Source organism: Dermacentor silvarum, chromosome 4 (assembly GCF_013339745.2).
Source record: "Dermacentor silvarum isolate Dsil-2018 chromosome 4, BIME_Dsil_1.4, whole genome shotgun sequence".
In the NCBI taxonomy this organism is placed as follows: Eukaryota; Metazoa; Arthropoda; class Arachnida; order Ixodida; family Ixodidae; genus Dermacentor; species Dermacentor silvarum.
In genome coordinates this window covers 144,492,992-144,624,537 of record NC_051157.2, presented here as the reverse complement: position 1 = coordinate 144,624,537, position 131,546 = coordinate 144,492,992, and the positions used below count along the sequence as shown (strand labels likewise).

At 49.2% G+C, this 131,546-nt stretch overlaps 2 protein-coding genes across 2 annotated transcripts; one reads left to right on the top strand and one right to left on the bottom strand.

Annotated features, from left to right (window-relative positions):
- Window positions 1-19,178: 19,178 nt before the first annotated feature.
- On the bottom strand, window positions 19,179-84,724 carry LOC119448966 (membrane metallo-endopeptidase-like 1). The gene is made up of 5 exons (XM_037712169.2): window positions 84,598-84,724; window positions 77,643-78,696; window positions 73,623-74,057; window positions 24,323-24,505; window positions 19,179-19,367 (listed from the first exon to the last, which is right to left on the bottom strand). The coding sequence occupies exons 2-5, from the start codon at window positions 78,675-78,677 to the stop codon at window positions 19,179-19,181; spliced, it is 1,842 nt and encodes a 613-aa protein (XP_037568097.2). The 5' UTR covers window positions 78,678-78,696; window positions 84,598-84,724.
- LOC125944802 (translation initiation factor IF-2-like) lies at window positions 71,395-72,798 on the top strand. The gene is made up of 2 exons (XM_049666162.1): window positions 71,395-71,665; window positions 72,415-72,798. Exons 1-2 carry the CDS (start codon window positions 71,563-71,565, stop codon window positions 72,750-72,752), a joined length of 441 nt encoding a protein of 146 aa, XP_049522119.1. The 5' UTR covers window positions 71,395-71,562; the 3' UTR covers window positions 72,753-72,798.
- Window positions 84,725-131,546: the final 46,822 nt, after the last annotated feature.

The window sequence follows — 131,546 nt, the reverse complement described above, 5'->3', positions numbered from 1 at the left end:
TTACAGAATACCGCCCCAGTACACCAGGATACAATGGTGGCCTGCTGTATCCAGCCGGGTGGCTTTTCAGGTTTATTCGAAGATTAGAAAACCTTTTCACAGCCATATTCAGTACACAGGAGCTGCATCATGAGAGTATTAAGGATGTTATTACTCTTATTAACAGAAACCGAGAAGACCGGATAGGGTGCGCAAGCCATGCAGAATCTTTGACGGTGAAGGTTGTAGCTTCTTATGTTACCACACACGGCTCCACTTCTTTGTGAAGTCCTTAAACCGTTCCAAAGAGTCGGGTGACTTCAAGATATCTGAAGTTGAGCCACTGTACATAAGTATGTGAAATGATATTGTGTACTCTCTACCGTGCAACTCATCTGTTGCAGTATGTTTCTTAAAAATGCCTCCCCCCGACCTTCTGATACAGTGACTGAAATAAACTGTCTGCAGGAGACTTATGATTCTGAAATGCGCATGTTCATCGCTTGCTTAAATCATAATGATAGAAGAATGCAGCAGTATACATGCATTCAGTACAAATTTTAAGCTAAACATTTCGACAGAATTACCTGTCTGGTTGGGAAAATTGATGAGAACTTAGTGACACCAACCAAGTAGGGGTATTTATTAGCCCGACGTAATATAAACCGCGTGAAGGGCATCCTACCCTCTGTGTATGTCCATGGTCTCGGAGACACGGCGAAAAGAAGACCCTCCGCTCTAGATCACCAACACCAAAACATATCGCTCCCCCCCCCCGCCCCCTTTCAACGGCTTTCCCGCGGGTAAAGTGTCCCCCAGCATCGGTCATCCCAGTCAACCAGCGACGCCGCAGCCTCCCCACCCTTTCGCCATTTTCGTGTGTCTATAATAGGTGCCCTGTCGAGTGTCTCCCCACCTTCCTTTCTCTCCCCTTTCTTACGATGTACTTTTTAAAAGCTGCACACCGTCACGTCCGAAGAATACCCCCTGAAGAAGGAGCCGAATTGGCTCCGAAACGTCGGGTTAATAAATACCCTTATTTGGTTGGAGTCACTGTTTAAGTCCTATTCAAGACAAATGTATTTTCTATGTTTCGAACCGGACTTGTGACTGGTGCAACTGGGTACAAAAAAAGTTTGATGCTAAAAGTGCACCCTGCCGCTGCAGCACGAAGTGCGTGCATCGCGATAACATACATTGTAGGTCCGTACCGTGCCCCGCCATCCCTTGCAACAGATGTTAGCGTTGCTTGCATAAACTCATACTGTCATATTTAGCATGAGGAAAAATGAACACAGCATTCTGAACCTCTGTGCCGCCGCACTCGCCTGCTGCGTTCTGCCGCAGACTCCCTCGGCCGGTGCTCGGGAAGTGAGCGCGCGCGCCATCTGGCGAGCTTCTACACAATATGCCTCGCGCAGAGGCCGCCGCTCCTTCCACTACCCAATATTTTCTAGTGCACTGTAGCTCCAGCCCTTTTCGCTGTTCACGTGTGAAACTTTTTAGAATTGCAGGAAAGCGACAATTTTGGTGTTTGTGAGTGCGAACATCTGAAAATGTCGGCGAAACTAGGCACAGGACACAAGGCGTGTTGTGCTGCTCTTTGGTGCCGCAACTCGGGAAGGAACAGCGCAGCCAAATTTTTCCGCTTCCCAGCGGACGAAAGGTAAGCACACTTTTTTTCGGTACGAAGAATCATGTGCTGTGCTTATCAAAACGGTCACCGAGCGAACCGAAACATTTCTGCCCTTGCTTTACAGTCATTCTTTTTCCTGGCACTGCGCATTTTTCAGTAACGTTGTAAGCATGTAAAGCTACTTGTGGACAGTTTCTGGTGAGCCGGTTGATGCCAGCTGACGCTCAAACGGAAATTTCGCTTCGGTATTGGTTTTTTTAGCGGTGGACCTGCATTTTTTTTCTTCGCGAAGAAATCTTGCAAAGTATATATATGTTCGCCGAACGCGCTTATTCGACGAACTGGCTCGGCTTCAGAGCATTCCGATGAGCAGTTCCTTGGGGTGACATTACCACATTTGAATGTTTAAGAAAGAAGCCCCAAAAATAATTACGTACGAGCGACTGCTTACATTCCGTGTCACGAGAAGTTCATGTTACCTGCGCTAAGGGCGAGCTTCGCTTCACTTTTGAACTCGTGACATATTTTCTCGCTTTTTAGCACTCTATATATTAGTGTCGCTTTTATGTGTTGTTTATTGATATTCATGGTGGTACCTGTTTCATTTTCTAGGTGTGACGTATGGCGGAATTACGCCCAAAGAGCAGATCTTGAGGGACTCGCACGGGAGCAAATGTACAACGGCTACCGCCTCTGCTCGGGCCACTTCGCTGAAAATGCCTACGCCGACCCTGCCAAAACACGACTCCTGTGGACGGCTGTTCCCACTGCTGCAGTGGAAGTGGGGTCCCCGATCGACGAGGGTAAGAAAAACAATTTATTAGCGGTTGCGACCACTAGTGTGCATGATGCGCCGATACAACGTGCCGTCCTGGAGGAGAAAAGGTCGAAGGTAGGGGTCAGACGGCGCAGACGCGAGCTTGTCCATGACGTCACGTATGTAGGGGTCACGGCGCTGCTCGGTGGCGAGGTCAGTGAATGCAGAGAGTGAGGGAACAGGAGTGTCGGTCGCAAAAATATCCGGAGGATCGACAGGATGACGTGACAGACAGTCGGCATCTTGGTGTAAACGACCCGACTTGTAGGCCACGGTGTACGGGTACTCCTGAAGTCGCAATGCCCAGCGACCGAGGCGTCCTGTAGGGTCCTTTAGGGAAGAGAGCCAGCACAGCGCGTGGTGGTCTGTAGTGACTGTAAATGGCCGACCGTATAAGAATGGACGAAATTTCGCGACGGCCCAGACAAGTGCAAGGCACTCTCGCTCGGTGATAGAATAGTTGCATAGTTGCGTTTAGCAGCAGAAAGCAAACGACTTGCGTATGCAATCACACGGTCATTCCCTCGCTGACGCTGAGACAAAATGGCGCCGATTCCATGACCACTAGTGCCAGTGCGGACTTCCGTAGGCGCAGACGGGTCAAAGTGCGCCAAAATAAGAGGAGATGTCAACAGGGAAATGAGCTTCGAGAAGGCGGTCGCTTGCTCAGGGCCCCAGGAAAATGAAGCATCAGCCTTCAGAAGCACAGTAAGAGGTCGGGCGACTTCCGCAAAGTTGTGAACAGAGCGGCGGAAGTAAGAACACAGGCTCCGTACATCCTTGGCGCTGGTCGGTACGGGAAAATTCTACACAGCCCGCACTTTATCTGGGTCTGGGCGCACACCAGATGAGTCAACAAGATGGCCAAGGATAGTGATGCGGCGGTGACCGAGGTGACGCTTAGACGAATCAAGCTGGAGGCTAGCATTTCGAAATACAGAAAGAACTAATGAAAGGCGCTCCAGGTGTGTGGCAAACGTAGGAGCGAAAACGATGACGTCATCTACGTAACAAAGAGAGATGGACCACTTGAGTCCATGCAAAGTGCGTCCATCATACGTTCGCACGTGGCTGGGGCATTACACAAGCCGAAAGGCATGACTTTGAACTGGTATAGGCCATCCGGTGTTACAAACGCTGTCTTCTCGCGGTCCATGTCGTCTACAGCAATCTGCCAGTAGCCGGACCGAAGGTCGATGGAAGAAAAATATTTCGCACCGTGTATATTCTCGATATATATTCGTCGAATTCATATATTCACGATATATGTGTAAGGGAAAAATTACAAATATTCTAAATGCACCAATTGAAAAAGTGAGAACTCCCTTCCGAAATAAGCGCACGTGTTTGCAGTAACACACACACTTATTAGTAAAGACTGCATGCATAAAACTCTCATTCGCTGAAATAATATTCATAGCAGTCAAGACCATCTTATATATATATATATATTGTGAGCGATAACTGTGTAGTTCATCATCGTCTTCATGTGTATATACCCAGAAGAAGAAGAAGGCGCCGACCAGTGCGGATGTGGACAGATCGGCTCCGGCTCATTTAAATGTTTTCGGTCAGATTTTTGTGGTTCCCAAGCTGTGCATCATTCGACGCAGTAACTTCAGGGGATCACGTCGACACCGGACCTTTTTCGGTGAGTGGTCGTTTTGCCAAATTATTGGAACTTTTCGTGTGGACCACGCCGGCGAGGCGCGGGTAGGCTTAGGCCTACCTCGACGAAGAGGGGCAACATGCCCGAAGTAGAGATGGTGGAGGGAGAGGATATCTCTCGCGAAGAAGCGAATAGCCCTGGTTGGACGACAGCGCTGGGCAGGAACAAGAAAGCTCGTGTAGAAACGCCAGTTTCGGCGGGCAACGCATCGCACGTGGGCTCGAAGGGAGGCCGCCGCACGGCAGCCCCGCAAGGCGCGATGAAGCGCCTCGCAGCCGCATCGAGGCTCCCCCGGCTACCGAGGGACCCCATACGAATTATCGTCAGGCCGAGGGATGGACTTGACATCAGAAAAACATGCCAAATTAGGCTCGCACAAGCTCTTGCCATGGCGGATGCTTTAGCCCCGGCAGAGACCGAGGGTGACATCGTTTGCCCTAACGTTGCCCAGAACATTCTCGTCGTTTCCACTCCGGCGAAGAAGAATGCAAACGCCTACGCAGGGATCCAACAGATTCGACTAAGCGAAGGATCATACAAGGTGGCGGCATATATGGCGGCCCCCGATAACACCTGTAAAGGAGTCATACGAGGCGTGGACACTGACATCAGCGAGGCCCAGCTCCAAACGATGATTGTCAACCACCGAAATCCAAAGGCCCTAGAAGCCAAGAGGATCAAGAACACCACGACGGTGGTTGTGCTTTTCGACGGCATGCAGGTGCCAAACTACGTCATGTGCGGCGTCAGCTTGCTACGCTGCACACTCTACAAGCGCCAAACCGACGTGTGTTACGCGTGTGGAAGCCTAGGCCACAGGGCCGATGTTTGCCCCAACCCAAACAAGAGGGTGTGCAGAGGCTGTGGACTCGCCTCCCCACCCGAAGATCACCAGTGCTCACCGAAATGTGCCCTTTGCGGAGGGCCACATCCCATTGCAGACAGAACGTGTAAAGAACGCTTTCAAGTCCCTTACGTCGTGCGACGGAGAAGACGGCGCCGAAAGCACGCCAAAAAGACTCAGCAACAGCTGGCCCAGGAAGGCCGGCCACGTGATTCCAGCGTGGCAAGTGCTCCCAGGCGGGGGCGCGCCGTCACGCCAGCTGGCCGCCGGCGCAGCTCTCGCTCTCGCTCCAGAGGGCGCTCTCACTCCCGGGTGCGGATCCAGAAAGAGCCTACCTGGGCGGATCGTGCCAAGCCGAAGCCAGCGGCGCCGCCACGAAAGGTAACGCAGGTAGCATTGCCTGAGCATAGGGAAGACCCCAGGGTAGCTACGTTGGTCCAAGAGAATGCTCGCCTGAAGGCCGAGCTTCAACAGATGAGGGCTGACTTTGAGTCGTTCCGCAAATCTTACTCCTCGCAGGGCAAGAGACAGCAGATGCCCCCGCCAGGGGAGGCACAGGCGCGCTCGGGTAAACGTAGGGCCTCGCCCCCGCAAGGGGAGTGGGACTCTATGGAGACCGAGTCCAACACCATGGCACTGGAAAGCATGCAGCAATCGATTAAACAACTTGCTGATAGCATGACTACCCTACTTAAAAGAGTGTCGTCTCTTGAAAGTACGCAGGCAGCGCTAGCTACGGCACGCTCGCCTCCGAAAGGCCCGAGCATTGCACAGTCACCTTCAGGCGCTGTAGCAGTGAACCCCATAAGGGAGTGGCTAATTGAGAACAGTAATCATGGCGGGCAACACTAATCAGCTGGTCCTGTGGCAGTGGAACTGCGCTATTTTCAAAAGGCGCAGGGCTCCGCTGCAGCAGTTCGTTGCTTCTCAGGCGGTCAAACCGCACGTAATTATATTACAGGAAACTCTAGGTGATGCGCTAACCTTCCCGGGCTATCGAGTAGTCTCGGTGCGCGAGAAGGGGAAGCGTGGTTTGGCAACCTTGGTCGCACGAAAATGCTCCTTTCAAGAACACGTATTACAACTGGGCAAAACCAGGGCGGAGGTGATTAAGGTCGAAATCATCCCCAACAGCTGGCTCAAAAACAACGTTTTCATCCTGAATGTCTACAGCTCGCCGTCGGACAACCGGCAGGCGTTCGCTTCTATCATGGCAAAAGCGGTGGCTCTAGCCAAGGGAGCCCCCATCGTGGTAGCGGGAGACTTTAATGCTCCGCACGACGCTTGGGGCTACCATAGGCAATCCCCCAAGGGTAACAATCTCCTAAAGGCGGTATCGGACTGTTCGCTGGAACTTATTACGGATCCGCAATACCCGACGAGAACTGGCACGTCGGTGGCCCGAGACACAACTCCGGACTTGGCGTTCGTCAAGAACGTCCCAGGAGCAGGGTGGCAAAATTTACAAGAGAACCTAGGTAGCGACCACTTCATATTGGCTATTACCCTAGCAGTCAATGCAGCTCCCCTCAAAGAATTTAAAGTGACGGACTGGGATGCCTTTCGGAAATTGCGAAAGGAGGACCAGGATGAATGTGACAGCTTAGACAGCCTCTTTGCAAGGCTCAAGGAGGATGCTAATGCTGCGACCAAGGTTGTCAAAACGTACCTGAGGGTTGATCGGATGGATGCGCGTCTCGCGCACCTCTTAGAGGCCAAGAATTCCATCCTAGCCCGATGGAGGAAGCAAAGATTAAATCGCAGGCTTCGAAAGAAAATTGCGCAGCTGAATCGCGAGATTGAAGCCTACTCTATTGAACTGTCGAAACAGCAGTGGAACGAAGTATGTTCTTCGGTTGACGGACAGATGAGAGTGGGAGGCAAGTGGAACCTCCTCAAACAATTACTTGATGCGTCGCAGTCCAAGGGAAATCAGAGATTGGCTATTGACAGAATCGTTCATAGCCAAAAGGCGAAGGGGGTGTCCGAAAAGGCCCTCCTGCAGGGGTTAGCGGACAGATATATTCCGCTGGGCCCTTCCGGGGATGCGGACTATCCTCGTTACCGGGGGGGGGGGGGACTGGTTGAGGAGCTGGACGCACCTTTTACGGAACCCGAAATTCTGGAGGTCCTCCATGAGCTCAACGGGCGCTCTGCACCGGGCCCGGATGGGATCTCAAATAAGCTCTTACGCAACTTGGACGGTAAATCCATCGAAAAGCTCACTGAGGAAGTCAATAAAATCTGGGAGACGGGGCTGGTCCCCGAATCCTGGAAGACGGCCTCGGTTGTGCTCATCCCAAAGCCAGGTAAACCTCTAGCGCCAGAGAACATGCGGCCCATCTCGCTTACGTCCTGTGTGGGCAAGGTGGCTGAACATGCGATTCACAATCGGGTATCCCGGTACATAGAGTGCAAAGAGCTATTTCCACACAATATGGTGGGATTTAGACCTGCACTATCCACACAGGATGTCATGCTCCTTATAAAGAGACAGATTATTGACAACTACACCAGGGATACTAGAGGCATACTAGCTCTAGACCTGGCCAAAGCTTTTGACAATATCTCGCACAAGTTTTTGCTTGAGGCGGTCTCGGATATGGGGCGGGGACAACGTTTCCACGCGTACGTTAGCTCCTTTCTGAGGGATCGCAGGGCTATCATCAAGATCGGTCAGGTCAAATCCGAGGAATTTACCTTGGGAGCGAGAGGCACCCCACAGGGGGCAGTCATATCTCCTCTACTCTTCAATATTGCCATGAAAGGCCTCTCGGAGCGACTCGCCATGGTGCGCGGGACTAACCATGCTCTCTACGCGGACGATATCACCGTGTGGTGCATGGGAGGGTCCGACGCCGGGGTAGAGCAGGCGCTTCAACAGGCACTAGACATCACGGAGAACTTTCTAGTCGGTTCGGGCCTGAGCCTGTCACCGGCTAAGTCCGAGTTATTACTGTACAGACCCACACGACAAGGGCTGAGGAACTTCACTCCTTTAGAGCAGATTCCCATAGCTCTATACACACGGGATGGGCTGATGATCCCCAGGGTAGACTCCATCAGGATCCTCGGACTCCTATTGGAGTCCAAGGGGGGCAACTCACAGACAATAGCCCGCATCACCTCCAAGACGGAGAACATGCTTAGGCTCATACTCAGGGTCTCGAACCGCAGGGGAGGGCTGAGCGAGAGCAATCTCCTACGGCTCTACCATGCGTCTCTCATGAGCCACATTAATTACGTCGCTTCGGCGCTGCACTGGTCCAAAAGGGAAGAGACAAAAATCGATACACTAATGCGCAAAAGTATAAAGCGAGTTCTAGGCTTGCCTATCACCACCAGCACCGAGAAGCTCATACAATTAGGCATGCATAACTCACTCGCGGAGGTGGTCGAGGCCCAGCAGATGGCTCAGGTCGTGCGTCTATCGTCCTCGCGGGCTGGTAGGCGTATCCTGGAATCCATAGGCTGCGGTCTTACGGAGACTAACCAGCGTAAAGTGACTCTACCGTCCTCAATCAGAGGTACGTTTACTGTAGCTCCACTTCCAAGAAATGTCCACCCGCAATACAATGTAGGGCGCCGCATAGCTCGGGCCCGTTCTTTATTAAAATCGGTTGCAGATAGTCGGGATCTCGCAGCCTTTGTCGATGCAGCCCAGTACGAGCGTTCCGATTGCTTCGCAGTGGTTTCTGTCGACCATACTGGCAAACTCCTATGTTCTGCCTCGGTTCGAAATGTTTCGGCAAAGGTGGCTGAGCAAATGGCCATCGCTATAGCAATGAAGGACCCGTCGCGTCCAAATATATTCACGGACTCGCGGTCCGCAGCTAGGGCTTTCGCTTCGGGCTCGATCTCGCGGGAAGCAGCGGCCATCCTCGGCAGCGAGGGGGCTACCGGGTTTCACACTATAAAATGGTTCCCGGCCCACATGGGGGCCAACGTACATCCCGATGTTCCCAACGCCAATGAATTTGCCCATGACCGTGCGCGAGGTTTCGCTCACCGCGGCGGTGCCGGCGGATTCGAAGGCGGGGACGCCGGGAGGTACAGGGACTCGCTCCTCACTTTCCACGAGATCTTGACTCATTATCATCTTTCGCGGAGGGCTTTCCCACTTCCTCACCCTAGACTCACTCGATCGCAATCGACGGCCTTTAGGATGCTCCAAACGGGGTCTTTTCCGTCGAGGGGCAGATTTAGTCACTTCTCGCCCAACATCGAACCGCAATGTCCGGACTGCGGAGAGGCGTACTGCTCATTAGCTCATATGCTCTGGCAATGTCCTGCGTTACGCGACACAGAGTTCAACAACGAAGAGGTCTGGGAGGAAGCCCTTAAAAGCGGCGACCTCTCGGTTCAACTTCGGGCTGTCCAGAGGGCCTGCGAGAGGGCGGAGGGCCATGGTCTTCCGGTCCCTGCGTGGGAGCGGCCCGCGACTGCTACCGACTCCCCCTGAAAGGGGGCGTTCAAACGCAGTTCCTCAGGACCTGAATAAAAGTTCTTGTCTGTCTGTCTGTCTGTATATACCCATCCTCATAATCATCATTTTGTAGGGTTGGTGTTCGTGGGCTTTCTCGCGCTGTGTGACAATACAAGAGCTCTGCCTTCGTCCCGGGCGTCGTCTCACAAGTGGTGGAGCGTGCGTTGATATCCCCGTCCTCTTGCTCTACCGGTCACCCCTGGAGCTCCGCTCTGGTTGATGGTTGTGCTCGCCAACACCAGTTATGGCACAAACCACCGCATCCACTGCTGCCACCACCTCAGCTCCGCCAGCTGGGCCTATTTCGTCCGTCACCGCACCGCAACGCGACCCTCGGGTTTTTTCTGGCCTTCCCGGCGAAGACGTGGAAGACTGGCTTGACCAGTACGACAAGGTGAGCGCTTGCAACCATTGGGACGAGTCACAAAAGCTCCGCAAAGTTGCCTTCTAATTGAGGCAGGTCGCCCAAACTTGGTTTTTCAACCATGAGCGCGACTTCCCTGATTGGCCAGCATTTACTGCGCAGCTGCGACAGATATTTGGCACATCTGCTGGGCGCTCCGAAGTAGCGAAACAGAAGCTCGCTACCCGCATCCAGGGAGCCGAGGAATCCTATACCTCTTACATTGAAGATGTCCTGGCTCTCTGCCGTCGCGCTCAGAGTGACATGCCCGAAGTGGAACGTATCCCTCATATCCTGAAGGGCATCAACTTAGTTGCTTTTCACGCCCTTGTTATTCAGAACCCCACTTCCGTTAGTGACATCATCACGACTTGCCAACGACTTGCCACAATCTGCTCCTTTCGTCTTCCACGCGCCTCCTGCGACGCTCACCTTACCGACAACGATGAATTGCGAGCGCTCATCCGCATCATTGTGCGAGAGGAGCTTCACGGCCATGCTCCGGCCAACACCGCCTCCCAATTTGCGCGAGATCATTAAATAAGAACTGGCGTCCATGCCAAGTGTCACACATGCCCGGTCTCTGCGCCTGTTTTGTGGACCTTTTTACGCTGAGATTGCTTCGCGGTTGCAACGGTGGCAGGAGCAGATTGATCTGCTCCTGCCACCGTTGTCTGCGACCACCTGGCCTCGATGGAGCGAAGGCCCCCGTGCAACCATACGACTCTACCTGGCGCCCTTCCCGCCCAGTATGTTTCTACTGTGGCATACGTTGTCATATCTCTCGTTTCTGCCGCCGGCACCAGCATGATGAACGACGTGGCTATTCCGCCTATGAGAGAGACTATGTGCTCAAATCGGACGCCTACGTTCCAGGACCCTATATATCCTCGTAACGTCGCTCGCCCTCACCTCCGTTGTCCCAAAACATGTCCCGGTCTTCTCGCTCACCCCGTCGTCATTCCCCGTCTCCGTTCCGCCGTACTTCATCGCCCCTGCATCCTTACTCCACTTATTTCGACAACCATCCGGAAAAGTAGAGGAGTTTTTGGAGGAGAAAGTGCTTGTTTGCGAACTGTCCCAATTCCTCCTGATCGCCCGACTAATTTACTCGCTGTTTGTATGGAAGGTGTTTCTTTCGACACTCTTATTGACACTGGTGCCGCTATCTCTGTTATTCATCGCGAACTATGCTTCCGTCTACGAAAAGTGCCAACTCCGTATGTTGGTCCGGTCTTATGTGGCGCCAATGACAGTCCGATCTACTCTACCGGACATTGTACTGCTCGTGTCCTCATCGACGGCATTCGCCATCATATACTGTTTAATGTGCTTTTGTCGTGCGCTCATCCGATCATCTTAGGCTGGGATTTCTTGTCAGCTGCATCTGCTGTTATTTCGTGCGGACAACCACTTATACATATTACGGACACCGAGCTCTCTGACGCTGCCGATTCCTCGCCGCCCCACCTTGTCACAGCGGCAGATTTTGTTCTTCCACCCGGCCAAGCCCGCATTCTCACCATTAGATCAAGGGAAAATATCGACGGCGACGCAGTGGTTTCCCCTTCTCAGCGCTGCATTTTTCGGGGAATCGCTATCGCTTCTTGTCTGGTGCGTTTCTCACGCGGCTGCGCCAGTCTGACCGCCTACAAGACGACATCAGAGCCACTTCTGCTGCCGGAGGGGTCCACTGTTGCCATGCTTATCGACGCAGCACCAGTATGTGTCGTCACTGCTTCGCCCGTTTCCTCCTTCGCCGAGTATACGCCCATGGACGGTTCACCCAGTGCTCTCAGGGCCACTGTGAGTTCAGATCTGAGCCCAACTCAGACTGATGCCTTACTGACCTTAAGGAAACACCAACCTTGCTTTCACGTGTGTTCGGATGGCTTGGGTAAAGCAACCGTGGCCGCTCATCACATCGAAACCGATGGATCCCGCGTCATTCGTCGCCGCCCTTACCGTGTATCGTCTGCTGAATGGAAAGTAATAGAAGACCAAGTCAACGACATGCTCGCACGGAACGTTATAAGGCCTTCAGCAAGCCCTTGGTCGTCTCCTGTTGTTCTAGTTAAAAAAGGACGGTGCGGTACGCTTTTGCGTCGATTATAGGACACTAAACAAAATTACCCGTTAGGATGTATATCCTATGCCCCGTATTGACGATGCTTTGGATACCTTACAAGGTGCGGAATACTTTTCGAGCCTCGACTTGCCTTCTGGATATTGGCAGATCCCGATGCATGAGCCCGACAAAGAGAAGACGGCGTTTGCAACACCTGGTGGCCTTTTCGAATTCAACCTAACGCCTTTTGGTCTGTGCAACGCGCCAGCCACATTTGAACGAATGATCGACACCGTACCACGCGGCCTCAAATGGAAAACCTGCCTATGTTACCTGGACGACATTGTCATTTTTTCGTCCAGCTTCTCACAGAACCTAGAACGTTTAGACGACGTTCTCACGTGTCTAGCCAAGGTGGATTTCCAGCTCAGTACTAAGAAGTGTCGATTTGCGAGCCGCAGCATCAAAGTATTAGGTCACGTGGTCAGCAAGCACGGCATTGAGCCAGATCCCGACAAGGTCGCTGCTGTACAGCATTTCCCAACACCGCAAACACACCTAAAGACCTTCACAGCTTTCTAGGATTAGCGTCGTACTTCCGCCGCTTTGTCCGTGGCTTCGCGACTATCGCAGCTCCTCTTCATAAACTCCTGACCACGACCACACCCTTTACCTGGACGGATGAATGTGAAGCCGCCTTTCAGACCCTCAAGCGATGCCTCACATCAGGACCAGTGCTTCTTCACTTTGATCCCACAGCCTCTACTATCCACCACACTGACGCAAGTGGGCATGGAATAGGCGCTGTCCTGCTGCAGCGGAACCACACGTCTGAAGAGCAAGTCGTGGCCTACGCGAGTGGTACTCTTTCTCTTGCTGAGCGAAACTATACTATCACCGAACAAGAATGCCTCGCCATCGTATGGTCCATACAAAAGTTTCACCCCTATTTATATGGCCGCCAATTCACAATTGTACAATTGTGACTGACCACCATGCTCTGTGTTGGTTGTCCTCCCTGAAGAATTTCTTCAGGGAGGACAACAATTTCTTTCGGCCGTTGGGTTCTGCGTTTGCAGGAGTACGAATACTCTGTCACATATAGGTCTGGCAGGCAACATCAAGATGCTGATGCTTTATCTCGTTGCCTGCTGTCGCCAAATCCCCATGTCTCACCTTCCCTCCGTTCGGCACCGCCCAGCCAACCGACCACAACCATGGCCCCGGTACGGTTCGTGACCTCGGTCGACATTCTGTCCTCAGAAGACCTCGCCTCCCTCCAACGTGCAGATACGTACTGCCGCACAATTATCGACCGGCTCACTGGCTTATCCCGTCCTCCCAACAGCCGCTTAAGACGACAACTGGTGCGGTTTAAACTTCGTGATGGCTCATTATTGCGGCAAGTTTACCACCCTACCGGTTACCGATTGGTCCCAGTCGTCCCTCGCTCACTTCGACTGCAAATTTGACAAGCTTTTCACGACGACGCAACGGCAGGCCACTGAGGATTCCATAAAACCTACGACCTCATTAAGACTCGCTGTTTCTGGCCTGGCCTGTCTACTAGTGTTGCCGAGTACGTCAGTTCGTGTGCGTCATGCCAACATCGAAAACGTTCGACCTCTCTTCCCGCCGGCCCTTTATAACCATTGCCGTGCCCGTCCGTTCCCTTTGAATTCGTGGGCATCGACTTATACGGACCCCTTCCGCGAAATTGCGCGCGCCCACACCGCGACCATTCAGGAGAAGAGGAAAGTCCGCTGTGATGCGACCCGTCGTGTCATTTTGTTCTGTCCAGGCGACGAAGTGCTCCTGTGGACACCTGTTCGAGTGCCAGGGCTCTGTGAAATATTTCTTCACAGGTATCGCGGCCCACATACCGTGCTTGAAAGAACATCTGCCGTGAACTATCGCGTAACTCATGTTACCTCGGTTACTTACCGCGGTTGCCGCAGCACTGAAATTGTTCACGTCTCTCGCCTGAAGCCGTATCTTCGGCGTTCCGACCATTTCTGACTCGCTGCCTTACCGGCGGCTTTCGTGAGGGGGGAGTTAGTTTGAGCGCTAACTGTGCAGTTCATCATCGTCTTCATGTGTATATACCCATCCTCATAATCATCATCATTTTGTCGGGTTGGTGTTCGTGGGCTGTCTCGCGCTGTCTGACAATACAAGAGCTCTGCCTTCGTCCCGGGCGTTGTCTCACAATATATATATATATATATATATATATATATATATATTTACGTAAGTGTTATTGATATACTGTACGACACCGATTAGTCGTTTCCGTTCGAATGTAACGCATAACAGCACCATTGAAGTCTCAACGGTGAGTGACCGATGCAAGTGAGGACTATTATTCCGAATGATCGTGCTGCCGGGGAGTCGTGGCTGTTGCGCAGAGGCGCAGTTCCTGAGAGAATTAACGCACGGTGTTAATAAGTCCTGCTTAACAAGTTCCTAGCTGTCATTCAATATAAACGCCCCCGTTTGGGGGCAGTCTGTAAATCTGCTAACTTGATTCAGCCAAGGAAACTTTTTTTTTGACAGCCTCACTCTCACCATGTGTGCAACCCATTAAAACCGGGTGCCCCATATGGTACCGCACTTATCTTCAACTAAAGCAACAGATGTGCGCATATCTCTACGTGTATGTGACGTATGCCGTTAATTTAATTGTTTCATTATGGCCGTTATGATAGTGCACCGGATAACTGAAAGCAGCCGTTTATAATATACAAGCTGTTGAGTTGAGCGGTGATACATTTGAGAACGGCATTACATTTATGTATGAAATATAGGATAAGCGTAACAAGTTTTTTCTCGGAAAACAGACTCGAGAATAATTTGCAACTATTTTGTTTACACCCATAGAAAAAAGCCGAAGAACGCAGCCACATGCTTTTTTCTCTTTTTTAAGTTAAATAAATTCTTGGGACCACGTGGCAAAACCACGATATGATTATGAGCTTTAGTTTTCACCACCTGGGCTTCTTTAACGCGCACCTAAATAGAAGTACACGAGTGTTTTTCCATTTCACTCCTATCGAATTCCGCGACCTGGATTGAACCCGCGAGTTCCATGGAGTTTAGCATCCCAACGCCATATCCACTATATAGCCACTAATGAGGCTACCGCGCCAGCTTTCTTTCTTTTTTTTCTAACTTTTGTTGAAGTCTTGACAAGAAAAAAAATTCCATGTACGATTTATTACGCCCAAAGATGAGCATATATAATGAATAACAAACTATATTCGGCGCTCGAGGTCCTACCGCAATAAATGACCCCTTACCAATTACTCCGCATTTCGCTACGCAAGGAAGGCGGAAACTTAAAAGGAATGTTTCGTGGCAGTTTACTCATTTTTTGTCTATAACAATGCTTCCCGTAAATCTGAGTACAAAGCGCCGGATGGGGCAGATATGCTGTATAATTGTTTGAAGCTTCAAGCAGGAAGGTTACATGTGTTTCTCCGTCTGCGTTTCGCAAGACCTACTGATGGAAAACTATATGCGCAACAATACGCACGAGAGATGCTACTTGAAGAACGAGAAAAATATTTGTTCTCCAAAGGGAACCATACAATAACATAGTAGAATAAAAGCCGACACTGCGACCGCAATGAACGCGCATCACCGAGCGGCATTAAAAAATAAAATAAAATAAAGAAGAGAAAGCAAGGAATTCTCAAAGGATCCCTGAAATGGTTCGTACAAATTTTGTAAACGCGTAGGGTACAGCTACAGTAAAACATTCGCGTAACAATTTAAGTGAAGCGTCTCATATTAAGAGAGGTACGGACGATTACAAGTTAGACTCCTTCCTAGCCATGCATTTCCACCTCAACTGGTTCGCCGAGTGGTCGGGGCTAAGCTCCGCCTTCGCTGGCTCTACGTCATGTTGTGACGTGTAGTCGTCTATTTCCGGTTGTCTTGGAGCCAGCGCGCGAAAGCTCTCCAACCTCTACGCTAGCCGCCCAGCTTTTGATCCACAGCGAGAGCGATCAAGCAGCGTGCGTTGCGAGCGTTCTGTCGCAGCGCGAAAGTGTTCAGTATTCCGGTAACCACAGGCGAGCTGGGTGTTTTGACGGATAGCCAGAGGCGTAAACTAAAGCTCATCCATGCCGCTGTGATGAAGGAGCTTCGTAGAAAATACGTGAGCAGCCTGATCGGCATGCGCGTTCCAGTTATCTGGTGGCGCAGAGCTTAACCAGCCAAATACAGTGCTAATATTCCTGTAACCAAGTGTAAAACATTTTAAACATGACAACGTGTTCAAGATTACGCTCCTGCCAAAAATTTGAGCCAGCAGCAAAGTAGAAAAAACTTGGTTACTGCTATATGAGCTGTGTGTGTTTGGTTGAGCTTTGTGCCGCCAGGTGGTTTACCTGAATACCGGACACGCTAAACTCTATTGTGGCAAACCTTCGACGTGAAGCGACGGCCGCAAAGGCGTAGATGCTGGCGCCGTTTGGATTGGTTTGAATACCGAAAGTCCGATGCACTGCAGCCACTCCGCTCGTCTGCTGCCTTGCAGCGGGGCACGATGTCGCAGCTTGACATGTCGCCGATCGCTACTTTTGCAGCCCACAATGCAACAAGGGCGAACCATGGTGCTCGAGAAAAGAAAGAACAAACCAACACTGATCGCGCAGCTCTCGTCAGTACGGAGGACGTTTTAACACAAGCAGACGACACTTGCTGTGGGCCGGAAGTGCTTTTAGTGTAGTGATACATGTCCTTGTGCATTCTCTTTCTGTTACATTCTTTGTATAGAAACAAAATAACTAACATCTAAACTATTACGAACAACATTTGTTCACCATAATGTTGGAAAAAATTATCGATGACGCGCCCTGGGCAGCCAATGGGAAGCTGGCCAAGTGACGTGTTTTGGGCAAATCGCGTCACTTGGTCACAAAACTCAGCCGATTGGCGTGCTGTGATCGGTAGCGATGTACGCTTTTAAAACCTTATATTAAATCACATGCTTTACGTGGAGCGCTTATATGCGTCAATTAATGATCAAATGGACCTACTCTAACTACTCAGTGAGTTTGTACAAAATCGTCAAAATCGTTTCAGGGTTCCTTTAAGGCACAAATACATGTCATATGCAATTATGAACACCATTTGAGCGGTCTGAACGCAAATATAAGCGCGCGAAGTAGTACGAATGACCCTGCCCAGCTGTATCGCCAGCAGTTTCCAACGGCGCGACCTTGATGCGGCCCAATCCACTTCGATCGCAGCGCCGCCACAGTCTTTTTCCACATCGGGCGCCTCACTACAAAGCCTGCGCCGCCCCAGCCGCTCGTTCCACTTGACCGTACACTCTAATGCAAACCATATGATTGCGTTCGAGCGTCGTCGTCTTCGTCGAAAAAAAAAAAGAAAATGGTGATACGTCATCAAGGCGAGGCCCAGCCCTTGCACTGATTTGTTGTGAAAACAGTCGCACCCCGGCACAGAGCGTGTTCCTAGTCCCTAGGGGCATGAAACCGAATACCTAGACTGATCTAGGGAGCGTGTGGCTTAGCGCCTCGGCGAAAAAAGTACCTAGAAACATGGTACGCGCGAGCGGCGCATGGCGGCGCCAGCGGGCGAGCACGGTGCTTGGGCGCAAATATAAACACGCGACCGGGAAATCGACTTCAAATTCGCAGCATATCGTTGTTTGGCGAATGTTCCAATGCTTTTCTGCCACGCTAACAACGATACATTTGAAGTGGTGTCATCGACACAGTTTGTTTCGTTTCTTGTGTGCCATTCTGCGGGTGTCTACGGCTCGTGAGTAGTGCCCACCATGCATCGGACGCTGCTGTCACGATGGCTTGATTTCTTGCTTTGTTGTGAACGTGTTGGTACTCAAGAACGTCCGCACTGCTTGTCGCCAGCGTTTTCGGACACTGCTCGCGAAAATGCATGCTAGCATACAGCTTTATTAAAAGCCTTAATGCCAACTATTGGTCACGCAATTTCCATGCAGCTTAAAAACAGGCCCGTACGTTAGCAGGTGTTATATTGTCTGGATATAAAGAACAAAAGGAATTTCGGTCCGTTACCAATTTCAAATTGTTTTTTACCGTAAACCTGTTGAAGCATTAAATTGCATGGTATGATTTCATCCAGTATGACAGCTACAAAGGTCCAGTTTGAACCAGTTTTTGTGCCGAGTAGGCCCCTGTATAGACTTTTTTGGTGCCAGTGGGACCAGTATGAGCCAGTTTAACTACCAAACGGGTCCCCTGTTTACACCCATTTCGGTGTCGGAGATTCTTGTTTAAACCTGTTGGCGGGCCAAACAGACCCCTGTTTGTTGCCAGTGTCCAGTATGAACCAGTTTGTTCGCCAAACGGGGCCCCTGTTTAGACATATTTCTGTGTCGTCTGTGGGTCCAATTTAAACCTATTTGCTAGCCAAACAGGTCCCCGTTGAGACCCGTTTGTGTGTAAACGGGTCCTGTTTGTTGCCAAACGGGTCACTGTTAAAACCAGTTGAAACCTGTATAACCCTGTTTGAATTTAAATGGGATTTTAGTAGGGTCCCACGTTGGGACCGGGAGTTTCAGTCCCCTTTCCGCATCGTGGGCTCGCTGGATGGCCCAGAGCTGTTCCGCCAGGTGCGTGCTGCGTAGTGCTTCTTGTAGCCTGGCGGAGTCTTGATTCTTGTTTGCGTGGGTCCGACCACAGGGCCAGAGCAAGTGATGTACGTCTAGTGCGCTAGGGCAATTTTCGCAATATGATGTTGTGTATAGTTCAGGCATGTAGTGATGTAGTCTGTTCTGCGTGGGGTACGTGTTGATTTGAAGCATTCTGAAGGTGATGGCTTGAGGCCTGGTGAGCTTATTGTGAGGTGTGCTGTATATTCTGCAGTCAAGATCAAACTGCTTTGCGATCTCTTATGTGGAGGGAGGGTCCCGATTCTCGCGGGGATGGTCACGACCAGAATAGGTGGCTAGTGCCAATGAAGAACACAGTGAATTCAGTAAGTGATGGGGGCCCATGGTATATGTAACGTGTGCAACTTGGAAACGTAACTGGGAACATTGCGTCACCGTGGAGACGCTTTATTTCGCTCCGTCAGAGTCACAATTTGCATGGAAGCGCACAGTGCAATATAGGAAAAACAATTGACTGCATTTCAAAAAATATAAAAGCTCTACTGGCTCAACTGGCTCACGGGAGCAACGGTGTGAAAGACCGTTGCTCCCGAATCTCCATAATGACGGCAGGTGAAATAAAAAATAAACGTGACGACTGGATTTCGGTCAATCGTAGAACGTGCATTTGTTGACCGGGTTCATTCTGGAGCCCAGCGGACAACTGAAAGCTTCGGCAAAGGGCGCAAAGTTCATGACCGCTTTGTTGCAGTCTCCCCCGTACGTGTTGTGGCTGGCTGATAGAGCGCACGAGGCAGCGCAGGTTGTGATGAAGAAAACCTGATGTTCGGTAAGATTCTGTAAAAGAACATGCACCAAAGTCGTGAGTGCCTCGTAACTCTGGTAATTGGGTTCTGGGTGCAACGTGTTAACCAAACCCTTGTGCATTATCAGGTGTTTAATGAGGTCACTTGGTAGATCAGGCTTTAATGAGATGCCACTTCAGCCTCCATTGCTAGAGATCGAAAAAAAAACACTTTGTGAATTCATCTCAAAATCAGTTGTCTAATTACATTGTAACACAATTTTAAACACAATATTATTTAGATGTCACCGTCGGGCAGATGTGACGCCTTTCATGTAGGGTAGATATAGAGCATGTCCCTCTATGGAAAATCTGTCTTCAAGTATCCTCCCCATACCTCCTTTTAAGGGCAGTTCGCTTGCGACTCACTTGCTGAAACATTCTTCATAATTTTTATTATTATGAATGAAATTGGAGTATGAAGTAAAACCGTGAGCAATGTGTAGAGGAGGGTATCACCATTTCCTGTGATTATTATTATTATTATTATTCACATTATTATTATTATTATTATTATTACTTCTATTATTATTAGTATTAGCCCATAGCAGACGAGAAGATGGCACAACAGAAGAGGCGCCTGAGCTGGCGTGATTATCTGTTAGTATGCTCACAGATGATTAAGCATTCGCTGATTCTTGTTGGAGCCGTGCCTAGAAAGTGTCCATCCGGAATAAAGCGATATCTTTGGTATGGTGGCTAGATTGGTAGGTGTGCCGACCGGCGTAGTTCACTGCTTCTCCGCATCATGACAGCTGGAGTGGCGCTGCGGTCAGAGGTTTGCCGTGAAGCGTGCGTCGTCTGCTACTGAGTGTGTTGTTTTTGCGCGCCTGTTATATTTAAGATAATGGTTTTTTTACAGTAAAACCTGAAAGAAAATGATTAAATTATGTTGAGAGAGTGCTTAACAGTGCGATGTTTCTTGTTGCAATGAGTAATTTTCAAAAGCGGTCATTTATATCGTCTGTTAACACGCTCACTTCACGGAGCGCTGTGCTCGCAGTCACGATAGTTCTCCTAGTTCTTGTAATTTCCTTAGACGTTTAAGGAGCTAAGTGAAGACTGTGGGTGATACTCGTGAATACCAAGCTCGTGAGACTCCTGGACAGAGTGAAAGTGTTCCTGCACAGAAGAAAACAAGCCGGAAGGGCACTAGTTGCTCTGTGCCAAACTGAAAGTTACGCTACAAACATGCAAGCCACGCGCGAAAGAATCATTGGTTTCGATGCACTGAGACCCAGAACTTTCCGAGAGACGTAAGTTTACCCTTCGCCGTGCTGAAAAAATGTTTCAACCGCATTAGTCATGTGCCAGTGCCACTTCAAGGAGCATGTCATCGAGCGTATGACAGGCAGGAAGATTGTGCAGATTCCGATGGCGCACATATGTTAGAATGACACTTCATTCGGTGCTACCCGACGCAGCGCCTTACATATTGGCACATGCCGTCACATATGAGCCATCTGCTGTGGCACGTACACGCTTGGGGCTGTTGGAAGAAGAAGAGAACGTTCTTCTTTTGGGGGGTCTGGTTCCAGTAAAGACGTGGACTTCTGGCTGGCTCTGTTGTTTCGCCCGCGACATTACTGGTGGAAGTGCTGGGTAAATGCATCTTCGCTCCCAAGTTTCCGCCGTCACTCTTAGCACCTCACAGACAGCCACTGGTCCCACACCAAGAAGCAGCAGCCGCCTGCAAGGACTACCACCCAAATTCGTTCCCTTCTCGTCAAGACTAGAAATAACAACGCCAACGACCACTACAAACCAGACGAGCCAAACCCACGATGCCCAGTATTCTCTCCCGCATGTTTTTCATGCGCCACAGACACCCAGACCGTTCCATGGAGACACTTTTGAAGATGTTGAAGACTGGCTGGACCACTTCGATCGGGTTGCCAGCATCAACGAGTGGGATGATGTTCGCAAGCTGCGGAGAGTTTACTTCGCGCTAGAAGACTCTGCCAAGACATGGTATGAGAACCATGAGGGTTCCTTTGCGACATGGCACCAGTTTAGCCGACAGCTGCGCGATGCGTACCGCAACGCCGAAAGAAAGGAGAGAGCTGAACAAGCCATCTCTTCTAGGAACCAGCAGCCCATCGAGAGAGTCTCGATGTTTGTCGAGGACATGCTTCGTCTTTTCAGACGCGCAGACCCTGCAATGCCTAAGGAAAAGAAGGTGCGACATTTAATGCGTGGAGTCAAGGAACAGCCTTTCGCCGGACTCGTACGCAATCGACCAACAACTGTGGCCGAGTTCGTGAGTGAGGCAACCACGATGGAGCGTACTCTCCAGCAGCGGTCGTCACTGTACGAACGCCACGATATCACGTCTACTGCGTGCTCTCTTGGGTTCGACAGCGAGAAGCAGGCCCTCGCTGACTTCATACCAAGCGTTGTGCGTGACGAACTGCGGCAACTCCAAGCAGTGGCACCAGTGGGACCCCAACAACCTATGACAGCACTTTCGGACGTCATCCGGAGTGAAATCAGACAGGCGGTGCAACCACTCGCACAACCAAGACCTGAGGTCCCTGTGCTAACATATACGGCGGCATTGAGGGCTCCTGCACCACCATCTACAGATCCCATCATGCGTACAGTGGACCAGGCTACACATCTGTTCCCGGACACCTCTTCGCATCCGCTATCCGGCTGAAGGTACCCGAGCGTACCTACGTATCGACCACCTGATCATTCAAGACAGAGTGCTAATAAGGCAAGTGTATGGCGCTCGTCGGATAACCGTCCGCTATGCTACCACTGTGGCGAAGTGGGTCACGTGTACCGCAACTGCCAGTACCGCCAGCTAGGCCTCCGCGACTTCCATCCCGGCGCGCGGTGCCCACGTAACGCTGAGCGTCCCCGCGAAATAGAAGCGTATCTGACGGGCCAGCGAATCCCATCGACTGTTCAGCGCCGCCAGTCGCGATCACGATCCCCTCGCCGGTCCGTGTCACCTAGCTTGCCCTCGTTGTCTTACGCTCCCCTAAGGAACCGCTCACCGAGTCCTCACAGGGGAAACTAGGAACCGCGACTTCTGGGGGTGAAGTCGCTTTCCAAGGAATAATCCAAGAACCTCCCTCGACGCGCGGACCCGACGACGATCGTTCCGGTTTTTCTGTATTTTCTGACAGTACTAAGATTATTTCTGCCGACATCGCCGTAGTTGTTGATAATCATGCTGTCACTGCCCTCGTCAACCGGTGCCGATTATTCAGTTGTGAGCGGCGCACTGGCATCTAAATTGAGGAAAGTCACCACGCCATGGCAAGGGCCCCAGTTACGCACCGCAGGTGGCCATCTGGTGATGCCAACTGGAATGTGCACGGCACGTGTTCGAATCTGTGCGTCGGCGTTCGCGGGGTCTTTCCTCGTATTACTTGTGTGCTCCCGCCCAATAATCCTTGGAATGGACTTTCTTTGTGAATACGGCGCAATCATTGACTTACGTGAGTTGCTGGTGTCGTTCGAGGACCCTTTTCCTGCTGAAGCTGACAACATCACCCAAGTACCGAAGACCGCGCTACGTGTGTCCGATGAATTTGTGACTCTACCCCCTCGCAGCAGCCTCTTTGTCGGTGTGGAATGTGAGCAGGACGTTCCGCACGCTGTAATTGCGGCGGCAAATTTGGCTTTCCTCCTTGCACAACAAATATGCGTTGCCAGAGGAGTTATTCAGCCTCGAAACAGACAGGCTCACCTGCTGGTCTCGGACTTCAGTGAGGAATACCGTCATCTTGCAAGACGCACCACGACTGCATACTTTGCGGAAATTGCCGACGTCAACGGTCCGACAGTATTAGCTGCTCTTTCGCCGTGTGACCATTCTGCCAAGGCGTTTGCGAGCACTCTCGATGTGAACCCGAGCCTACCATCAGAACAACGGGAAAGGCTTCTGGACGTACTCGATTCCTTTCGAGATTGTTTCGCTACAACGACGAAGGTTAACCAGAGGCAGGTTGCCCAGCATCGTATCATTACCGAATCTATCGAAAGTCCCGTTCGACAACATGCCTATAGGGTATCGCAAAAGGAAAAAGACGCTATAGATTTATTTCGACTATCTGGTGAGATTTAACGAGAATTAAGTCTAGCACAGCAGAGTCTTGGCATTCCATCCGTATCGGAATGCGGACGCAGCGACTGGGAATTAAATGGCAGGGAGATGCGGCGGGTCTTCAGGCAACAAATCGCCAAGCGAGGCGCAAATGCCACCTGTTTACAGTAAGAGATGTAGTCGGTAGAAATGCTCATTAGATAAATTAATTTTGTGGGACCTAGAAATGATCTTTTAAGGCGTGCGAAAAGAATGCAGGTAGCACCATGAGTAAAACTTTTTTTTCTTTAAATTAGAGACTGGCATACTGCCCATAAAAACAACATTGTTTTCTCTGTAGGAACCACCAGACTATATATTGAAGATATTTTCTTAATGGCTGGGATGGGGATTTTCTAGAGAAGCCTTCAACGAGCCTGTAATGTGGACTAGCCTTGCATTAGATTCATCCCAGTTGAAAATTAGGAGGAGGTGTCCTTCGATATCGTTATTGTACTAGGCCGGAAAAGTATGTATTGATCAAGAATGGCGGTGCACCATGCTGATATTGGGGCACTCAAAGTTGGGCACTCAGAGCACATTTTCCAATCCATATGCTCATTGGTGCAAGTACAATGTGTCCAACACAATGGAGCCGAAAAAAATTATACAGATGTAGAAATTATAAAATATCTGTAAGAGCTGAAGCTCGGCTGGAATTTGTTCTTTTACTGCACTAATAGTTGTGTCATTCTAAAAGTGTGCCTAGATGGAGAGTAATGAATGTAATATATGTGGGATATTCACCAAGACAGTGTCAGCCACGTCCGCAAATTGAGGGAGGGTTCACAAGCAAGCTTCGCTCTAGAAACGTCTGCCGGTTATTAGCGAAACCGTACATAACCCTACCGGTGAGAGCAGGTCGTGGTTGGTTCCGGTGTCTTGCAGGAAAGCTGCGTGCGCCACCTCCATTGCCGGCACCTCGGGGAACACAGTTGCATTTTCCCCAAGACAGCCATTGACTCGTCGCTCATATTGTTGCTGCGATTCCTCGCTGAGCCAAGATGAAACAATGCGGCCCTGCGCATCTACCTGCGCGGTATGCGGAGAAGGACGATGAGGGCAGCTCAGGCGAGCATTCTCATTTATTTATTCACACAATACTGCAGATCATGCTTTAGGTCCACGCAAAGAGGGTAGAACATAGAATCATCAAAATCAATAAAAAGGTAGTAAAACATCAGCAGAACAAACACAAAATTTGCACAATTTGTGAAATATGTTATCTCAAATAATTATGTAGTGCTTTTCCGAAGTAATCAGCCGATAGCACGCTGACAGGTAAGGCATTCCACTCGGTGATAGTTATAGAAAAAAATAGAACCCAAAAGCGTTAGCATACGTACGCGAAGTATGCGTTAAGTTATGATCAAGCTGATGACAAGATCCACGTGTCTCTAAAAACGTTATTGTAGGAGTGGGAAAAAAAACCCTACTTTGCCGTGAATTATGTGGTGGAGGAAGTATAGGCGGGCAAACCTCCGTCTTATATGGACTTATATATAGGCATGATATGATTGGTTGTCAGTAATGAAGATGGGGAATAGGTTGTCTTGTATATATTATATATGAAGCGTACATGCACCCCTAAGTTTATGGTGAATAAAACAAAGTTTGCGTATAGCTGATGATTGAATGTGTTCAATGTGGTCGTTGCATTTGAGCTGCGAGTTTAACACAACAGCGAAATGTTTGTAGTTCGTAACTTTAACTAAAACGCTATAATAAAGTAATTGAAGTCAAACGGACTTTTCTTTCTGGTTATTCGCACTGAACATGAATGCCGCTGTGGATGAAATTTTGTTTCGCTTGTTCTGGCACAGACGTTTTGAAAAACGTTTTGTAATTCATATTTTTTTTTCTTTTCTGCATAACAGTTCTCCGAAACAATACTTTTTTTCATTTCTTACGTCACCGGGCGCGAAATGCTCTCCGAAATCGAAACCACTACTGGTCGTAAAATAAGAGCTTATAACTTAATAATAGTCGCACGCTGGAGCAAGCGATTTTCTTTGTCATAGTTACTGGGTAAACTGCTACGATTAATCAGAAAAACAGCCCCAAGAAATATGTATCCGTACTTCTTTAACGTTGTCAAACTCCGCCTGACAAAACATGGGCTAACATACAAGCGGCAGAGCAAATGAAATAAAAAAGTACAAATTTAAAAGTTTGGCGGTACGCTAAACGCGGTGGGAAAGGGAAAAAATCTGACAGCAGCCGTCCCACATTGACTGCCGACACTAATAGTATTAGCATTCAATTAATGTAGCCACCTTGTTACCACCACCAAATTTCGCCATGAATGAGCCGTGTACTCCAGACAGGCTCCTCGGTCACGCTGGATTGTGGTCACCTGGCGCCATATTGCGCTGCGTTCACAGATTCCCCCGTCATTTATGCGGCCTCTGAGATTGCACCGGTTCACGCATAGTAACGCTAACAATGAATCCTTCGCTGTCCGCGAACATCCATGGTGCAACCCTAATACGTCGGGCTGCTGTGCTTGAGGAACCCGAGTGACGTGGGTAAGAATCCGTCCAGCACCAGATACATTTTAAGGACTATTCTCTTAAAGCTGGTGGAGAAACGTCCGAAGTCCGCAGAAAACTCCGCGCCGTTGTCTAGCAACAACCAAGCGACAGCTGCGCACCACTTGGCCGAACCTCGCCTAGCCTCACATGCGCCGAAGCAGTAGCGATGACGTCACCTCGCGTTGCCTAGTAACCGCCGGCGCAGGTGCGCGCTTGCTTCGCCCGACACAGACCAACAAGGTAGTGTTGCACAGACACGGCTCCGCCGAGCTACAGTGGCTAGAATGGGGAAGTGAGCCGAGCGGCACGCAGCGCCTGTAGGGCGCATTGAAGCCGCCGGTAGGGAACGGCAAGGTGGCGCGCGCTTTAGTTGACACGTCGCCCGATGCGAGTCGCGCCGGCTCTGCTGCTTCAGTGACGCCGCCCACCCTGACCTGTGGAAAGTTACGTTCGTTTCTTTTTGTGCTGCAGCAAGTCTATATGTGTACTAATGGTGCGAAAACGTTGTTTCGTGTCTGGATGCTACTATCGTACTGCTGCCCAATTTTTGCTCCCCGTGAACTGTCTTAGTTTCTACGATTTGGTCAAAGCTCCCAGAAGTGGCAACTGTGAAGGGAGCAATATGACACATCTCCTCAGCATTGTGGATGCAGACCATGAGCTGGACGCACTGCTGGATAGTGGGAAGGTTGAAGAAGCTTCTCACGTGATAAAGAAGTCCGCAATGCTTTATTTACGCAGTATATCGTGCAGAAGCACACGGACGGTGAAAGCAACAGACGGAACACAGCGCTAACAACTAAGTGTTTATTGGAGAAGAGTATATATATATATATATATATATATATATATATATATCGGATTGTTACCTTGGCGCCTTTCGATTACGAAAGGGCTAGCATAGCCACTCTATCGCCATTTGCCGCTATGCACGAGCGAGAATATATATTGCGAAGCTTTCTTTCTTTTTTTTTTGTTATTGCATATTCGGCTGCGCGCGCGGACGATCGCATTCCACGCAGCGCCCTTACACTGTGGCTGCTAGCCGCCGTCGCGGCCAACGTGTAAGCGTGTGTCAGCGCCACCTGACGGTTTCCTCCCGAAGGGGCACGCGCGAGCCGGCGCGTTCAACACACTTCCCCATTCTAGCCACTGTAGCCGAGCTACCGCCAGCGCTACAGCGCATGCGCTGTGACGTCATCCCGCCGTAGGAATCCAATGTGACAGGGGTGCCCCGACTGGCAAGAAGGACATACCGTTGGACGTGCATAAACGCTTCCGAATTGCCCTCCTACCTAAACATATGCACCCTATCTACAACAAAGAGAGGAGAGCTCACAGGGCTAAAGCTCTAGTAAATAAACTTAAAAACACGCCGCGGCATAAAGTAGCGTACGTGGACGCCGCTTGCGGCAGAGACGGGGCTGCGGTCAACGTTACTAGATTAGCTTCAGTTTGAAAGCTGCGCGGCGGCGCGTGTCCCCTTTCCGTCTCCCGCCGCGCGGTGGCGCTAGTCACACGCTCGGCCTAAAGTCCCTTGATGTAGGAAAGTACCGCCACTCTTTGTACTTTGCCGTCGGCGCGCGACCTCCTCGCCTCCTCCTCGCCCCTCGCGAGTCCCCTCCGCGACAGACGGCCTTGGGCGCGTTTTCCTGCACGATGATTGGTCTCCCGGCCGTTGCGCTTGGAAACGAGCGGAGCTTGCGTTTTTCTTGTGTTTTGCTTTTTCGTTCGCGCCATTTTGCGCCTCAGCTCGGCTGGCTCGGCGTATAGAGAACGTCGCGCGCTAACATTGCACGCTGTTTCGAGCACTGTCTGCTGGTGCTATGCCGTGCTGCTGCGCATATAACTGCAGCAAGAAGCGTGATGATGGCTATGCAGTTTTTACGATACCGCAAGGAAAGTGTGATAGCTTGCGCAAGAAGCAGTGGCTGCAAAACATTGGCCGGAAGAACTTTGTCCCGACAAGGAACAGTGTTGTTTGCGAGGTAAGGCGCCTGTCTTATTGCTCGTATCAAAGCATCCCCTAATGCTGCATTTTTTCAATTCTTCCGGCCTGCTCATTCGCGTTTTTGCTGCAGCAATTTGTACGTTGCATAAAAATGGGTTCTCCTCAGAATGCTGAATATTCTGCTGGGACTCCATCACCTCGCACGTCGTCAACTCTTATTCAATCGGAAATGCAGCACTGTAGATTCTGCTTTCCACTTAACAGATATACCCGAAGATACAGCCTCTCGATCGCACTTTTCGTGATTGTTAGGATCCATTGTCTGTTTTACTGAAAATCGAAATAGCAGCTTGTAGAGGAGCTATTTACAGCTTACTTCGAAGTGTGTGTCAGTCACAAATACAATGAATGCAGGGCCCCAAAAAATAGTGGCAAGTATACCCGTGGTATTGCAGGTGATGAGCTCCAGCTAGTCCACATTTTAAGGCGAGACCCTTAGTTGGATATGTTTCAAGGTGAGCGTTTGAGGTACAGAAAGTAACGTGACCTAATGAAGGCCAGAAGCGAGTCAAATCATGTCCAGCCGTGTATAATAAATTATTAATGATTAGCAAAGTAATTCATGACTGATTAACGATTGTATTAAGGTGTTTAAAGTTGTTGAAGGGGGATTAAGGTTAAATAAGGAGGGCTAGGGTCGATTAAGGAGGATTAAGCTGGATTAGGGTGGTTTAGGGTGGATCAAGATATAATAAGGAGGATTAGGGTGGATTAACGTCGATTACGTGCATGAAGGAATATTAAGATGGATTAAGGTCGATTAAAGTGCATTAAGGAGGATTAGGGTGGTTTAAGGTTGAATAATGTGGATTAAGAACGATAAGGGTGCATTGAGGTGGATTAAGTTCTATCAAGGTGTATGAAGGAGGGTTAGAGTGGGTTAAGGTCGAATAAGGTCCATGAAGGTGGATTAGTGTGGATTGAGGTGAATTACAGTAGATTTTACAAGACTCGCATTCGAGTCTCTTAGGCGATAGCTAAGGACACCTGGTGATCTTTTTCAGTTCTTGAATTTGCTTTGAACTGGGCTGCCATGCATGCGTGAGTGGGTGACGATAATTATGTGGTTGTCTCACGGATACAGGCAATGTGCAGGAGATGTTCACATGATCGCGCACCCTTGCTGTTGATATCGACTTCTAGGTGAAGGCCGGGAATCTTTGCTTTACTAGCGAATGCGTTACAATCATGGTTCTTCGGTTTTGTTCTGTGGGTAAACCTTTTCCATCCATGTAACACGAGCCGATGTCATTGTATCAATGCGCTTTGATTACGAAGGTTGAGCAATAATGATTATGGTTATGATGTAGCAATGCAGGGAATATTATGTAGGCAATAATGTTTCGCACTGCAGCGTATTAGCCACTTGTACTTGTATAAAGGATGTTTTATTCATCCTGCCTGAGTGATTAACTCTTCCGATAAATGTTCTAGCTACATTTCACTGAAGACCAATTTGAGCCGCGCATATTACAAGAACTTGGAAAAAAGAAAGCTGAAGCCCAACGCAGTTCCAACAATTTTCTCCCACCGACCTGTCGTGAAGCACAGGAAACCCCCTCGACAGCGCATGAACCTCGAACTGACAGTCGTAAGTGATTGCTGCTGCTTGCTCCTTGTCCCGCCTCTAATAATTTCAGCAATAATGATCTCGGTCGCTTAACGATGCAGCCAACGACACTATGATTCTTTATGCAGAGCCTGTCGCCACGGCATGCTTGCCCGCAATCTACAATGCGTCGGCAATAGGGCCCCCCGCTAATCAAAATCACAATTTTAACTATCCTACTACATAAACCAATGTTATGTCGGTGTGAACTATCAAAATACCTTTTCTAGAGGCGTTTCGTTTGCCTAAAAATACAGAATGCCTTCTCCCATAGGTATACCGAGTATTTTTTAAGCTTCATTGACACCGACGCCTAAAGAATAATCTGTAAATACCTTTCCTCAGATTCTGTTATTGTGGGTGATGAGTGGCTGCCGGCACCGCTTCATCACACTGAAATTGTGCAACGTCCTATTCAATGCAGAAACCACAGCGCAAAAGCTTTGACATTGAGACAAACACATGGACGGACGATGCTCTCGCCAGTAATTATAAGAAGGCACACTGAATATAATACCTGCGGTGCACATGCGTGCACATACAAGAAAAAACTGCCAAACATAGAGCGATCTGCCACAAGCAATACTAGATCAGATCCAAAAGGAAAGCAGCGTATCATGTGGCAGAAAAAGTAACTGGAGTATAGAACTCGCCTCAAAGCTCCTTTTACATAAGTGTGTGTCATTCATGCGGCTTTAAGATGAAACCAACCTCATCATAAACGTTGCCTTCAGCATTCTCCCTGCTGTTATCACCATTTTTCAAAATACTCTACGCCACTGGGGCGCGCAACTGGCCCAAAATAATGCGCCTCCATCGAATTCTGCGGCCCGTCCGCGGGAGCCCAGGCGCAATAGTGTGCCGTGCGCAGCGCGCGCAGCCGGTGGGCGAGGAGAATTGAGGAGGAAAGCGCGCGCGCGGAGGAGAGTGTCGCTACTTTCAAGATCAAGGGGTTTTAGCTCGGCCCGGCTGCGTATTTACAATTGCTAGTAGGTACAGCGTTTGACCGCTGGCGCCGCGCTGCGCCACTCGCGCGTACCATGTTTCTAGCCGCCGCCGTTGGAACGGAGGAGGCGTTGACGGAGAAAACGCTGGGCTGGTGGTGACTAGCCTGCTGTTGGGATCGGTGGTATTATAAACGCATCACTGTTTTGATGATCCAAATATAATCTCACTATCAGGGAGGGAGCAGTCTACCTGACTGGAGCAGTATTTTTTTATTTGGGGTGTTGCTACGCTGCGCTCCGCAACACCCCAACGACCGCCGCTTCGCGTCGGCGCCCGGTACCACGGCTGCCGCCGTGGCACCGGGGTTCAAACGACCACGCTGGCAAACGAGAGAAAAAAAAGACAAGCGTGATATAAAAAAAGAAAAATTCTACCCCCGGGCGGGATTCGAACCAGCGTACGCATGTTCCCAAAGCGAGCGCCGTAGCCACTCGGCCATACAGCCACGCTTGGAAGCGTTGCATTCATGCGAACCAACCATACGATTGCGTTCGAGCGCCCTCGGCGAAAGAAACCACCTAGAAACGTGGTACGCGCGAGCGGCGCAGCGTGGCGCCAGCGGTCAAACGCTGTACCTACTAGCAAATGTAGTGTTGCGGCCCCGGCTTCGCGGCTCGTCGAAGCACGTTGCGCGAACCGTTGTTGTTGGTGCTGTGGTGATGCGCTTTGTTCATGTGCTTTGTTCTTCACGTTCGAGTCGTCTGACGTTATAAGTGGCGTTGTATCGTGACCAACCGACATGCCGCGTTGTTTCGTAACCGGCTGCAAAAGCGGTTACGATTCTCAAAGATCTGCCGAGAAGCGCCATTTCTCCCGGGCGCCTAGAGATTCTTCATGTCTTCAAGTGTGGCAGCGTGCGATTCCACGACTGGACAAGCAGCTCACAAGCTCTTGCGTTGTGTGGGATCTCCATTTCGAGGACAGTGACTTAGTGAAGGAGTTCGTGCACAACATAAACGGGGACGTTGTTATCATTCCGCGCGACAGTTGGGTGCTCAAGGACGACGCTGTTCCCCGTTTGTTTCCGAACTGCCCTTCATACCTGTCGAAACCGGCGCGGAAACGTAAGCAACCAGCTTTGCGGAGGGCACCTCCCGTTAAGGTGCGCAAAAGGCAAGGTGATGGCGATGTTACAAGCCTGTGCGATGACGGAAGTAACTCCCCTGTGTGTGGAGCTATCGCGTCGCTCTACAACGAGCTCGTGGATTTGGCAAAAACAAACCAGAAAATTCAAGGCTGGTCTCGAAGTTGTTGACGCCAGTGTTGTGTACAAGCTCAAAATGGAAAATGCTGTGCCTAGGGTCGATAAGGCTGTTGTGAACCGCGCAGTTTCACATTCTTTGAGCGGGGATCAAGTTACATCAGACATCTTTTGGGACGTGCTTGATGAGCTGGAGATGGAGAACATCGATCGTCTTGGATGCGTAGAGCATGAGGCTGCCTTTACATGTCAGGTGCTGAATTTTATTATAGTTACCAGGATGCACTTCTACGCTAGGGATATGAATCGCCGCCTTGAGAATAGCGTGAAAGCCGCCGTGGCAAATAAAAAGGCCCGTTTGCTGTAGATAAATGCGTTATCCATGGCCAAGTGGGCGCATAAAATTTTTTTGTAATTTTACAGAGTAATAAATTACTTTGTTGAATCAAAACACAAGCTCTCTTTCATCCATTCGTCCAGACACGTTGGTCCAGACTCCCGAGCAAGCAACGAATACGCGAAATGAACGCGGAGTCTCGTAACTTACGCAAAGATGGGAAACGACATCGCTGGCCTTAAACTATGTCGTCAAATAAACAACTTCACTAAGAGACACCGAAATAACAAATGAGATTGGCTATTTTTGTGTTGAGCAGTTTAACTGAACGTCTAACGCGCAATTATAGCTGAATAGCACGTCAGTCCATACCCTCGCATTGCTCTTCGCATTACCGCAGATGTGCACATCTGCGGTAATGCGAAGAGCAATGCGAGGGTATGGACTAGTTAAGGTAATTTATTCACCATTCCTGAGGTCTCTACCTCAATCTTATCGCGGAGGAAATACAAATTCACGTGTTGCAAACGAAACGCACTGGAACGCGCTCGGAGCAGGCGGCCGCTGACAGCAGAGGCAAGCGAACGCGGTTTTAGGGCCGAGATAAAGCCCCTTGATGTTAGAAAGTAGCGACACTCTCCCCCGCGCGCGCGCTTTCCTCCTCAATTCTCCTCGGATTTCTCCCCCTCACCGGGCCGGCGCGGCGCTGAACCCTCCAGTGGCTCGCTGCAGCCGCATTAGAATCAATGCGCGCGCTTGTTTATTCGGCCCTTTCAAGCGTTGTATGGGAATTCATCCCTTGTGAAACTGTCATGACGAAAGTACGTTTCCGATAGAACGTCGTGACATTTTTTTTTTTGAGGACGCTTCGATAAATACAAGCGGAAGCGCTCCGAAAAAATGAGTACCAAGCAGTGGCTGAGCTGTTAACCTCTACGTCGCCACTTGGATAGTCCGTAACGCGGAGGTGTATTGGGTGCATACAATATAAGCAGCGTAGAGTATAAACTAGAATTTGGTTCACAATTTTCGCTCTTAAAATGCTCAGAGAAGGTAACCAAGAAGAAATGTGATAGTTTAAAGTGAATTCGCCAAAATGAGTGGGCCAAAAGCCTTTGTACCAATGCCACTGTGCAAAATACGTGCTGTGTTTGCGAAACAGCCAACATGGAACTTTACACACGCGCCTGTATTCCGTCACTATGAAACGACGAGAAATTACATTCCATCACCTCTGGGAGTAACCTAAGTCTCTCTCTCAAAACAACAACAGCAACAACACCAAAGGCTGATTGCTTACACGGAAACTGCTAAGACTGGCACTTGATAATTAACTTACAGACTTCAAGATGGCAAGTTTATCAGAATTGAGGGAGATTATCAGAAGCGCGTGGCTTGTACTTAATGAGCATGCGCGAATAAAACGTAATACCACTTATCTACATATATATTGCGGTTCATGCCTTCGCAACATAAAGTACGTAAAGAAAAAGAAATGCTCGCAGTATTGAAACTTTGCAAAGATACAATAAGCACGCAATAAGAGCAAAATTGTTCCTTGGCTTCACAAGTATCAGGCGCAAGGATCACACGCACACAAACACACGCGCGCACACACATACACGCACACACGCACGCACACACACAAACACGCACACACACACGCACACAACTACAAAATATGAGTTACAGGCATTAACTCACAAATTACATACATTTCAAAACTAACGCACGCGCGAAAACACAAAAAGCTTTGTCACGGCTCGAAGAGTCACCAAAAATTTCAGCCGACTCACTTTAAGAAAAAAACTATATGCACAGTTATCGGTGCTCTGTATTGAACTGAACGAAGAGTCCGGCTATGCGAAGAGCATTAAAATCTCCATGCAACTTCATCCACAAATATGAGGAAAGCTGCAACATTCACCTCGCAAAGAACAGCGTGCTTAGAAGGGGCGAAATCCCTTCTCCCGATGTTATGGAGCCACTGCTTCCGACGCACGACATTCCGTTCAGCTCGGGGGATATAAAATAAGGCTTGCCCTTTCTCTGACCTGCTGCTGCATTGAAACGCGCAGCAGCAAGGCATTTTCATTGAGAACGAAGCTCAGATTCCTACGAAAGGATGGAAAAACTTGGGAAACACACGTTCGGAGCGGCAGGGCGACCACTACTTGGACTGCTCATGGCGAGCGGGAGAAACTAAAGGCGCGCGAAAGCAAGTTACGCGCAGTTTTCGTGACGTCAGGGTCACCTGACGGGGTAGTCTCGCGCGCCGCAGCCATTCAGCGTGGCGGATGCGCTGCCTCCGCGAAAGAGGGGGAGAAAAGGAGGAGGTTGACCGCGCCGGCGAGGGTGTTGCGGCGTAGATCAAAGCGTGTCGCTACTTTCTAACATCAAGGGGCTTTAGGCCGAGAGAGGTGGCAGCGCCACCCCGCGAGAGGAGACGGAAAAGGGACACATTCGCGCGCGCGGCTCGGGCGGAGCTTGCAAACTGAAGCTAATCTAGTAACGTTGGCTGCGGTATCGACGGTGGTAGATGGCGACGGGTGCGTTCAGATAGCGTGCTACACGTGCACGAGGGACGCCTGTACAGCCGAGGAGGTTGCAGTAGCGCTCGCTTGTGCGGGTACAAAAGCGGAAGTCATAGTATGCGATAGCAAATTAGCTATCCGAAATTTTAGCAAAGGGCGAATCTCGGAATATGCCCTCAAAATTCTACTCAAAAACCCTCCTAGTAGAGACATAACTTTTATTTGGGTTCCAGCCCATGAAGAAGTCGCGGGTGACGAAGCCGCTCACGAGCTCGCCCGAGCACTCTACAACCGGGCAACTCTAGAGCAACCAGTTCCAGGGATAAAAGATAGCATCATCACGTACAGGGAAATTGTAGATCATTACAAAGCCGAAAGAAAATCTTTCCGCCTCCGCATCGGTCTCTCTCTCTCTCTGGAGGACGCTCGGCATTTGGCGGCGCCTCCAGGGAAACAATTATACATCACCATATTGGATCTACTTAACTCAGGCGAGGGACTATAACGACGCCCTCTGCAAAATTTGTAAGGAGAAAGGTACGTTAGACCATGTAATATGGGAGTGTGCTGGTTCCCCAGGGGCCAAGGAAAACATTGACAGTAGAGAAGCCTAGGAGGCCTTGCTACAGAGCTAGGCTGAAGACGACGAGAGTCGAGCAATCCGCCTGGCCGTTGAGGCCGTGAAGACTCACCGTCCTCAACGCGCGCGGACTGCTTCGTCCTCCCCCCTTCCCCCCCCCCCCCCTCTACCTACGTGTAGGTTAAGAGGCGGGCACCCCAGCTCAGTGGAATAATAAAGTTTTCAATCTATCAATCAATCCTCCACTGCGTGCCGCCCGTACACTGCGCATAGCTATCGCCCAGTGTGCATGCGCTTGGCTTCGGAGTTTGTCATAAAAGGGGCTGCGCTTAGTCAACTTTCGCTAGTTATCGAGCGGCTAGTCTCCAACGCGTTTGGCGTCGGCAACCACCAGCGTTCTTGGCATTGTGCCAACCTTGGTTACCCTGCTTGCGTTTGTGGGATGCCAGGAACGCTGTCACTCGTAAGCGCCGACGCGTCCAGCGCTAGTCACGCGAAATGTTGCGAAAGGGAAGGTACCTCCGAAAATTATCGTTCGAGAATACCTTCCCTACATGCGTAGTTAAGTTCAAACAAGTTAGGACCTAGCAGAAACTAAGTTAATACCTAGCAGTAGCATTCAGTAAGAGTTGAGGATCGACAATTTCGCTGTGCCTAACCTTTGCACGACCGAGTGCAAACTTCCCCGTTTTTTTTTCGTTGAAGAGCGCGTAAGCAGGCTTAGCAGGTAGTGTGTCTGAAGTAAGCTAACAATGCCAATTGCATTAAACATATTGGCTTAGCGTCCTAGAACAGACTTCAAACGTGTTCAATCAGATTACAGCGTTAGCGCATTAGACGCATTACCGTTTTCACAGTGAAATTTCATATCTGTAGGATAGATAATGGCAGATGGATCAAGGCTGGTGAAAGATATTGTGTAAAGTTTTGTTATCAAAGTACGAATATATAATGCGTTGAATAGAGAATATTTCTCAACTGCCCGCCCCATGCGAAAAGTGACTGCTTCTTTCAAGAGCAGGAACACCAGCTTGAAGAAAAAGAAGGCATTTTGCGACATATTGTTTCAACTGTTTGTATGTCCTTCGTTACTGCTGGCACTCAGTATGACACACTCCATCTAGACCACCGCGACTTTCTAATGCGTAATAGGTATTATAGAAAATCATGTCAGCCATCCCGAGTGTTCTGCTTCCAAAGATACACCAATCGGCTGATTGGTACGGTAAATGACAGACATCCGCACCGTATCACGAATTACGCGTATGAGCAACCGCGCAGCGAGGCCTCACGTAATATTAGGATTGCTGGTTGTAATAGCTGCACCTTCAGGCATTTTTTAAATCATAGTTCAGACACTGCCTAAATCATAATTGAGACACTGCCGGCTTCTCTGAGCCAACAATGGCAGGAATAGGTATACAAATGAATAGGACAAAGAACACATTAACGAAGTTCATTTTGGTCAGAGACAATTAAAGGGACAAACAGTTACAAACAGCACAGAGAACACACACTTGTTGAAATAATACTTTGATAGCGCAAGAAATGTTTGCGAAGAACCACTTCATGATTCTATATAAATCATGAGCGTGCGCAAAAGGGACATTTTTCGAAGCAAAAAGTCAAATTACAGACGTCAAAACAAAACAACTGTATAAGATGGCCGAAATCAAAATATCAATGCAATGTTTACACCACACTACAACCTTAACTGACGGTTTTGGAAGATTTAATTGGAATTAAATACAAGTATTTCACACAAAACGATCACCGAATATAGATGAATATATGAATATTGTGTCACTTCTTCGTTGGCTGCACATGTTCATCATCATATCGGCTTCTTCGTCTTCATCGCTTGTGGGGACTCATCTTGAGACTGATCTGTGCCTTGAGTGTGATCGGTCCGCCACGTATTCGCGGCGCATTAAAGGTCGTGTTAACGCTACGTCGCAAGTGCTGGAGGTTGCTCCTCGGTCCCCCGTCCTCTGCTCGTCCGCTCTACCTCCTGGAGCTTCGCTCAGGTCGCCGTTTGTGCCAGCGGTCCGCCAACATGCCGCAGGACGAGCACTCTGGCACTTCTACGTCTACAATATCGGCTCCGCCTGCCGCAGCCTCTCCATCTTGGATCGTCAGTGGGCCCCAGCGCGACCCCCATCTGTTTGCTGGCTTTCGTGGTGAAGATGTGGAGGATTGGCTTGACAACTACGACCGGGTGAGTTCTGCTAACCACTGGGACGAGGTGACGAAGCTACGCCATTTCTCTTTCTATCTCACGGGCGTAGCGAAGACTTGGTTTTTCAACCACGAGATCGACCTCACCGACTGGAGTAGTTTCAAACAGCAGCTCCGACAAGTTTTTGGTACTCCGGCCGTTCGTTCCGCCATCGCGAAGAAGACACTCGACACTCGCAAACAACAACTCGGCGAGTCATATACCTCGTATATAGAGGATGTCGTCGCTCTCTGTCGACGCGTCAACGCTTCCATGGCCGAATCAGACAGAGTACGCCACATACTCAAAGGCATTGGGCCTCTCGCCTTCAATGCGTTGGCCATCAAGGACCCAACTACTGTCGCTGACATTGTAGCTACGTGCCAGCGCCTCGACGAACTCGAATCTGTGCGATTGCCACCCCCGGACACCCCTGACAACAACCCTACCGAAGATCCCTCGTTGCGCGCAATGGTCCGCGCAATCATACGAGAAGAGCTGCAGTCTCTTGGCTTGTCGGCAGGTCCCATTCCTGCCCACGCCCCCAATACCACTTTGCGTGACGTTGTCAAGGAGGAGTTGGCGTCTATGGCGAGTACTGCGTATACGGACCCTCTAGTCCCTAGGCCCCCACCAACGTACGCGCAGGTAGCCGCAGTTACCCCAGCCCTCGTGCCATCGATGCCTCCTAAACCAACGCAGACGCACTTGGCCTCGATGTCTACCAGCACACCTCATCAACCTTACTTTCCACCATGGCGTCCAACCCGACCTATATGTTACTACTGTGGATATCCTGGCCACATCGCACGTTTCTGTCACAAGCGGCAGCAAGACGAGCGTCGCGGATTTGACACTTACGAACGGGACGACTTTTCTGCGGGGCCCTCATTCCAACGCCGTCCTTATGCTCCACGTTCCGACCGCTCTCCATCGCCACCTGCAACCTCCGCGACGGCTCCTAGCTACCGTCCGGCCAGACGCCGTTCACCGTCACCCCTTCGTCGCTCTACGTCGCCACTTCGACCAGCCTCTCCATTCGCCGATCGTCGCCCGGAAAACTAAATTATGCAGCTTTTGGAGGAAAAGCTGCATTGCTCGACGGGACAGAAATTCCTCCAGCGCGTCCGCATAATATGCTATCTGTTTTCGTTGAAGGAGTGCGCGTGGAAGCTTTAATAGACACTGGTGCTAGTTTGTCAATTATTCACCGTGATTTGTGTTCGCGCCTCAGGAAAGTCACCACTCCTTATGATGGACCTACGCTACTCGCTGCTCAAGGGAACGCCATTCGACCTGCCGCCATGTGCACTGTTCGTGTCTACATTGATGGAATTCTGCACTATATACAATTCGCAGTGCTAAGTTCGTGTACCCAGCAGCTGATATTAGGATGGGATTTTCTTTCTACGGCGTCCGCTTCCATCTGCTGTCGGAAACGTGTTCTCAACATGACCGACACCGCCCATTCACTTCATACAGATGACTCACCGCTTCGCGTGCTTGCTGCAGAAGACACCGAGCTACTTCCTTGACGTCAGAGAATTGTTGCACTCGCTTCGGATGTCATTGAACATGGTGACGTGTTCGTACAACCCTCTGCGAACTGTCTCATAAGAGGGATAGTCTTTGCGTCAGGGCTGGTCCGGTTTGAGAATGGCTCCGCATTCGTCTGCGCTACCAACCCGACATCCGAAAAACTTCTGATCCCTAAGGGCACTACGTTGGCTTGCGTCACTAAATCCGAGCATCTCTCTGTTGTTTCTGTTGAAGCGGCTTCCTCAGAAGCTCCTTCTGTTGGGCGTTCCGCATCTTTCTCTGCCCTTGAAGCTGCCATCAGTTCCGACCTGACCCCTTCACAGTCACAACAATTGCTTGCTTTGCTGAAAAAGTGTGAAGCTTCGTTTGACGCGCATGCCTCTTCACTGGGACAGACTTCCGTCATCACGCATCGGATAGAGACAGATGGCGGGTCCATTGTTCGCCGTCGACCATATCGCGTCTCTCTTGCCGAGCGGAAAGTCATTGAAGAAAACGTCGACGATATGCTGCAACGGAAGATAATAAGCCCCTCCGCTAGTCCTTGGTCATCCCCAGTCGTTCTAGTTCGGAAAAAAGACGGCTCTGTGCGGTTTTGCGTCGATTACCGGGCACTCAATAAGATCACGCGTAAGGATGTATACCCTATGCCTCGCATAGACGATGCCTTGGATTCACTGCAGAATGCCGAGTACTTCTCGAGTCTTGATTTGCGTTCGGGCTACTGGCAAATACCTATGCATGAGGACGATAAAGAAAAAACAGCGTTTTCAACACCAGATGGGCTATACGAGTTCAATGTCATGCCATTGGGCCTCTGCAATGCACCCGCAACATTCGAACGCATGACTGACACCGTTCTGCGTGGCCTGAAGTGGAAGACTTGTCTGTGCTATCTGGACGACATCGTAGTTTTCTCTTCCACCTTCTCTCAACACCTGCAACGCCTGGCCGAAGTTCTCACGTGCCTTGCCAACGCTGGCCTACAGCTGAACACGAAAAAGTGCCGTTTTGCCAGCAAGACAATTAAGGTCTTGGGTCACATTGTGAGCAAGGACGGCATTCGTCCAGATCCCGATAAGGTTTCAGCGGTTCTTCACTTCCCTCGCCCCGAAAGGGCCAAAGATTTGCGCAGTTTCCTTGACCTCGCTTCTTATTTTCGCCGCTTTATACGTGACTTCGCCTCAATAGCTGCACCGTTGCACAAATTACTCGGTTCTGGCGTTGCCTTTGAGTGGTCTCCCGAATGCGAATCAGCGTTTACCCATCTGAAAAAAGCCCTCACATCTGAACCAGTACTTCGCCACTTCGATGAAACCGCACCCACACTCCTGCATACGGACGCTAGCGGTCATGGCATCGGTGGTATTCTCCTACAGCGAGATGAGTCTTCACGTGAGAGGGTCGTCGCTTACGCAAGCCGCGTACTGACGAACACCGAGAGGAATTATACCATCACTGAGCAGGAGTGCCTAGCTGTCGTTTGGTCGGTACAGAAATTTCGACCGTATCTTCACGGCCGCCATTTTACCATCGTTACGGACCACCATGCCTTATGTTGGCTTTCCACGCTCAAGAACTTGACCGGACGCCTTGGTCGCTGGATTATCCGTCTGCAAGAATACGACTTCACTATTATCTACAAGTGTGGTAAAAAGCATCAGGACGCAGAGGCGCTTTCTCGCTGCCCGCTTCCTACGACGCCATGCCATGGTTCCGCTCCTGCCTTCCGCGACAATCTTTCGGACCGTCCTTCCCCGCATGTGTTGTCCTTAACTGCTATTGACCAGATTCCTTCTGATGACCATGGATCGCTCATATCTCACCAACTCGCTGACCCCTACTGTCGAGGCATCATAGACCGCATTCAGGGAACTTCGCGCCCGCCCAACGCTCGCCTTCGTCGGCAGCTCACGCAATTCAAGCTCGACAACTGCGCCCTGTACTGCCATATCTATCACCCTGATGGCCAACGCTGGGTGCCTGTTCTGCCTCGCTCTCTTCGCGCTGATGTTCTTAAGGCCTATCACGACGACATGACTACTGGTCATCTTGGTTTTCAGAAAACATACGACCGCATCAAAGGTCGCTTCTACTGGCCTGGCTTATCCACTAGTGTAGCGCGGTACGTCGCTTCCTGCGCCATTTGCCAGCTCCGAAAGCTACCAACATCAGGTCAATGCGGAGAGCTCCAACCAGTCCCATGTCCGTTGGCACCATTCGAAGTCGTTGGTATTGATCTGCATGGTCCCCTTCCCACGACTCTCACCGGCAATCGATGGATAGTGACAGCCGTCGACCACTTGACACGTTACGCCGAAACAGCTTGCGTGACGTCGGCTTCTGAAGTGGCTGCATTTATACTTCAAGCATTAATCCTGCGTCACGGTGCTCCTCGTGTCATCCTGAACGACCATGGAAAGGCATTCCTTTCACAAATCGTAGCCGAATTGCTCCGAGCCTCCGGCACCACCCACAAGACAACCTCGAGTTACCACCCTCAAACCAACTGACTAACTGAGCGCTTTCATCGCACGCTCTCCGACATGATAGCCATGTATATTCAACCAGACCACACAAACTGGGACGCAATTTACCCATTCGTGACTTTTGCGTACAATACCGCCGTACAACGCACAACTGGTTACTCGCCATTCTACCTCGTCTATGGCCGTTCGCCCTCTTATTTTCTTGACGTCTCCTTCTCCGCCCCTGTCACTCCAGCTGCCTCCTCTTGTGAACAATATATTGTTACGGATGGAAGGACACAGACGAAAGAGGCTATTTACAGGCTATTTACACTGGAGCCAGACAGCCAGGCCCACAATCGCTCGCTCCAAGAGCACAGACACACTTCATCGTCTTTCGCGCGGCGGCTCGTCTCTTCATCTTTCGATGCTATCGTAATGCTACCCCCCGGCGGCAAAAGCGCCGTCACGGTGCTGTTAAATATCCATGGTGCTTGGAGAGGTGTAGGGTTTGAGCCGGGCGACGTGGACAATATCAGTGGTTGTCACAGCGGAGGACGTAGTGGTCGTGGCTAGAGCGATTTCGTAGGTGACATCGGTCACTTGGCGGAGCACGCGATATGGGCCTGTGTAACAGGAGAGCAGTTTTTCACAAAGGCCAACTTTACGCGATGGTGACCACAGCAACACGAGGGTGCCGGGCGCAAAATGCACATCACGGTGGCGGAGGTCGTAGCGTTGTTTCTGTTTATCTTGAGACACTTGCAGACGAGCACGCGCAAGTTGGCGAGCATGGTCAGCACGGGCGATTGCATCACGGGCATAATCGCTAGTTGAAGCTGTGGGGAACGGAAGCACAGTGTCTAGTGGTAGCGTCGGTTCTCGGCCATACAAGAGGTAAAACGGGGAAAAGCCAGCAGTTTCGAGACGGGAAGAGTTGTATGCAAAGGTAATGTAAGGTAGAGCCAGGTCCCAGTCACGGTGGTCGGCGGAAACGTACTTCGAAAGCATGTCTGTAAGCGTGCCGTTCAAACGCTCAATGAGGCCGTTCGTTTGTGGGTGGTAGGAGGTGGTAATTTTGTGCTGTATTGAGCAGGCACGCATGATGTCGCAATGACTTTGGACAAGAACGTACGGCCACGGTCGGTGAGCATTTGACGCGGAGCACCATGCATCAAAATGATATCGTGTAGGAGGAAGTCCGCGACGTCAGTAGCGCAACTGGTCGGAAGAGCGCGTGTTACGGCGTAGCGGGTTGCGTAGTCCGCAGCGACGGCGATCCACTTGTTTCCTGATGTAGATTCCAGAAAGGGGCCGAGAAGGTCTAAGCCAACACGATGGAAGGGCTCGGCAGGGATGTCGAGTGGCTGCAGGTAACCAGCGGGGAGCTGGGAAGGCTTCTCGCGTCGTTGGCAAAGTTCACAAGCGGCGACGTAACGCCGTACGGAACGGGCAAGGCCCGGCCAGAAAAAACGGCGACGTACTCGGTCATAGGTTCGAGAGACGCCGAGGTGTCCTGCCGTTGGGGCGTCGTGAAGCTCTTCTAGAACGGTTGAGCGGAGGTGTTTAGGGACTACAATTAGGAACTCGGAGCCGTCCGGATGAAGGTGACGACGGTATAGAGTACCGTCGCGGAGTACGAAGAGGCATAGAGTAGTATCGGCCGGAGAGTGTTCCAAACGGTCGATGAGTGCTCTGGTGTAGGCATCACGACGTTGCTCGTCGGCGAAATGAAGGAGCTGGGATACTGAGAAAACGGAAGCAGCACTGTCAGTATTGGAGGAGTCAGAGTCGTCAACAGGGTAACGCGACAAGCTGTCAGCGTCTTGGTGCAGGCGGCCAGATTTGTACACCACGGAATATGAAAATTCTTGTAGCCTCAAAGCCCATCGACCAAGCCGGCCTGTAGGATCTTTTAGCGATGAGAGCCAGCAGAGAGCATGATGGTCAGTGACGACGGAGAAAGGGCGACCGTAAAGGTGAGGGCGGAACTTCGCAACTGCCCAGACAACAGCAAGGCATTCTCTTTCCGTAATGGAATAGTTGCGCTCCGATGGGGATAGGAAGCGGCTTGCGTAAGCAATAACGCGATCCTGGCCACGCTGACGCTGGGCTAAGACGGCACCTACACCATGACCGCTGGCATCTGTACGCAATTCTGTAGGGGCATCAGGGCCGAAGTGGGCGAGAATGGGCGGTGAGGTGAGAAGAGTGACGAGACGAGAGAAGGCGGTGGCTTCTGAAGTACCCCACGAAAATTGTACGCCTTTCTTCAGAAGATTAGTGAGGGGTCTAGCAATGGCCGCGAAATCCTGGACAAAACGACGAAAGTACGAGCATAGCCCAACAAAACTGCGAACGTCTGCGGCTGTCTTCGGAACCGGAAAGTCTCGGACGGCGCGAGTTTTGTCGGGATCAGGCTGCACTCCGGAAGCGTCGACGAGATGGCCCAGAACAGTAATTTGGCGGCGGCCAAAACGACATTTGGACGAGTTGAGTTGCAGCTTCGCCTTTCGAAATACATCAAGTATAGCTGTTAGACGCTCAAGGTGAGAGTCGAACGTTGGCGAGAAGACGATGACGTCGTCGAGGTAACAGAGACACGTGGACCATTTAAAACCTTGGAGCAAGGAATCCATCATACGCTCAAAGGTGGCCGGGGCATTGCATAACCCAAACGGCATTACTTTAAATTGATATAGGCCATCAGGTGTTACGAACGCGGTTTTTTCTCTGTCCATGTCGTCGACAGCAATCTGCCAGTATCCAGAGCGAAGATCAATAGAAGAGAAATAGCTGGAACCGTGAAGTCAGTCAAGGGCGTCGTCGATACGTGGGAGCGGGTAGACGTCCTTCTTAGTAATTTTGTTCAAATGGCGGTAGTCTACACAGAAGCGCCACGTGCCGTCTTTCTTCTTAACCAACACCACAGGTGACGCCCAGGGACTCGAAGATGGCTCAATGATGTCTTTATCTAGCATTTTGGTCACTTCATTTTGAATTACTCGGCATTCCGACGCAGAAACGCGATATGGTCGTCGGTGAATAGGCGTAGCATCGCCAGTAGGAATTGGATGCTTGACCGCGAGCGTCTGGCCTAAAGGGCGATCGTCGAAGTCGAAAATATCTCTGTAGGCCGATAACACTTTGGAAAGGTCTTCAGCCTGAGTAGAGGACATGTCTGCCGCAACCATTTTCTTTATGTTGGGATCGGCGCCCGAGGCTGGCGCGAGGGGCACGCCAAGCTCGGAAGAACCATCGGTTATAAAGCTGCCACTTGATGGTCGCCGAGGCAGTCAACGTTGGCAAGGCAAATACCTTGCGGGAGAATTTGTTTTGCCAATCAAAAGTTGAAGATAGGCATGCGAGTGCAGTTATTAGTAATAGTAACAATACTGTGAAGCACGGTGACGTCATACTGTAGTGGAATGTTGGGCAGAGGAGTGACGAGGTACTCGCCATCAGGAACAGGTGGGGAAGACAACAGTTCAATATAGGCTATTGACTTTGGTGGTAGGCGAATAAAGCCTTTGGGGCGTAAGCGGCACTGGGGTTCATCAGGAGGTTCTGCGAGAATCGGCAACTCAAGGCGAAGGGTACTGGCAGAGCAGTCAATAAGAGCAGAATGTGCAGAAAGAAAATCGAGTCCGAGAATTAGGTCGTGGGGGCAATGAGCAAGCACGGTGAAGAGGACAGGAGTGTGGCGGCCGGCGATGCTGACATGTGCCGTACACATGCCGACGATAGGGACAGTACCGCCATCCGCGACGCGGACGACGCGTGCCGACGCTGGGGTGAGGAGCTTTCTGAGTCGTCGTCTGATGGCAGCATTCATAATTGAAATATGGGCCCCTGTATCGATCAGTGCAGTGACAGGATAGCCGTCGACGTCAACGTCAAGAAGGTTTTGGTTCGTAGGCAACGTGAGCAGAGGATTTGAGGGCAAGGTCGACAACGCAGCTTCACCTCCAGAAGCTGCAGTGCCTAGTTTTCCGGCGGCATCCGGGAGGCGATAGGCGGCGACGAAAATCGACGGGGTTGGGGCGAACGAGAGTGGTGGCGTCGAGGTGAGGGCGAGCGGCTGTAGCGAAGGTTCAGAGCAGGGGCATCAGCGACAGTGGGTTCATGGCGGGAGGCATAGGGAACTGAAGGTGCAAAGGTGCGGGAATAAGCGGTGGCGTATGTCCGATGAGGAGGTGGCCATCGGTTGCGGCAGTGACGAGCGACGTGGCCGATGCGACAGCAGTGGAAGCAGATCGGCCTGTCATCAGGGGTACGCCATTCGGACGGGTTGCGGCGAGATGTGGCAGAAAAGGACTGCCGAGGGCGAGGAGGGCCACTAGAGAACTGAGGAACGCTAAGTTGAGACGTTGAACACACGGAGTTCAGACCCATGTTCTCAAATTCCTGTCTCACGACGGCCTGAATCATCGCAATCGTGGTAGCTGGCGGATCAGGAGGCGTCGCGGAGAAAGCTGAGGAACAGGCGGCCTCGAGCTCGCGACGAACAATACGGGTTACGTCGTCACAGGTGGTGGCCTGACGCGGTCGACCCTCACATGTCGACGTAGCAGCAGTGTTGGGTAGCCGCGTGATGTGGGGTGTGATACGGCGGCTCTTGGCGTGTTCAAGGCGACGGCATTCTCTTATGATGGCGTCGACAGTCGAGACGTTGCCGAAAACAAGCAAATTGAAAGCGTCGTCGGCAATGCCTTTTAGCACAAGGGCCACTTTATCTGCTTCGGACATATTATCGTCAGCTTTGCGGCATAGAGCCAAGACGTCGAGGATGTAGGAAACATACGGCTCTGTAGAGGTCTGAACACGAGACGCAAGAGCCTTTCTCGCGGCAACCTTGCGCCCAAGAGGGTCGCCGAACAGTTCCCGAAGCTGTTCTTTGAAAGTGTCCCAACTGGTGATCTCGTCGTCATGCATTTGGTGCCACACGCGTGGGGTGCCACCGAGATAAAAGATGACATTGGCGAGCATAATCGTAGGGTCCCACCTGTTATTAGCACTGGCGTGTTCATAGAGTTTGATTCATTCGTCAACATCCTGTCCCTCCAGGCCAGAGAACACACCAGGGTCGCGATGTTGGGCAACCGTGACGATAGGCGTAGTCGGGCGAGCCGAAGCCGTTGCAGAGGCGGTCTCGTCACCGGGGGGCATGGTGACAAGCTCGATGTACCGACCACTTCGGAGTTCCGTGGTGAGGACGGGGATCGCTAACCTCCACCAGAATGTTACGTGTGGAAGGACACAGACGAAAGAGGCTATTTACAGGCTATTTACACTGAAGCCAGACAGCCAGGCCCACAATCGCTCGCACCAAGAGCACAGACACACTTCATCGTCTTTCGCGCGGCGGCTCGTCTCTTCATCTTTCGATGCTATCGTAAAATATATCACGCCTCCTCCACTGTCGCCAGCTCGCCCGCATCAACACTGAAGCACGGCAACAGGACCGCAAGGACCTCTATGACGCATCCCATCGCGCAGTGTTCTTCCGCCCGGGCGATGAAGTGCTACTCCGGACACCAGTTCGCACTCCTGGCTTGTGCGACAAGTTTCAGTTTCGGTTCATAGGTCCATACAGAGTCTTGGAGCAGACTTCTCCCGTTAATTATCTCGTCCAACCTAATGTAGTTCCCACTGACCGCCGCTGTCGCTCTGCCGAGATTGTCCACGTCTCTCGCATGAAGTCTTTCACAAGGCGTTCGCCGTCCCTTTAAGTTGCGGCCAGGCTGGCCGCTCGCACGCGGGGGAAATTAGTGTGGGCATTTCTCAGTCACTTCTTCGTTGGTTGCACATGTTCATCATCATATCGGCTTCTTCGTCTTCATCGCTTGTGGGGACTCATCTTGAGACTGATCTGTGCCTTGAGTGTGATCGATCCGCCACGTATTCGCGGCGCATTAAAGGTCGTGTTAACGCTACGTCGCAATATTTTCTAATTTACAAACCAACAAGGTATATGAAGTCTACATGCAATCGCTTTGGTAAAACGTATTCAGGCTCCGACTCCGACCTCCACCCGGGATTCACCGACGTGAGGCATCGCTTCTATACGGCTGTGGTTGGGAGTGGCTTTCACGAAGGCGTACTGTGCTTTGATTGGAATGACCGAAAGTGCCACGTGCGACGTCTGCGGCAGCGAAGAGAACGTAGAACATTTATTGTGTCACTGCGATCGATTTCAGTCGGAAAGACAAACTTTATCGAACGCATTGCGACGACTTGACGATCGACCGTTGTCCGTGCAGGTGCTCTTTGAAGACCGTCCCCATCGCTCGTCAGCCCACAAAGCTGTGAAGGCACTGTTGTCTTACTTGAGGACGACCGGCCTATGTGAACGCCTTTGAATTGCTCAGGCCCTCCGCGTGCGTGCGCGAACTCACCGTGTCCTTCCTCCCCCCCCTCCTCTCTCTATCTCATCTTTCTATTCCCTCTTTCTCGTCCCCCAGAGTAGGGTAGCCAACCAGACGCATTTCTGGTTAACCTCCCTGCCTTCTCTTTCTCTCCTCCTCCTCCTCCTCCTCTAATTCAGGCATAAGTGCATTAGTAGTATTACAGGCTGTAAGCATGCAACACCATTAGCAACTACACGCCAGGAAAAATCAGGTGTTTAACAGAGAACCAAGTGCTTTTAGTTCTGTCGTGCTCGATCGCATTACTGTAATGCAACAATGTAAGAGCACCTCACCAGATACACGCATAGTGTTATGTTTGTTGTAGGAGAGAAGCGTTACACCACAGCACCACACAGTTTTTATTAGGATGCAAAGACGATGAGACTGGCCAAACAATATCAATAAATTTGTAAAAGAGCTTTTATATGCGAACCACTCTTTTTCACTGACTGAAAATTATTCAGCAAAGGCTGCCTGCCATGTGTGTTCACTTACTAAGGGGTTGCGCTGAGCAACAACCATACCTCTTTGTAGTAGAAAATTCAGAATAGAGCCAAATTTTGCCATTCTCCCGCCCTCGATACTGCACCAAGTCTGGTTTTCCTTTATATTCTCGAATGAAACGAACATTCGACCACTTCGAATATTGAATGCTCGAATCGAATACAAATCAAATAGGAAGACCCGTTTGAGTCATATTCGAAATTTTTATCATTCAGTTACCTCTCAACTTTTTTTATTTTTTTTATTTTCGTACTCTAAATCGCCCGAAGGCTTTACAGAGAGGAGGGGCAAGAACAAATGTAAGTATTAATGGCGCTCTTGAAATTCTTGGAGTCAGAGATGGCGGTGATGGAGGCAGGGAGGTGGTTCCAGTCTTCCGAGGTTCTTGGTATAAGTGCGTCAGAGTAGATTTTTGTGCCTAAATTGTGCTCACAAGGAGGAAGAAAACCATTCGAAATATTTGGAACATATGCTCGGAAAAGAATGAATTGTGGGATTTAACGTCGTGGAAACGGCCAAGTGTGTTATAGAGGACACCATAGTAGAAAGGTTCTGGATTATTTTGTCAAGCTTGGGATTTATTTTGACGTGCACCCAAAGCACGGTAAACGAGCGTTTCTGTATTCCGCCCCATAGGAATGCCGTCCCCGTGGCTGGGTAGAGCTTGTGACTTCGAGTTCTCCCCAGCACTAGTCTATGATCATTGAGCTCAGGGGTGCTGGTCAAAGAAGTACGGCGAAAAATTCATCAGCGTTTAGCCCAACAATATTGTTTCCGAAAATCAGGTATTATAAGCAAAATTTGTTTAACACAAAAAAACGACGAAAAGAGCACGCAGGAAAAAAAGATCGCCGACTATTTCTTCTTCTTTGTGGCATTTTACGTGCCAAACCCAGTTCTGATTATGAGGCACGCCGTAGTGGAGGGCTCCGGATTAATTTTGACCACCTGGGGTTCTTTAACGTGCACTACAACGAAAGCACGCGGGCGTTTTGGAGACAATTGCGATACTCTACAATGCGAAACTTGAGAGCAGCTATGTACGTGTTTTCATTTCGCGATGGCAGAGATTGGCAGAGCCGCGACGCGCGGTGCTATACTATAGATACTATAGTGTATATACTATACTATATATGTCGGCCACATAGTTGCCGCTTCCGCGCCACTGCAGCTTATGCAACCGTAATATTTACTGGGAAACGCTTGCGGCGAGTGCTATGCCAGAAGGCGCGCTTTCTGGTTCTTTTGTTTCTTTCCCCCGCTCGGGCGGCGGTGCGGCTGCCAGAGATACGTCGACGGCGCGCTCCTCTGACGCCATCTCGTAGCCGTCGTCGACCGTCTTGAGCGGCATTGCGCTTTTCTTGTGACTCTGCGCTCCGCATTCGCTTTCATCTTTCGCTGTGCTCGTTCGCTCGGTTACGCCGAGGAAAAACGCCGACGCCCGCCGCAGGAACGGGCGTACGTCTTAGAGTTGCGCTCTAAAAACACTCTGCGATTCAAAGCAAGGACACCGTACAGCTGGTATTACCATGTCGACTGGTGTGATCTCTGTTATGTAGCGAGGAAGCCTGTTCCCGCCACTTTTGGTCAGCGGAAATAGGCAAAAATGAAAGACTTTGATTTTTGATTTCAGCATAACCTTGTTTTACACTTTCGTATAGAGGGCCTTGGCTTGGTAAATTGCGCAGATTTGCAGGATGTTCTGTTTCACAGTTAGTTTACAATACAGGCACCCAGAAAAAAAAAAGCGCTTGGATAAACATCTACCGCATACGTTATAAAAAAGAAGTTATGCTTTTTTTCACACATTTATAATTGACTTTGCGTGTGATATTTAGTGTAGATCCAAAACAACGTCTGCGTATTTCAATAAAATAATCACTAAAGTTGGCGTACGTAATACATTTTATTTGGGTGATGCTCTGTTTTTACGGTTTACAGCACGCAAAATGACTTTGTCGCCTCTCAAACCATATATGTGGTGTGAGTTTGTAAGTTGGCCTGTGAGATAATGTGGGATAAGCTTACATCGTCAAGTAATATGATGTATTAGTAATATCGGTGTATAGCTACAGCTTTATGAAACCAATAATTTGGAGAAATATTTTTGTTAAAACTTTTGTCTTTGCACTTCCTTCAGCTGTAAGAACTGAGGACCAACCCAAACACATGGACCAAGGAATCCCCGCAAATGTTTGTTCGGCTTGAGGTAAGCTTTACCACGTTCCCATGAATTGTTTAGGCAAGTGTATCTGGATAACACCATGTCAGGAGCGCATGTGTTTAAATGGGACAAGAGGTTCAAACAAGGGCGCGAGGATGTGTTAGATGACTGTAGGAGTAGGAGGCGTTCAGCAAGCTGGACTTACTGTAACATAGAAAGAACCAGACGTGTATTGTGCGCACATCATCGGCAAACTGGTCAGCCAATTGGACATGCCAAATGATAGTGTTCGAAACTTCCTACTAACCATTTAGGCATGCCTAAACTTTGCGCAAATGCAGTGCCAAGGTTGATGAATTCTATTTACGAGCCGCGGATGCAGCTGTGCCAGGACATCATCGCACCTCCAACTTGTTTCATGTGTTAGCTCTTGAGATGAGATGTGAATTTTTCAGTGCTACCAAGAATTCAAGCACCAGAACTGCCAGTAATGTCTGCATTGTTGACAAGGAAAGGGGAGCCATTACATCCTAAGCCAAAAGTAAAATCATACTTAGAGCTTTTTAGATGCGAAGCATCTTATGCTCGGGGCTATGTCAATCCCTCCCTCCCTACATCCCTCCATCTATCCAACCGCCGTGCGTCCACACCTCTAATGCGCATCCTCCTCCCCCTCCTCTCCTCTCCTAGTCTCATCTCCTCTCGGCATTCCTCCTCTCCTCTCCGACGCTCCTCTCCTCTCCAGATTGCGCAACGAATGGCAACACCTGCGGCTTAGAGCACTGCACGGGCCGATTTTTTCAGCCCGGGCCCGGCCCGGACCTGTTTTTACGCTGGGCTGCCCGCCCGAGCCCGATCAAAACATTCATGGCGAGACCCGGGCCCGGCCCGGGCCCGGAAATATTCTACGTTACCCGCCCGGCCCGGCCCGCAACCCCTTTACCTTAGGCCCGAGCCCGGCCCGAGCCCGGCTCGAAACCGGCCCGAACCCGGCCCGAGACCGAAAAATACATGTTTTTCAGAGTTGAGAAGCCCGAGAATAACTCGCTGCATGTTACATGCACACCACCAGAAAGCCCGAGCCCGGCCCGGGCCCGGGTCAAAAAGCACACGCCGTGCCCGAGCCCGTGCAGTGCTCTACTGCGGCTCCGCGCGCGATAATGCGAAGCAGCTTAGGTTAGAGACGCGACGGTAGGCGCCCCAGAGGCACCGGCAACAGTCACCAACGCCGCGCGCGTTCAGTGCGAACGCGGGCCAAACGCCGACGATGTCGACAACAGTTCTGCGCGTTGCTGGTGCTGGTGCTGCTGCATGTCCAAGTTTATACAGCTGATAAAACTACCTTGAGTCGACCCTATGACTGCTTCGCATACTACTCAGGGTTCCCCTACGGGAAGATGGTGTAATTTTTTTAACTGTGAAATATATCGTGCAAAACGAGTTGTTGTCAGAGAGACAGATAATCATTCAGAAAGACACCAAGGTCATTCTGCGGCGTTTGCTTTGCTCATTCCGCGAGTACAGACGGCAGTTGTGGACTGAAACATCGTGGCCGCTACATCAGGACAATTCACCAATTAACACTTTGCGAACATCGTCGCTTCAGAGCGATCTCCGAATTCTCCTGATTCTTTTAACACGAAAGTGTTTTATTCCGGGGTCCACCAAGACTTCACTGACGTATTTCCGTCACGGAAACGGAAATACGTCATAGAACATAATACAAAGAAAGAAACCAGAAGAAAAAGTTCCACAAACATGCAAAATTTGGGAATCGAACCCACGACCTCTCGGTCCGCGACGATAGATCGCCGAGCGTTTAACCCATTGCGCCACAAACGCATTCGCAGAGAGCTACACAGACGCGCCTTATATATCTAACACTCCTCCGTGTACCCGCGCTCTTGCTCGGGGCGGTGCCGCCGCCTACGAGCAGAAAAGAGAAGTACTGCATTATGACACTAAAGCCCGGGATACATGGAGCGAACTTTCTCGACGAACTTCACGCGTCAAGTAACGACGCGGCGACACGACGCAGGATGTTTGCTGTGTTGCAATACATGCGGCGAACGCCGCCGCGCGTTGGCCGCCGTGTTGGCGGCGGTCCCGGCCGCCCGCTTCGAACTGAATTTGGCGTTGTCCTTGTAGAATTCACTTAGTTGGAAGCAAATGACTGCGTAAACGGCTTTCGCTTAGTCTCAGGCCGCTTCGACGACAGAGTATTATGGATAACCTTGAGTAGTTTTCGAGATCGCTTCTCGTTTCGAACGCGTCTAAGCCTAGCGAAAGAAATATCCGATGCCAACGCCATCTATCGGGGAAGTCGGGAGATAGGCATGACGACAGCATGTGGCCTCTGAGATCAGAAGATTTCTGTTGAAGGTTGTTGTAGAGAGCTTGCACTGCTTGTCTGTTTCCTCGCAGATCAGCGGATATGGGATGTACAAATACAACGCGATTCCTGAGAGATCATACTAGGAACTACTCAATCGGTGCAGAGACATGCAGACACGGCAACACCAACGCGATTGCAGACGACGCGAAAAGGCGCGCGCGCGCGAAACACCAGCATGCATTGCGACCGGAACTAGTGCCTCCTGATTGGCTGTCGTCCACCGCTGCGCGCTAGACGCTTCCGGCGGCGGCGTTCGCCCGACGAAAATGTTTGGACAGGCAGATCGGCTGCGGACGGCAAATTTCTTGACGCCGGCCGTCGGACGTTCGCCGCCCGACGAAGTTCTTCGCTCGGACGCCGGTTATTCGCTCCATGTATTCCGGCCTTAACGCGCACCGACAGTGAACGCTTCGGTGGTCTCAGTACTACGACGCCTCGATGCCAGCATTCGAAGGGACGCTGGCATCAAGAAGCACTACCAACGCCACCTAGGTGGCGTTCACCGTACTCAGCACAGCGGAGCGTGGCCTCCGCAATTAGCTCTGAAAATGTTTCTGAAGTTGATCGCGGAGGCTGCAATTACGACGCGCTGTACGCGCTGATTTGACTCGGTGACGATTCAGTTACGTGCTTTGTCTTGCGCGTTGTATTAGTGTGTCAGTTACGTGCTTCGTCTTTCGCGTTGTGCTAGCGTGTGCAGCGTAGTGCAGCTTCCATATGCACGACGGTTGCTCATGGTCATCGACGTTGGTAGTCGTGATGGAGGAGACGTGCCACCAGGCGTCAGCGTGGGTGCATCAACGCCTAAGGGCGCTTTAGCCACAAAACACCAATAGACATTATATATCAATGTGCAATAAACATTACACTACTTCTGTGAAGACACGTTTCACTTTCGTGTTCTATACCGATTCCTATATAAGAGGGATCAACCACATTTTTTTTTTTATTTTTCAAGCTGAACAGAGTTATCAATGCGACCTGTTTTGAAAGCTTCCAGGGCACCAAGAGCATCCGTAATGACGGACTGTACCACACCGCAGAAGAATATTTGCATCAGTGCCCAGGCGGCACGTCAGCTCGGACCAACGTTCGATACGTATTGGCACTTCCTGGCCGAGTGATGGCCTAAGGTTAACAGTGTGGCGCGAATATAGGCTGTACCATTCTGATAGAGATCCAAAGCTGGGCCGCATTACACATTCAGTAAACAATATTAGCTCGTCCATTTAACAAGGCGGGAATTATTGGACCAACTTTCATATGGACTTTCCAACATGGGTTACTAAGTTGGCTATCTTTGGGCTACATTGGTCCGTAATAAGCCAATTTACGCCTTATCAATTTTTAATACTTTCTGGTACGACTTGCTAAGGTTAAATAGCATGTTTGAAAGACTAATGCACTGATTACAGGCAAGATGCGCAGGAACCAGAAATACGTGTGCAAGCTGTGACCCCTTCAACAGAGCTGATACCACGTTGGTTAATTAATTAGTTCGCTTGACGATGCTACTTTCGTTGAGATTTAATAACAGCTTCGCTGATATGCTTATCTGTCACGGGGGACGGGCTGATCGATTTGCTGTGACAGACCGCGGGTTGTTCACAGCAGGGCACGGGTATATACTGGCGCCTGCCGCTTAAGTGTGCTCCACACGTGACAATTAAGCAATGGTTTGTGAATGACCTTATGATAAAAATTAATTACCAGGAACGTATGCTTGCATTACGGTCAGAGGATTACGTAGTACAGTAATCGCAAGTGGCTCCATGTATGGGCGGTTGCCGAGTGCTTGAAGCGTGTACATGAGCACTCAAAATTTGTGTCGCGTCACTTTGGGCAGAAGCAGACAAAAAACAGTGCGACCTTGCAATGTTCGGTAGAATGCTATGCTTCCAAGTTTTCGCGCGACAGCCGATGGAATAGCAAATTTGGTCCTTTTCTTGGCGCCGTCGGCAGAAAAGGCACTTGACTCGATCATTGCTGTCGACGGCATCTCGATGCAATGTCTTTCTTATCAAATCGAACCTTAAAGAGATGTTTAAGCGTGACTGATTCTGTAAACCCAAAAACTGATGAAAAAATAAATATATATATATATATATATATTTCTACGTAAAATGCACCACTGGCTGCTTCGTGAAAGTGGTCGTGTGCGTGGGGTGCGGATACCTTATCACCATTCTCAGCAAGACGCGTGTTCGAATCCTCCTCTTTACCTTTTTTCCCCTTTTCCTTTTTTATGTTGCTTATTAATGCGCGGTTACCGTTTGTAATTCCATGCGTTTTCACCCCGATTAATCTGTGGTTATTGGGAGAAATGCTGCTGAAGTGTTAGCATTTCTGGGGGACTTCCGAAGAAAACAATTAAATTGTGGGGTTTTACGTGCCAAAACCACGATCTGATTATGAGGCACGCCGTAGTGGGGGACTCCGGAAATTTGGACAACCTGGGGTTCTTTAACGTGCACTGGTGTTTTCGCATTTTGCCCCCATCGAAATGGGCCGCCGTGGCCGGGATTCGATCCCGCGATCGGGGACATTCCGAGACATGCTCACAAAAGTGTGGATGGATGGGTGGATAAGGCTGCACCCTTTGAATCGGGCGGCGGCACACGCAACCTAGCCGTGACTAATAAGTTATTTTGTACTTAGCGGAGGGTGAGCTTGCAGTATAGGCCGCCCCCTGTCTTAACAGGCGACTATATAGCAGCATTGGTGAAGTGAGGTTGAGGCTAATGTGCCTGGATTAAAACATGTTAGAAGTTTGTATGGCAACAAATCATATAACACGAAACATACACATACTCACGTGTCATCACAGACTTTTGAATTCATCATCAAAAAAATGCCACAGTCATCCATTACACTGTGCACAATAATAACAGCTCATACAAGTGACCAAATGCTGTGCATAAAAAGATTTCATTCATGGGGTTTGATGTCCCTAAGCAACAGGCGTGTATGCATGTAGCTGTGATAAATGGTGTGGTGGAAGAAAATGGATTCATTTTGACCTCCTGGGAGTCCAACATGCAGCCAAAGTGCATTATACACAAGCATTATTTTGCATTTTGCCCACATTCATTACATTGTGGCCACTGCTGGTAGGATCGAGTAGTATTTTCAGTGTTATCCATACAGAAGGCAATGTAAACTTCCATGGCAATTATATATCACAAGGCCTCTTTCCTGAGTGTTGCACCATCTGATACATATGTAGTCACAACTCTAAACCCCCAAAACGCTTGTCCCTTGTCTACTCTTTCTTTCGTGCCATGTCTGCTTTTTTTTTGGGGGGGGGGGTTCTTAAATTATGTTTCATATGCACCAACTAGGCTTCTAAATGCCATTTTATGTGAACTACAGTTTATTAAAAAGCTTGTTGTTTCTTTGTGTGGTGTTCATCTTTAGCACTGCAAACAGCTTAAAATCTGCAAAACTAATGACAACTGGAAAGTTCGTGTGGTAACCTGATGAAATGGCACACACATTTCAAATAAACTTTAGTTTATAGTCACTGCATTATCTGTTTCTTCTTTTGTGTTTGTCTTCAGTGCTGTTTCATCATGTTAATTACCACACCAAACCATCAGCTGTTCCTACTTATGTATACATTCTAAACTGTTTACAGTGTAGAAGTTATGTGTGAGAATCCTGCTACCAGTTGCTTGAAGGAAGTGCAGTAGGTGTTTGCAATTAACATACACTTTGTGGTAGTGATTGTAACTAGACCTAAGAAATGCAAGCCCAATTAAGTGGCTATTGCATTCACTCTAACCAAATCGTCATTATCTCCCATGCCAATGCACACAGAAAAATTCTCATGTTTCTGGTGTCTGTTTTCATAACCATGTACTCACCTCAGATAAGGCTCAACTGTAACAGCAATTTTACACTTTACATTATAGGTGTGCTAAAGGGGACTACCAAGTTAGGCTGTATTCGTAAATTATGCACTGCAATAGCAAAACGGCCCCTGTTAACAAAAGAGGCTGCTTGGCAAGTCCGTGAAGAAACAAAATTGGAAGACGAGTGGTAGTGCTGCGGTGAAGTTCTATAGCACCAGGCTCACTGTGATGTCTTCAATTTTGACAAGACCTACTCGGGTCTACTTGTTTATCTGGTCAAGAATGACTTCATTCTAAAGAAGCGAAAAAATAACCTTAGGAACTTTTAAGTACTTCCCCTGTCTTAACACATCCTGAATATGAGGGAACACACTGAAATCTTTCATACTACCACATTGATGCACCAATACGACATTAAAAAAGAAAAAAAAACATTTGGCCTTTATATTCTGCAGTAAAAGTCAACCTAAGTCAGTCTAAGATGACTTAGTTTCGCTCTTTAGTGTCCCTATGCTACGTATACTGAAAGGCAGTGGTTAAGCTGTTGCTTCATTCATAAGGGGCATCATGTCGAAGATGACATGTGCATGACAACTATAAGGACATGCCATGACGCATCACAGATACAGTAATTGTGCCATCTCTCATCTTCCATGGCACAGCTTGAGATAATGTAAAATTGAGTGTGGATTAATGTGGTGCTTCCATTGTGCTAATGCACACCAAAAGGCTGCTCCAGTGACAATGTGCATGCTGCATGCATAGATGCAGATTTATATACTGTGTTCACGCTAGCTTTCCACATGTGTGGAAGCAGCAAGAGCTGCTGCCATTAAGATGTGAGGCTTAGATAGGCAAGGTGCTGAATGATGACCAACCTGCTCTATTATGTAGTCACTGTCAGGCTTAGCCCCAAATATGTTGCAATCTATGCAGAACTACATTGCTGCACCTCACTGCAGCTCATTTTTCAAGCATTAGGCATGTTGTTATTAATGTCTTGAAAGAGTGCTGCATTCACTCAAATGAATAGAGGTGTCAGCAAGGAATTTGTTGCCTGGAAGCTGACGGGCATTTCAGTAGTGCCACTGATGTGGTGGCACAGTGACTGTGAAAAAAAATGAGATGGGCAGCAATATGCACGTCAAGGTGATGACAACAGAGAAGAATAAACAACGAAATAATCTAATATTTGTGCATTTTTGCACAAGAAAGTAGAGAAGGGGCCCAATGTGAATCGACGGTTTTCAGCACACAGCAAGCTTGATGGCTTCTGTAGCCATATTGCAAACCAATTCAAGGGTGGCTACATGACAAAATATGCCACAGAGTTCACATGCCACAGAAATAATTTGCAGAGCCCTTTTACATGTGGCAGGGTTTACATTCATTGATCAGTGCATCAATGATAGAATCCGTGAACGTTGCTTTTGCTGCCCATGGGTACACAGGTGGCCATTTATTCTTTCATTGTTGTGAATGCAGCTATACCTCCAGTTTTTATGATGTGCATGAGATGGGAAAGGCATGTACAACTCTTGAAAATGAGCTTCTGGAAATGTACTAATTAAGAAACACAGCTCCTGAAATGCAAGCATGACATCTGTTTTTCTCACTGATAAAGAATGCAGACATTTAGAATAACCTATGAACCTTGTTAAGGTGAGATGTGGCTGCAGGGATCACTCACATACAAAAGATTTAGTTGCGATATATCTTTTGAATAACCCCAGAAAGCCTAAAACCCATTTTGCTAAAACAAAACAAAAAACAAACAAATAATAAAAGAAGATTAAAAACAACTTAAACTTTGTCACCTAGAAAGTACATTTGTATCCTCCCCCCACCTGAAAAAAAGTCTTTTTAACTTAGTAATTAATTATAAATTGACTATCTGAGCTACCTGCAATTTAAGCTATGGTTCAGTGTGTCGAAGACACTAGCGTGAATTTCGCAAACTTTCCCACCCTTACATCAGCATTTTGAGCTACCGAACTCTTGTGTGTCAAAAATGCCATGTTGGGCATTGTGAAGATAAACTAATATCTCCAAGTCTAACTCTTATTCTGTCACTTGTTTTGCTTCTGTCCTCCTGGATTTTATGCTGGTTCTTTTTTTTCTTTTATTAAAAAAAAAAACTCGCAGCGCCATTGGCATTATTGCGAGGGGCATAATACAGAATAAAACAAATCGACAGAGTTTTGGCTCACAGCCTCAGCCGGTAACAAATTCCACTCCGATATGGTCCTCGGAAAGAAAGAAAACTTAAAGAGGTTAGTCCTGGGGGCATACTCCCGAACCTTGACCACATGGTCTCTTCGGGTGGACAAGTAATATGGAGGACGCAGATATGACGAGGCCTTGATTCCAGTTTGATTATTATATATAGCGTAAAAAAAGCTTGAGGCGAAGATTTTTGCGGCGTTTGCTTAGAGGAGTCCATCCTAGATTTCTTTTTCATTCCGTTGCACTATCAAACCGATTGTACCGCCCCAGGACATACCTTGCAGCACTAGACTGTATGCATTCCAACGCTTTATTCGTACAGAATGGGATTGCACAGAATGGGATCTGTTCTAAAACAAAGCAGCTCTATATAAAGCATGCCAATTACAGAAATGAATTGAGAATATATTTGAGCCAGTTTTGAGAATATATTAAGGTAGCACAAACAGGGCACTTATCACTGGAAAACCCCACAATGGTGGCGCTTGTTCTCTTGAGACCGAAATGATGCAATCGTGCTGCTGCATGAACATTGGGAAATGTCACCCTGTTTTCAATGTGCTGCCCTTTTTGGTTGCATCGCTCGCACGCATAATAGCCAGTGTGGCCAACAATACATTTGACGTAGCTCCTTGCAGGAGCATCGCAAACCATGGCTCCAATGCTCACCCGAACACTAGCACCTCCTATGCTTAACCCCTCAGAGGTTACGTCGGAGACTTCTTGCACATATGGCTCTAGGTAATCCTGCAGACATAGCGTCTTCCCTGCACCACAGTACGTACACACTGACAAGAAATGGCGGTGATGCCTTCACATTTTTATGCGGCACAAAATGGACCAAAAGGCAAGCTGGCTACTTTTGTAAAGAGGGACTCCGTCAATGTTGCCTTGTAGCTTCAGTTCACTTGGAACTACTTGCCCCGGCTGCAACACTTGACGAATTCCTTCTGCAAGGCCAAAGTGCACAAATGAGCCATTTTGCTCCACCTGAGCTTTGCGCTCAGTTTTCAAAACTGTCCTAGCATCTTTTGGAAGGTCAGAGATGCCTCTTCGTCGGCAGAAATCGAGGACATCGTTAATGCATGCATGCGTCATATTATGTTTGGAAGCAATTACAGCAAGCTCTTCACTTGCAGACAGTTGTTCGGAAAGTACATGAGAGAGCGTTAGACTACAAGTGAAGGCTATTCCCTCATCTGGCCCAGTGAAGCTGTCTGAAGCGAGAAAGTCATCAGACTCATCACTTGAATTGCTACCTTGGGGACCTCCTTTGTCACTTGAGCTGCTATCAGTCGCTGTGCTCACATGAGGACGTACACGCACTATCTGATTGGCATTCTACAAAAGGAGCTTTTTGTCTACAGACGTCGTCAACAAAGGCTTCACTTCTCGAACGCTTGTTCAACCGTTTGAACGGAGGCTCACCACCGTCATCCATGGAAATTGAACTTCACGATTGTCTGCTGGTTCCCGGCTTCGGATGCGAAAGTCGCGCTACACGAGAACTGTCGGCAGAGGTGAAGCTTGCAGCTTCGTCGTTGGACAAGGAAGGCCAACAAGCTGCGCGAGTCCTAGCTCATTCATTATCTTGTTGTATTCCTTTCTTACGACTCGACATTTCCTCCACTTGGAGGGCATGATGAGCGAGAGGGATGAGTCAGATGCCGAAACCGCAATGCTGTAGCCCGTGCCGAAAAACGCAAGACGACGGCGAGGCGAAAGCGTGGACAGCAGCAGTGCAGTGGGGCATTCAGTCACAGCAAGGAGCCGCCGACCTGCCAACGCATGAGCCGAATTGAATCGAACCATGGAGGAAGAAAATTTTTTCCTGGAGGAAGAAAAATTTTTTCCTCCATGAAGGAAGTTTTTATTGCGATAGCAATTATATGGACACTTCAAGCAGATTTCTGCCGTCGTCGGCGTGAGGTTCCGTATAAAGTCCAAGGGCGATAAAATCTTGCAACCGGGCGCAAGGGGAACTGGCGACGCAATCTTCCACGCGAAAGGAGCAAAGCGGGAAGGAAGCGCGGAAGGGAGGGGGGGGGGGAGGCGGCTTTTACTCTGCCAACAAATGCGTTCATGTACTTTGCGCTTGGTTCTTTATTATGTTTGCGCCGGTACGGGCTGCCCAGGCGCGGATCCAGGGGGGATGTCCGGATGTCCTGACCCCCTCCCCCCTCAGATTTCTGCATCGCCCCCTCGCTGACAAGGGGATGGCCCTATCGCAAAAAAAGAAAAATATGGCCACCAGCATTCTTCAAAAGTATTTTTCGCGAGTACCAGTGGTATCAGCCCTGTAGAAGTAAAGCTAGCTCGCACACAAGCTTAGTTGTATTCCGTAGGAGTGTGGTGTCGCGAAGTTGCCGTAGTTATTTTTTCTCATGGACCTCCTGGCGGCTGCCGTGCCTTACTCGTCCCGTCTGTGGCGCCGAATGAACGAGGGGACGTCCCTTTTGCCAAACACGCCGAGGTCCGCTCGAGCGCCTTCGCGCCTGATTAACTTAGTTTCCCCTTGGGGTGTCAATGGTTGCCTCATTGGCTGTCATGGGTTCCGCGACCAACCTGCTTAATGAACGAGATCTCTTGCTGAAGTGTTCATATATAAATATTAACAACAGCTAAACTAAGAACTACGCATAGGCAACGTTTTTAAACTGTAGCACTCATTGTGATCACAGTTACACGTTGACATTATCCAGTACGAGCACAGTACCGTTCGTACGCTACAAGTTTTTCATTGTAACTTCGCAGTTTTATTGTCGTACATTAAGCACAGGAGGCTCAAGCCCACCGGATCCGTTTATCTGAGTGGGCATTCTCACGGAGCGGCGCGAAGTCTCGGGCCGCGGCTGCGAAGTGGGGGAGCGTGACGTCAGCGGCCAACGCCAGAGCGCGGGCCTAGGATGGCGTCGCGTAAAGCCCCTTAGGCGTCGCGTGGTTAGAGAAACGGGAGCAGATGCGCGCCTTGTGTAAAAGGATGACGTCGCGTGGGAAACAAAACATGAAGACGCTGGCTCGCGCTCTCGCCTACTACGCCACATCGTTATTCTTGTAGGTGGCGTCGTGAGTCTTCATACGCGGTGATTCGCATATCGTAAACAACCAGCGTAGTGGTTGCTGCGTTGGAGCGGACCGTTACGCCCGTATTCAAGAACGTTCCTCCAGCCAACACACCACCACGACTCAAGTAAGAAGATGGCACCGCCATCCCTCCACAGAAGTGGTCACTGAGCTTCAAGATCATTCACGGGAATTCATGAGAATTGTCGCGTCTTTATTCTCGATTATTCTGCACAGTACGACAATTGAAATTTGTAGTCTGATATCTGGGAGCACGGACACGCTAGAATAATTCTTCCGACTGATACTGTGTAGAAACTCGACTGTCTCTAAGTTTTCAATACAGACATACCCACTTACTGCAGTCAACAAAAAATAATTGTTCAATTCTAGTTAATTGGGCTGCTCACAGCGATAATTATCATCTCACTTTGTGCCCCCTTAGCCACATAACTTATTTGCACAGGTAGTCTTCGCATGCCTCCCAGTGCCTAACTTTAAGAAAACCATAAAGCTTAGTTTTTAACACCCTGTATTATCAGGCTCAGCCGCCAAGCACATGGCTGTATTGGGTAACGTCCTTTTCCTATAAGCTCAGAGAAACCGATACCTGGCTTCGCTACAGGTCTTCTTCCTCTTTCGGGGGTTTTACGTGCCAAAACCAGTTCTGATTATGAGGCACGCCGTAGTGGAAGGCTCCGGATTAATTTTGACCACCTGGGGGTTCTTTAACCTGCACTACAATGCAAGAACACGGGCGTTTTTGCATTTCGCCTCCATCGAAATGCGGCCGCCGCGGCCTGTATTTGATCCCGCTATCTCGTGCTCAACGCCTGAGCTGACTGAGCCACCACGGAGGGCTACAGGTTTTGATTTAGCCGTACAAAACGCGGGTTTATCGTGAGGAAAAACTATAAATTTTGGTAAATAAGAAAGGCTATCATCATCATCATCGACAGAAGCTGACCCCCCCCCCCCCCCCCCTCAGAAAAAACCTGGATCCGCCCCTGGGGCTGCCGGTGTTGTCGCGCGCACCGTATCTTGCAAGCGACCTCCAAACGGCTCTGACCTTTGTATGCTGTGCATTCGGCCGCTCAGTTTTCCCTTGAAGCGATAAACCGCACGAACCTTCGCTCGCTCGCTGCGGCAGCTGCGCTTGCTGCCAGCGTTTTGACAGTGGTTGTCTGCGGTCATCGAGTGTGATTTATTCATGTGTGCTTGTGCGCGCTGACACCACGCTTGTTAATTCAGTTAGTAGTGAATGTGTCCAACTTTATGCAGCCGATAAAGCTACTATCCCTACTCCGAATAGCTCTCTGCTAATTCGCTATCGCCATTGATGCTTCGCCTTTCGGGCGAAACTGCGACATTTTTTTTCCGTTCTTCCATGAAGCGAACGGATTTTTTTAAAGGCCCGTTCGATTCGCCTGCACCACTGTGAACCAGTTCGCGCACCGATTCACGAAAAGCGCGGCACACGAAACAAATACCGAAGTGCTGACCCGGTGCAGGTGTGTGTTTTGTCCGACCAATGTGCACGGCTTGCGTTAAATAGGTCTTGAGCTGCTGGTGTAATCGGCTTCGAAGACGTTAATATATCCGCGCTTGTCTAGACACGGCAGATAGCCGTAAGCTGGGTTTTAACGGCGCTTGTGCATGTGTGCTGTGTCGTCTGCTGCGCTGCTGCTTCGCACCTGTACCACAGTCTATTAGAATATAAGGTATGTGTACATTCTAGGACACTGTACCTGCACGACTGCACAAAGTCGGCATCGACAGTAGAAAGGGCGCAGCAAAATCGCGAACCAGCCCTGCACCTTTCCTGTATATTTTGAAACGAACGGCGGATTTCTCATAGGGTGTTCAAAGGCGCCATTGCTGCACCGCTGAAACGAATGAGCTGTTAATACAGGTGAATAGAACGTGTCAAAGCTACGTTCGATTCACCTACACCACCTGCAAACCGTAGCGAAGCAGCTACTAGTACACTCTACAGCCACGGAAAGCCGGATTGCGGATCGAATTAATACAAATATTAGTATACATTTTTTTTCGTTTTTGTCATTCAATGATTCCGGTGCGACCCACGCGACTTGAACGCGCTTCCCGGTATGCTTGTTTTTATTGCGTATCATCCGCCGTAATTAATTAAATAATAATGTACTTTTGCACTGGCGATTCGAGAGGTGACTCAAAAAAAAAAGAAAAAAGAGAGCGTCGGTTCCTCGATTTCCTCTCTCTCCTTTCGTCCCGGAATTTGCGCCATCGTCATCGCCATCGACGACAGCCTTGCCTTATGCGCAACGTGGTAACCGAGGAGACTGAAGTCAATGTGTGCGTGAGTATGCATTTTTTAATACGAGAGTTTTCTTGTCGTGATTGTACCTTATGTGCATTCTCATCTACGGGTCAACGTCGTGTGCGAGTATTTGCGTAGTTAATGGCGCGTGCCAAATATGCAGCGAGCGCACGTGTGGCTAGGCCGATCGGTCGCGTACTACGTGCGCTCGAGATGAGTTCAATCATGCGCGCATGTTATATACTCCGGAATGGCATTGACTAGACCGCTTTTTTTGATGCACAGAAAGACGCTGGGCGTAGATTTCATGCACGACTTGCGCGATATAGCTACACTATAGATCTTGAATGAGGTCTGTCGGGGATCTATGCGCGTGTTACCCGGCCACAAGCACTTCATCTCCTGCATCGTTTAGGGCAGCGGAGTCTACACGCAACCGTGCCGGCCAGGAAATAAATTAGCCGTTTTCGCGAGAAATTCCGACGTCACTGCGGCGGTGGTGCCAAACAAAGCCATGTGGATTCTATGCGAACATTAAAGCACCTGAAAAATAATCTAAGAGACATCTTTAGGGCTCGGCGTGGCCTAATGGCTCCCTGTTCGTTCAGTACGAGTGGTGCGTGTTAGTGCCACAATATGAGATCACGTAACACTTCGCTTCAGCCACGTGTTGTTCACAACTTAGCCTAAACTTTCACCGCCTTCCGCTAGCTTTGCTCTCCATGGGAGACGAGCTTAATTGTACCTCGTGCAAAAGGATACATGCTCTAATGAAACCGCCGATTTCGCATGCTTGCACAGAGAGCTCCAGCCTTATGCAGTGGATCGACCACATGAATCAAACGGCGCATGTAAATAGCGGAGCGCTTGTGGCACACGTGGATCTTTAGCAAAACCTCTAAAACAGATTCGGTGCATAGAAAAAAACTTCTCAATTGCAGCGTGCCCCGTACTAGACGCGGAGACTAGGCGCAGAATGGCTCCTTATACGCGCGGCGATTCTGATGTCATGCCAGCTTCCTTAGGCAGAAATTATGAGATAATGTGCAGCAGTCAACACGCTTCTCGGTAAGTCATGAGGTGGTTTACGTCAGTAGTAATAGTTCTGCACCTAACTTTTGCACCAATTGCTTATTCGTGACAGTCGCGTTTCCACACAGACGATTTTTGTTCTTCGCGAGACTGAAATTTCATTACATATACAATATTCATGGGTGTTAAGTTTCGTTAAGTAGCTGGTCAGGGAGGTTTGCCGCATGTTGCCTGCTCCTGGAACATGTGGCAAACCTCCCTGACCAGCTGCTTTCTACAGCAGGCAGCGACACAAGTTTATGCTAGTGCTCTCGTTGCAGCAGGTCACATCCCCACAAGTGAAGGCAGATTCTCACTTTTTTTTCTAAAAGCACCAGGCAATTAACTGTGGTAAGTGTCATACTCAACGAAGGCGACCCCAAAATGTGATCGTTCTGCAAAATTTGAGCAAGAACAGTGCAGTGATGAGTGCAAAACCTTTTTTCGAACAGGTGTAGCGAAATTATTCAGCACCCTGTAGAAGTTTGACGTACATATCACGGCTAACCTTATGCTCGGCTGTCTTAACTGACTGTTGAACTTGTACCTTGAACTCGTATATACCAAGTAAATCAAATAAGTAGTATTGTCATCTCATTCAAACAGTTTAAGTTCAAGATTATGAGTTTATGAGGGCAGTAACTGCAATGTATTGTTGCAGCCCTTTCACTGTCTCATGGCTGTATTAAGTGCTCATATGCTAAATGTACCAATTACTGTACCACGCTTTCCTTTTGTTTTGACCTAATATTGTGTCGCATTAATACGGTTCTTTTTTCTCGTATTATTGCAACAGCTAACATTGGATAAGTAGGAATGACATTGTGTTGTACCTAATCCTTATACCTGTGACCACTACCCTCTGTAACAAAAAAAACCCTGATGGTATAGTGTCCCAGCTGTTATGTAACAAGCTTTAAAAATACACAGATAATTTTACACAAATAAAACCAAGTGCATGTTATTCAGAGTCCAGTTGAGAAATGGGCAGTAATTTATTAGCCCTTGGCACCTAATTAGTTATAGCTAACGCTTTTAATTTAGTCATCTATCTGTTAGGGTGTTGATCAGGAAGTTGTATGATATATTAGAGTGACATGCTTCTAGCAAGGTCCACATCATGTTTTTTTTTCTCGTGGAGAGAAGCCTGCAAGTATGAAAACTGCCATGCGTCAATGCACTCGTGTGCAAAAGGTTGCTGTGCCATCCAACAGTCTCAGCGGGGAAAGTTAACTGTCCTTTCTGGGGTTTTACGTGCCAAAACCAGTTCCGAGGAGCTGTTGGGGAGCTGTTGGTGCATTGTGTAAAGATGTAAAGAATTGCTAGTGCTCTAGAAAATGCTTTGAACCATTGCATGAAACTGGATAGTTTAGTAGTTTGTTTCATGGGCTTGTAGCACAAGAAAAAAAATGTTAGTGCAATCAGGCAATTCGACAACAGGTACACTAGACTTGCTGCAAATGTGGTTTTCATTACATATCCGACTGCAATGCAATTTTCAAACTCTATTCTTTAGAAAACAAAACTGTAGATTAAAATGAGGTAAATACAGTATATACCGAACATCATTGCACCCCTTTTCCTGTACTGTGTCCCACTTGTTTGCACTGCTATTTATCATTCACGATGTGCCAACTCGTCTAACAAAAAGAATTTATTCACAAGTGCTCTACATTGTGTCCTTCTATAGAAAGCTGCCACAGTTTGCATTTTATATCAGCAATAGATTTTTATTAACTTAACGATTTACTCCTGCTTCATGAATGTATCTCTACGGAGAGCTGTTGGAAATCACCGATTCAGCAAGCCACTATGGCAGCTCAGTGCCTATGGCGTTGCGGTGCTTAGCTCGAGGTGAAAGATTTGATTCTGGCAGTCAGGGTCACATTTCGATGAGGTCTCATTGCAAGAACACTAGTGTACGCTTAGATGCATGTAAAAGAAACTAAGGTCCAGACCAAATATGTCATTAGAAACTATACAGTAGGGAACAAATTATTTCCATGAACTCTTCAGTGTGTGTGATGCAAAGTTCCTTCACATAGAACCCACACCATGTTTCATGAAACAGCACAGAACTTCCACATGTTACATAGCCTCATAATTACAAATAAAAGGGCAGTACAAACCAAGGTGGCAGCCACAGCCTCATCCCGCACGGCTGCCTCTAATTCTTTAATATTGTCGGCAGGTAGCCGAGGAAGCCGGGCGTGCCCTATCTTGAAAACGATCTGCGTCGGAGGCTGAGTCTAGGTGCGACGGCAGCTTATACTTTTGAGCGTACTCCGTTATCGCCGCTCAGTTTGCGTTGAATTGATATATGGCATGAAGGTCACTTCGCTCGCTGTTGCTGCAGCGCTTCCTCACACCAGCATTTCGACTGTGAGTGTCCGCGGTCATCGAGTGTGATTGGTTCATGTTTGCCTGTGCGCGCTGACACCATGCTGGTTAAATTACTTTGGAAGTTTATACGGGCGATAGAACTACTATCCTTACTTTGTATAGCTCTCTGCGCATTTGCTATCGCAATCGATGGTTCGCCTTGCGGACGAAATTGCGGCTTTCTTTCAAACAAATCATTCAAAACAAATCATTCAAAATTTTACCCTGCATAATAAACGCACCCCCCCCCCCAACTTTCGCATATTTTCAAAGGAAAAAAGTGCGTTCATTATGCGAGTAAATACGGTATTGTAATGGGGGTGCCCCATTTTTCATGCCGTAATGACAAGGGTTGGGAAAGTTGGTCAAATTGTGAACAGCTCGAACCATTGCATTCAACATTCATGGCAAAAACAGATGCTGGCCACAGAGAGAACATGGCCCCCGTGAAGGGGAAATAGCATTGTTTAATGTTTTTTCACCTTTGTTGCCATCCGTTTTGTTTTCTCACAGGCTTTTTCCCACCCAGTTTAAACCCACAATGAATGTAATGCAGACCAAAATAGTGTTGTTGAAGGGGTTATATGTTCTGCCTTCCCCATGAAGCCTTGTTCACTGACAGTCGTTGGCCATATGCCTGTTGTAGCTAAATGAAATCAATAATAGTCAGTGAACAAGGCTTCTGTGTAGAAGCCAAAACATTCTTTCGACAAGCAAGTCGAAGCAAGTGTCAAACCTTCCGATGTCTTACGTGGTTGCCTTCTGTGCCATGATGTTATGAGAGGGAGAAAGCTAAACGAAACCTGGCTGTAGAAAAACTAGTATAAATGAGGTATTTAGTGCACTCTGGGGTTTGCTAGTATATTTCTGGGGTTTCAGAGTTCGGAACCTTCACGTAAAGGGACAGACAACTGCTCGGAACATGAATTGAGAAAACCGCTTGTGCAAAAATGACCTATCCTACTGGTTAAAATAAGCTATGTTTTTCTCATTTCTCATCATTCTTTTTAATTCTTCCCCAAAAGTTGCGAAAAATGACCCTTGGCGCGCCACATGGCAAAAACATGAAGATACATAAGTGGCCTGAAGAGGAGGGCAAACTGGAACAACTTGGTATTGATTCATGGTAAATAAGGAACAGCGCACTGAAAACGTAGACGAAGGGAGACTTTACACACCACAAGTGCTGACTTTCAACTAGAAAACTTATTGAATGAACGAGTTTATGAACACTTGAGCTGTGCATGCACTTGCAAGGCAGTGAACAATTCATGACATGCACTCGTGGTTAGATCAGGTGATACTAAAGAAGAATGAATTAAAAAAAACATCACACTGCTCGGCTGTCAACGATTTGCGGGGTCCAAAAAGGAAATTTCTCTTTCTTGGAAGACTATTGTAGGCTGACTTAGCAACCTGGTCCTGCTTTCTGTATTCTATAGGCCTCGCAAATTTCATGAGTCAATTGGTCTGTGTGGCGAAAAAGATTCTCGGTCTGAGAGAATTCTGCAGTGCACCCGAATTGCCAAAAGCGAGGCGCAAACAGTGCATTTTGGTGCTCCCTGAGGCGCACGTTTACACACCGCCCTGATTGTCCCACGTACACTCGGCCACAGGTGAGGGGGTTGCTGTACACGATTGCAGTGGCGCAAGGCACACCCATATTAGTGTGCCTTACAGGGCAGACTTTTTTTGCATTTGCACCTTTCTCCACACATTTTGTAACTGCTGTGCAGATGCTACCCACTTTCTGGCTGAAAAAAAATCTATGCCATGCCACGATCCCCTCCGCCCGCCCCCCCCCCCCCTTTTTTTGTTTCAACCTGTGCGAACGCTAGTGTCCATAGCATGCTTCAATTCTTGCACGAACTTTCCACAAGACAGCATGCTATTGGCGTCTTAAGGAAAGCTTGTGCGAAGAGTAAAGTTTGGAGAGTAAAGATGCGGCACCAAGAAGCAAGCCGTTAGCCATACATCCACTAGCGTTTGCACAGGTTGAAGGGGGGGGGGGGGATCGTGGCATGGCATAGATTTGTTTTGTTCTTTTCAGCCAGAAAGTAGGTAGCGTCTGCCCTGTAAGGCACACTAACATGTGTGTTTGCCTTGCGCCACTGCAATCGTGTACAGGATCCCCCTCACCTGTGGCCGAGTGTACGTGGGACAATCGGGGCAGTGTGTAAACGTGGGCCTCAGGGAGCACCAAAATGCACTGTTTGCGCCTTGCATTTGGCAATGCATTGCCATGACTGAGAGTGCACTGCAGAATTCTGTCGGACCGAGATTCTTTTTCGCCTCACAGACCAATTGACGCATGAAATTTGCGAGGCCTATAGAATACAGAAAGCAGGACCAGGTTGCATTAGTCAGCCTGCAATAGTCTTCTTAGAAGAAATTTCCTTTTTAGACCACGCAAATCGTTCACAGCGGAGCAGCGCGATGGTTTTTATTTTTGTTAATTCATTATTGTTTATTATCGCCTGAACTAACCACGAGTGCATGTCATAAATTGTTCACTGCCTTCCAGGTGTATGTGCAGTTCAACTGTTCATGAACTCGTTCACTCAATAAACTTACCAGTTGAAAGTCCGCACTTGGGGTGTGTCTACGTCTCCCTACGTTTTCAGGACACTGTTCCTTATTTACCATGAATAAGAGGCCTATCACATGGCTTTCTATTATTGTATGGATTTCATGGTATTCTTATTAGTATTGAAATGCAGTCCACATTTTTCTGTTATTTTTTTTACCTTACAATATGCTGATAAGCCTTCGTTTGTAGTGAAAGTGGCACTGCCTTTGTTTTTGATGAGTTGGCTTGGTAAGTCTATCGACAGAATAATGATAACGGGGGCCAGGCAGCCATGATGTAGGTGTGTATTTGGGGGAAAAACGCTGTACAAATGTAAGAAGGTCTGTACGACAATGCAAACTTATTGTACCAGCTTTATATCTTCAAAAGTGGTTGAAAAGGCCAAAATGTAGGCAGTTAACTGCAGTTGCACTCACTCCTGTGAAGCACAATGATAGGCTGCTTTCACAATTTGCGAAGCTGCAGGTGCAAACATTGCTGAGGGTTAACTTTTGGTTACCACAAAACTACGTCTTTAAAAACTGGTTGTCAGTCACTTTAACGCAAAATGTGAAGGTCTGAAAATATCATGTCGGTACGCCTTTAAGCTGTTTTGTGCCACACGTATGTAGATCTGGCTTTCCTGCACTCTAATGTCACATCCCCTAATTATGCATTGGCAATTTGCATGGGAGTAGAGTTGGTGCGCTTACAAGTGATAGTGAAAGCTTGGAAAGGTAGTTACTATGAAACATAGTTACTGTGCTAAGGGTTATGAAACACAAACATGAAATGCACAGAACAGACAAGACCTGATGCATTTCGTGTTTGTGTTTATTCCAGTAACGCTAAGGTGTTGTAGAGCACATTTACAATTAAAGGGCACTGCGTCACAAACCTCTTCCAGCAAAAATGTTTTGCTTTGCACTCGACTAAAAGTTCACTTCACTTGGCAATAAATTATATTCTGGTAGTATTGGGTAGATTTTTCAACTTGAAAACATTGCCGCATACAATGCTCATTTCCACATCTCTGGCAATTTTTGTCTTTTGCAGCGCAAGCACCTCCTGCAAATAGGAGGGAAGTCACTGCGCGAGGTGGCATCGTATGCCATGAAGGCTGTAATGGCGCACCCCGTCCAAGTGCTTTACAGCCTTCATAGCAGGAAGGGGAAGAGGGCATTCATCAATTTGAAGTTATGCCGGATAGTCACAGGTAAAGCTTCCTCAGTCATCCTTTTGCATTGTTGAAGTATTGTGTGTACAGCCGAACTCCTCTATAGCGAAATGGCTTGCATAACAAGAGGTTGTCCTTGCCAAAATCGTGTCTTTCATATAAATTGTCAACTTCTACAACGAAGAAACTTGGGCGTCCCTGTTGGCTGATTTCATTTTTTACAATGAAAGCCACATACTCAGTCACCACTGCCCTTTCAGAAATTGCGAAAGTGTGCTCTGCACTAGCACCAATGGCAGCTTAGGTGAATTGCTTGACGATCATGCCGATGAATTGCATCACACCAGGCAGCTTACACGTTTAGCATCAGCGGGTGAGACAGTTGAATATGTCTCCGTTAGTAAAGACATGGTGTGATCATCACTGATGACGTTAACGCTATGTTGGGGTGAAAAAACAAGAATGTCAACGAAGGCAACAGGGATGAAGATCCTGTAAATGGATCAAGAATTTTCATGGCGGGGAAGGCGATACCATTTAATTATCCGCAGCATTATTTTGCGTATCCTGCATTTCGCCGCTGAGCATGCTGTGAACCTCGGATTCAATAAGGTTGGCTGCGGTTGCAAATTCTGTCAGATAAACTGTGTGCTAAAGACTTAGCAACTTATTTCACTAAGTCTCTTGAAGGTTTTCTTTTGTTGAATGTGTTTGCCTGCTCTATTGTGGGTGATCTTTACGGTGCATGCTGTATGTACTAATTGTGGTCTTTGCATGTTTGTGTGCAGATGTCATCTGTGCGAAAGGGGGGGGGGGCGACCTGACACAAGCACAGGACTTCATTAAGTGGTTGCCAGGGTCTGTGGACAGCGGTGGTGGCAGGAAGAGGCGTTTCACAGAAACGTTTGCAGCAGAGCAGCCCGATGATCCCTCCCTTCAGGGCAGGAATCATTGCCTGCCCACTGCTGCCCTCTCCCTGCCCCACCCTTGCCCTCAGGTCCCTGGCAAGTCCACCGTCGGCCCCTCCTGTCCGGCTGCTGCTGCCCCTGCTCCTTCCCCTGCTGCAGCCCCTGCCGCCCCTGCCCCTCCTCCTGCTGCTGCCCCTGGAGCTGAGCACCCCTACTGATGCCTGCATCAGTTCAAGAATTGTATTGTAAATAGTAAAATAGTACTGTAAATAGTATACTAAATAAATTATATTTTCGTTTACGCATTGCGTGTGTCTGCAGGAAGTTTCCTTCCCGCACTTATTTCCATCACATTTTCTTCGCTGCTAATTGTATAGGCAGTAAGCTAGAATACAAGCAACAGAATGGCTAAGTACAGGCTATGCTTGAAACACGCTGGATGCAAAATGGCTGAGCACCGGATATTCTTGAAACTCATTGGGTACAAAATGGCTAAGCACTGGGTATTCTTGAAACACGTTGGATACAGAATGGCTGAGCACTGGGTATTCTTGAAACACGTTGGATACAGAATGGCTGAGCACTGGGTACTCTTGGAACACATTGGATACAGAATGGCTGAGCACTGGATGTTCTTGAAACATGTTGGATACAGAATGACTGAGCACTGGACGTTCTTGAAAGACTGGATACAGGATGGCTGTGCACTGGCTCTATGCTTGAACTACATTGGATTCTACAATGGCAAACTGTACGGCCAATCTTGGCTCGAACAGTGGGTGAACCTTGGATCGGGTTGCACTTTGCCATGATGCCAGGATTGGGCCAAAGTTGAATGGGCCACTGCTTCGTAAGAGCGCTACCACAACTTTTTGGCGTTGCAAGGATAAGCGCTTCGTAACTCAACAGCCTCGAAATGTATCGCACAATTACAAAACTAATTCTCATCTATCTGTGACCCCTTCATCTGCATATCAGTAACTGTTCATCTCGGCAACGCAGCGAAACAACAGAAACATGTTCCAGTACGCCCGCGTTCAAGCACTGTTTAATTAACGAGTCTTGTTCAAACGCCTGTTCCTACTCACTTTTGCTCCCGCGCTGTCGACCGTGTTGATGAGTTTCTTCGCGTAGAAGTACCCTAGGCCTCCATACAGCATGGCCTTGGTGCCTTCCCGGTAGTACAGTGGAGGAGCAAGGGCCCCCACAGCGAGCCTCACTTCATTCAGTGGGTGCATGTACTGAACGTAGGGCAGTGCGGTGCTCTCACTTATGCTCTGTGCAAAGACTCCCGCCGTGGTGCCCAGGAGATTCCGTCCAGTCCGCCTGGCCGCGATCCATAGATTCGTGAAGGTAGTGTCGTTGCTCTCGGGGAATTTGCCGTAAATGTCCTCAAGGACTTTGTTGGTGAGAAAGTCCGCTGGAGGCCACAAAGCAGTGCGGACTCTGAGCAGCTTCTGCTTAGCGACATGCTTCGTCTTTTCGTCGAGCCACACAGCAGCCGTTGTCTTGTTCAAGGTGACCTGTGGCGGAATATTATTTCCTCTACATCTCTCGGTGTTTCAAACAATGACCCTGGTTCCAAAACACATATCAACACTAAGAATTTTTCTCGTTGTTATCACAACTACCAACATCAACAGTTTAGTTATGTCCACTGCAAGGGGCGAAGCTCTTACTCAGCGATCCGCAATTACCCCTATCGTGATTCAGCTGCAACCATTTTCTTCGCTGCAATTCTTTCCATTTTTCTCGCCGTTTGGCTTTCATTAAAAATGTTCTCTTATCGAACATGTTGCCGATTATTAGCTCCACGCGCTACCACACCTTACCAGCTCCACTTCCTTCTAAACATAAGTGCAATTTAGCTGCACCTGTAATTTATACCACTGTCTTTCTGTCTGTGAACTAGAGTGCAACAGAATCTCGTCGAGTGAACGCCCGACGGCAAGCACGACATGCATCCAGGTGAGGCATGTGTTAACAAAATATTGTGGTGGTGCTGCTATCGGAATAGTTTTACTGCGCGCCGCCGGGGCCTACTGGCCGTCGAGTTCTGCTGCGCTAATCTTGTACTTGTACACGCGTAATCGCTTCAATATTTTATGATAACATGGTATACCCTAGGAGCACACTTCAGTTATTTTTGCAATAGTGAATGCGTGTCTGGTTTTACAGCGTAAGCTGTTATGGGATCATTCCAATAGCCGTTTTGGTTCGCGATGGTGCCGCCGTCGCCGCGTAACCGCTATCGCCGGAAATGCCAAAAAGAGTACCCGGTCTCCGCCGGGATCAAACCCAGGTCCGCTGTGCGGGAGTCGGACACTTTACCACTGAACCACGCAAGCATTTGCTATCATGCACCAGAAAAATGCCTTATACGCGCCCTATAGGCAGGCGCGCAGGCGCCGACGACCCGAGCCTCTGCCAGTATGGTGGCGCCATCTAGTTGAGGCACCTGCAAACACCGCGTGCGCAGGCGCAGACGACGAGATGCGATTCAGACGAGGCGCGCAATCAACGCAGTTCCAGCCTCCGCCAGTATGGTGTCGCCATCTAGTTAAGGTGCCTGCAAACGCCGCGTGCGCAGGCGCAGATGATGAGACGTAGGCTCTCTAGCATGCAGGCTCTCTAGCGATCCTGATGTTAGATGTGTGCCCCGTATTCTGGATACCTCTTCGGTAAACGTTATGGCGTCTCCTCGCAAGGTAAGAACCGCTGATGAAGAAGCGAATCGTAGAGCTGCGTAGGCGGGTACAACCAGGCATCGTATGGCTCATTAAATTGCAGTGCAGAGAGCATTACAAGCCGCAGCTCGCCGTTGACGCCGGGCGGTCAGTTCAGATCGTTCTCGTCAAAATCGAGGCGAAGAGACTTTGCCGCGAAAACCCTGTTGTCGTGGTGCCTAAATTGGAGCTACTCTTGCGCCACTCAACCAGCTTACGGTGTGACTGTGCTGCGTTTCCCGCGCAGGCCTGCGACTTTGTTAAACTGCGCTGCCTGCAAGATTGCTCTCGTTGCAGGTTGTACCTTGATACGTGTTTCACTCGTGGGGTCTACTTTAATCGCTCGCATTAGAGTCGTCTTTTATTTAGAGCGCAGAAGAACTGAATAATTTAATAAAGACAACGTAATTACTCTTGCATTATGTCACGCCTGTCATCGATCTTGCGCGCGTTCCTCTCCTCAGCCACTGATTCTGTAGCACTCGTCAGCTGTCAAAACATGTAATCTACCATTTAATTTCTGTGCATACATGTGGGAAAACACGAGCTAACAGCCTTCCATATCATCACATAGTTGAAAAATAGAGAAATTTTCCTGAGGGGGGGGGGGGGGGCACGTGTACAGAGTGGCCCTTTATGAAGGGGAACACGCGAGCGCGTGGCCTGTGCTCTGTGGAGGCTGCTTAGAACGCGAGAAAGTGGTAGTAAGAGGAAGCACGTCCGACTGTGGCATCATCTATTGGTGGCCAGAATAACAACACACGGCTGCTAGGGAAGCGCCTGCTGGACTCCCTTCCATGCCAGACGGATGTGCAAGGGGCGGGGCTTATCTTGTTCCATAACGATAATCTTCATATGTCTTGCGTGCCTTTCCTTTCTTTAACGCTGCGCGCCCGGTACTTCCAGGCCATTAACGACATGCGCGTCATTAGCGCGACATAGCATTCTCGATAGGAAATTAGCGAGCGCAGAGTTTCCAAGAACGGAAACACAAGCAAGGCCGATGGCGATTCTTGTTGTGGGACAAGTCCCTAATGGCGCAAACTTTTTAAGAGTGTAGGTAATAGGTACTTCCAGCGTATTCTTTCTAGCACGCAGCTCTGGCTCCCCGCTTACCCGCGTAGCGTGAATAAACCTCGCCTGATTCGGAGCGCCTTATAGGAGAGAGCGATGCACTTAGGTCAAACATTGGCTGGGGTAAATAAATATATTAAGTCGTTGATTCATTATTCATATTTATTAGTATAATTGCTACGTCTGCCTAATTAATTAGGCTTAATTAAAAGTATGATGTTGACGTTTGCATAATTGACTAAACAATAACTGAGATTATTTTATTACGTCAAACTTATCTCAAGTACCCTTAATTATTAGTCATTAGGCTCAATTGACTTAACCTTAGTTAATCTACATAAGTTCAGAAATTAGCCGCCGTGGTTGCTCAGTGGCTATGGTGTTGGGCTGCTGAGCACGAGGTCGCGGGATCGAATCCCGGCCACGGCGGCCGCATTTCGATGGGGGCGAAATGCGAAAACACCCGTGTACTAAGATTTAGGTGCACGTTAAAGAACCCCAGGTGGTCAAAATTTCCGGAGTCCCCCACTACGGCGTGCCTCATAATCAGAACTGGTTTTGGCACGTAAAACCCCATAATTAATTATTTAATTAATTAAAATTAAATAAGTTCAGAAATTAAACAAGAGTTAACTTTCATTATACTCACTATTAATTGCTCCCAATTATTCGATGCCACACTTAACTAACTTTATCGTAACTTATTGGTATTTTACTAACCTTAATTACCTTAATTACTCTTCAGTACTCACTATATATAGCCATATTCATAAATATCAGTAATCATACATATTCATCCAAGCATTCTTATATAAATCTCCATAGGACCTCATGTAGACATCCCTATACATAGATTGCATCGTGTCACGCGTTACAGACAGACACAGAGACAGACAGACAGACGTACCGAGTCCCGGAAAGTACGTTAATACCCCAAGAATGCTAATCGCATTAAAAACTAACATGCCGTCTAGCCGTGTATAGCCTGCTACTCTACTAGAAAAGACTTGCCTTGATTGGCCTCCTAGTAGCATTCTTTCCCACTATCCTTTCAGGCAATCTGTGGGCACCCGTTACCAACATAACGACATTTACAAATCACTTGTGTAACTACCGCCATGCCACTACACTTATATGTACGAGATCAAGCAACCATTTGTTTGACAGCCGCCAGTATTTTGAAACAAACTTTCTCAACACTCGCGACCAGCATATTTGCACACTGGGATAGCAGTTCAATCAGTTGAACTCGGCCAGACTGCTGCGCCCCCATATAGAACAGCACTTATCTATACATATATAGCCCACCTGTTTTATTGTTTCAAGGTGTTCATCGATGGTACGGCGTTCCTCCGGCGAGAAACCGGCCACAGAAGCCAAAGCAGCCACCAGGAGCTTGTAGCTGTCCTCGACTTGCACAGCGCAGTACCGGGGTTGCACTGCCTTCGCCCACTCTGCGCTTCCGAATAAGGTGTGGAGAACGAGAGCGGGGTGAGCAACCACTCCGTATGCGTACACGAACAGCCACGATAGATGTCGGAACAATGCGGTGTCGTTGTAAGTTCTGATGATTCCGAGCATGGCTTGTAGTACTCTAATGTCATCGAAGAGTAGTAGTTCATCAATACTGAACGGGGGATCGATTTGTAGTGTCTTCTTGATGACGTCATGAACGTGCTCGGCCGTGACGAGTTCAGTGTAGTTAGTCACATCGCGCAGTGCAAACACAGCGGGAAAACGTGTCATGCGCGTGCCAGCCCGCACAAGCGTTTTGAGTACGGATCGCATTGTTTCGTAGACCTCCTTGACTTTCTCCTCGGTGGCCAAGTTTTCCTTCTCACCACCGAAAATGACAACCATCGCATTGTAAACGGTGGCAAACTTGTCCACGGGTACCTGATCGAGCACGGCATCCCAGTATGTCAGGAATTCGTTGGTCGTAATTAAAATGCGGCGCCGTGGATCATCTGTCACCCCAGGAAGCAGCTGTAATTTGAGCCAGAGATTCATGTTCCAGTTAAATGCAAGATCAAATAGGACTTCCAAAGGAGGCCTTCCCTTTGCATCTTCCGGCCAGGATAGTCCCCGGTCGCGCATGAATAACTGAAAGGTGTCTACATCAGACTGCACTTGCGTCATGCAGCTCTCGAACATTGCAGCCGCTTTTCTACCCACCGGCAGCTCGATGGAGCCCTTCCGTACGATGTCTCGGAGATTCATGCGCCACGACATAACCATGTCGGAGAAGGTCGAGTGTGAGAGGTCTCCGAAGCGTTTCTCGGGCTTCCAGTTGCCGCAGACAAACGCTGTGAAGTTGTCGCACGGGTCAATTGTTTTATCCATCTGTTTATTCAAGCGTTCCCTGCGAAATAAATACAATTTATGTCACTTTTCTCTCTAGAAACGAATGAACACTAAACTGTTTACCATAAAGATGTCATCTTAACACTTTTGCACCTGCCAGGAAATTTCAACGCGTCATAATATAATGTGCCGGTGCCACCCGTAATTATCAGAATATGTAATATTTTAGGTAAATCATTTTATTGCGTCAATATTTCATTTTCTGTTGGAGAGACATTTGTAGCTTTAGCAAGGAAGCACGGCAGTTCATCCCAATTGCTCCCGGCTGCCTTTTGCTCTTTTAGAAGTTCAAGCCGGCGTGAGCAGACTGCTTGTCTCCAACCAACTGCCATGTCCCCTCACTCTGCTTCGTTGAGAGTGCGTTGGCCGCGTCCAGTGTGTCGACCCTGCTGCCATCATGGCAACATTGTCTTATATACACGCGCGACGGTGACGCAGCACCGGGAGAGCGGCAGGAAACTAGGCATGCAAGTGGTTGGAATGCCGACAAAGAGAGGGCGGTGCGAACGTAGACATGGCTGACGCGGGTCGGCCTTCTGAGCTAAGATCCGATCGTACCCGTGTTACTGCGACCTCTTTGGGTCCCAGGTGTGACAATGGTAGTTGAAGGGCACGTTACAGGTCCCGGAGCCCACCACCCGGAGTCCACGGGCCCGCAGAGTTGCCAGATGCCGCCGAGCAAACAAGCTAATCATCATCCCAAAAGAAGCCCAAGAAAGTGCGCGACTGTTGCGAAGAAGCCCAAAAGAACTGGAAGTTGAACAAATTTCTCATTGTTGAAAATTGATTATAGTACGAAAAAATCGCTCAAATATGAAGGGTATACAAACCAGTAACTTGAAATATTTTTAACAGAAAGATATGCGCAAGAATGAACGGAAGCACTCATTTACTTTTTAAAAAAGTCGCCAGGGTAGTCTGCACTCTGTTCATTGCACGTTTACCAGTACATGAATCTCCCAATTGCAATGCTTACAAGCTGCTTTTTTTATCGCCCCCGTTGACAAGGCGTAACCAGTCCGTGAGCCGAGTTTCCTTTTCCCACTCTTTACAATATATTTTGCCATACTTCGACCACCTTCGAATCCATTTAGCACAAAGCACACTGGCAACACACTACGACGACCACGATTGCTGGTAAGGCGTCAAAAATTTGATGAATGGATAGGGACAATTTTGTACTTTGTGACACCTGCTGCTATCGCGTACATTTAACGACAAACGCGCGTGACGAGCACTAAAATAGCAATATTTGCAAGAAAAATGCGAATGAGCCCCCCCCCCCCCCAAAAAAAAAAAAAAAAACGCGACAAGGTGACTGCAAACATCTACAAGCGACCCGGTGAAAAAAGACGGCCACATCCACTTATTATAAGCGGAACAGGAAACCCTGCCACAGGGGTATGTGCCATTGCACTTGGATCCTTTCTACACAGCACCAGGATCGGCTCACATTTTTTCACACGCACACGAAAAATGAATGGAAGCCTAGACATGAACAGGTTCGCTGTAATAGCGCGGTCGGGAAGGATTTGGTAGGCGTTAATGCAGTCGATAAATCGAAGGAAGTGGGGCGTGTTTTGAACAAACGATGGGAGTGTGGTCGGGATGTTTGACAGGTGGCGATTTAGGAATTTAGATAGTGACTCGGTAGGTGTGTTGTTATTAGACATTGTAGGCCTACCTGGGATTTCTGTTGTAACAATTTCTTCTCGTGAAACCTTACGTATTTTAGGAAGAAGATGAAAGCGACCAGCTTCTTTCTTCTTTGGCATCATGACGCGATATTCAGACTTCGTGATTAGTCGCTTGGACAGGAGCTCCACTATTATACTTTTCACAAGGTTGCTGTAGTCCGAACTTGGGTTAGAGTCGAGTTTTTTGTAATGGGTGTGGTTGCTCATTTGCTTGAAGGCGTCATTTTTGTACTTTTCTATAGACCAGATTACGATACTGCCGCCTTTGTCTGCGGGGTTTATTACACTATACCTTCTTTCGGCGAGTCCTTCAAGAATTTGGTGCTGAGCGGGAGACAACTTTTTGCGCTTGCGGCAATGTCATGTTGACTCTAGCCCTCACCTACCTGCGTTACACTGACAACGTATTTATAATATGGGAACACGGCAGAATTGTGCTAACCGACTTAATTAGCCATTTCAACCGCTCTTGTCCGAGTAATAAATTTACTGCTGACCACTCTCCTAGCCAAATCAACTTCCTAGAAACGACTGTCTACATAGAAAATGAAAAACAGGGAACGACACATTACCGGAAGCCTACGGATATCCAGCGGTATTTGGACTACACCAGTCATCACCCGCGACACTGCAAACTATGAATTTTGTCGGACGAGCGAAACGAAAAGAATCCGTAGCCAAGACAGCGATTCTATGCTAAATCTAGCTGAAAGAAACTACCCATAAATTTCTCTCGACAGTGCTTATGACGTCGAGCAAGATTGCAGAGGTTGTCGGAATTAGCTAAGAAACAGCCTTCACCAGCCTTTATATCAATATATTCTGATGCCTTCCCAAGCATAAACAACATCCTACGAAAATATTATCAAGTAACGAGCGCCGGAGAAATGCTGTAATGCAGTTATTTGGGCTTGTTGGTATGGCATCGTGAGACTTATAGCGCCTGGTTAGACACGCTTGACGCTCACTGCAGGCATTGCAAGTGCGCTGTTGCCGGTGCGGATGACGGTGACCACTCGACATGTGCTCCAGCATACAGGGACTGCCCCTTCGTGGGAAGAGGCCGATGAATTAACTCGCGAAATTATCGAAGCGGGAATCATTGATAGGCTCGGGGATAACTGTGTTTCTAAAGCATCAATTGCCCTTTCCCGCAAAGAGCTAACCTGCGTAATGGTGTGTAAGGTTTTTTGCAAACAGTGCATGTATGATTATGTATGCGAAAAAGTTGTATATATATATATATATGTGGTGTCTCCTTTGCTCGTAATAAAGATTGTTGCAAGTTAGCGCCTGTGTGTGTCGCGTCTTTCTTCGTCCTTGTCTTTTCACGCGCTATAAGCCTCACGCCTGACAAAAGCGTTCCCGGTGGCATCAAGGGGGACCTATAGCCGCAACAAAAATTTTAAAGACATGTTAGTACACGCAAATATCAGCCAACATCGTTCCCCTGTAATAAAAGCATGTTCTGACCGCAGGTAAAAAACCTGCGGGCACCTTCAATGTGAGCTTAAAATTTAAAGCACCGAGAATAGCTGTACACACGAAGTGAAAGCTTGCTTTAATTGCAGTCGTTCCGATGTAATTCATATGGTTGAATGTTTATTCTGTAAGAAAAAATAAATCGGTGAAACGGGACGATCAAAGAACGCCAGGTTAAACGAACATCGCGCGGACAAAGCTAAAAAGTTCGCCGTGCGGCAAAGCCGACACTAGTATTAAATGCGAAGCATTTCTTGGCGAACATTTGCTACTTTGACAGTATCTATCTAGCCGCCTACGTCTTTGTGCTCTCATGGTCATTTCATTCACTTGGTATGCACCAATATTGGCATACTATGACAAGAGTATATGACGAACATAAATGATATGCCATGACATGCGTGTCTATGTATGTCATGACCCAGCGAAAAAGAACACTCAAAAACCACTGAAATGGGTTCGGACGTGGGTACTAAGTGAAGGAAACTCTAAAGGATGCTGGTAGAATTCATAGCCATGACCATGACTGAGCAAAAATGACAATGACTCAGCGCAAAATGAATAATACTCAAAAACCACAGAAATGGGTTCGGACGTGGGTACTATTTGAAGGAAACTAAAGGATGATGGTTGAAGTCATAGTCATGACCATGACTCAGCGAAAATGAGAATGACTCTGCGAAAAAAGATTAACACTTAAAAACCAATGGAATGGGTTCGGATGCGGTACTAAGTGAAGGAAAAGGCTAAAGGTTGATGGTCGAAACCATAGTCATGAGGATGACTAAGGCTTTCGCCTTAAGGTCTCTTAGGTGTAGCTAAAGGGACTCTTGAGGACATATGACATGATTGTCAAGAATGCCTGTCATGTAGGTCATGAGAGAGCAGCCTACATATTGGTGCTCTCATGGTCGTTTCGTTAACTTGGTAGGCTCCCCACTGCTTCGTCTGCCGGCTTTTTATTTTAGGACAAGCTTGATGATGTCTTTTACTGTGAAGTATTAGCGAAACCATCATTGTTTCCTTTAACTCCCTCAGCAATTTGGCCATTATGGACGCCTTTCTGGCTGTTTATTTTTTATTAGTTATTACAGTTAGCACGAGTTAAGTCGTAGGCTTGGTTTTAGCGGTGAATTAAATTTGATGCGTAAGCCTACAGCACGTACTTTCATTCTTCCCTGAAGTTGGGTGGCATGGGAAATAGGTCTGAAAACTCGCAACCAAACATTAAGGCAACTCTGTAGCCGGAAGTGTGTTAAAATAAATAGATAACAAAGAAAGTCCCATTTTAGAAGTAGTGCATATAAGTGCCGATTTGCCTGATGCCCCTTTATACGCAACATGGATGTTGCAGTTCTTTCATTGGCATGTATGCCCATGTGCCTTAATCTTTGTGCATGCACTATCTTTCTACATCATCATCATCAGCCTATATTTTATGTCCACGGCAGGATGAAGGCCTCTCCTTGCGATCTCCAATTACCCCTGTCTTGCGCTAGCGTATTCCAACTTGCGCCTGCAAATTTCCTAACTTCATCATCCCATCTGGTTTTCTGCCGACCTCGACTGCGCTTCCCTTCTCTTGGTATCCATTCTGTAACCCTAATGGTCCACCGGTTATCCATCCTACGCATTACATTGCCTGCCCAGCTCCATTTCTTCCGCTTAATGTCAACTAGAATATCGGCTATCCCCGTTTGTTCACTGATCCACACCGCTCTCTTCCTGTCTCTTAACGTTAGTCCTAAGATTTTTCGTTCCATCGCTCTTTGTGCGGTCCTTAACTTGTTCTTTCTACATACTGGTTTCAAAATTGCAAGACATGCAGCAGCCACGTACTGTCAGACGCCAAGTGCTAAGTTTAATAATTTCATTTACCATCATGAGGCTGTCACTGGAAAGGTTATATTCCCAAACGCTTTCTTTCAGGAGTGATTTTTTCCCACTCAATATCGTAGGACTACGCAAGAGCACTTATAGCAAGGCTAATGTTGAACAGGTGAAATCACTTGATCGGCAGCGAGGTCAATTTATAAAAACCGTATATTTGAAAGCTCCTCAGCTATATTCAGCATGCCCGCCTCCCCCGTTGCCCGCAACTGCGCTTGCCCGATACCCAATATGACCACCACCCACATGCCCACTACCCATCATGCCCAGCACCCGGCGCACACACTGCAATAATCCATTATGATGCTGGCTGCTGGCTTCCACTAGGTCCACCGGGGGCCATTTTCCAATCGGGGAAAAGTTCGTCTTTTTTTATTTGCATTGCAAGCCCATGGAACTGCCGGGACGTTGTCTAGTAACCACACCCTCGGCCTTATGTTCAGTATCACAACATCCCAGCCATTGGAACACAGCTCTGGTGACCCCGAAATTCGGTGAGCAATAAATCTAATCGCGCAGTGAGAGGCGCAAGAAGTAACAATGCCATTAAAAGAAATAAAAGCTACAGCATCAATTATAGAGCAAGCAGATCTAGAATTATATTCTAGTTGAAGTTCGCGTCAGGTAGAGGATACCAGGCGGCTCATTAGAGCTACAGATGAATGCCAATTGAAAAAAAAGCAGTCGAGCAGAGGAGTGAGCCAAAGCATTCGGTTCAGGATGAGGCGAAACAGTAGCATGAGTTAGTCTGATGTCCGAAAGACATATTTGGAAATTTTTGGGAGATGTGGTAGCAATACGGTGACTATAAAGTAGGCTGATGAGCTTACCAGTAGTCATAACATGAAGCCGTCACGCACAGTCCCGTGACCTCTCGGGATATTCTCTGCCTCAGGTAGGTAATGAACACCACAAGCACGACGCAGAGCGCCAGGGTAAACAGCACCGCGTAGTGAACTCGCCGATAACCCGTGGATGCCACATTACCACTTGACCTGGCCGTGGTGCCCTGGGAAGAAGGTGGGAAGTCATACTCACGGTATGGTGGCAAGCTCAGGCACAGGTGCGGACTATGGGAACTCTAGGTCTCAAGTCAAACCCCCCCCCCTCTCCCCGCAAAATCTTCCACATTTGGGCCCGGGAGGAAGGCAGAGCTACCGACAAATGATGCAGAATCCCCCTTTATTGCACAATGTAAGCCATGAAGTACATGAAGCATACATATTTGCTTGAAATCTCAAGCCTTGCATCATTTTCACGGAGTGCACTCTCCAGATGTGCCGTAAATTGAATTTGTGTTCAAGTTCAGATTATCATCACTGCATTCTTTTACAGTTCTGGTAAGTGTAACTACCAGTGCAGCTACAGCATATCCTAGGTTTTGTCAATGACAATCAAAAAGCTAGTTGCTTGTAATTTCCCTTCAGCAGCAAACATAAAATTATGTAGTGCATCATGTATACATATTCTGCATACAAACTCACAGCACCATTTAATCACGCTGTCACGCTAATCCCATATTTATATAATATCTATAAGAGATGCAGCTGATGGACCCAGGCTTTCTACCTCAAAGCGAAAAAAGCCCACAGACATTCACAAGGAAAGCGTTCGGGGAATCACGTGACCGCGGTAAAGAGAAGACAACAACAAAGATACAAAGAAACCAATTTCCAAAGTTCGCCAGCGGGCATAGAAAGGCTTAAAACTAGTGCTTACAAATTTCCATCGCACCAGCTACCCGGTTTAGCCGGAGCGACGTGAATCCGGATTTCTAAAAACGGATATTCAGGATATCCCGTTTAAATAACCGGTTAGCCGGATATTAGATCACTCGGACACGAATTCTTGGTGTTTAAGAAAAGGTAAGTAGGTTAAGGACATCAGATATCGGGTTTGCATGAGCGGTTGCAAAAATAAGCCACACATATAAGAGCGCAAGAGAGAAACAGAGGTAACTTCGGCGCAACTACAGAAGAACACATATCCTGCTGTCAGAAAATGTGAATACTATTAACCGAATAACTAACCGAATTAGCGATCACTCCGGTTATTCGGTTTTCAAATTCGAATAACCGCTGAATCGAACAACCCAATACATCGGATGATATTGCAGGGTGAGGAATAGCGTCGCAAAAGTTTCTCACTAATGCCTCGTCGGCTTATCCGGATCCCACCCAAAACACAATCGCCAGGCTAGTATTCCAGGTAGCGTCGCCGAAGATTGCAGTGTCAACTGTCCTCGATGCTGGCTGATGATGCGCAGGCGGACGTGTCATCGTGCTGGCTCAGCGCGCTGTAGTTAGGCGGCCACGTCAAAGTTTTCTTCGTCGCTAACGTGTTGCAGCATGGCGTCGAGAGTCAACGTCGGGTTCCTTCCGTAAACCAGCTTGAATGGTGAGATCTGCGTTGTTTCTTCCACTACCGTGCTATATGCGAAGATTACGTACGAAAGGATGGCGTTCCAGGTCTTGTGCTCGACTTCGACGTCCATGTCGGCGAGGGTCTTGTTCGGCCGCTCAGTGAGGCCATTCTTTTAAGTCGTCCTCCTGTGGATTGTCTGGCTGTATTGCAGAATCACTTGGGTAAGCTACGCTGTAAAAGCCGTTCCTCAGACGGCGATGAGCACTTCCGGGGCACCATGTCGTAGCACGATGTCCTCGACGAAGAATTTAGAAACTACGGCCGCACAGCCTTTAGGCAGACCTTTCGTTTCGGGTAGCGTGTAGGTAGTCGGCAGCCATGACGATCCACTCATTGCCGGACGTTGACGTCGAAAAGGGTCCCAAGAAATCCATCCCGATCTGATGAAATGGTCGGCAAGGAGGCTCGTTAATTGCTGGTGTCTTGCTTCGATGGGCGTTCCGGCATGCCTTGATGTTACGGGCAACGTCAGCAGTCAGGCGCGGCCAAAAGTGCGTCTCTTGTATTCTTGTGAGCGTACAGGAAAACCAGAGGTTCCCGGCTGCCTGGTCAACATGCAGTGCATGCAGGACGTCTGGCCGGAGTGCTGCGAGCACAACAAAAAGATAGTTTGCGCGGAGTGGGGAGAAGTTCTTGAAGAGGACGTGTTTTAGTAGCCAAAATAGAGACAATCCATGCCTAACACCATCTGGACAAAGCCGGTCTTGCCTCACACGCACTCAGCAAGGCGTCTTAGTTCCGTGTCTTTTCGCTGCTGTTCGGTGAAGTCACCGGCGCTTATTTTCAACAGAAAGGTGTCCTTATCTTGGTCGTCTTGCGGTAGTGGGTCGATGCTTCGCCAGGCAAGCAGTCAACATCAGAATGTTTCAGTCCGGACTTGTAGACCACGGTGGTGTCAAATTATTGCAATCTAAGGCTCCACCGTGCTAGGTGCTGTGAAGGGTCGCTTAGATTTTCCAGCCAACACAACGCGTTAGGGTAGCTCACGACTTTGAAGGACATACCATATAAGTAAAGTCAAAACGTTGACGTAGCCCAAATGATGACAAACCGTTCTTTTTCTGCTGCAGAATAATTCGCTTCCACTTTCGATAGCGAGAGGCTAGCGCAAGCTATGAAACTAGATTTCAAGCCTGTAGTTTCTATGAACTAGCATGGCGTCGAGGCTTACGTTGCTTGCATCGGTATTGTTTTACGTATTGGCGTAAATCTTGGTGAGTGCTGGTGATGAGTGAAGGTGTCGTAAGCTCTTGGTATGCTTCTGCTTGCTGCGCTCGCCATTTGAACTTGATGTCTGGCTTCGTCAGATTAGTGAATAGCTCGGCGATGCGACAAAAGTGCTTAAAGCACCTATAGTAGGAAGAGAGGCCAAGAAATCCACACAGTGCTTTCTTGACGAAGGGCTGCGGGAATTTCGATATAGCATCTATTTTCGATGGGTCTGGATGGCCTCCGAACTTGCTAATGACGAGGCACAGGAACATGAGCTCTTTGTTATCGAAGCGGCATTTTTTTCCGGATTGAGGCTGAGCTAGGACGACTTGATTGCCTCGAGAGCTGTTCCAAGCCGCCTGAGATGATCGTTAAAGTTTCTTGCACATGCGACGACGTCATCGAAGTAGAAGAGACACATCTATCACTTTAGGCCTGCCAGGACCTTATTCATCACGTACTGGAATGAAGGTGCCGAGCAAACGCCAAACGACGTGACTTTGAATTCGAAGAGACCGTCCAGCGTAATAAAGGTGGTCTTTTCTCTGACCCTATCATCGATTTCGATTTCCCAGTAGCCACTCTTAACATTCAGCGAATAAAAATATTCACCGACGATTACGATATTCTCCAATGCGCAATTTTAGCGCACCTCTATACGTGTTTTAATTTGCAGATATATTGAGGTATCGCACCTATCACCGCACCGGTGCACAGAGCCGCGACGTGCGACGCTATTAATAAATTGGCCACAGAGTAGCAGCTTCCCCGAAACTGCAGCCTATGCAACCGATTATTTAACGGGAAACTGTTTCGGCGAACGCTATTTGCGAAGGCGATCTCTTTGGTTCTTTTCTTTCTGTCCCCCGCACGGCCAGCGCCTACGAGAATGCGCGAATGAGAGCGCCATCTGGTGGTGCTTCAAGGTGGCTTCCTCAAGTTTCCTCCTCGCGCTCTGTTCGCTATCACAGTCTTTCATCCCCCGCTGTGCTCCGCGTTCGCTCTTTCATCTTTCGCTATGCTGGTTCGCTCGGTTACGCCAAGGGGCGTTGATGCACGCCGACGCTCAACGAATGAATGGCTGCATAATAGCTGCACTCTAAAATATTTCGCCTTGCGTAGTCGGTGCAGTGCTCCGCCTATCCGTGGGAGGGGGTATACATCCTTCTTGGTGACATTGTTGAGGTGACTCGACGAGAAAAATATTTCACTGACAATTACAATACTCTATAATGCTAAATTTGAGCGCAGCTCTATAGGTATTTTCATTTCCCGATATATTGGCTTGCGCAGAGAATCTGTCTCGTGCGTCCCGTTTCAAATGGAGCGAAGTTTGGCGCGACTGCCTCGAAAATCGGGAAATCGCGGGAGGCAGCGCTTGGGTGATGCGTGGGTATGATTCACAGCAGCCGCCGCAGATAGACCTCTTCTCATGCAGCATTTTGTTTCTATATATTGCCACGAGACAGTGAAGGGGCTGCTACTGTCAACGCGCCAGCAACCGCAACAGGTGGGACCCCACGGTTATGTTAGCCAACGCGATATTCTATTCCAAAGGAACGGCACGCGTGTGGCACGGGACGCATGAAGAAGATCTTACAAGTTGGGACGCTTGCAAGGCCAAGCTGCGTGAGTTGTTCGGCATATCATTTGGCCGACCGCAGGCCACTAAAAAGGAGTTGGGATCTCGTATCCAGACGACCACTGAAATGTACATTTCGTACATACAGGACGTACTGGGCCTTTGTCGAAAAGTTGACGCAAAAATGGCCGAAGATGACAAGATATCGCATATTTTGAAAGGAATAGCTGGCGACGTGTTTACTCTACTGGTGTGTAAGGACTGTACGACGGTCGACGCCATAATTAAGGAATGCCAGAGCTTTGAACAAGCGAAGAGTCGCCGCATCAGCCGCCAGTTCCTTCGGCTATCTAACACCACCGCCACATCATCATGCGAAGACCCATCGACGCCTGTACAGGCTACAGCGTCAAAAGATGTAACGCGTATTTTCCGCCGCGAACTTGAAGCTCTAGCTCCTACAGCCGTTCTTCCAGACGTTCAGTCAGCCAACCTGCCCACCGTGTCCCTCATACAAGCAGTCGTCCGCCAGGAGTTCGCGAAGATGGGATTATCATCGGCCGTCTGTTCCATCCGTACATCCGAATGTACCCCTGCAAATGTCACCCAGAATCAGGTCTATCCTTCGCGCTACAGAAACCCGGCTGACTGGAGGACGGCAGACGACCGACCCATATGTTTTAACGGCTCTCGCGTTGGACACATTGCCCGTCACTGTCGCAGTAGCTGGTCGTCGCCTTCAAACTGGAGCACTGGATCTTGGCGTCGTCCTGGAGGCAACATTCGACGGTTTTCCCCTCGCTCTGATCCACATGCTTCCGATGCTTCCGATGCCGCCGTTCCACATTCCAGGTTTAGCCGCACACCATCCCCACAAGGCTGTCGATCTCGATCGCCACGACCATACCGGTCATCGTCCCCTGCACGGCCTGGCACCTACGCTCCGGAAAACTAAGCCGTGCAGCTCCCGGAGGTGACGCTGCATCAGTGACCCGATATACAAATCCTCTGTTGACTGTACCTACGTGCCGAAACCTTCTGGACATTCAAGTGGACGACGTCACCGTTACGGCCCTCATAGACACCGGCGCGCAGATTTCAATAATGAGCGCTGCTCTCCGTACTCAGCTCCGCAAAGTGATCACGCCCGCAATTCAGAGCACAGTACTGGTCGCTGATGGCAGCTCGTCTGCCGTTCTTGGTATGTGCACCGCCCGAGTGTGTATTGCTGGCCATCAGACCATTGGTTTGTTTGCCGTTATTGCGCAGTGTCCCCATGACGTGATCCTCGGCCTAGACTTTCTCTCGACGCACTCAGCTCTTATCGACTGCTCCACAGGTGTCCTTCAACTGGAACTCCCTTCTGACGCCCACGTACGTATCGGACACTCCCAGCCGCTTATGTTCTGTCGAGTTCCTCCAACTGCCACCGCAAGCTTCCACGTACGTCCCATAAGTCCCTCTCCTCCTGTGTGCGATGGTGAATACCTTGTTTCCCCGATTCTCGACGTGGTCCTGATGCACTCTGTCGCTCTCCCGCACACTTTGGTTACCGTACGCGACAACAAAACCTGCCTGCCGCTTTTGAACTTTGCTTTTTCTACCCACGTGCTACCTGCTGGTATCGCGCTTGCCACCATGTCGTCGTTGCAGGAATAAGCGATTTCTGTGTTAGCCGTCGACGGCCCTCGAACTGTTTCCGGCTCTCTCAGAGCCACCTCGTCGCTATGTGCCAATTTGGAGAAAACGATATCAGCCGACCTCCCGCATACGCAAGCAGAAGATCTTCGCCGGGTCTTGCTGTCGTATTCGATATCTTTGATCTCGAAAATCGCCCTTTAGGCCAGACAACAGTTGTTCAGCACTCCATCCACACCGGTGATGCTCAACCGGTTCACCGGCGCCCTTATCGCGTTTCCGCTGCGGAACGCGCCATAATCCAAAGGGAAGTCGATAAAATGCTGGCCAAGAACATGATCGAACCGTCCTCGAGTCCTTGGGCCGCTCCTGTTGTGCTGGTCAAGAAAAAGGACAACACCTGGCGATTTTGTGTTGATTATCGACACCTCAACAAGGTCACGAAAAAGGACGTCTATCCCTTGCCCCGTATCGACGACGCACTCGACTGTCTTCACGACGCCCAATATTTCTCGTCTATTAACCTTCGCTCTTGCTGTGGACCCACTGGACCGCGAAAAAACCGCATTCGTAACTCCCGATGACCTCTATCACTTTAAATAAATGCCTTTCGGCCTTTGCAATGCACCGGCCACATTCGAGCGCATGATGGATTCGCTTCTTCGTGGCTTGAAATGGTCAATCTGCCTGTGCTACCTTGACGATGTCATTGTTTTTTCCCCAACATTTGACAGCCATCTTCAGTGCCTCTCCGCCAATCTCGAAGTATTCCGCAATGCCGGTCTCCAACTCAACGCCTCAAAATGCCGTTTCGGACGCCGTGAAATAACCGTTCTTGGCCATCTCGTCAACGCGACAAGTGTCCTGCCCAATCCCGAAAAAGTTCGCGCCGTGAAGCATTTTTCTGTACCTTGTTCGGTTAAAGATGTACGCAGTTTTATAAGATTGTGCTCCTATTTCCGACGTTTTATTCGTAATTTCGCCGACATTGCGCGTCCCCTTGCTGCGCTCCTTAAGAAAGACGTTGCTTTTACATGGTGCTCACCCCAAGCTGCTGCCTTTTCGGCGCTTATAGATGCCCTCACCACTTCCCCTATTTTAGCGCATTTTCATCCGACTGTACCGACAGAACTTTGCACAGATGCCAGCGGACATGGAATCGCTGATGTCCTCGCTCAGCGTCAGAGCGGCCACGACTGTGTTATTGCGTACGCTAGCCGCCTCCTGTCCGCACCGGAGAAGAATTACTCCATCACGGAATGAGAGTGTCTTGCTCCTGTCTGGGCTGTCGCCAAATTTCGTCCCTACCTGTTTGGCCGTACCTTTACCATCGTCACTGATTATCATGCCCTCTGTTGGTTTTCTTCGCTCAAAGACCCTACAGGCCGCCTTGGTCGTTGGGCTCTGCGCCTCCAAGAATACTCGTTTTCAGTGGTGCACAAGTCCGGTCAGCTTCATCAAGATGCCGACTGTCTCTCACGGCATCCCGTCGATTCCCCTGACGGCACCGAGCAAGACACCGACGCCTGCGTCTTGTCTATCTCGGACCTCGTTAATATACGGGACGAACAACGCCGTGACTCGGCATTACGGTCTATCATCGACCATCTCAACTCCGCCACACACGACCCTTCACTCCACTTGTTCTTCCTTCAGGACGGCACCTTATACCGCCATAATATGCATACTGAGGGCCCTGAACGCCTCCTTGTCGTGCCTGCCCATCTGCAGTCAGATGTCCTTCGCCAGCTTCACGATGAGCCCACTGCTGGTCACCTTGGTGTCACCCGCACTTATGATCGCGTGAGGCGCCGTTTCTTCTGGCCTGGTCTCTATCGCTCCGTCCAACGATATGTTGCTAGCTGAGACAAATGCCAGCGCCGCAAGAGGCCAGCTATGTTACCTGCCGGTCTGCTTCATCCTATATAGACATTCCCGCCGAACCGTTCTTTCGTGTTGGGCTCAACCTTCTTGGCCCCTTTCCAACCTCGACATCAGGCAAAAAGTGGGTCGCCGTCGCGACCGACTACGCGACGCGATACGCCATTATTCGTGCCCTCCCAACCAGCTGCGCTACGGATATCGCCGACTTTCTCCTTCATGACATCATCCTGCATCATGGTGCTCCTCGACAGCTTCTGACCGATCAAGGCCGATACTTTTTGTCTCGCGTCATCGATGACATCCTTCGTTCCTGCTCTACCCATCACAAGCTCACAACTGCTTATCACCCGCAAACGAATGGACTCACAGAGCGCCTGAACCAAACTCTGACCGATATGCTTTCAATGTACGTCTCCGCCGATCACCGCGATTGGGACGCTACTTTGCCGTACCTTACTTACGCCTACAACTCGTCCCGACATGACACCACTGGCTACTCCCCGTTTTATCTCCTGTATGGACGCGAACCTTCTCTGCCTCTCGATACTTTATTTCCTGTCAGCTCAACCACCACGTACGTTCGCGACGCCATAGCGCGCGCCGACACAGCTCGCCAGATCGCTCGTGAACGGCTCACAGTGTCTCAGCCTTCCCAAAAAGCCCTGTATGATAGTCGCCACAGAGACGTTTCTTACTCCCCAGGCACCCTCGTGCTACTGTGGTCTCCCTCCCGCCGCATCGGTATCTCCTAAACGCTATTGTCCCGCTACGATGGTCCTTACAGGGTGCCACGCCAAGTCACCGACGTTACGTATGACATCGATCCAGTCACCGCGCCAGCGCCGTCTACGCCCCCGTCTTCTGCTATCGTGCACGTTGCGAGACTTAAGCCGCACGTAGCTGGACCCTCTGGTCCGTCGTAGCAAGCACCGGGTCGGCGCTCTCGCCCCGGGGGGGTAGTGCCACGAGACAGTCAAGGGGCTGCTAGTGTCGATCGGACGAAGACGACGGTGACGAAGTAGCCAGAGGCGCGTGACAGCGTTGCATCCGTCGCCGCTGCTCGTCCAAACCTTGTATATAGCAATATTCCCTAAATAAACGTTATCCCCGTAACAATATGTTATCGCTGCACGCGCTCGCCGCATGTCATCAGTGAAAGACGCCGGCAAGTCACCGACGCCTTTCACGCTATTCTGGCGCCATCTCTAAGCCGTTATCGCCCGTCTTGCTCGCCACTGAGCTTTTCTTCTCACACTTTCGCCATACCCCCTCCTCCGCTTTCACCTTATGGTTCTGCAGCACCCTCCTTCTCCGCTTTCATCCACGTACTGCCATCGCTATCACCGTCTTTCATCGGCCACTGCGCTCCGAGTTTGCCTTTTATTCTTTGCTGCGCTAGTTCGCTCGGTCACGCCGTGGGACAACGCGAACACCGACGCTAAACGCACGAACGGACGCTCTAATACGCAGGCTCCCATCCTCCTTCACCAACAGGAGCTGCCCATGGGCTGTTCGACGGCTGGTAGAGTTCGTCGCACAGCATTTCGTTGACTTATTGTTTCACAGCTTCTCGCTCTGGTGATGAAACTCGGTAGGGCTCTCATGGAGTTGTCGAGCACAATGTTCAGTTAGTATGAGATGCTTAGCCATTGGCGTTTGTCCAATCGTTGATGACGCCGCAAAGCAGTCTTTGTACCGGCGTAGAAGACTTCGAAGCTTATCCTGTTGGCGCCTGGGAACGCTTGAATTTATTTCGAAAGTTGGTTCGAGAACTAGAGCCGTCGAAGTAGAGGCGGCGGAATCTGAGAGGCCAAACGTATTGCTGGGTTCCACAATTTCCCCGATGTACTCGTATGCGATCCTCGAGCCCTTGTTGATGTATTTGAACTCCTCGTTGAAGTTTGTCAGCATCACTTTCACTTTTCCTCCATGCCGTCGAGCGACCCGTCTTGCGACACAAATTTCAAGGTTGAGCAGTGGCGGTTGGTCGCCTTCTACGTCTGCAGGTATTTCGGTGCCGGCGGAAATAAGGATGCTAGAGCGAGGCGGGATGCTGACATGATCTTCAAGCGCACTAAGGGCATGGTGATTACGAGAGTTATCCGGCGTCATCGCGTGATGTTTGGATAGCGTCATCAACTTCGAGCCAAGGTCAGAAATTGCACTCAGTTGGTTCAGGAAGTCCATGCCGAGAATTACATCTCGCGAGCACTGTTTACGCACAACGAAGATGGCAGGGTAGGTCCGGTCCTGAACGGTAATTCCCGCCGTGCAGATTCTAATCAGTGTTATCCGGTGTCCGCCAGCTGTCCCGATTTGAACGCCTTCCATTGCAGTCTTAACATTCGTCAACTGGGCAACGAAGGGTCCACTCATTACGCAGTAGCCGGTGTCTGTGTCCCCTAAAGCGGTGAATGCGTCGCCGTCGAGAAGCTCGTCGAGATCGGTGGTTCTGTATCTTGCGTTGCAGTTAGGCATTTGGCGTCGTTCACTGCTGGTACATCGTATCGTGAGGTGTTCTTTTCTTGGCGTGTTCTTAGCTTCCAGGCTTCGTTGGGATGGCGTGCTGTTGGTGCTACATCGTCGAGATTTATCTTGAAAGAGTCGTCATCCTCGGCAGAGGATCTTCGGCATTTCGACTTACAGAAACCGCATATCCATCAGTGTCTCCTTTTAATTTTCCGAGTAGGGGCTAACGGACCGTTAACGGGATGGGTCAGTGTACTGTCGGCGCTGTGGCGACAGGTAGCGGCGGCCTCGTGACGGCAAACGGGAGATTCGTTGATGGGCCCAGTGAGGTAGTCAGCGATATCACGAAGGCATTCATCTTGCAGTGGGATAGGTGCGTTCACTGCAAACCTTCGTAGTCTCAAGTCGCGTTATGGGCATCGGCACCATACATGATCGGCTTCTACGCAGTGATAGCACAGCGGGTGGTGGTATGGAGCGTGTCCTGCATCTGTCTTCCTTGGGTGGCTACGCTGGGCAATGGGGTGGGTGAGCTGGCGGGTGCGGTGGCGGAAGACGTAACTGCCGTGTTACCAGGCCCTGGCGAGGTTGCGGAGGGGGAAAGTGACGGCAGGATGCGGCGGCGTAGGCCACCGCTGGCGGCTGAGGCTCCGGCGAATGAGGGACTCTAAGTGACTGCTGGATGTCCTCTCGGACGATGTCTGCAATTCCGGCTACTTGAAGCTGCGTCGAATGGAACATCTTGCGCTGTTCTTCGCGTACAAAGGATTTGATGGTCTCTCAGTGCTCTTCAGAGCGTAGTGCTTAGATTTCGCTCTTCGCCGAAAGCATTTGGTTGTTGCATTGGCAAGTGCGCATTTCCAGCGTCATCTAGATGCCTGTGGCTTCCGTTGAAAATTCTCAAGGTCTTGGGCGGATTGCGAATGAATCCGACGAAAAGCTCTGCTCTAGTGTCTTCAAACATGTCCGGGGAGGCGTAGCAGAACAGCCGGGTTATTCGTTCCGTGTAGGCCACAGTGTTCTCGTTTGAGAGTTGCGCCCATGTTTCCAGTATTGCTTCAGCCCTCTCTTTGCGAACGACGCTCGTGATGGTGTTGAAGAAAGTGCGGCGGAAGAGGTTCCACGTTTCAGGGTTGACTCGCGATTCTCAAACCACGTCCGGACGGCGTCTTTACGGAGAAGTATACGTGTTGCAGCTTGTCCTCGTAGTTCCAGTTGTTGAATGGAGCGACCGTTTCGTATGTGTCCAGCCAGTATTCCGTGTCTTCAAACAATGATCCGCGGAAGGTAGGTGGCTGCCTGGGCTTTTGCAGCACGATGGGACACGTTGGGGCTGTCATTGTGGTTGACTTCGCGGCGATCTTCCTGGTTATCTCAGAAAGAAGTCCATGCTCCGGGGGCAGGTTTTGTAGCCTGCGGCTTGCTCGATGGTCCGGGTTGACGCTGGTGTTGACTTTGGTGTGTCGGCTTGACGGGGGCGTCCGGTACATGAACGCAAAAGCATCTCCGCCGGATGAAGCGTTGTAGTGACGGAGAAGGACACAGTCGCAAATCTGTGAATGAGGAACCTACTCCTTTATAACGAGAACTTTTGCAACTAAAAGCAAGTAACATTCACAGCACAGCGACAGCGGCAAATACAGTCGGCGATCGTTGCAACTTTAATCTTCGGGTCAAGCTCACCGGCTTTTATACATGATTCGTCGAAGGTTCAATCGTAATCGCTGGTGCCGGCGAGCCTTCCAGAAAGTACTACACAATCATACTCACATATTACTCAATTCTTGGCGACAACAGACAACAGATAGAATAATCGATAAGATTTGAGAAACTTTCAATACATTTAGGCGCGCCCTGCGCCGAGCGATTACATTTCACATTTATTAGCAGGTGAAAAGCGTTCTCCAGAGAAATGTAAACAAGTACACGTGTCAATATATAACTATCTGCCTATGAAACTCAGGCATCTGTAGCGGTGGTTCTTGCAATTCATATACATGGTGTCCCAGCTATCACGCAGCACGATTAAAAAAACGGTGCTACGCGAAGCAAACCTAGTGCGCATTGTTTCCAGTAAAGTAGAGTAGCGCCAGTAATCTTTTTGTTGCTCAGTTTTATTTAGTTATTTCTAATTGATTATCTAACTCGAGAATTACTGTCCTAATTATTGAATTGTCAATAAGAAAATTGTAGAGCAACATCATAAACTCCCGATACAGCTTTCGTTTGCTCAATGCGGGCTACATAAAAGTGTTTTCCGAGCGTGAACGAAGCCCACGAATACACGCAAGATTGCCGCGCGACTGGCCACTCGAGGCACTTTGCGTGCATTCGCGGGCTTCTTTCACGCTCGGAAAAGCAATTTTCTGTTGCCCGCATTGAGCAACAGAAAGCTGCATCAGGAGTTTATCATCTTGCTCTATAATTTTCTCATTGACATACAACAGTTCCCAAAAATACGTTCTACAAGATATACAGCTAATACAGGTTAGTTAAATGTAGTCGGCCTACAGTTCATAGTTCATATAGAAGCAGTTGTCGTCATGTTGGAGACGTCGGGGAACCGGTGTCAGACAGCAGTGTCGGACAGCTGGTCAGGACAGCAGGGTCAGGACAGCAGGGTCAGGACAGCAGGGTCTAACTATAGGGTCGGATCGCCTCGTGGAGCTCAGGTGGCCCTACGCCACAGTCGATGTACAGGAGCCTCCGCGTGCCCGATTACCCGATGGCGGGGTTTGCGCTCCGGAGAACACTGCGGCAGCCTACCGGGTCACGTCCACAGCTGGCGAGGTAGCCCTGTGGCCGCTCACCAGAACGCTCGATCAGCCAGGCTCAGGACCCCCAGCCCTCCTGGACCAGTTGCCCAGCGGAAGAATTGGACGAGGTAGCCAGCCCTCTGACCGCTCACCCGAACGCTCGATCAGCCAGGCTCAGGACCGCCAGCCCTCCTGGACCAGTTGCCCAGCGGAAGAATTGGACGAGGTAGCCCTCTGACCGCTCACCCGAACGCTCGATCAGCCAGGCTCAGGACCGCCAGCCCTCCTGGACCAGTTGCCCAGCGGAAGAACTAAACGAGGTGGCCTCTCAGCTGGTGACAGCTTTGATTGGGGTGCAGACGTAGTGACGCGGGCGGCGATAGCTCCTATGGGCCGGACGCCCAGTGAGGATGCTCTGCCGTCGAACGCCGAATCTCACGCACTGCTCACGCCACGGGCCACGCTCTCTCGAGTCGCTCTTCGAGGCGCCACTGTCGACGCGCACCAATCGGTGTCGATGACGATGATAACGACCTTAAAGTACATACCCACTCATGGATATCGGACAAGAGTCGGTGTCCTCTTTGCCACCGCACGGCACGCTGTCTTCACAAGTTTAAGTTTGCCACTCCCGCATGCAATATATTATCACACATACGTCGCGCTTCAAGAAAACAAGAAACATGATGCTCGTATTTTATAGAATACATGCCAACTCCCATCGCTCGTTCACGCACTCTAGTTTGAACTATGTCTATCCAGCTTACACCTCTGCTTCGGTTCCCTAAGAAGTCCGGATTGTATAATTGATTGCCATTAGCTTTTATGTAATTGATAGTGCTTGCATTGATGGCTTGTTTTATCGCATGACAGTTATACGGACACTCGATGTGTAGATGAGCCGTTGGCACCACTGTCGCAGCCTTGCTGTAATGGTATCGAAACATTCACAACAGGAGCGCTAAGGGCCAAAGCTGTTCCACATGGCGCGATTTTCACTCAGCGACACAGCAATTGCTGTCGCTGCACAACCACCGCGACCACCACGGCTCTCTACGACTGGATTCCACAAGGTTAGTCACGGCTTCGCGAAGTCGCAGCCATCCACGCGAATTTTACAGTGAAGCTGTATACGAGTCGGATCCGGGGATTTGATCGTCTTCGTCGACAGAACAGTCCATAGAAAACCATACAATGAATTGAAGCCAAAAGTTCCTATCTTCATTGGAATGACGCATAAAAACACACCCCAGTATTCGTTTCAATAAAGCAAAGTAGAAAACAAGTGTTAAAACTGGATGACAGATGATAAGGCACATTTGAACAACATGAAGCACGTAGCGTTCACCACATACGTTCCCCGCTGGAGATTACGCCTGCATACGTTGGAGTTGCCCGGAAGCGGAAACTGTGGCACAGAAATCTGGGACTGACGTCACTACCGTTCCCTGCGTAAAAGAACCCGCCTAGCAAATTATTTAATTTCTGTTGTGATAGCGCTATGAGGAAGCCACGTATAGTTAGGACTACCGAAGAGCAGCGTGGACGCGATGAGCTGTGGCGGAAACACAACTATCAATATGCACAATGGGGTCGTGCTTATACTAGGCAGGTCGCAGCTGTCAATCATTTCATGTAGTGCATTGCTGAATCATTCAAAGCTACGTCACATTGGTCTATCAGATCAGGTGATACCACAGCTTCGTTGACTAACCACCTTCACACCATATATTGGCCATTTTTTTGTGGGATGCCATTAAGCGCCGTCCCATTAATTTTGTTTTTCGATGTCGATTTCAAAGAAAGATTCAAATGCGAGTTAGCCGTGAATGCAAGAGAAGTACGCGAGCATTACGTCGCACCTCTTGGAGGTCCCTGGTTCCTGATTGAAGCACGGTTCATAAAACTATATAGTGTTGTTCAGGAGCTCACTCCACACACGTCCTATATATATATATGCATTGTCACTAGTCAACGCGAACAAGCGACAATACACGTTGAACAAGACGGCGGAACAGCTTAAGTCACCAGAACAAAGACATCTTCGTTTTCTAATTACCCTGTCCTACTACTCGGAGCCAGTTAAAGCACATACTGTCATCGTCGTTTAAACGTCTAGATAGAGTACGCGTCATTTGCTCTCTCTCTAAAAGAGCATCGCACCGATGCTAGACAATAAAGTTCACTTGGTGAAAATGAAAGTCGCTCGTACAGTCACTCGATGACGTAGGGCTTCATGCGCACTACGTGCACAAGTTCAGAACGGTGTTGGCGGCGCCTTGGGCAATAAGGGATATCTGGAACGACCTCGTATGTGACGTCACTTAGCCGACGCAGCACTTTAAAGGGTCCGAAATATTGCCTCAACAGCTTCTCGGATTGTCCCCGTTTTCGTATAGGCGTCCAGACCCATACTCTGTCATCGGTTTCGTAAGTTACAGGCCTATAATGGGCATTATAGCGACCTGCATCGTATTCTTGCTGCTGGTGTATTCGCACGCGTGCGAGCTGCCTGGCTTCTGCACGTTGCGTAAACGTATCGGCATCCGTGTCAATGCCATCAGGTTCGTATGGTAGTGTAGCGCCCACCAACGCCGCAGCGCGGAGCGCTTTGGTCGGCGCTCTTAAAGTCCCTATATAAGAAAAGTACCGCCATCTACTCTTTCCTCCGCCGCCTCCTCTCCTAAAGCGCTTGTTTTTTCTTTACTTTTTACTTGCGAAAGCCAAGTCTATGGTGGCGCACCTAGAAAGTCCACGTTGAAGCTTTCAGGCCGGGCGCGCGCCGCCGCCGCCGCCGGCGACTGCGGCTGCGCAGAGGACTTTCAGCCACGGCCGGGCTCGACTGGCGCGCGCGCTCGCTTCTTACGGCCTTCGCATCGGGGCTAGTTCATGCCTATCGCCGCTGCTTGGAGGGGGGCGCTGCGACCCCACCCTGCTCAGCTGCTCCCAGCCGATCTGTGCAGCGCGCGCAACGGTGGAAGATTGGGCCGGGCGCGCTTCTTACCTCACCGTGCATTCAAGAACAAGTCGCCTAATTGTAGAGGACTCGTAAAAGGTTCATCTATTCTTCTTATAATTGGATGCAGTGTAACTGTATTAATACATCGAGCTTCTTTAAATTCACTGGGGCTACATGCGCCGGGAGAACAGCTCTGCGCCATCAAATGTATTTTTAGGAATGAAAATAAATATTTATTGCTCGTATGCACTTACAATGGTTGCCATACTTTCAGGCGAAAACGTGCGGGCACAATAGCTCACAAATGTGTCCTTATTCACAATTACAATCTAAAGTGTTTCCTTGGCGACTTGTGTACATAGGGATTGTCGTTTTCTTCAGTCAGTTGGTTTGACTGATTTACAAGGAGTATTCTCAGAAACTTCACGATTTGCGGATCGTATCGCATGACTGTCGTCAACACCTTCAGGGCAGCTCAAGATGGGAGCGCGTTGTAAATAGGGCTGCACTGCTCTTTCAAGTACTTCTAGTACATTCCTGCGTGGCAGGTGTTCGGAGGCTTTATAAAAAAAACGCTATTATTTATTTATATTTATTTTATAAATACTGCAATCACCATGCGGTGATTTTAGCAGGGTGGTACAAGCATAACGAATACATTGGTTTGGTATGTACAGAAAATGCACACGTTAATAAAGAAAACTGTTATTTGAATAAATACAAAGCGTACAGGTTGGGCACACGCAACGTTACTCTAAAGAACTAAAACATTGTCACTGCAAACATGGCACAAACAAAATAATGTCACTATAAACATGGTAAAAAAGAAGTTAATGTTGGCGCAGAGACGACGTCATTTTTTAGCTGGTTCCAGTCCACTACTGTGCGCGGAAAAAAAGAATACTTAAATGAGTTGCTGAGTGAGGAAAAAGGAGTTATAATGAAATTATGTATTTGCCGAGTAGCGCATCCGGAGGAGAAGGCTACGATCTTTGTTATGTCCATCTTATAATTCCCCTTTATTAGTTGATGCTATCTTGTCCAAATATCTTGTCCAAAAGCGCTAGAAACTCGGGCTAGAAACTAATTGCCTAGGAACTATTGCAAAGAAACAGCGGGTGTTTTTCCGGAACGGGACTTGCAATACGGAAGCCAGCAATACATCATCACACAGCAGTTATATACGGATGTGCAATGAATGGCGCCAAGTCTTGGCTGTGGCCGCGCGTACTAAAGGCTGTACGACCGTCTTCAGGATGGATGGATGAAGAACTTTATTAGTGTCCTATTGGGCGCGGAGCCCACAAATTACTTCATATTGAACGACACTGACAGAGCACCGAATAAAATGCGCGGGAAAACGATCGTGCGAGCGCGAAGGCAAGCACATGTACGCGGAGCAGGGTCAGGGTCGCAGCGCCCCTACCGCCGACGGGTGGCGAAACGTGCTGAGAAACTCTCCCATTGTTTCCCCGACGGGTGAGAAGGCCGTAAGAAACGAGCGCGCGCGCCAGTCGAGCCCGGCCGTGTTTCAGCATGGCTCTGAGGCGGAAAAAAAGAAAATATAAAGAAGGGAAAAGCGCGCGCTATCATCGTCCAATCGGAGATACAGGAGAGAGAGAAGCAGCGTTTATCAAAGGATGGCGGTACTTTTCTTATATAGGGACTTTAGGCGCTCTCAGCCGGTGCCTTGGCGCCGGCTGTGGAAGTGAAAATAAAAATCACAGCATATCCACGGGGTGAATGATGATGAGTGGGCGAAGCTCCGGAGGGAATCATCGGATCTCCCGCTTAAGGGGACGCTAGCACAAACGCGTTAGAAACGTGCAGTACTCTCTAGTAAGGGGGAGCGGCCACAGCGTCTTACGCAGCCATTTACACATGCCGGAACGTGCACCGCGTTTGCCGACGCCATCACATGACTGCTGAGAGAGTACACCCCCCGTATTCATAAACGCTCCTCGACTTGAACTTGACTTGCCACCGCCTTGGGCAGCGCGTTCGAAACGCGTTGAAGGTAAGGCGGAGAGGCCACAGCGTCTTACACCAGCTTCTTACACGTGCCGTAACGCGCTAGCACAAACGCGTTAGAAACGCGTTAGAAACGCGGCCTTTCGTTAATGTTGGGTATTTATTGCCATCGTGGTGCGTGTGTATGTGCGCTTCGTGGCGTAGTGGTTAGCGCCGCGCGTTCGGAAGCGAGGGGTCCCTGGTTCGATTCCGCGCTACGGACACAACTTTCGGAATTTTTTTTTCATAAAACGCCGGAAGCGTTCTCCGGAAGCCGGAAGCTGGCTTCCGGAACCGGAAGCGGAACCGGAAGTGGAAACGGAAGCGGAACCGGAAGTGGAACCGGAAGCAGAAGTCGGCTTTTGGTTATACTATACGTATACATATATATATGTATATATGGGTATACATACATATACGGACACACAATGCCATCTATTGAGCAATTCATAAAACTAGACGTGGCTACCTACTACGACGGGGACGAACGGGTGCCGCTATAAGGAGCTTCGCCCCTAATAAAGAAGCACACCGCATGCTCGGGGCGCAAGCTCGGCACGCGCAGTGTCGTTCTAGAAGCCAGCCACACTGGTCGTCGCAGCCCCGTCGCTCGGCTCGCCGCCTTCGCCCTTCTGATCAGGGACGACCGCACGGCTCGTACAGCCGCCGTCACGTCCATCCATACATTGGTGACCTGGGAGAAAGCGTGTTCCTCCGAGCGACACGCTGCCATGGCCACCTGGCCGGAGCCACAGTTTGACCCGCCTCTGCCGCAGTTCTCGTCCCGCTGCGTCGGCGTCTGGTTCGCGCAATTCGAGGCTGCTCTGGAGCTGAATACCATCTGGCTCCAGGAGTTCAAGTACGAGGTGCTATTTCACGCCCTGCCACTTAATCTCCAGCTCCGCCTCGGCGTTCCATCGCCTGGCCCGCGCCCCTACGACAAGCTGCGGCAGTCTGTCCTCGACTTCTACAGCGCGGCTTACCATACTATTCCAGAGGTTGAACGCACGGTGCGCGACTCTGTGCCAATGACCTCCCGGCCAGCGCCAGACGCGTCTCCTTCAACGCCCGTAAGCCACCATCAGGCAAGCCGTCCTCCCTCGACTTGCCCCGATACCGTTTCGGCGACCACCCGATGCGCTACCGCACAGTCCCCGGCCTCCGGCTCTCTCCAGGGATCTCTTTTGTGCGAGTACGCGCACAATGTCCTCGACACGACCATGATACTGGCCACGTCATCGCCTTGCTTCCCAGCACGGAAGACACGAGACAGTGGTGCCATCGCCGACCCTACACCGGCTCCTGGGCCGCACGCCATCGGGTCTGGCACCAACGACGTCGCTCCTGCCGTTCGGGCTTCTACCAACGCTTCACCGGATTTGTCCACGCTGCCGGCTGAGCGAGCCTCCGAGTCAGCGCACGAGCCTTGCCCCGTGCCGACTCCGCTGCCTCCGACCGTGTCAGCTGTCGTTATACCGCTGCACCTACCAGCCAGTGAGAGCGACGCAGCAGCAGCGACCTTGTTCCCTGCCCTGCGCTCCCCGTCCTCTCCTTCGGTCAACTTGCCGTTGAGCCCTTCTAGCTACTACTCTGACATGTCGGACGTTGGAGGCTGGGAACAATCCTCGCGCGACGCTGATAGGGCAGAAAAACTGACACCATCATCTCGCGACGCGAGCCGTGATGTTGCCTCGTTCCCACCACCTCAACTTGTCCTTCGCGTCGTGCCCGCATTGGAGCTCGCCTGTCAACATGATTCGGCTGCTCCTGCTCCAGCTGTCCCAGAATTTCACCAACCCACGTCGGTACCGTCATTGATCGTTGTCCGACGACGCCTTCCTCGCCGCCAAGTGCGCCACTGGACTGCAACGCTACAGATCGTGGCAGCACCCCGGCTCCAGCAGGCGCGTACCAGACCCTCTTGTCTTGACTCGGGTGGTGTCACGCGCAAAAGCTTGCAACTTACGACGTCTACCGCGGGTCGGGCAAGACCGGACAAGCGCGTGCACAAGCTGCATGCACAAGAGCTCACGCACGAACGAGTTTGCGGCTTGTCGTGCCCACCAATGCCAGCGCCCAGCACCCGTTCGTTTCGCCTGACCTCCGTGAACTACTGCAGAGGCGTCTACCTCCTCGCTCTCCGTGCCGGCGTGCTGTGTGCCGTGCGTCCGCACCGCCACTCGCAGCCTCGTCCACCGGAAGGACTTGGCTAGTCCCCCCTTCGCTTCAACGGACTCGAACTCCTTGGACTGCCCACGGACCCTTCCTGCCCTTAGCAAACTTAATTTATCGCCGTTCCGTCTGGGCGGGGGGCCCTGTAGCGCCCACCAACGCCGCAGCGCGGAGCGCTTTGGTCGGCGCTCTCAGCCGGTGCCTTGGCGCCGGCTGTGGAAGTGAAAAATAAAGAAGCGCAGCGCGTGCTCGGGGCGCAAGCTCGGCACGCGCAGTGTCGTTCTAGAAACCAGCCATGCACGCTGGTCGTCGCAGCCGTTTCTCGGCTCGCCGCCTTCGCCCTTCTGATCAGGGACGACGTCACGGCTCGTACAGCCGCCGTCACGTCCATCCTAGAGTAGCATGGCGTCGAGCATCGTCCTTACTTCACGTCCGTGTACAAGGCTGAATGGAGTCATCCGTGTAGTTTCTGGTTTAGCCGTGTTATAAGCAAACGTGATATAAGGCAGAATCTCGTCCCAATCGTTGTGCTCTATATTCACGTACATGGAAAGCATGTCTTCGAGTGTTTTGTCAGGCGCTCCGTTTGTTTGTGGATGGTAGGCTGTTGTCTTTCGGTGACTTGTGCCACTGAGCATCAGGACGTTATCTAAAAGCGCGGCTGTGAATGCGGTGCTTCGGTCTGTTATGACTCATGTCTCAGCACATCATTCTCTATGAAAAAATGGGCCACCTCTGCCACTCTGCCTCTCCGGATAGCTTTTGTTTCGGCGTAGCGAGTAAGATAGTCAGTTGCTACAATTACCCAGTGGTTACCACCAGTAGAGGTAGGAAGCAGACCCAAGAGGTCCATTCCGGTCTGGTCAAATGGCGCTTGCGGTACTTGAACGGGTTGTAGCAAACCGGGTGGTTTCGTTGGAGGTGACTTGCGCCGCTGACAACCTAGGGAGGTCCGAACGTGATCTTTCATGGCAACGGGCAGTCCTGGCCAATAGTGTCTTCGTCGCACTCTGTTCAATGTCCGCGTATATTCTAGATGCCCTAGATGCGCGGAAGTGATATCCTAGATGCCCAGAAGTGGCCTCCTTGTGGCATGCTTCCAGTACTTCACTAGGAAGAGCAGTAGGAACGACGAGCAAATAGCTTGATCTGCTCGATGAGAAGTTCATTTTGTATAGAGCTTTCTTCCTTAAGCAAAACGATGATAATCCTCTTGCGAAAGTTTTAGGTGCTGTCCGAGTTTGTCCGTCCAAGAAATTCATCAGGCCAAGCAACTCAGGGTTGTCACGTTGTTGTTGTGCAATAGTTGACGTGTCGAGAAGACCGAGGAATGCTGTTTCTTCTTCATCGGTCGAAGGAGCTGACTCTATGGGTGACCGAGACAGGCAGTCAGCGTCGGTATGCCGTTTCCCCGACTTGTGCAGGACCGTCATATCAAACTCTTGCAGTCGCAGGCTACAACGTGCTAATCGCCCGGAAGGATCTTTCAGATTTGTGAGCCAGCAAAGCGAATGATGGTCGCTGATAACTTTGAAGTGACGACCGTACAAATAAGGGCTAAATTGTGTAACCGCCCATACCACGGCGAAACACTCTTTCTCAGTTGTAGAGTAATTTGCTTCTGCGCGTGACAGTGTTCTGCGTGCATAAGCGATCCCTCTTTCTGTGTCCTCCTGGCACTGCACAAGCAAAGCTCCGAGACCAACATTGCTGGCATCAGTGTGAAGCATTGTCGGAGCTGTCTCGTCAAAGTGGGCAAGCGCAGGGGGCGTTTGTAAACGGTTCCGCAAATCATGAAATGCAGCTTGCTGTTCGTTACCCCATACAAACGAAACGTCATCTCTCGTGAGACGAGTTAACGGCGACGCAGTGCGAGCAAAGTCTGCAATAAATTGCCTATAATATGCGCAGATGCCGAGAAAGCGCCTGACAGCCTTTTTATCTGAAGGAACAGGGAATTGTGCGACAGCGGCATTTATTTGGATCCGGCTGGACTCCCGCGTGGCTGACGACATGGCCAAGGAACTCTAGCTCCTCAAAGCAAAAGTGGCATTTCTCAGGCTTTAGGGTGAGGCCGGCGGACCGTATAGACTGCAGAACTCCTTCAAGCCGTTCAAGGTGCTCTTTAAACGTTGCGGAAAACACTATTACGTCATCGAGATAGACTAAGCAGGTTTTCCACTTCATCCCCGAAAGCACGGTATCCATAAGCCGTTGAAAAGTAGCAGGTGCAGAGCACAAGCCGAAAGGCAAGACCTTAAATTCGTATAGTCCATCTGGCGTGACAAAAGCGGTTTTCTCATGGTCTCTCGGGTCTACTTCAATTTGGCAATACCCGCTTTATAAGTCCATTGAAGAGAAAAAACGAGCGTTTCGAAGCCTATCAAGTGAATCGTCTATGCGGGGAAGCGGATACACGTCTTTTTTGTCACCTGATTTAGCTTTCGATAATCCACACAAAAACGCAGGCTGCCGTCCTTCTTTACCAAAACTACAGGTGATGCACAGGGGCTCTTGGAAGGCTGAATCACATCGTCTTCAAGCATTTGGTTTACCTGCTGCTGTACCGCTTCACGTTATTTTGGGGCCACACGATAAGGGTTTTGGTGAATCGGTCTTGCTTCGTCCTCTGTGATTATGCGGTGCTTGGTTAGGGGCGTTCGACCGACTCTTGATGTCGTCGCAAAGCAGTCGCGGAATTCGGCCAGTAGTGCAAGAAGTCGCTCTCGCTCGTGTTGCGGTAAAGTAGTGTTTACGTCAAGCATAGGTGCTGGGTCTTGCGCATGCGCTTTTTCTAGTACGGAAAAGCACCCACAAACATCAGCGACATCGTCAAAATAGGCGACAGCCGTGCCCTTTGGTAGGTGCCGTCGCTCTGTGCTAAAATTGGTCAACAACAGGTTCGTGCGGCCCATCGGTGACATTTACGATGCCTCGTGTAACGGCGATACCGTGAGTAAATAACAAGGGGTTACTTGATCTGCAACTCCTTCACAATCAAACGGTATGTCACATGCGACCGAAACAAGGATACATGACCGAGGTGGGACGACCACGTCGTTTTCTATTAGACGACAGGCGTCGCGTTTCGGCGATAAGCGGGGAATTAAATCCGGAGTCCTGATGTTGGAAATCATTCAATGTGGTGATGTTGGCTTCACGGTTTTCAAACCACGTGCGAGCACTACCATCAAGGGAGAAATAGACATGGGAGAGCTTTTGTTAAACAGTCCACCCATTGACCTTGGCAACACTTTCGTACTGGTCAAGCCAGTCTTCAACGTCTTCATACGCGCCACCATTAAAGCGATCGGGATCCCACCACTGGTGGGATCCCGATCTGTGACACGCATAGTGCAGCAGGGTTACCTGGGACGGACTGTGAGTAGAGCTGTCGTGTGGAACTCGTGGAACCTGTGGCGGGCTGGTGGTCACCATTGACAGAGGTACACAGGGCTCGGACGAGCGTTCTTGCAGGGGGTTGAGCTCGGGAGCAAGGCCTAGCAACCGCCGACTGAAGGGATGCACAGGAGTTATTGGAGATGGGCTGGATGAACGGCTTCCGGGAAGAGTCCGGATCATCAGGCGTGGTGATGTACCCAGCACCTCCACCAGTGTCACGAGTCAACGCGAACAAGAGACAATACACGTTGAACACGACGGCGGAATCTTTGAACAGGACGGCGGAAGCTTAAGAATCACGTCTTCGCCTTCGAATTACCCTGTCCTAGTGCTCGGAGTCAGTTAAAGCACATACTGTCATCGTCGTTTGAACGTCTAGATAGAGTACGCGTCAACATATATATATATATATATATATATATATATATATTGTACCGGAGCACATCGGCACCAGCTCTGTGCCAGCCAGTGTGGAAGACGACGTTGTCTATCGTGTGGTTCGCGCTAGGTCGGTTTTCAACGAGCCAGCTGGTTTAACCGCTTCGTCAAGTCTACCTGCAATACTCTTGTTGTATTTGGTGGAGGTGCTGGGTCGTCTCCTTCAGTGTCCTGGAACTCCGAATCCGTACGCTAATTAAATAAAAATTAAATTATAAGGTTTTACGTGCCAAAACGACGATCTCATTGTGAGGCACGCCGTAGTGGGGGACTCCGGAAATTTGGACCACCTGGAGTTTTTTAATGTGTACCTGCATCTAAGTACACAGTTGTTTTCGCATTTCGCCCCCATCGAAATGCAGCCGCCGTGGCCGGGATTTGATCCCCCTTATCTCGTGCTCAGCAGCCCAACAGCATAGCCACTGAGAAACAACGGCTGGTAGCCGTACGCTAACATCTGCCTTCGCTATGACCGAGAACGCCGGCCCCTCGCGAGCTGCTCCCGCTCCCACACCTGTCGTGTGGTCTGGGGTGCTTCGTCAGCGTGATCCTCCAGTCTTCAGTGGCACTGACACGACGTGGAAGACTGACTGGCCGAGTATGAACGTGTTAGCGCACATAACAAGTGGGACAAGCTGACTCACGCCATCTTTTATCTTACCTACGTGGCCAACCTGTGGTTCAAGAACCACAAAGCTCATTTTATCACCTGGTCAGCTTTCAAAGAGAGCCTCGTTTCGTTTTTCGGCAGGCCAGTGGTGCGCAAGCTTCGAGACAGGTGAGCGCGAGTTTTCGTGTGCGCAAGGGTGGGGAGGAGCTAGGTGAGCGCGAGTTTTCTCGTCTAGACCGACCGTTTCTGTGCATGCCACTGTTGAGCGCAGCTTGTACACCCTATCTTGGGGGTAATCTATGGCTTGTGCCAAGTTTAGGCAAGTTGAGAAGGCTCGTGGATTATGGTGCGCAATGTTTTCGCGCGCATAGTTCTGGAACCACAAAGCTAATTTTACCACCTGGTCAGCTTTCAAAGAGACCCTCGTGTCGTTTTTCGGCCGGCCAACGGTGCGCAAGCTTCGAGCCTGGTGAGCGCGAGTTTTCGCGTCCGCAAGGATGGGGAGGAGCCAGGTGAGCGCGAGTTTTTTGTCTAGCCCGACCGTTGCTTGACCGACCGTTGCGACCGTTGCACGTTGCGTTGCGTTGCGTGCACGACCGTCTGGGGGGTAATCCATGAATTGTGCAAAAATTAGACAAGATGAGATGGCTGGTGGATTATGGTGCGCAATGTTTTCGCACGCATAGTGCTGGAGCTCGAGTAATCGCAAGTTTCGGAGATGCGTTGAAGCCAGAGGAAGTACGAAACGCTTGCTCTCATTTACTTGGGCTCTCATCGCGTTAGTTTTGTCATAGAAAATTTCCATGGTGATCAAACAAGATATGTTCCTCATTAACTGTGCGCGCGTGAAACCTTTCTTCCTAATTTATTTACGAACGTTTAATTCAGTTCATACGGCCGCAAAACTACGACCTTTATTTCATGTAGTTGTCCAATACATCACTTGCGCCTAAATCCTTCGCCTTGCGGTTGATAACGCAATCTTTAGTTTGTGCGCAGCCTGTTTAATATCTATGTCGGGTTGTTTACCTAGATCAAGCCATGGACCTCAATCGTAGCCTCAGTAATGAAATGTTATAGTAATGTTTCACTTCGTGAACGCGGTTTATGCGCAAGGGTATGGAAGCCGCGAACATTTACAGTGAGCACCACGTCGTCGAAGCCCAAACGGAAAGAGCTCAAGCACAGCCGCTCAATCTCTCCTCTGCTTTTCTTAACCAATACTCTAAATGTCTCTTGCTTATCTCGACCGCTGACCCGTGGATGCTTCCATCCACTTTAAGCCCAAGCGCTTCTGGAAAATGTACGTTACCTACTGTTCTCACTAAGTTAATTCCTTCACAATTCATTAGGATGTGTTGAGTGGTCTCCGGATCTTTGCTGCAGCATACACATGCCTCATCTAGTTCCGAATATTTGCTCCAGTATGTTTTGGTCCTTATGGAAGCGGCTCGAGCCTTAAATAGCAAGGTACTGTCCTTTGTGTTATCCTACAACTTTTCCCTTATAATTCTTCTCTTCTTATTCTTGTAAATCTCCATTGTCCTTTTTGTTTCCATTCTTTGCATCCTATTCACTGTCTTTATTTCTCTATCTTTCTGACGACTCCTGGTTGTCTATTTTCAGTTTTGGTTATCCTGTACTAGATTGCCAACTTTCTTGACGTCTTCCACCATTCTGTGTCCACGTTTTTCAGATACAGATACTTGTGCATTTTAGCCGCCCATTTAGTTTCGTCCATGTTCCTGAGTCATTGTTCAAAAATAATTTTGCCCTTTGCATCTCTGACTTCTAAAGAGGCCCAACACATGCCACCTTGCACTGCCTCGTTCGTGGTTTTACCTTGGGCTCCCAAAGCCAACCGACCTACTGATCTTTAGTTAACTTCCAACCCCGACCGGACATCCAATTTTAAGCATAGAATGGAATCTGCGAACGTTAGCGCTGGCCCCACTACTCTTTTACTTATACTTATACACCTGATACTTATTGTGGCCCCACAGTGCTGTGTTTCATTATTGCTGCATTCCGCTTCCCCTTTATTTTCAGATTATCTTGGGGGTGCTTGCGTAAGTATTTCTTTCGTTTATGTATACTCCGAGGTACTTATATTGCTTGACTCTGGGTATGACTAGTTGTTGAATTGACACCACGTAATTACTGGTCTCTTCATTAAAGATCAAAATTACTTAATTCTCTGTACTAAACTTAGGCCTACATTTGTCGCTGCGTTACCACAGATATTCGAACGTCTCTGTAAATCTCTTGTATTGTCCGCTGGTAGCGTCATGTCGTCTGCGTACATCAGTCCAGGGACCTTCTGTTGCACCATTTGTTCATTACGCATGTAGGATAAATCAAATCCTAATTCGCTGTTTTCTAGTCGTCTTTCTATACCATTAACGTAAAGCGTGAACAACAATGGAGACAGAGGACATCCTTTCTTCAGTCCTTTGTGAATTCCCACCACTTCATTACCTTTCCAACCTTCCCATACAACTTGTACTGGGTTGTCTCTATATATCTCCCTCACCAGCTCCACGAAATCGTCATCTATGACTTCGTGCTTAAGAATGTCCTATAACAATTCCCTGTCTACGTTATCATAGGCTCCTTTAATATCTAGAAATGCTATAGATAAAGGTCTATTCTGAGCTACTGAAATCTCTATGCACTGAGTAACTACAAAAACGTATCCTCTAAGCGGCTGCCTTGCCTGAACCCATTCTGTAGTTCCCCCAATACACCGTTTTTCTCCACCCACTCCGACAGTTCTAATTTGATGGCTTGCATTGCCATCCTATATATTACCGACGTTACTGTACCTGGCATGTACGAGCTCACCTTACCCCTGTCACCTTTGCCTTTGTAGATAGGCTTCATCTTGCTTTCGCGCCATACAACTTGAATTTTCTTTGTTCTAATCACTTGTTCTATGGCATTAGTCAACAGTGCCTTCCTCTTTGGACCGAGGCTTTTGATTAGCTGTATTGGGAATCCATCGGGTCCTGCTGCCCTGTTATTAGGGACATTTCCTGCTGCCTTTTTCCAATAAAAGCTTTCTATGCTTAATTTTGATATGTCAGGCTTCTCTGTTGTTAATGGATATGTTGTCTGAACTACTCTCTCCCTCGTACCAAAGTTATCCCTAATAACGTCTGTGATGTACCACAGCGCATCGTCTCCTTCGTAGATGTTACCGTCTTCATCCCTTATAGACGTTTGCGAGTTTTTAGTTGGAGCTCGGAGTGCTTTTTTATGGTTCTAGAATCTTTTTGGGGCACCTTTGTCTCTTTTGTGAATGTTATGCACCCAACGTTAACTTGCGCCTTTAATTTTCCCTTGCACGAACTCACTCTCCACCCTTTTCCTTTCACGGTGTGTGTTCCATCTAAGGAGCACCTCTTCTTCGTGTAATCTCTGTTTTTTTGGCTTCTCGATTATCCCTAGACGTTTGTTTACGCTCTTCCCACAATTTTTTCAGTCCCAATCAATGGGACACAATGGTAGAGAGGCACCTATAGGTGAAAATGGGTGGAGTGATTGACGTAGTGCACGTACGAGGGGCAGAGATAACGAAACAAATAGCGAAAGGGGTCACCGACCTGCGGAGTGTTTAGAATGAAGTACAAGTCGCAGTGTGCACGGTGCCAGAAGTAAGGCAAACACAATGCAATTTAAAGGGTAGCGCATGCAGTAGACAGGAACATTTGGACGCTAGCTAAAGCAATTAATTTTAAGGTCATTGACATCAACCGAGAAGTGAACCGAACAGCCCGCGAAGGCGCTTTTGTGCCTGACAGGAAATATTTTAGCGAAAACATAGCAACCCCAGTTGGACGTCGATTCACGCCGCGGTCGGATTTTTTTTTTTTTTAGGCGGGCCCGAGGCAATCAGGAGCAAGATTAAGTATTGAATGTAGCGACACACCAGTAAAGGGCAGAATTAGAACCCAAAGAGTAAGGCAAAGACGCACAAAGGATAAGAATTGAGAAGGTAAAATTTGTTACATTAACATGCAGGGTGGTCGAAAGCAGGAAAAATGGCTGGAAATTCAAACTCAGCTGAATGACGAAGCTAGTACCGTGTACGCCTTGACCGAAACGCATCTACGAGATTTGGAGCAGCCGCCTGTTATTGGCAATTTTGTATGGGAAGGGTGCAACAGAATGACCGGATCAAGGAAAGGCGGAGGCGTAGGCATACTAATTAGGCGAGGTCTGAAGTGGCAGAGGGTAAAATGGACATGTAAGGAGCATTTATGAGTTAGCGGCACATATCAAGGCAAAAAGAAGTAGTTGGGAGTAACTTACCTATGGACAGGTAGTGATGGCAGATTAAGAAAAAGGAATTGGTTGATTGCATTATAAGCGATATTAATGAGTACAATAAATCTGGCTAGGTGATATTAGCGGGAGATTTGGACGATTTAGACGGACATACTGATTACAATGGTTCTCAAGTTCTGGGTCTGTGCGGTGAATATAACATTATAGTAGTTAACAGGCAGTGTAATTGTCATAGACAGGTAACGCGGCAATAAAACAGGTAAAGAGGAAGTAATGTATCGACTACGCCTTATTCTCAGAAATGGTCTAGGAACTACTAGACCAAATGATAATATGCGAAAATGGAAAAATGGCCTGGTTAGTGATCATAGACGTGTAACATTCAAGTTTGGAAGAGATACTAACGCAAAACACGAATCAATAGCGTCACAATTTCTGAACATGAATGAAAAGCAAATAACAGAGATAGCAAAAATGTCGCAGTTTCGCCCGAAAGGCGAAGGATCGATTGCGATAGCGAATTATTAGACAGCTATACGAAATAAGGATAGCAACTTTATCGGCCGCATAAAATTGTAAATAGTCGCTTACTAACTAAATAAACAAGCACGGTGTCACGCGCGCACAGGTAAATATGAACACATCTCGCTCGATGATCGCGGGAGCTCTTGAAAACGCTGGAGTGATAAAGCGCGCCAGCGGCAGTGAGCAAATTGACCTTCGCGCTGGCTTTCGCTTCAACGCGAACTAAACGTCGAAAGCATAGCGCATACGAAGCTACCGGCACTCGGCGAAAGCACTTGGGCCCATCGCCGATCGCGTTGAAGATGAGGCTCGCGCGCGCGCACACGTAGGCCGCGTCGCAGACCGCTTTCAAGATAGCTCCGTGAGCAGCAGCCGCCTAAGCAGAAGGCACCCTCCCCCCCCCCCCCCCCACCCCGCCTCCCGTCTCCATCGCCTCTTTCCCGTTCCTCGCGCGTGAACGACATTTGACCCCCCCCCCCCCCCCCCATTTTGGAAAACGGCATCTTTCGGCTGCACGTTGGAAAGTCCAACAAAATACTACTGAAGCTATATTTCTGTCTTAACCACGTAAGCGCTGCTTTGCTATGCTGCGCATCCCTTTAGTGGGCAGCGTGGATTGCCTTTTGTGCCGCTCCGTGACGCGCTGTAGCAGGCGGCGCGCGGGATTCGCCAAACACGCTCGCATTGCGGAGACGGCCTGGTGCTGGGCAGTTCCCACCCTAACAAATTTAAGCTTGCGCTGCTTGCATCATGCCCAGCTTCTGGGACCGCCTAACCACAATTGAAAGCTTGCTACATTTAACCTACGGGCGCGCGGAGGTTTCCAGTTAAAGTATTATAATATTCCTGTCCAAAGATGGGTGTGCCTTTTACGGCATGGAATTGTTGGATTATCAAATGCTGGAACTACTGAATTTCCGTCTAGAGATAGTCTACATAGCGTTGCAGTCTCAGTAACGTATGACCATCAAAAATCTAATCAAACCACTTACAGGTCTAACTGTCAAATTTCAATGTGTAATCCCGACTTATCGTACATACTTTCGACAAAATGACATTGGTCGAACGTGCAGAGTCATTTCAATACCAATAGAACACTGAACTGAATATTTTCTAAAAGCATGTGTCACTTCTGATGTTGTTGATTTAATTTTGCAGTCGTTTCTAAATAAGAGCTACAGTATTACTCGTTTCCCGGTAGGAGCAAGAACAGCAGATATTTCTTATTTTGAAGAAATGAAGGCCGCTTTTGCGTGACGTGTACCGAAAATTTGAACTATGTAGGCTGCTTATGTGCTCAAAGAGCATTTACTGAATGCTCGCTTTATCCCAATTCTTTTGCGCTATACACGACTATTTGTTTAAACTTTTTCATACATGATATATTGGGTTGGCCTGGTGTCCTCACTAAATTGAAGGAAGGAAGTTCTTTATGGTCTCTGACTCTGAGGAACAGATAATGTTTGAGGCGCAGGTAAAGTTCAAAATAGATGGGTAATTGGGACTTTCACAATATATTACGTATTCAAGCATTCCAAAAAAAATTTAATTATAGGGTTTTACGTGCCAAAACCAGTTCTGATTATGAGGCACGCCGTAGTGGGGGACTCCGGAAATTTTGACCACCTGGGGTTCTTTAACGTGCACCTAAATCTAAGTACACGGGTGTTTTCGCATTTCGCCCCCATCGAAATGCTGCCGCCGTGGCTGGGATTCGATCCCACGACCTCGTGCTCAGCAGCCCAACACCATAGCCACTGAGCAACCGCGGCGGGTTTCAAGCATTCCAGTGTGTTATGAATCTGAACTTAAACTTACAGCGCAAACATCTAAGACGGACCAGAAGAGGAAGATACGATACACACTGGCGCTGACTAACAACTTCTTTATTTCTTCGTCGTCGATGAATATATAAACCCTAGGCCACACAACCGCGCAGGCGCACAGAATACATTACAGAGATCTGCCAAATTATCACATACGCCAACGTATAAAGTCAAATTCTGATGTGTGCCGGCACAAAGAAGTATTACTGATGCAATTATCACCTTGTCTTTTTATGTGGCAGGCCTCTAAGGCAAGCTGCTCATGCTCGTTCTTGATTTTGCCAAGAATCGACGTCCCATCAAGTCGTGTCTCCCAATTGATGCAAGAGTTTATATGCGCAAAAACTTGCGCTCCTCTATCTACATTTTTGTTTACTTTTTTCGCGTGTTCCCTGAGTCGCTAATTGACGCAACGCCCTGTCTGGCCAAGGTACGCCTTACCACATGAGAGTGGAATGGCACAAACCACGCCGACAGCGCACGACACGAAGGAAGCACCATGCCGAATTTGGCATCCTTCTCTGCTCTCTGCGCAGGTGCGGCAGCATAGCTTAGAAAGCTTGTTCGGCGCGGAAAACGCCAAAGGAACACAATGTCTGCAAGCAACTTTCTTGAGCCGATGGGTGACCTTATGCGTATAAGGGACCACCGTAGGCCTTCGCGTTTCACGTTCGGCGGCCGGCTTTCTTGTGGTCTTTCTTCTCTGAATCATAACTTCAACCACGACAGTCAAAAGCGACATAGAGAACCCAGCTGCCAGAAGTTGGCTTAGAAGATTGTCAAACTTTTCTTGCATCTTGTGCACACCCGATCTTTATCAGGCGATTGCATACAAGTTGACGCAATGCCTCTTTTTAAAATCTTTGAGTGCGCAGACTTAGAGAACAAAAGTTCCTTTTTCGCACGTGGTTGATACGCCCAACACTTGTGGCGTTCACAGAACTCAAGCTTTAGTTCCAAGAACTGCAACACATTTTCTTGTGGACCCTCGTAAGACCTTGTCGATGTTTCTTAACATCATCTAAAACCCTATTGATCGCATACTGGTAGGGGGAGTCAAGCGATAAGAATACAAACATCAACATATCTAAAAACGTTTAAAACTTTCCGCTCAATAAAAGATGGTCGAAAGAACGGTCCACACTAGACAGAAAAACATCAACAAGAACGGGAGCAACACATGACGCATTACAAATACTATTCCGTTGTAAATACGGTTGGGCATTCAAAACAATAGCGCTAACTTCAAGGTAGTATTGCAAAAGACTTGAAAAGTTACCGACTGAAATTCAGGCATCATTCTGGAACGGAATGGTACCACAGTTCTTATTACATGCATGTGTAGTTCATGCTGTGGAAATGAATAAACTCCTCAGCATCAACAGAGAAACCATAACCTACATTCTGTTTCCCAAGTAAAAACTGCACCACGTCATTCGAATTCTTTTTTCGGAAAGGGTCGGTTATTGCTAGCAACTTTAAATTCCTTTGCAGGAATTGGCTTACATTCTGCTGTCAGCAACCAAATTCACTGATAATGGCCGTGAGTGGTGTATCTTGCTTGTGGGTCTTAGCCTTAAAAAATACCGATTGGCACCTGCCTCTACTAATCTCCCTACTTTTGTTAAGTGACATCAGTTCCAGTGCTTTACAAAAGTATATAAAAACTTTGGTTTTACCATAACTTCACCCACTAAACAAAAATGAAGATAGAGGAGCCCAACGTGTTGCGCATATAACTCTTGCATAAATTGTGAGGCGCGACTTGATGGGACGTTGATTCTTGGCAAAATCAAGAACGACCCTGCGCAGCTTGACTTAGAAGGCCTACCACATAGACAATGCGATAATTGCATCAGTAATACATCGTTGTCCCTGTACCCATCTGAATTTAACTTTATGCGTTTGCGTATGTGATAATTTGACAGATCTCTGTAATGTATTCTCTGTACCTGCGCGGTTGAATGGCCTAGGGTTTATGTATGCATCGACGACGAAGAAATAAAGAAGTTGTTAGTCAGCGCCAGCGTGTGTCGTATCTGCCTCTAGTGGTCCGTCTTTGTTGTTTGCGCTATAAATTTAAGTTAAAAATTATGTACCAACTAGGCCCAAATGACATTTTAGTGTGTTATGGGCCTGTCCAACGAGCGGGGAAGAATTTAGCCTACTGCCCTGACAGAACTATAAACGCTACCAAGACACAATTTAGCGAAAATTTGTGGAACGCTATCACATCTATCTGTGCGAAGTTAAATGAAGCTGGAACAAACACAGAATTTGTAAAAAAAATATTATTCAAGTGCTAGAGCGTGTGATACGGCCACCTTCAGCTACGCTTCCCAGTGTACCGACATAGCTGTTGGTTACGACCGACTTGTATTCCGTGTAAAGGGGAGGGGGGTCATGGTAAGTGCAATGTGCGACAAAATTTTTACATTCCTGGTCTAGTTACAAGCGTTGCAAATAATTACTGGGCGGTCGTATTTCCCCCCTTTTTTCCATGCGCCATAGGGCGTTCCTAGTTGGTTTAGCGATGTCCTCGGTTAACTAAACAAGATACGTTCATGAGAATGGCTTGTTGGGCTAGTTGGTACATGGTTATACTTGGAATGCCAGCAAACTTGGAAGTAGAAAAAATCGAGAAGAAGACATAGACAAAGTGACAAAGCCAGCCACCTTCCTGTCGCTTTGTCTATGTCTTCTCGATTTTTTCTACTTCCAAGTTGGCATTCCAAGTATAAACAAGAGACATTGTTTATATTTGGCGAAAATAAAGGGCGCGATATGGGCACTATTTCAATAAATTTTAAAGACAGGGGCCAAATTATGATATTTGGAGTAAATTACGCAAGCAAGCGATCCGGAGCTTTATGAATGTGTCTTACGAACAAAGCAGAATTTATCCCGCTGCTTAGGGACAACTCTGACTCAACTGATATGAAATCCAGTGAAATTATAGTGGCCGTAGGGGGGGGGGGGGAGTTAGCAGAATAGGGTGGGAGGGGGTACACCATGGCAAATGTTGAGGCGAAGTAACATGTGTGTTAATGAATTACTGGCTTTTTAAAACTGTCGAACAGGAAGTGCGCCAAAGCATTACATGCGGGCGAGGTTTCAAACGCAACTGTCTCATACGGGCAAGTCTTTAAACTGTGCGATATAATTAGAGGAAACTGAAACTTTTACTGACACTGTTCAAAAGGAACAAGTTCCCTAGAAATTTGGTTGTGCTTCAGAATAGAGCTGGCCTGAGATCGTTGGTTGCACATAGCACAAATGGTTTCCAGCAGAACGTACTGACACGGACGTCCCTGTCTGTCCGGATCAGTACGTGCTACTGGCAACCATGTGTCAGTTGGTTGTAAATCTCCAAGATCGCACACATCTGCTGTCTTTTTTCTTGTGAATATTGCAAGTCATTTATGTTGATTGCACTCCGTTGTGTATAACCTCGACAATACTAATACCTAACTAGCGATACATTACTGCTGTATATTGGCTTAAACACCAAGCACAATTCTTAGTTTATTTGCGAAATTGTCCGTAACAAATGTGCATTTTCTTATGTGCGCTTCACTGCTGCTACTGGTGGAGATCAGGGACTTCAGAGCACCCACTGCGTTTTGTCCCTGGATCATAGATATATTTTAGAAAGCGTCAAGAAATAAATGCTATTTAAATAATTTATCGGGCCCCAATGGTTCTTCGTGTGCGACTGATAAATAGGTTTATGTCTGGTCAATATAAAAAGGCATAACATACGCATTTGCAGGCTTTTTCACTTATTTTACTAGTAATTCGACATATATATATATATCGAAGAGAGACAGAGGCAGCACCCGTTCCTGGGCCAGCTGTTCCATTCTCTCCTCGTCGTCTTTTTCCTCCAGCGCCCGCCTTGCGAGCGCGCGCGGCCAAGTTCACTTCGCCTTCACACTCGGCCACGCTTTAAGTTTCCGGTGCGCTTGCAACTAAGCAACTTGTCCAGGGTTTGAGGTCGTCGTTGATGATCCGTCCATCGCGCAACCAGCTGCTCTGGAGGTCGGCACTGAGTGTTGTGCTCGGTCGCATGTCTCGCCGATGACCGTCCTGTCCCATTTGGCAAAGCATGGCAGGCCGTCTCGGACGCCAAACCGCCGTCTGTCTCGCCAAACGGGGACGGCCGCAGTGGTCGCGGTCATCTGCAGCGCGTCGGACCGTCATGCCATGTGTTCGAGGCAACGACGGCGCGAGCCTCCAAGCTGACGTGTGACGCGACCCGCACCCTCGCAGCAACGCAGCCGCCGGTCCAAGCCCCTCCGAGGTGTCCAACCCGGCAGGTCTTGGCAAAAAGTCGCGTGCAACCTAACTGTCCTGGATAGAAGCCGGGCCATCGGAAGGAGATACCCGGCCCGCGATGTGTGCCGCGAAAGTAGGAGTAACGAGTTCATTAAAGCTATAACCAGTATAGAGCCGTGTGTGCGCAGAAACCGATGTCCTCCTGGGCCTCTGCTCTCCCGTGGGTTTCCCGCTGTCTCCCAGCGGCACCTGAAAGCACTCGGCCAACGTCTGCCCTGCAGTCAGGAGCTGTGGTTCGCGTGTGGAGCCCGGAGACCGCGTCGCCAACAGCAGCGCATGGGAGGTCATCTCGGACTCCGGCAGCGATGGTGTGGTGCCGGATACTGAAGCACCGTCCGAGGCCCGCGGCGGGAAAAGCAGCTCGCAACGGTGGTCCACAGCGGGGCAGGCCGCGATCCCATATGTCAAAATCTTGTCGGCAGCGGCGATTTGGTGTTGCTCCCGAGCTTCGTGGGGCTGAAGTCACAGAATCTCGGCTGGCGTAGATAACCATGTCAAAGTTGGAGAGGTGGTCGCCATGCGCTTCCCACCGTCTTTGGTACAGCCGACGGTGACACCCGATGAACAGGTGTTTGCGGCGCACCACTCTGCCTGAGGGCTGCTGCAGGGCACACCTGCCGCAGCGTCAAAGCGGTAGCTCGCAGGGGCGCCATGCGCAGAAATGGGCTGGTCGGACTCACCGCAGGCACAAGGATGCCGGCCGAACGCAGCTATCAGCGCTCCGCTCCATTCAGGCCAGGACTGCTGCTTGACGCCTTCGTAGGTGTCCCATGCCTTTGCGGCACCGAAAAGTCGTTTGGCTGCAACCAGCCATCTTTTGTGGTCTGGCCAAGCATGCCCATCCCCCAAGGCATTGATGGCGTGAACCCAAAGAATGACGTCATCTTGAAAGCCGCGAAACGGCGGTATTTTTACGCAAGCCGACTGCTGGAAGTCGCAGCGCCTCCTCTCCGCCATGTTGCTTGTTCAGCTTCCCGTGGAACTAGTGCCGGTGTCCACGGACAGTGCGGTCGTTGTAGGAGCGACAGCCGGTTCAACCACCAAGGAAGCTGGGACGGCATACCTTGTTGGCTGAGGAGTCGAAGTAGTGCCGGGCATGGTAGTCTCGCCAAGAGAAGCGTGGACGGCGTTCCCAGGCAGGACGGGTCCATGACGGAGAGACCGACGGTTGCACCTCTCAATGTTAGGTGCAACCATGAAACCGCTGAGGGATGCCAAGGTGTTCGTCATAACCTCGATCTTTTGTGTCAGCAGCGAGATGGCTCGCATGGCGTCGGACAAGCTGCCGGCTGAGCCGCCCGTTGATCAAGGGGCGGAATCCACGTATCCTGACGCGGCGGCAGCGGCAGCAGTACTCGGGCCAGCCAGACCAGTGGCCAAGGGAGCCTCAACGACATCTGTTGAGCCAGAACTGGTGGCGGATGCGGTACTCACTGGAGCCAGAAGCATGGTCAGGGGAGCGTGAACAGCATCCCTAGCTGGCTGAGATGTCGATAATACCATGGGGCAGGGATTCAGGGCATGGGAAGCGTGGACGGCGTTCCCTGGCCGCAGGAGGAACGTGCGACGGTGAGGATCCATGTCTAAGGCAGCGTGGACGGCATGCCTTGGCGGATCGGAGGTTGACGTAGTCCCAGGCGCGGCATCTATCCGGAGGGAAGCGTTGACGGCGTTCCATCGCCGGAAGTACCCTGGACACGAGATGCCGGAGGACGCAAGGCCTCCGCAGCACGGTGCTGAAGGCTGAAGTCCCTTAAGACTTGGCATTCGTCGACTGCGCCATTGTAATGAAGAGAGACAGAGACAACACCCGCTCCTGGGCCGGCTGTTCCATTCTCTCCTCGTCGTCTTTTCCCTCCAGCGCCCGCCTTGCGAGCGCGCGCGGCCCAGTTCACTTCGCCTTCAGAATATATATATATATATATATATATATATATATATATATATATAGTCAATTAGGAGTTTGCGCTGAATCCGGTGAAAATATTATGAAAGAAATGCTCACAGGTTTAACAACAACAAAAATACTATTATTTTACTGACGTTTCGGCCGGTGGTCCGGCCTTCATCGGAGTGAATGAGAATACACAAGACGTTCGTTCCCAAGGTGTCGGGAAGTCACGTGGAAAGCACATGTGGCTCCAAACAATGTGTAAGGGGAAAAAACAAAACAAACAGCAAAAATACCCGTTTTTTTAAAACGAGGCATTAACAGATGGAGAGAGCACCACACGTGGATGGCTGTGATGAGTCACGGAGGTGGACGCGTGGTCCTCACCGTCAAAGAAGCGGGGGAAAAAAAAGAGAAAAAAAAATTGGTGGCGGAAGGGGGAAAAAGGGAGGAAAACATATGTGGGTGGCTTTGATGAGCCGCCTCTAAGGCAGCGCGTTCCCCAGTCCCGAGGGACCACCATCGTTTAAGATAAGAAGACACTCCACGGCAGACACGCCGTGCGAAGGGGGCATGCGACACAATAACGTCTCCAGAGTGAAAAAGAGAGAGGATATGCGGACGTGCCAGCACGAAGCACGACCGTCTTATATGCGTTGCGGTTAGACTACAAGGAATTAACTTTCGGCTATAACCACATTTGTCTAATCAGAAGGCAAGGACGTGAGTTTCCCTTTGCTTTCATTAATACCCGAGGCGGTGGTATTAAACTTATAGATAAGATAGGACTCGCGAATTTCCCGGTCGTGGTGTGAGCGAAAGCCTGATTCCAATATTGTCGCCTTTAAGTCATTGAAAGAGTGACCGGGAAGGTTGACATGTTTGGATACGGGAAGGTTCAAAAGAGATTTTGTGTGTGACCTGTGGTTATTAAATCGTATCCTGAAAGGTGTCTCCGTCTGACCAATATACTGTTGACTACAAATTGTACATTCAAGAAGATAGATCACATTGGCGGTGTCACATGTAAAGTTTCCTTTTATTTGAACTGAGAAGTTGGACGCGGTACTGGTTGCTTTCTGTGTTGTCCTCATGTGAGGATAAACCTGGCAACGTGATTTGTTGCAAGGCATACAGCCTGTGCCACGGCTTGGGTTTAAGGTTGACTTTGTCAAACTGTCGCGTAAATTTTTATTTCTCCTATACACGACGCGGGGCGGTTCCACAAATATGCGCTTAAGGCGATCGCTTTGTGCAAGTATATTATGGTGCTTTCTAAGAATCGCTGAAACCTTGGGCACCGACGCAGAGTGGGTAAGGATTAGATTTGTGCATTGTTCACTATCAGGTAGTTTAGCTTTAAGTATGTCGGCACGGTTGAGCTCGCCAGCTCTGTTTACAGCATCATCAATTATTTTTGCCGGGTATTTCTGCTTCAGGAGGGCGTCTTTCATTAGCGCACAATTAGCACTGAAATCTTCTTTGTCTGAACATATCCTCCTGAGACCCGAATACAACTATGGGACATAATCGCTCTTCAAGGTGGTCTTTATTGCCTGCTATTATCTTATAAAGGCGAAAAACAATTTTAAAAATTTATATACCACGGTTAAATGTCAAAAGTTGCGTCTCCATGTACGTGAGAAATACATCATCTCGTCATGTTTGCTACACTGTAAAAAATATCTGTGAAATAACACAACAAAGAAGAAGATTTTCTGTTTTGGGTACTGAAATGTTCTTGGAAGTAAAAATAACAGAAATTTCTTTCTTTAGAAGACAAGTTTTTTTCAGTTAGCGCTATATATGCACTTTTCCTTGAATTTAACAGAAAATTTTTACACAAAAAACATGGTCGTTGTTGAATTTAACAGAAATGCCGGATGGTGAGGATATCATATTAATATCATTTGTTTTTAGGCTCTCTTTACCTTCATAAATTATTTCACAAACACCTCTGCAGAAGATGTGGTTCGATACACTAATATTACAACAAGAAACCTCTTCGCAGACCTCAGAAGAGTCGGTATAGGGAGGCTTTGGAACGATACGTTATGGTATACGGTCCGGAGCGGAGAATTTCAAATGAATTTCGGTCACCTGGGGCTGTTTACTCTGCATGCCTCCATTAGAATGCATGTGGCCTATGCAGTCAGGATTCGATCCCGCGTCCTTGGGTTCAAAAACGGAATGCTACTAAGCTACTAAGCCACTGAGAGTTGACGCATAAAGAGTGTGCACATACGCGCCATCTCCCAAGCTTCAAAAACCGCACTCCATAAAACATACGTGAGCAAGCTGTCCGCGTATGCGGACGGCTGGCTCACGGACGACTCGCATATATATATATATATATATATATATTGTTTTTTTTCTTTATTTATGGAAAAATACCTTCCAGGCCTCAACTGAGGCCTGTGAGGAGACAGTCCTAGGAAACGCACAGAAAATACTTAGAATATATATATATATATATATATATATATATATATATATATATATATATATATATACAGGGTGTCGCAGCTATCACGCAGCAGGGTTTAAAAAGAGGCATGGCGTTACGCGAAGCAAACCTAGTGCGTATTGTTTCCAGTGCAGTGGAGTAGCCGCCAGTAATTTTTTCGTTCCTGAGATTTCATTAGGTAATTGTAATTAATTATCTAATTAGAGATGTACTGTCCTAGTTATCAAAGTTTCAATGAGAGAGTTGTAGAGCAACATGAAAAACTCCCTATACAACTTTCTGTTGCTCAATACGGGCTACATAAAAGTGTTTTACTGAGTGTGAAAGAAGCCAGCGAATACACGCACAATTGCCGCGCGACTGGCCGCTCGAGTCACTTTGCGTGTATTCGCGGGCTTCTTTCACGCTCGGAAAAACACTTTTATGTAGCCCGTATTGAGCAACCGAAAGTTGTATAGGGAGTTTTCATGTTGCTCTACAACTTTCTCATTGACACTTTGATAATTAGGACAGTACTTCTCGAGTTAGATAATTAATTACACTTAGCTAATTAAATCTCAGTAACGAAAAAATACTGGCGGCTACTCCACTGTACTGGAAACAATGCGCACTAGGTTTGCTTCGCGCAACGCCGTTCCTCTTTTTTAAATCATGCTGCATGATAGCTGGGACACCCTGTAAGCACCTAGTGCAAGAGCTTTAGAAATATTTATGCTGCTCTTTACAGTAAAACACATCAACTTAAATGAATAAAGCACGCGTCACGCCAGCTTCGGCGCCTATTTGCTGCCCTCATACCGGCAACACCGGGGAGACGTCGCTCAAAGTCATCGCTCATCTCGTAGCTCGCAAGCGGTACGACTTGTAGGCGACGAGCGAACGCGACAGCCATCTCCATCGCGTCGCTGTCGCGCGCAAGATCGCGTGCATGCGCTTTATACTTTACCTCGATGGCAGTAGCGATATAACAGCGCAGCGTACTGATTATAACTTTCTTCAGACAGCCGTCGTGCACACCAACTGCGACCGGTTCGTTACGCAAATTCAATACAATAAAAAAGAAACCGAAACTAGGCGAAAACGAACCGAACTACATTGCGGAGGCAGCGGAGTGACACAACATTCGTTTGCGGAAGCTTAACTTTGGCCGCTTAGCACACTTATACATTGCGTGAATTTGCGTCATCAGTTGCGTTAGCGTCTTGTTCCCTTGCGGTTGCTCTGCAAGTCGATGTTGGCTTTATCGCGAGCTGCTCGTTAACGGAAGTCGTTGAGTACAGGTGCCCACAAAATAACTCGGAACGCCACACCCGTGGCCGCTCGTCGGCGGAGCACACCCGCGGAAACATACAGCCTTGGTCTGCGCGTGCGCGGCATCCCTAGCAAGCAAGCCTCGCTCCCTAGTTCATCTAGATAGGCGTTGCCTTGCGTCAAAAAGCTAGCGGTTTGTCCCTCTTAGCGCTGCGACAACACATCTGGGAGGAGGGAATCGAGGCTTGTAGGCGACAGCGTGCTCGCGCGCAATGCAGCTAAGTTTCTAAACTCACGCGTAATCCTTGTGACGTATTCTCGTCGGAATCGTCATTCATTCTTTGAGATAGTCATGCTTTCTGGATAGGTTGGGTGGATGGAATTCATGAGCGTTTATAACCGAGTGGTGGCCTGTGAGTTTACCATGCTCCACTTTTAATTATATCTTATGGCTTGCATATCTGAGTTAATTATTTCGCCTGAAGAAGCTATGAATTCATAGCTTATCTTTCATGTGGGCGAGCGCCGCGACTCGGCTATAATAGCACTGCAGCGCACTTTTCAACCTGATTATCGTGTTGGGCGATGTATTTTATTCCTTGTGCAATTATATTGCGAGCCGCATTTACTACTTGGGAATAAGATCAGAACTTTGATTGGAACACGACGACTCCTTTAGCAAGGATGACTTTGAGCAGTAAAAGTTTCCAAAATGACATCAGACACGTATTCCAACACGCCAATTTCATGCACAGGAATGAATTTTATGAATGCGGCACTTTGCCAAAGGTATCTTTAATGATTCGCAGTAACAATGAACATCGCTTAGTGCGCTATTTATTTACTAAAACTGGCCGCTTCGCTGCACATTTAGTAGGGATTACTGTGAAATTTGATCGCGTGCCTGCGTTGGTTGGCGCAAACGTTCAATTTTTTTGTCCAGTGTGGTGATACGTTGCTAATCAATGGGGTGTTCAGCTGTGTGATTTAAATGCGTGTGAAAAAAACATTCAGTGGGGTCCCTTACCGATTGCCACGACAACTTTGACGGTGAAAGACTTAATGCGTTGACGTGATTACATTTGCTATTGTTCGATCCTTTGGAACCTTTGAATTACTCTTGAAATACTTTAAATACTGTCACGTAGTAGTGACGGTGAAGAAAACAGTCGTAAAACTGTGTGTGACGAAACTGATTCTTTATTGGGCGAACCTGTGCCCACAAAAGAAAGCTACACTCGAAGCACAACGATAGCGGCGAACACAGTCGGCGATCGTCGAAATCTGATTAGCGGCGAAACGCGTCGGCTTTTATACCTGAGTCATCGAAGGTTCCAGATTAATCCCTGACGCCCGCGTGTCTTCCAGAAAGTTCTAGACAATTCGCGTCGGTCATACAATCAGATAACATAAGCGTCAGTGAAGACAGGCAACGGAAAGAAGCATCGATAACGTTCTAGAAACTTCCGATACAGGCGCGTCCTGCGCCGAGCGATAACGTTTAACGTTTGTGAGCCGGTGAAGAGCGGTCACCGGTAAAAGATAAACAAGTACACGTGGCATTACCCTCCCCTTAAAAAAACATCGTCCCGATGCTACTAACAAACACGAGTCCGAAAACATAAACCACGTGTAATAAAGACAAAAAAAAATAACAAAGCAACGAAGTACCTAAGTTCGTTAGCGGGCGTAGAAAGGCTTAAGACGCACCACGTGGATGACTTCGGGTCGTGCGCGGCGCCGCTGTGATTGCGAAATGCCGTCTGGCACGACCTCGTAGTCCAGTGCGCCAATCCGTCGGATAATCTTATAGGGTCCGAAATAGCGTCGTAATAGTTTCTCGCTAAGTCCTCGCCGGCGTATCGGAGTCCAGACCCAAACACGGTCGCCGGGCTGGTACTCGACGTAGCGTCGTCGAAGATTGTAGTGTCGGCTGTCGGTTCTCTGCTGGTTCTTGATGCGCAGCCGGGCGAGTTGTCGACCTTCTTCGGCACGCTGCAAATAGGTGGCAACGTCGAGATTTTCTTCGTCGGTGACGTCCGGTAGCATGGCGTCAAGCGTCGTTGCTGGGCTCCTTCCGTAGACCAGGTTGAACGGCGCCATGTGCGTCGTTTCTTGCACGGCCGTGTTGTATGCGAAGGTCACGTACGGAAGGATGGCATCCCAAGTCTTGTGTTCGACGTCGACGTACATTGCCAGCATGTCGGCGATGGTCTTATTTAGCCGCTCGGTGAGGCCATTCGTCTGCGGGTGGTAGGCGGTGGTCCGGCGATGGCTTGTCTGGCTGTATCGCAGGATGGCTTGAGTTAGTTCTGCCGTAAAGGCCGTGCCTCTGTCGGTGATGAGGACTTCTGGAGCACCGTGACGCAGGAGAATGTTCTCAACGAAGAATCGGGCTACCTCGGCGGCACTGCCTTTGGGCAAGGCTTTTGTTTCGGCGTAGCGGGTGAGGTAGTCAGTAGCTACGACGATCCATTTATTTCCGGACGTCGACGTCGGAAAAGGCCCCAGTAAGTCCATCCCGATCTGCTGGAACGGTCGGCGAGGTGGTTCGATTGGCTGTAGAAGTCCGGCTGGCCTTGTCGGCGGTGTTTTGCGTCGTTGACAGTCTCGGCATGTCCTTACGTAATGGGCGACGTCGGCAGAGAGGTGAGGCCAGTAGTATTTTTCTTGTATCCTCGAGAGCGTGCGGGAAAAACCGAGGTGTCCAGCCGTTGGGTCGTCATGGAGAGCTTGCAGAACCTCTGGACGCAATGCTGAGGGTACCACGAGGAGGTAGTTGGCTCGGAGAGGCGAAAAGTTCTTCTTTAGGAGAATGTCGTTTTGCAAGAAAAACGACGCCAATCCTCGCCTGAACACCTTCGGCACAGTGATGGTCTTGCCTTCCAGGTAGTCTACAAGGCTCCTTAGGTCCGGGTCGGCTCGCTGTTGTTCGGCGAAATCGTCGGCACTGATGGGTCCCAAGAAAGTGTCGTCATCCTGGTCGTCCTGTGGCGGCGGTTCGACGGGGGCGCGAGACAAGCAGTCGGCGTCAGAGTGCTTTCGGCCGGACTTGTAAACGACGGTGATGTCGAATGCTTGAAGTCTCAGACTCCATCGTGCGAGGCGACCTGAAGGATCCTTCAAGTTAGCTAGCCAACACAAGGCGTGGTGGTCACTGACGACTTTGAAGGGCCTGCCATAGAGGTAGGGGCGAAACTTTGATGTAGCCCAGATGATGGCGAGGCACTCCTTTTCTGTTGTGGAATAATTTGATTCCGCCTTCGATAGCGACCGGCTAGCGTAACTTACAACCCTTTCTAGTCCGTCAGTCCTCTGCACAAGCACGGCGCCGAGTCCTACGCTGCTTGCGTCGGTGTGGACTTCGGTGTCGGCGTTTTCGTCGAAATGCGCAAGAATGGGCGGCGATTGCAGGCGTCGCTTCAGTTCTTCAAATGCTTCGATTTGCGGCGTCTCCCACTTGAACTCGACGTCGGCCTTCGTGAGGTACGTCAGTGGCTCGGCGATCCGTGAAAAATTCTTGACGAAGCGCCTGTAATAGGCGCACAGTCCAAGAAATCTACGCACTGCCTTCTTGTCATCGGGCGGAGGAAAGTTAGAGATGGCCGCAGTTTTCTGAGGGTCGGGGCGCACTCCAGACTTGTTGATGACGTGGCCCAAAAACAAGAGCTCCTCATATGCGAAGCGGCACTTTTCTGGCTTTAACGTGAGTCCGGAGGTTTTGAATGCTTGAAGAACTGTTTCAAGGCGCCGCAGGTGTTCTTCGAAGCTTGAGGAAAACACAACGACGTCGTCCAAATACACGAGGCAAGTCTGCCACTTCAAGCCTGCCAGTACTGTATCCATGACGCGTTGGAAAGTCGCAGGTGCCGAGCAAAGACCAAACGGCATGACCTTGAACTCGAACAGTCCGTCTGGTGTTATAAAGGCAGTCTTCTCCCGGTCTCTCTCGTCGACTTCGATTTGCCAGTAGCCGGTTTTGAGGTCCATCGACGAAAAATACTTTGCGTTGTAGAGCCGATCCAAGGCGTCGTCAATCCGTGGGAGGGGGTATACGTCCTTCTTCGTGATCTTGTTGAGGCGACGATAATCGACGCAGAAACGTAGGGTTCCATCCTTCTTCTTCACTAACACCACGGGGGACGCCCACGGACTCTTTGACGGCTGGATGATGTCGTCGCGTAGCATTTCGTCGACTTGTTGCTTTATGGCCTCGCGTTCGCGCGCCGAAACTCGGTACGGGCTCTGACGAAGTGGGCGGACATATTCGTCGGTTATGATGCGGTGCTTGGCGACAGGGGTTTGTCGAACTTTTGACGACGACGAGAAGCAGTCCTTGTACTGCAGGAGCAGAGCTTTTAGCTGTTCTTTCTTATGATTGGGAAGGTTCTGATTGACGTCGAAAGTCGGTTCAGGCACCACAGCCACCGCCGAAGGCGCACCAGAATCCGTGAATGCGAAAGCACTGCTGGCTTGTACTATTTCGTCGATGTGGGCGACCGTGGTTCCTTTGTTAATGTGCTTATATTCGTGGCTGAAGTTCGTAAGCATCACTCTTGCTTTTCCTTCACATAGTTCAGCTATGCCTCTAGCGACGCAAATTTCACGGTCGAGCAGTAAGTGATGATCGCCCTCGACGACGCCCTCCATGTTTGCAGCCACTTCGGTACCGACGGAAATCATTACGCTGGAGCGAGGCGGAACAGTGGACTTGTTCTTCAAGCACATTTAAGGCATGGTAACCGATGTTTGTATCCGGTGGTATCGCTTTGTGCGTTGAAAGCGTTATCGAATTGGACCTTAAGTCGATGACTGCACCGTGTTGGCTTAGAAAGTCCATGCCTAGGATGACATCCCTGGAGCATTGCTGCAGGATTACGAAGCTCGCGGGTAAGTGCGGTTGTTAACCGTGACTCGTGCTGTGCAGATTCCAGCCGGCGTTATTACGTGGCCTCCCGCTGTCCGGATATCGGGTCCTTGCCAGGCAGTCCTTCACTTTCTTCAACTTGGCGGCGAACGCGCCACTGAAGACGGAATAGTCGGCTCCAGTGTCGACGAGAGCGGTGACGTTATGGCCATCGATTAGTATGTCTAGGTCGGTAGACCGTCGTCTGGCGTTACGGTTAAGTCGTGGCGTCGGATCACGGCTGCGTCGGCTTACTCTGCTGCTGCTACGTCGCGTCGGAAGGTCTTCTTTCGGCGGCGAAGTGTTGTCAAGGCTGTTGCTGGGCGGCGTACTGATATGTCGTCGTGATGATTCGCGAATCTTCTTCGTCGGCGTGCGGAGGATCTTCGGAATTGCGTCGTACAGCAACCGCACCTCCATCGGTTGCTGTCTTTAGTTTCCCGGATAGGGGCTCACAGACCGGCCCCGGGCTGGGCCAGTGTATGATCGGGCGCTGCGGCCGACAGATAACGTCCTGGTGACGGTGAGCGTGAGGGGTCGTCGTGGCTGCCACTGGGCTCCGGCGAGGTAGTCAGCGATGTCGCGTGGTCGCTCGCCAACCTGTGGACGTGGCGCGTTGACGGCGAAACCCTCGTAGGCCCATCTCGCGGTATGGGCAATCGGCGGTAGACATGGCCGGCTTCCCCGCAGTGATAGCAGAGCGGGCGGCGGTGGTCGGGGGCGGCGCGG

What these genes read in the sequence shown, in the direction of transcription:
- LOC125944802 (XM_049666162.1), top strand. Translation starts at nt 71,563, where the DNA reads ATGAAGGCTGTAATGGCGCACCCCGTCCAAGTGCTTTACAGCCTTCAT. An exon ending in GTTATGCCGGATAGTCACAG is followed by an intron (nt 71,666 to 72,414) that starts GTAAAGCTTCCT and finishes GTTTGTGTGCAG; the next exon opens with ATGTCATCTGTGCGAAAGGG.
- LOC119448966 (XM_037712169.2), bottom strand. Translation starts at nt 78,677, where the DNA reads ATGGATAAAACAATTGACCCGTGCGACAACTTCACAGCGTTTGTCTGC. An exon ending in ACCTTGAAACAATAAAACAG is followed by an intron (nt 74,058 to 77,642) that starts GTGGGCTATATA and finishes ATTCCGCCACAG; the next exon opens with GTCACCTTGAACAAGACAAC. An exon ending in ACCACGACCTGCTCTCACCG is followed by an intron (nt 19,368 to 24,322) that starts GTAGGGTTATGT and finishes GTTCTTTTACAG; the next exon opens with AATCTTACCGAACATCAGGT.